We start from the raw sequence: 122502 nt of genomic DNA, 5'->3' as shown, positions 1-122502 counted from the left end.
GGGAAAAATATGAATCAAAGTAATATTAGTGTTGATGGGCTGGACGGAGCAGAGCAGTGACCGGAATAGAACGTAACAGACATAAGTTAGCGCGCGTTCGGGCGGGAAGGGGTCAAATTGACCCCTCCCCCCGAGGGTTTTCCCAGAATGGTTTCCGAACGGCGCGGCGTAACCGCGTCAAATTTTGCATAGCTGTAGATGGTTGAATAGCGGATGTTCTGGCATAAAAATTTGATGTATCTTGTAAGGTCGCTGACCTGTGGCAGGTCCAAGCCAGGCCATGGTTTCAGCGAAGGCAATTTCGAGGGAATCGTTCAATCTGATCCAACAACGGAGTGTTAGACGAAGCCTATTTCTGAAATGCTTTCCTAGGCAATCAGACCAAGGCCAAAATCAACCTGTTTTATTACTCTAAGGCTTCCAGTATGGGGTAGCTTCTGGTGCTCATTTTTAATTTGTTAATAACACGGACCGCATTATACTCCTTCCATAGGCTATTTAAAGGCCAGAATAGGTCAGTAACCAGAATGACCCAGGTCAAGATTTAATTTTTAGGAACACGCTGCCTAGCGCAAGCTTTTGTCGGTTATCCAAATGCAAAATTCTAAGCAGTCTTGTATGACTTTCGTCACCATGGTATTCAAAAGATCAAACAAGGTCACTGACCGTAGATGACCTTAGATTAGACGACCTTTTGCTTAGCACCCTTAGGAGACCAACCTAAAATTTGACCTTGTTTGAACTTATTTTACCCGAAGTTCATGACCTAGGAGCCTCAAACTTTGACCCAGTTCAGTTCACGTGCAAGTCAATAACCCCATAAGTTTGGTGTCTCTAGCTCTCTTAGTTCCTGAGATCTCAGGGGGGTCAAATTGACCCCCACCAAAGCAAAGGGTATCCACCCGGCTACCCGGGCGCGTGTTAATACTTCGACGAGGTCTGGCATACGGGTCTCCTACTCAAGTGCAAGAACTAATGCGGCTTATCAGGCACTTCCAAATTGGCTAGAATCATATCTTTCAGACTGCGAGGAGATAATCAAGGCAGGCAATAGTTTCAGCACCTCTAGGGCAAGGCATGCCAAATGACGGCCGGGGTCGATCTTGGGGCCTCTCCTCGTGCTTGTAGGCATCAGAGACCTTACCGACAAGACTGACAACGATGCACCGTTCTTTGCTGACGATACTACACTACAATGTACAGTGTAGTATCAGTACAGTGTACATAGCACACTGTACACGCCATAGCACACGCCTCCCCACAGGAGAGAATTCATGGTGTTTTTTTTTTTGAGAATTCGAGAGTTTGTACTGAGGAGCCCATTTATCAGCATACGAACCAAATAATGTCAGCGCGCGACCGGGCACGTTGCTACTGCTGTACACGCGACATCAACACGCACTTACGTGAGCCCCACAGATGGGATAAAGCGGGTGGCCGGGAGATTGGCAGGATAGTATGTCCGGTCAGGCACCATGAACGGCTGTGTCCCGTACATGGCTCTGTGCATGTAACCGCGGTACCCCACCTCCACTCTCTAGCGGATAATATTATTTAAACGGGGCAAAAATGGAACCAGATGCATTGATATTACACCCAAATTGACAGCGATCCCACGCAGGCGGAGAATTACACTGGCAAGGACCCGCTGGATAACAACCTCAGGAGCTCCCCAACCTCAGCCTTAACTAATCCACACAGACTTCATGAATTCAGCGCCCTGCCACACTCACTCTAAGCATACGCATCCGCTGGCGCCCACGTCACCCCACTCATCCTTGGCTCGCACGCGAAGGGGACCTTCCCCATCCCCTGTTTCATCTAGCACCTTGCCATAACAGGCACGTCTCGGCGAGCCTTCGTTAAGCTTAATTAAATTATTTATCACATTCCACGTATCCAATAAAGCCACCTTTAAGCCCTTTTTAAGACATCAGTTTAATTTATCAGCTGGGCACCGACGCAGCCACTCGGCCGACACCAGGTGTCCGAAGCTGTACTGCTGACTCGTTCCCTCGCCTGACCTCCAGGATGACATCTCCGTATGCGGACGAAGCCCCCCCCCCCCCGCGTCTTGTCCAGGGTGGAGCGGCCTCACTACTCCTTCGGCCATGCCCACCGCTCGCAGCTCTCCGCTGCCGCGCACGCGCGTAGGTGGCGCCTCGTCCAGTGCGGAGACGTCGCCTCCCGTGCTTCTGCGCCCTCGCCTCCCGCCTGCCAGAGTGATCTTTGCAAGGCACCGCCCCACGGCGCGTCCCTCAGAGGCCTGGAGGTAGACAGCGCGCCCTATGGGATGGTGGAGCTCCTCGGCAGACGGCGAGCGCCCGGCGTGACTCGTGCTCACGCCTTACGGTCTCCTCGGCCGGCGCGCTCTGGAGACTCGGCCTGACTGACCGGCCCGCCGACCTTGTTCCTCGTCGTCCTCCCTATGAGTGTCGATGACGGGACCTTTTTCCGTCCCGAACCCCCGGTCATCAGGAACTCATAAGGCATGGCGTACACCACGTCGGAATCAAACAGGCTGCTTCCCGTTCTCTCCCAAGGCATTTTGCACCAACTGATAAACCCAGCTACCGCCGTGCATAATCGGCCTCTCGGGCGGTGCCAACTGGTCCTGCTACGACAGATGTCTCTGCATGCCGTCACGCTGGAGGCCAGGCGAGAGACAACGAAACGAGTCGACCGTCTCTCGGTCCAAAAAAGGGCGAAACCGTGCCTCCGTGTCACGTTTCTCACAAGGAATGTAGTCGCCTGACTCCTCAATCCCGACCACAGCCGAGCATACTGCTCGGGCGCGTTCTACGCCTTTCGCCCTTTGGTTACGATCCCCTGTGTGACGTGATCTTCGTGAAAGGGCGGCATATTGCGTGCCGGACGAAGTCTGACAGTCCGGCGAAAGTTGACCCTGTCGATTCCAAGGTAATTCCTCCGCGTGACCTTTCGTTCTGTCAACCTTTGATGCCGGCTGGGTTCTCACTACGCGAGTGCCGCGACGCCGCGCGCCGTAAGGTGCGCCTCGCGGAAAATGTCAGCGTTCGCCCCTTGACATCATAAGTCCAAGCGATCGACCTGCCAGCCAAGGCCTGTGATTATCGATAAGTTCGGCTTCGCCCTGGATTCGAACGCCAGACCATCCACTTAACCGGAACGTCTCCTTATTCTGTTGCGCCGCCAACGGGCCAATGATAGCCGCACGTCTGCCACGCCGTGTACACGGTGTAAATCACACCACGGCCCCGCCCGGGCCCGCCGGCGGGACGACGGGCTGCTTGCAGGGAAGGCTACTGAGCAGGCATCGGCGACCTAGCCGACGTTCCCTTGGATTCCAGGCGGACAAAAAACTAACAAAAGCAAAACACAAAACTGAAAAACGAAAACCACAAGAACGCTGCGAAAAGAGGCGAAAGGAGGCATCGTCGCGACGTTTGGGCTCGCCTATTGCCTCGATCCACGCGCGTCGGCGGTGTCACGTGCACACGTGGCTTTCTTGGGTTCGAATCCTACGCGCTCGGCGTGTAGCGCGTGTTCCGCTCCCTCGTCCGTCCACACCGTTAAGTGCCGCCTTATTCCCGCGGGTCGCGGGTGCTCGCCCGCCCCTGAGCACCGTCGGGTGCTGCCCTCTGCCGCGATTGCCGATGTCGGCTGCTAGATGGCGTCTGCGTCTTCTTAGTGTTGCCCCGGCTGGCGCCTCGCGAGTGATCTCCCCTGGTCTCGCGGAGTCGCGGACGGTCTCTCGAGACGTGGCGGGCTCGGCGCACCGCGCCGCGACGCTTCGGCTAACGGGCCGGAGACCCCGTCCGCTTCGGAAGACTCTACGCCATACTCCCCCGCGCCGAGCCTGCGGTGTTCGTAGTGGTCCCTCCGAGACACGAGCGGCTCTTGCTAAAGGAATATGGACACCCTGTGCCGATCAGTTGTAATCAAGCTGGACCAAGCAACACTAAGGAAAATATGGCAACGGAATATACGCGCCTGTTGAAGGAATACGTGCGGCGCATGCGCTGGACGGAGCAAGACCGCACCGAATTAAACAAAGAGACGAGCAACTAAAAATACAACAAAGCTATAGAGCACCCTGAGCATGGATGCCATGCAAAATCAGCTAAAAGGTTGTTCCACATTTATATGGGGTTTTGAATTGAAATGGCCCACTTGAAGACCTTCCGGTGCTGCTCAAAATCGTGCTCTTCTTAAGGTCTGAGCCTCTCTAGTTTCTGAGCTGCACGACCGCGAAAATGGGGAAGGGTATATCGGTCAGCGTATTTAATAATCGCCTTGGTATTCACGATGTCATGATAACGTCATAGCAACCTAAGCGAAGCAACCAATAAGGAATAGGGAGAAGACGGCGTGGTCGTGAGGGTGACCATGCATGCGCACTAGACGGGGCTCCGTGAGGGCCCGGACGCCCCGGGCTATCGGAAAAATTTAAGGGACGCGAAAGGACGAAGCGTCCAGCTAGCCAGCAGCCTACCGCCATAGCCACAGGAGACCTTCAGGGACACGCCACCGCGGCCCGTACGTCGCACCTGGCCGCGACGATGGCCAGGCGAGGGCCCTGACGAGCCGCTGCGCCTGTACACGGGCACCTCCAACGGTAAAATCAAGACGGCCTCGGCGCGGGCTAACGAGCGGGCCGTTGCGCCCAAGCGCGCGTCAACAGCCCCGAGACACAGTGCCATCTTACGCCGGACGCGAGTGGTCTTTCGCCGCCTGACTAAGTCACCTCCGGCCTCGCTTCCGCGCTTAACCATCAAAACGCAGACCGTCACCTGCACTTACACAAAAAAGTCACGCACATTGACAGCACCAGTTCAGTCGTTTCAGCGTGGGTTCAGTGCCGACCCGTGCGACACTTCACACGCTCGCACGCACGCACGCATGCTCGCACGCACGCACGCACGCACGCACGCACGCACGCACGCACGCACGCACACACACACACACACACACACACACACGCGCGCGCGCGCGCACACTCCTTCCCCTTTACCCAACTACACCGGGGGGGGGGGGGGGACAGGTAGTCGTCGCCCACACGCGCCAGGATGGGGAGCGGTCAAAGAGCACGTTTGGGGCGCCAGCCTTCCAAGGCCCGGTGGGATGGGGACAACAGCCCGGGCACTCACGTCATGCGCGTTGTCGCCGGCGCTCCTTGTCCGCGGTGCCAGAGGTCGCCGCCAGGTGATGAGGGTCGGGGTCTCGGAGAGTCGATCTCGAGGCGCGACTGTTTGTGCCTGGTGCCCTCGTTAGCACTGCATGTCTTGGGGAGCCTTTTGCGCTATGCTTGATCCATTCTTGATTTGTCTTAACTGGGTCGGTCTGCCCTGGTCTCCTTGCGTGGTCCAATAGCCTTTGCCGCCACGCCCCATCCGTCCAATGTGTCGCCGGGCCGTTCTAACCTCCTTCCAGGGCACTGCACCCAGCGTGCCCCCTGAGCCAGATATCGTGCGTGGCGTCGCCGGTGACAGTGCGAGGCCCGCCCGTTCTCGCCTCGGGCGGGCCCTGGGCGTGCCCCCTCTGGCCCAGTCCTCACCTGGCGTGGAGTCTCTGATGCCAGCTGGGGCGACGACGTCGCCGGCGCGGCGAGGTTCTTGGGGCGGGGCGGCGAACATCCTCACAACATGTCAGGCAAACATCCATGTGCACATCTTGTTTCTCCGGTGGTCTGGCTTTGGCATCCATTAGCCTTGACGCGATGAACCATTCCGGAAGGTGGAGCCACCGTCGTGGCCGTCCCGGGGAAGGTGGGGGGGGGGGGGGGCGGACGTGGGTGGGGGAGGGGGACGGCGACTTACCCCACCTGGCAGGTTGACGCACGCTGTTCTCCCCGGAAAAATCTGTCATCAACTCGCGCTGTTCTGTTGATGCGGGCCGACCCACATCAATCTCTGCGCCTAATGGTTGTGTTTGGCCGGCTGGCTTGCTGTCCCACGCTCCGTCGGGAAGCCCCACCGATGCTGGACGGGCGGCGCGCGAAACGAAAAGCATGAAAATGCATGCCTACATGGCCAACGAATCCCTTCCGCCACAAGCACCTCAGCCTGACGATATCTGCTGACTTGTACTTCCATCAGCACGTTGACGACACCATCTCTGAAAGAGCCTTTTGGCTTTTCACCATCACTCTTAAGATCAGAAAAGGTATCGGGACTTCTCTGCTCACTATCATGAGTTTTGCCTGGACATGTTCTCAGCGGCATGTACACGCCGTACATTATTCTTTGTTTGACTGTTGTGACATGGCATATGATAGGCTTTGACAGCCAGCGAGCACAGAGCAGCCAGGGTAGTCACCAATGCGCTCAACAGAGCACGCACTCGCACACTGTTGAACAATTTAGAATAAAGCAATTTCAAGTCACCACAGGTGTCGATTTGTATTCTTTTGTGAGGGACCCTGCCCCCCATGCTGAGGTGCCCCCCTCCCCAATGTAGGCTTGCTCCCCCCCCCCAGTTTTGGCTGGAATACTACAAAAAACGTGGGTAAAAGATAATCATAACACAAAGACCATTTATTTTGACATTTCTACGTGGTGGCGTTTTGTATCACTCTCATACCAAAAAGTCATAGCTGTGCTAACCACAAGATAAAAATTATGACAGCTGAGCGAATAAACGATGCAGTAGACTTCATATATCTAACGCCATATGACACGCAATGGTTTTTGAGGTTAAAGTGAAAAGCTCTGAAATATGGGGATGACACAAGTCCTTCATGGCCAACCCCGTCCCCGTCCCCACAACCAGAATGCGTGCCGCCTCCCATGACCATGATAGAAGAACACCATCCGCGCCTTAAGGTGGCCTATAAAGAGGCGCCTCCACGTGCCGATCAAAGAGATGCGTGCGTCCAGTGCCTGCTCCATGGATCCAGCTCTGCGTGACTTCTGCACTGCTTAAATTACATATTTTTATAACTAATAGAAATACTAAAAATGCATCTTGCGTTTCATCAAAATAAATTGGGCTAAATCTGGTAAGAAAAAATGGTAGGGGGTAGGTTGTCGAGCCTCCGGATCGGCCTCTCCCCTCCCTCCCCCCCCCCCCCCCCAACAATTCATATCAATTGACACCCCGCAAGTCACAAAGACTATTTCTATTATTAAAGACTATTTCTACTGTTAAGGGACACATACGAACTGACCCTGTTTCATACTCTGATCCACAAGCAACATCAACTGCCCACAAACGTTGTCACACTTCTACCTGACAGACGAGCACTCACAACGGGACGTTCGTTATGCAACGCAGGGACACACACTCACATTGCCACCGCGCGGAGTTATAACATACCAGAACTCCTACGCGCCATCAACCACGACAAGATGGAACTAACGCCCGCTTGAGGTGACATCTGTCTAGTCGTTTCGTTCCTTCAAACGGGAGATGTATCGACGCTACGATGTGGCTTGCATCTTCAAAGCATCACAGCTTTGGCTTAAGGCGCGGTAACATCTTAAGAACTAGGCTGAGATTGGGGAGGTCAGACCTCAATGCTCACATGTTCAAAATTCAGAATGCAACAATACTTAGTCCCTCTCACTTGCATGGCCATCCATGTGAAGGCTCGACACACTTTGCATTGAACTGTCTTCACCATGATATGAGTGGAATTTCATTGTTGCGTAAAATAGAACGCTTCATCCCAATTTTTTGTGAGCTCAATTACAAGAGCAACTAAATACTGATCTTAGAGATAGCAGTTCGCAATTTTCCACCGGGCACCAGACAGCGACATTTCCGAAGCACGCCTTCTTGAAGCCAAACTTAACGATTCCCTCAACGATCTCCAGAGGGCGCGGTCGGCAGACGTGTGACTGAATGACGTCACCTTGCCAGCTGTCCGCCGCCGGCCGGAGACGGCTGGAGTATGGGCCGGAGCGGCGGCGGACACGTGGCCCGTCCCAGCACGGAGATCGAAAGTGTAGGCGGTGGGTCGCTGGTTCCTTGGCGGCGTTTCTGATAGAGGCGCTAAGATATGGGCGTGTCGCTTTTGTGCCAATCCACTCACCGCACCATGTACTGCTTGTGTGCGTGTGTGCGTGTCATTGGGGCCTTTACGACGCACCCAGCTGCTGAGGCTATGTGGCGTCGCCTGCCTCTCACCCTGACAGGAAGGGGGGGGGGGGGAGGGGCACGGCGGGAATCGTATTCCGTACCTTTGGTTTCCCAGACGGCGCAGTGGCGCAGTGTTCATAATCGAAAATAGACAGGAAGCGAACAAACAAACAAGGGCGTCATGTCACCTTTGGACCTTTGACCTTCCAACTCGTGAGCGGCTAGGCGGGAAGGAGATCACTCTGTGATGCCTGTGAATCGGTCATACTTGGCCATACCACGAGACACATGGCCTACCTGTTGCGTGGCAACGGGGGACCTCAATGTCCTAAATGCGGTCCATCGTTGATAGTTTGTCACATGTTTTACGCCTGTTCACTTTTCAAGGAAGGACGATTGCGTCATTTCGGGCGACAAGCGCCCTGTTCCATTTGTCGGGACATATGGGAAACGGCCCTTCATTGAAACACGCACGTCAGTTGCTTCCATTTTTAGACGGAACATTTTCAACTGTATCTTCTTGTTGATACGTAGCACAGCCTAAACGCCCATTTTGGGCGCAGTATGATGTTTGATGTCGGCGGGCTAAAAACGTCGTATCAGCACCCCTAGACTATCCACCGCGCGGCTGGTATCCGGTGATTATCCGCCGCGCGACAAGTATTCACTGATTATCCACCGCGCGGCTAGTATCAACTGATAATCCACCGCTCGGCTGTTATCCGTCGATTACCCACCACGCAGCTATTATCCCCCGATTATCCGCCGCGCGGCCAGTATCCACTGATAATCCGCCGCTCGGCTGTTCTCCGCCGACTATCCACCGCGCGGCTATCATCCGCCGATTACCCACCGTGCGGCCAGTATCCACTGATAATCCACCACTCGGCTGTTATCCGCCGATTATCCACCGATTTATTATTTATCACCGATTATCCACGCCGCTACTATCCACCGATTATCCGCCGCGCGACTGCTGCCGTCGTGTCCGGCCCGCCGTAAAATCGCCGGTCGCTGCGTATGGCGTCGCATCGACTGATATTGTTCGTGCGCATGCCTGTCAATATTGACGCTAATGTATTCCGAAAGCTCTACGCGTTACCAATGAGCCTCATATGGAGGCTACCATGTCACCGGTGTGTGCTATCAGCGTCCGTCCATAAATACGCCAGCCATTTTCTGGTCATTTGTTCAGACCTCGCTCTCCATGCTCGCTATACCTGGGTTGCGCTACGCGAAAACCACTCCTCCCACATGGCTACACTGTGTCAAGCGTAACTTCCCATAAAGGTAACGTCTGTTTGAGACATGACTGAGCGGAAGATGCGAGACGAAAGCAAACGTATGGCCTGTCATGTGAGCAAGCGGACGGCATCACGCTATGTGGTTTTAAGAGCATTGTTTTGAAAATAAACATGACTTACAACGACGTCTGAGCGTAACGCGCCACCCTCAAAACTAATTTTCTCCCTGTGAGGCCTCGGCAACGTTCACGCAAAATCCCCCTCCAGGCGGTGTGGGTGTACTTGCTCCCTGCCTTGGCGTTGTTTCCCGTCACCTTTGGAAGTCCAACGCTGTCCTGGCCAGGATGTGACGACATGCTGGCAGGGGTGGTCCCATGCGTTATGGAGTTTACCGGGAGCGGGTGCCCATGAAGAACGGGCAGCGGCCAAAAAACTTGCGCCCTTCTTCCTCACCATACCAACGGTCTGATCTGTTTCCTTAAGCATCGCCCTCATTCGCCGTTTTTCATAACGCGGAGTGATGGGGGTGATGCGACCTCCACCACATGCGTTTTGAAAGTAATGAACGTACAACTCAGCGGAAATCACCAGTAGATTAATCTCAACAAGATCTAGTGACCAGTACTAGGCTTCGTGTGGTGTTTCAGTAACTGACTCCATTATGGCAGGTCAGAGGTCGAACTTCCCAGAAATTCACGCTGAGATAAGACAGTGATAATAGCCTAACTACACTTACCAGCTCCTCACAATCCACCTGGCGAAACACGCGCCGGAACGAAACCCAGATGATAACGCGCTCAATGCCGTAACGGCGCATTTTAAGGCAATTCGCATCACTCTGGCGATGACCAAGTAATGCATGAAGAAAATAATGGCCTTCTTAGTTTTTTAATGACGTTTCTGCAGCACACTGCATTTTTAATAAGACGGACATGAAAAGTTATATTTATCCGTTCAATTACGCATTTCATCCCTCCAGTGAAGAAAGCTGATGCACAAGTTCAGTTTGATGGCTGCATGATGTCATAAGGGCTCATTTTGGTGAGTTTACGCATTTAGTGAGCTGTCAAATTTTCCGCTGAGAAGACAGAGCATTAAGAACGAGGAGCATATTAAAAAAGAGGTAAAATTATCCTTTAAAAATAGGGTACAGCGGAATATCCACATCAATTGCCCACAAACTGTCTCCGTATACGACAGTGCTGAACAGGGCCTGGGCCACTAAAGCATGCTTTCCTTTTTTAGTCTTGTAATGCGCGCAATCTCATGGCAATCGGAATATTGTGACAGAATGTGCTAAATGTGCTACAAAGAAAGAAAGACCTTTAACTTCTGGACTTCCGGCATCGTAATTTAAAAGTTATTATGCTAAGTTAACGACCCTCATTACATCAGAAAGGGCTGCTTAGACGACACTTTAGACTGTGTGTTAAATATGATAATGATTGTCAACAATAATCAAAAATGATATATTTGCTATTAAGCACTGCAATGCTCTTTAACGAGCACCCTCTTATGCATTAAAGGTCGTTAACTGATCAAAAACAATTGAATTCATAATGCTGAATATTGGGGTGTCGGGCTTAAATCCCCGTCGTGGTGATTTTTAGCGCTTGGATAGCAACGGCTGCGTTGGGGAAGGGCAATACGCTAACCCAGCGCTTGTAGGGGCGCCCGACGACTGTCAGCTACAGCTTGGTATATATTAGCTCCCGGACAGCCGAATGGCTATTGCTGCGAATGGGACGCCGTTAGTTGCCAACGGTAGCCATTGGCTGGAAAGCACTGGCTATTAATTGTCGTCAATCTTGGGGTCATTTTCCGCAGCCGTGCGGACTATCCCCTACCCCCGCAGCGAGAGCGCAGCTTTGGGCGGGAAAGCAAGCGTATTTTTGGCCTCACATCCTCATGTGACATGTTGAGGTTAATGACTTTTCCCTGAAGTTAGAGGGCAGGTGAATTTTTTTTGTTTGTCCGCCACCGTTGCTCGGGAGACTAGATCAATGCAAAGCTTGCTTAGTTATTAATTAAAATACAATGCTAATTATTAGATCTTAATCGGTGCACGTTACTGACGATTGCGTGTTTAAAAATGAATCTCTGGCAAGAGCAAAGCGAATAATGGTATAACGAATGATTTGCATTGTGTACGTGACAGGTCATTCTATTTGTCATATAGTCATTTGGCTCCTGTGCAGGAATTTATATAGCATGGATCAGGTGTTTTTTTATGGGAAACATTCGATTTGTGTGTGAAACGGTTATGATCTGAGTGTTAACACGCGCTCGGGTGTGGGTCAAATTGACCTCTCAAAGGTTTTTTCGGAATGATTTCCGAACGGCGCGGCGTAGCCGCGCCATGTTTTGCATAGCTGAAGACAATCGAATAGTAAATCGTCTGGCATCACAAATCTAGATATACCTTGTGAGGTCACTGACCTATGACAGGTCAAAGTCAGGCCATGGTTTAAGCGAAGGCAATTTCTAGGGAACCGTTCAATCTCATCCACCAACGGAGAGTTAGACGAAGTCAGGCATTTCTGAAGCACTTTCATAAGCAACACAACAATTGGACGAGCAAATTACATTGACTTAGGGTGAGGTATAAAGTTCAGACCAAGGTCAAAACCAACCGGTTTTTTCTCTAGGGGTTGCTGTAGCTGATGGTTTCTGGGGCTGATTTCGAATTTATTGATAACAGGAACCGCATTATACACATTCCATGGACTTCTTAAAGGCCAGAATAGGTCAGTGACCTAAAATGACCCAGGATAACATTTTGTTTTTGGGAGCATACTGCCTAGCGTAATCTTTCTCGCTTTTTCAAATGCAAACCTCCAAGTAGTCTTGTATGATTTTTGTCATCATTACCTACAAAAGGTCGAACAGCGTTACTGACCTTAAATGAGCTAGGGGCCCCGTCGATACCAACCTGGAATTCGACCTTGTTTGACATTATTTGACCCGAAGGTCATGATCTAGGAACTACAAGCTTTGGCCAGAGTGAGTTCACGTGCAGGTAAACAAAATCTGTGACTTTGGTGTCTTCAGCTTTCTTAGTTCCTGATATCTCAGTGGGTCAAATTGACCCACACCCGAGCGAAGGGCATCCAATCGGCCACCCGGGCGCGCGTTAACCTCCATCGGCAGTGTTAAAATTGAAAGCCGGATGAGGACCCAGTTTCACATGGGGCGAACCACTTCGAATTGCCGAGGATATGGGGTTATCGGCTCTTATCGAGCATTGAACATTAAGCAATCATTCACGTGAACATTGCATTCTTTGCGGACGATCGCCAGAACTGTTTGCTTACATAAGATAACTCAAGTAATTAAGTGCTCATGCCCACATGTTTTTTGTTCGTTTTGACTGGCTTCTTCTCAGCGGAAGACCTTCGGTACAGCGCAAGGCCTTCAACCCTGTTGGTGACCAACTGTAAGGTATACAGGTTGCCAGTTGTGACCTGTTATGAGCGCATGCGCATGGATTGGCTTGCTCTATCCGTATCATATGCATAAATGAGCATATGATACAAAATGCGTAGTTAAAATTTGGTCATGGTGTGACGCTTCGAAACGGGTTTTCCACAATGTCGACGCACGCCAGCCGGGGAGCCACTGTGTACTTTTGGGTAGCCCCCAATCTCCCCTCCTTCAGCACCGTCAAAGCTGACATCAAGCCCCTGCTATCTGGGCAACTTAGGCACAATTGAAGGCCGCGACATACGGATGATAATCTGTATAAGCCTACCACAGCAGCGTTCGAAATGACAGTGAAAGTTCGCCTGGAAAGTATTGTTGCGTGAAAGTAATCTGTTTCTCGCGTCGTGTATACAAAGCGTATAGCTGGATTTTGCGTTGTGCTGCACAGCTCGCATGCTGTCAGTGCCGAAGCTGTTCTGGCGGGACTTCTGATAAGTTAAATCATGGTGACATGGTCTTTGCCGTCACTGGAGTGAAGTTTTGGCGCAAAACATCTTAGATATTTAGATTAGATTATCTTAGACAGTTAGATCATATTATCTTAGATGTTTAGTTCAGATTATCTTAGATATTTAACTTAGATTATGTTAAATATTTAGATTGCGATTTAGATATCAGATATATAGATTACCCACTATTAGAAAAAATGCAGATGGCTGTGCCTTCGACTCGGCAGCCATTGAAAGAAAACTGAAATTGGAAGGGGGGCGATACGGTCACTTAGTGACTAGCAGGCGGGAATATCACCTTCTAAAATCGTGGGAGGCTCAGTCGAGGAGGAGGATTTAACCTATCATTAAAACCGGGTTTTTCTTCGGATTTCGGTCACTTTAATTTGCGTTCTCCATGTTAAAATTAAGAAACTACTTTTTGAAGTTAAAAGACTCAAAAATGTTTCCATGCAGAAGGATAGCTTCCCGTTTCAAAAAAATGCGAGCAGCCTTGTGAAAAAGCTTAAAATGTGGTGCAATTCACAGAAAAGCATTTCAATATATCACAGGAAAAGGTCGGTGATAACAATCCCTGTCGCTGATCGTGTCGGAAAATCACCACAGCCACGACTATGCGACGAATACACTTGTCACCGTTGGGGAAAACTTACGTTGATTTTATCAGGCCCACCCTGTTCTTTGTAAAAGCTGCATATTACAGTCAACTGTTCTTTATCCAAATCTAGGCGTTGTCATTTGAAAAACTTGTCAAATATTCAGACTAGCTTAATACATGGAATTAATATGACATAAGCGTAATGTGCCTTAAGGACACTATTTGGCGGAAAATTGATATCATACACTGTTGGTGATATTAGCTCCAATGACCTGGTGTGCCAATTATATATATATATATATATATATATATGTGTATATATATATATAAATATATATATATATATATATATATATATATATATATATGTGTATATATATATATATATATATATATAAATATATATATATATATATATATATATATGCTTTACATAGGTTTATATCCTCTCACAGACACACACACACACACACACACACACACACACACACACATATATATATATATATATATATATATATATATATATATATATATATATATATATATATGTAAATTAATGCTTCTGCTACAGGGCTAAATTCGCACTCCCATTTCGACGCGAAGCAGACCATAGCTGATAAATTCCTAACACCACTATCCAGTCCTGTTTTACTAATCACAGTGCAAAATGCGTATAAACCGTCGATTCTCGATGCTTCAGCTCTTAGCAGGCCCAGATTAATACACGATTTTACCCAGCAGCGCGTTCAGGCATGTGATACCCGCTCACAAAGCGTTTCGGCATGGCTGGCACATTCCCACCGGCAACTCAGCAAGGCCCGCGAGCTGCTAATCACCACTCAGGTTATTTGTTTCGCCGGCGCGTGAGCAGGCGCCGGCGTCCGTCACCGCCAGAACCAAGGCCGGGGTGCACTTCTCGGATTGGTGCGGGGATGTCCGGCCGAATTCCAGGACGCTGAAGCGCGGTGCGTTTCTCAGCACTTCTTACGGCATGTCTCCGTGCGCCGACCTTCGCACTCAATCTTCGCCAAAGTTCGTACCGCAAGCGCTCGCCTCGCTCTGCCTCTGGTGGAGATCGATTGAACGCTGGCGTGCACGCTCGGTCGCCGCCGAACTTCCTTCTTACAGACCAGCCTTCGCGTTGCGGTATGGCCAGTGCTTCGTGTAATCAAAATTATTGCTATCTGCAAGCTTCACACACGTTGTTTTTCTTGTCGCATTGGCGGAATAATCAAGAAACACCACCCAAGTTACCTGCGTAACTCTTACATTGCAAATTGTACGTGCTTGTGCGATTCTCACACCGCATCTCCCCGCGTGCGCGTAAAACGGGAACACAGCTATGCCGAATAAGCAGGGCCGGCCTTGGCCGACTCTGCCTTGACCCTGCTTGACCCCAGCTGATCCATCTGGCCCCGATCTGACCCCAACTGATTTTGTCTGACCCCGTCTGAACCCGCTGATACTGCCGGAGTCGTTCCCCGCCTGACTCCGTCCGGCCCTGTGATCCACCTGACCCCAATCTGACCTTGCCTGGTCCCGGACCAGCTTGGCTGCCGCGCTCACATTGGCCGGCTGCAAAAAAAGAACGGTCGAGCAAATTATGTAAACTTCGTCACAAAGCTCTACCTATTCACTGGAATTTCACAATCGGTTGGGAGCAGAGCCTGCGCGACAAACATTTCCGAACTCGGGTGAAATCCAAGAAATCCGTCCATTTCAAAGGCTCAGGACAAATGTGCAAAAGCCTGCCGTCACACGTTGGCAGTGCCCTTATCCCGGATCCCGGGTCAGATCCTTTCCCGGATCTACGTCGGGTCATCTGAACTGTGACCTCGCTCCCGGCACAACACGTCACCAGCAACCTACCGCCGGCCAGGTATCTGGAACTGGTTCACGATGTCTGGGCAGGGTCGGATCCAGGGGGTCGGGCACCGGGTCCAGACCCGAATGGTTCCCAGAGAGGCTCATAGGCTCCAAAGGAGCCCGTAGCCGGCCGAACAGACGCATTTTTCTACGCATAACGCAACACTATTGGACGTCTTTGTGCTGCCAGGCGACCAATAAGAGTTTTAAGCGAAAATGAAGGGCCCACCCGTAGACAAAACTTATTCTTCACCGATTGAGGGGGTGGCGATTGGGACGTCTTAAGACTGTTAACGCTATCCAGAATCCCTACGTTGTTTCCGGGTGCCCCATATGTATAATTGTGGGGCCAACCTGATCGTTAAGGAGCCTTCTGCGCTACCCGTGATTTCTTTGCATTCGCTCGGCGGGCCGTGCGCTGGTGCTGGGCTGTTCTTGCTAGCGTGTCGGGGCACTCTTTTCAATCAGGAGCCTTCCACGGATTCTTTCCATGCACCCGAAAAGCTCTGTACGCTGGAGTTAGGGGGCCCCATACGTTAACATGGGGCATTCTCGGTTGCTCAGGGGCCCTCCACGTTGGTCACGGTTAGCCTAACGGCCACTTACGATATGTTCAGATGTCCTACCTGAAAGCTGCTCCGTGTTGGCCAGTCGTGACATTTAAAAGCCCTGATTGGAGATGCCGAGGTTTGAACCCGGAGCCTCTCCCATGCGGAGCGAGCGCTCTACCACGGGCCATCTACATTGGTATGGGGACCTTCCCATTTTCTGTGACTTGCTGAGGGTCCTGCGCTCTTGTCTAGTGCTCACCTGCTAACATACTTTAGCTCACCCGGTCGTTTGGGACCCTCAATATTGGGTCTTGGGTACTTTCAGTTTAAATGGAAGGTCCTGTGCACTTCTCAGAGGCCCTATCTCTTAACATGTTCGACACGCTCGGTCGTTTGGGGTGCCCTGAACATTGAGTCTTGGATGCTTCCTATTTGAATGAAGGGCCCTACACCCTTGTCGGGGATCCTATTTGTTAGCATCCTTCCGCTCATTCGATGGTTTGAAGGCCCCCTACATTGTGTCGTGGGTATTTCTCATTTGAATTGAGGGCCCTTTGCTCTTATCGGGGGCCCTTATGTGTTACCCTGCTCGGGCACCCTCGGTTGTCCGAGGCGCTCCACATTGTGTCTTGGGTACTTCCTATTTGTATGGAGGGTCATTTGCACTTGTCGAGGGCCCATCTGTTCACCTCCTCGAGCAAACTGGATTGTTCTGGGGCCCTGAACATTGGGTCTTGGTATTTGAATGTAGGGCCCTACGCCTCTGTCAGGGGCCATGTGATATTCTGCACGGGCACACTTGATCTTTCGGGGGCCCTCCACGCTGGGTCCGGGGTGCTCCTTATTTGAATGGAGGGTCCTAGCCTCTTGTTGGGGTCCCTTCTGATGACCTTTTCTAGCATACTTGATCGTTTGGAGGTCATCTAAGTTGGATCTTGAGTGGTTCCTATTTGAAAGGAGGGTCCACACTTTTGGCGAGGCTTTATCTGTTAACCTCCTCGGGCACACTCGATCATTTCTGGGCTCGCATATGATGTCTTGGTTACGCCTTATTTCAATGGATAGCCCATTGTCCTTGTTGGGATCCATCTATCTAACTGCACGGGTCAATGGCGGATCCAGAGGGGGAAGGGGAGACACGGAACCGTGCTCCTCGCCTGTGCCTCGAGGGGACCCGTAGGTTTTGAAGGGAGCAATGACCAGGCGAAGGGACACAGGTTTCAAACACAACACACAAAAAACTTGGACGTCTTTGAGTCTCCAGACGACCAAGAGCGATTACAAACGAAGATGTTGCCGGTGAACAGACAAACTCATTACGCTGTCTAGGGGCATTACGCTGTTGCCGAGGCCTTATATGTCTATTTATCTGGTCAGCCCAATCGCTGAGGAGCTTTCCACGTTGCCCCCGATCTCTTTTTATTTTTATTTTTGTGGAGCCCTGCGCTGCTGTTGAAGCACTATGTGGTAACATGCTTGCGCACTCTTAATCGATCAGGGCACTGAAGCCCTCCACGTATTCTTCTCATTTGTCCGAAAGGCTCTACATGCTTCTCTTTGGGCCCCATATGCCCGGGTGCACCCAGTTATTTAGGGGTCCTTCATGTTGGTCTCGGGTTTTTTCACTTGCTCGGAGGGCCTCGTGCTGTTGCTGGGTCCAATATAGGGTAAGGCGCTGAGCTGCTCGACGCTCAGCGCCCTCTACATTGATCTAGCGCTCTTTCCCTTCGATCTCGTTTGCGGAGGACCCTTCACTCCCATCGTGGCCCCTTTCGTTGACCTCGCCGGGCACTGTTGATCGCACAGGGCATTGATTCACGCGCACGGGTCTATGGCGGGTACACGCACGATGGCCCCTTGCTCAAAGAGCGCTATGCTCTGGATGGGGTCCTATGTCAGGCTGCCGCGGCACTGGTCTTGGGTTTTTCTTGCTTGCTTTGAGAACCCCGTGCTTTTTGACGGAAGCCTCTTTGCTGACCTGCCGCGGCACCCATGATCGTTCAGGTCTTGTTCTGTTGGCCTTGGTGCCTAAGCCTTAGAGCAGCAGTCGGATAAGCGCCAGTGAAAATTTACGCGCAATTGTCGAACATAAATTGACGTGCCGCCGGTGTTGTGTGTATTATTTGGGTTTGTTATTGAACTTTTGACACCTGTTATACTTATGCATCTCATACTTATCCGTTTCATATCATATATTTTAAAGCTAGGATATATTGCACTCCTGTATAACAAACAAAGCAAAAACTCTGCGTTGGTCATCAGCATTCAGCTGACCACATCGACCAGCCGGCTAGCTCTATCTTTACATGGAAGCAAATTTCGTGCTTGATTTTGGGCCTCAAAATAACGGAAATCGCCATGATCTGGATAAATTGAATAGCCTCCATGTATGTGCACACGTAGCATGCCTAGTTTCCTACGGATGCGCACAGTAAGATGGGTTTCTACATGAAAATAGCATAATACGAATCTTAATATTTGATGCCCGGACATCAAATATTTTTTTTCTGGGGGGGGGGGGTAAACTCTATTGGGATCCACAATTTTGCGCCCCCCTCCCCCCCCCACCACCTTGACGACATCCTGAATCCGCCCCTGCTTCTGGGTCACAGCAATTCGAGGCAATAATTCCTCCCTGGAATTCTGTCTTTCGCTGTGAGTCCCTGAGCGCGCCGATTACCATGACGACCGGCTTCCCACTCGTTTCGAGGCGTAATGCGACGCTCAGGCTTGGGTCCGCATCCCTGTTCAGGCTCCCCAGTCTGTTGCAGTTCACGTGTTCCTAGACGCGGCTGGTACACCTTCCAATGTGATGAAGTTCATGCCTTTCAACCAGGGACACCGGGCCTTTTCGTCGTGTGTAATTTTGCCAAGCTACGTGGACTTTGCCAAGTTTGTATATCTGAACACGTCAGTCGCTCACATTACCGGAGTAGCGTGGCACCCTCCAGGTAGGTAAGAGAAAAGGGGACAAAGCACGTGCTGCTGCTGAAAAGGCTGGGCTCATGGAGTGGAAGTTTTTTGAGATAGTATCTTTAAGCAGCGTGATGCTAATACTTCTTTGGGGTGGAGACCAAGCCATCACAGAGACCAAGCCCAAATGAGGTGCGAGGCTGGCTTCTGGTCGCTCACCCGTCCGACTGCTTCACTAATGTCGCCGCGCAGTGAACCGATTTTGGCGAACAGCGCGTTTATTCAGGCCTCCGAGGATTTTGATAGATTGCTCTGATTAGAATGCCTCAGTCGCGTTATTTTGTAACTATTTGTCAAATTTTTCACGTGCTCGTGAGACCAGGGATCGCGTATGTTAGATCCCTGGATTAATTGATCGGTTTTTTGTCCACATTAATGGTGTCAGTGCCAATGCCACGTTAAGCTACCAGCGTTTGATGTGAGCGATAGCACCATTACGGAGCTCAAATATTTATTCCAAACGCACATTGCATTACGCACTCAAACTCGTGCTACTGTGGCTCTACCCCAACTTTACCCGATGTATCCCCTACCAAACTTACCGAGAAGCCAAGGAGCAGAGCGATGCAAAATAGAACTGAAGCTCAACCGAAAACGGAGACAAAGACGAGCGTGTCACAAAAGGAAGCCCACCAAAAAACAGACGAGCACACAATACACCAACTACGAACAATCCTATCCCCCCCCCCCCCCCGCCCCACACATACATAACGACCAACCGGAGTCAAATCGGTTAGTCACCTAAAGACTGACCCATTTACCATTTACCCCCTCCCCCCTCGCCACAACTTCGCAATGGACAAGAGATCGCCTTGAGAGAAAACTGCGCCAATGAATCAAAACAGCCCAACCACCCTTTGGGGCCAACCGCCCTTGGTCCAAAGGCATTGGTCCAAAACTGCCCAGCCACCCCCAACCGCCCTTGGTCCAAAAGCCTTGGTCCAAAACGGCCCAGCCACCCCCAACCGCCCTTGGTCCAAAAGCCTCGGTCCAAAATGGCCCAGCCACCCCCAATCGCCCTTGATCCAAAAGTCTCGGTCCAAAACGGCACAGCCACCCGTCGAACGACCAATGGGTGGCGACGCCGCCAAGACGGGCCCCCACGGCCCCGACGGGCTCACATCGGCGGCACCAACTACAGCGACCTCGTGTACCTGCACGGGGGCTGGTGTGCGCCTGACTTAGCTGCTGTACACGCGGACGCCATAGTAGACCTCAAGCTTTAGGATAGAGTCCTGCATGCCATCGAAGGCGGGCAAGCTGTCACATGCATGCCCTCGATAACGTACAGGATTAACGTCAGTTCTGCGAGCGGAAAACGCACCAAGGTCGGAGCAAGGACATTATACTCAGTACTGTAGGCGCAAACGTCGTCGATAACGTAGATCCAACGTCCCAATGTGGAAGGGTGTCGTGCGATCGAATAACACTGCCAGCATCCCGTCCTCCATTCCACATTCCTCTTTCAGGCCATCTCGTCCTCCATTCATTCCACATTCCTCTCCCTCGTCCTTCCAAGATCCTTTCCGGATATGATAACACTATTTGGGGTTCGCAACTGTTGCCGTCCAGCGAGAAATAATGATTTTACTACTGTCTTATCTGTAATTTTGGGCTTCAGTCGACGCATTATCTCGATCAAATGGGTTGTGTCTGCCAATCACCCGTTCCTGACAGGTCTCAAAATGACATGTTCAGATATTTGGCAGGCAAAGCTTCTGACAGGTGCCCTTCGTTCGAATTTAAGCGTGCATGACCCAAGACGCGGCTTACTCGAATGCTTTATTACTTAATTTTCGGTAGGGACTACAACAGTTAAGCATACTCTTCATAGCTTGTAACGACCACCTTCATTGCCTTTTGAGACATTTTCCCCTGGGGAGTCATATGCTGCAAACCACCACAAAAGCTTTGCATTTGTCGGCATAGCATACCAAGGCACATTTTGCACGGCTGTCCAAACGATGAAAGCCTTCCCTCACTTGGTGGGACGTTTTGACATCTGTCCCCGCTCTGCCTCACTGCGCTGAAAGGCAGCATTCACATCTACTTTAAGAGCACTCTCAATGCGGCATAGTGTACTTTCATAAGGTTGTTTGATGTAGTCCTTCTGGTGATGACAGTTGTTTTCGCTGAATTTAATTACCTTTTGGTGGAGTGCGTTTTTGACCTGGCGGCTTCTGAGTCTTAAGTTTTTCTATTCCCTGAGTAACAGCTGTCCTTGCTCTGCTCTTCAGACGCACAGCAACGCTTGCGGCGTTCACGACGCGACTGAAGTCAGCACCGCACTCTACGTTGGGTCATTGTATTGACCCGAGGCTGCATTTTCTGCGCAGTCTACCGCTTCATCTTTACAAGTCTGCTCGCCAACTCACTCACGCACCGCCTGCTCCCACCTGAATAAACCAGGTCAGCTTGGTCTTGGCAGGTGCCTGTCGATGCAAATCCCGGCGGACGAAGTTGCTGCCTATGCATCTGTGCCAGGCGTGCAGTCGCCCCTGTCGTGGGGCAACGTGATGGTCCGCTTTTCATACCACGCCAATACGTCGGACGGCAAGCTCCTTCCGCAGCGATCGATCACAGAGTTACGGAATGCTTGAGAAGAGGCGCGTCGCATTTGGAGAATTGCTTCCGTGTACAGTCTCCGGCAGACGTGCAAAACTACTGCCGCTGGTAATTTTAATGATTTTCACGGAATACCGCATGGATTGGATACCGCATACCGCATGGATACCGTTGAGAGCAGCACCATGCACAGCAGCATTGTAGCTTGGACGCGTGGACGACATGAGACATGCATTCTCTGGCTAGACTGAGAGGCTGCACCTGACCACATGGTCATCGTGCGTTTACCTTCCCAGTCCAGCTTGGACCGCGAACGAGTTAAGACATCGTCGTTCGTAGAGACTCAAGTGGAGAGGGCTCCATTAACAAACACATCACATCAGTGCACCGAAAGCCTATCAGAAACTAAACGCCATGTCAGTTCTGTCTCCCTCCATTAGGAAGGCCATGCGACAAGATATTTGCCTTTTGTTCGTTTCATTTGTTTTCTATGTGCAAGCCGTTGGATTATGTTGTACCTTATCACGATTGAGCACAGAAGCCTAATGTATGCGATCTTGCGCGTATGCAGTTGCTTGCTCTGTTTCCCCTAATGCCTTACATAAGTTATCTCCCGGATTCCTGTGGACATCAGTAGCTCGGCTATCTTTCCGCAGAAATCTCGGCGCAGGTTTGTTTTCTTCTCAAATGATAAGAGGACAACCGTAGGAGGGAAGCGAACTCCCTGTTACGCGGAAAAGGACTGCTAAAGAAGACCTGGAAGGGTCACCGGTTTCTACAACAGCAGAACCGTTGTCACAAGTCACAGCGCACGCACCACCGGGAGCCCCACCGCGGTCGAACTATCGATGACTAGGACGCATAGAAAAACTGCTTATACAACATTATCCGCAGTTGTGTGGAATGTAGAGCCCCGGCTCCTCTGTGGAGGAGTCCGTCGTCAGTCAGACTGCAGGGGAATATGCAAGGGACCACTCGGTGCGAAACAGACAAGCCTTGATGATAAGTTACACAACATCGGCAGGGAAACGCGCTGCAAAGCACGAAGGGCTAGGGAAGCGCCACACATGGGCTGGCTCCAAATCATGTCAGCAGTCACCTGATTGTGAAATATGAGTGACTTCTGAAACATATATCTCCTATCATGGGGTGATTTTAGCTGCTATATTATGCCTTTAGAAGAGTTACTCGCCGTGCTGGTCGGTGGTGATTGGTACCGACGTTTTATCTTGCATTGATAATATGGTGATTCGTGCTTATTTCCATCCTGATGTGATAATACGTTCATTAATTTTATCAATGTCATTTTCGTCTCTTGCTTCTCTGCGGCATTGACATCTTTGAGGCAACAGCTGAGCACACGGAGCCGCAGGAATCTTGTACTGAGATGACTCAAAATCGTCATGGGCTTCCACCTTGACTTCAGCAAAACCAGTATCTCCATTTTGTGAAAGGGCCCGTCCAGGAGGCGGTCAGTGTCTGACTGTCTGTGGGTCGACCTGAGGTCAACAGAACTAAGCGACGCCGTGGAGAACAGCCTCGAGCTGAGCAATCTTCGACAACACCTGCGGCTTCGGCTTGGTTGTCGAGCCCTCTGACCACTTCACTCACCAATCATTATCTCAGTGGCTGGCCATCATTGTCTCAGCGGCTGACAATTTGCTGTTCAGTGACCAGATGCAGTGGCTGTCTTAGGACGACAGAAGAAGCAGAGAATGCGCACAGTAGCTTGGCAGATGCTTCATAAGGCATTGATTTACCTCCTATGGCGGAATTGAGACAATGACGCACGGTCCGGTGTAGGACTGGGCGATGCGTTTTTCCACGGCTTGGCCGTTGACATGGCTATGACTACACCAGTACGGAGGGGGAGGGGGGGGGGGCATGCCAATGTTACTCATGAAGGCCTCTGCTGAAGTGGCGGGATCAGTGTCCCCGCCACAAGCTGTGTCAAACGGAGACCCTGGTCTCATGGCCATCCGTCCGCGCCGAGAACCAATGTCGCTCATTTTATGAAAACAGCTATGCAATGAGTATGAACAGTGAGCATGTTCCATAACACACATCACCTCCCTGGATGTCTCCCGTTCGAGCGACGTTTTTACACGCGACAGGTGGTGGAAGCTCTTAAAATGGCCTTTGAGTGAAGCCCTTGTTTACAAAAACGCTCACTGGATCTAGAACCGTCGCCGGAGGGCACCATCTGCTCTTAGTACAGCTGACCTGGGGCGAAACGATAAATCGTATTACTGCGATATCCAAGAAGGTGCTGCGCTCGCTGGCCGCCTCCGCCTCGCAGCCTGATGTTTTTGAAGCTGTTTGTAGCCTTCGGACGACAGGTCGTAGACTTTTCTGTCTCCTGATGATGCCTGGTAGGCCGCTGCTGTCGCACGCTTAACAGGACGCAATTAGACGGGAAAATCTGAACCTCACCTTGTTATCTTCGACTTTTGACTTCGGTGTCTTGATTTCTTGTTTAGAGTTGCTCACATCTCTTGAGAGTTTTGCGACGCTTCTGTGAGACATCGACATATTTGAAGCGACAGCTGCCGCAAAAACCGCAGGAATCCTGTTCTAAGGTGCCTCGTCATGGGCATTCCATCCATAATTGTCATGGGCTTCCACATTGACTTCAGCAAAACCAGGATCTCCATTTCGTGAGAGGGTCCATCCAGGTGGTGGGAAGTGACTCATCGCCTGTCGGTCGACCTGAGGTCAGCGAAACTGAGCGACACCGTGGAACAGCCCCGAGCCGAGCAGTCTTCGGCGACGCCTGCGGCCTCGGCTTGGTTGTCGAGCCTTCCGACCATTGTACTCACCGACCGTGGTCTCAGCGACTGACAATGTGCTGTTCATTGGTCAGTTGCCAGTAGCCGCCGACAGTTGAAGCGGACTGTCGCTGCTCATGCCAAGCATTTCTTTTGATAAATTTGATCCGAACTCTTTGAATCGATGGGTTTCCGGGATTAGCGCTCACGCTAAGCAGTGCTTGTTGTGTGAACCCTGACCCCCACCATCCGATCGCGCAATTCCAGGCAGCGGCAGAATTTAGTGGCGAAAGATTAACGTGCCGCAACGCTCGGCACGGTCCGTCCTGCCCTCTGACGTCAACTGACCTTTAGCGCGACCGCTGTCACCGGCCGCAGGCCATACCTGTCAAGTGCAAATAGCGAAAAATCAAGCCACTGCTGTCTTTCTCAAGTGCACCACTGTCTAGTGTGCTCCTGAACCAAACCGTGCACACGGTCAAGGCCGTCGGCAGGGTCGCCAGCTGCGCTGCCAGCGTCACCAGTCCGTACTGGCCCCTTGTTGCGGGATTCAGTGGCACGCTCATTGGCACCGCTCACCGCTCCGGGAGAAGCGTACGCCGCCACGACCGCGTCCGGTGGGGGTCAGGGTCTAGCTGGTCTGCTTTGCTTAGGATGTTGATTGGCCTTGGGAACAACTTCTTCCTCTCGTTAAGTAAATTGCCAAACCGTGCACAACGTAACATTTGTATGCCTGTTGTATATATATATATATATATATATATATATATATATATATATATGTTTATACCTACGGCTAAGGCTAAGGCTACCAGCATACGGCTAAGGAGCACCAGCGTAAGAAAGATGACGAGAACGGCAGACAGTATATACCCACATTATATATATATATATATATATATATATATATATATATATATATATATTGTGTGTATATACATATAGATGCAAATAGATATAGATATATACGTATATATATATATATATATATATATATACAGCAATTTTTTGCAGCGATACGTCGTTACTTAGCGACGAAACGTTAATATGATCAGGTTTCATGTAAATGCACATCACATAGCTATAACAGACACAGCGAACACAAACGACCGCACTTTACCGTGAGTGAGGCCGCCAATGTTGCGTAGCTTCGCGTCCAAGCTCGGAAGAAAGACATCTGCCGTAGAGATTCCCACTCCATGCATGCTGTAATTAGCCAGCATGCTTCGTAAAGATGTGAGCAAAGCACACCGTCTGAACGCCTGCTGTCCAGGCAGCGTCTCTGACGCACTCCAGCTCGACACGCTCCGGCATGAACAATGGCATGTCGAACGACGATGTCACGTGCGTAGCTCGGATGGACGACCTCAAAGACTTCGAGATCTGGACCTGCAACCATGGACGTGCGTAGAATTGACACGCTTGCTTCAGGTGTACCCGAAGTGGCCCGCAGATGGCAGATCAAGTAGTTGTCATCGGATCTCACGCGGTGAGCGCCGCTCGACCAGGCGACCCGGCGCACGCGCGTCGACAGGCGCGCTTCGGTGCGTGTTGCCGACGCGTGCCGCGTTTGCCACGGCTAAGGAGCGCGGGCGTAAGAAAGATGACGAGAACGGCAGACGCCCTCACGGCCAAAGAAAACAGAGCTGCGGCGGAGCATGTCCGCGCACTGACAACGTAGAGAGTCCGACACGTTGGGCTTGAGGGCGGGGGTGGGGTGTGGGGGGTGGGGAGGGGCTGCACGACCTGGTTGACCAGGCAAATGTTTTTCGCGACAGTATACCAATACCCTCATAAGCTGCTGCGTATTAACTTTGAACATACCGTACCTATCAGGCGCATTAATCAGACCCTGTTGCATACACCAGTCTTGTTTTTCATTCACCCTGTTGCATACACCAGTTTTGTTTTTCATTACGAGAGCAAAACGTCTTGGACCCGGACATGCCCATTCTTTCGTTATCGCATGCTTGTCTTTATACACAACCACCTTTTTTGTCGTTCAGCGTGACATAATCTGAGCGGATTTGAGGGACGGTTAACGGCCGACGAGTGCCGCACTGCGTGCACCACTCTGATATCTCCCGCTCCTGGCCAAAACCACGGATCTGTCTGGATGGACCCGTTTCATGGTCCCATTTTATTGCATCGGCTTCCCCAGGGAGCTGGCGCCGCCATTACTGTTTTTCGACGCAAAAATACACGAGAACAGCACGGCCCTCCGAGGCTTCAGCCCCCCCCCCCCCCCCCCCCCGCCTCCATCCGTCTCTGCTCGGTTTAGGCACAGCAGCAGTTTTTTTTACCACGATATTACTGTATGTAATCCCGGAGTTTGGTGACCAGGCAAATCGCCTTTATTTGAAATATCAGACAATACCATGAACACGAAGAACACGAAGAGCCCAAAGGTGATTCATAAGTAACAAGACTCGTAAAAAGCCGAGTGAACATGCGCGGCACGCAGGTGAAGGAACTGTTTAAGGCACCAGGGTAAACCTGGTGCCTTAGACCTGGTGAGTTGGTGCCGTAAACCTGGTGAGCTGGTTCCGTAAACCTGGTGAGCTTCTAATCAATGTTAGAAGCTCATTGGTGCGTTAGGTACTGTACCTATTAACGGTCGTGGGGTTTGTTGGTCAGTTCATAGCGCGTAGATGTACTGTCAATGGGGCTGGGACTCGCTCGTGCAAACTTACCCTCCCCCCGTCGCAAACCCTGGCTACGCCCCTGACCCTCACCCCCTCCGCCCGTGTAGCATGGATGACTGCCACTTGTGAACAGGATTATGTAAGCATGTATGTTGCAAAAAGATTATGGTCGGAAAATTTCGCTTGAATCTCGTCTACAAACTGCGCAGAGCGGCATGGATTATGCACGCATTAGTGACTGATTCGGGCTCAAAGATTTCTGCATAAAACGGACGGGAATTTTCCTTTTAAACACACGCATACTCATTTCGGCGTGCCGGCGATGTCCAGTCGCATAGAAGGAACTGAACTTGGTCGAAGGCGTGGTTTAACATTGGGTATGAGACTGGCTTTAACCAGATGGCCATGATCATAGTCATAATCGTGAAAATGATCAGAGCAGATTACCGCATCCCCCGCATTTATAGTGCTAGTCCAAGAGCAACGGTGCACTCATGTTTCCAGGACAGTTGGATCGTTTTTTGGAAAAGTAAAAAAATGTCTTTATTGTGCTGTTTCACATTCTTGCAAGGGACCACTTCACAGGATGGCATCTTGCTGCCAAAAACTACCTTTGATGTCCACTTTTGCAGCACACTCATACATCACTTCAAAATTTTCCCATCCGCGACATAATAGCACGCACTGAGGCCACACAACAATGCAAACTTAATGCCACATTGCACGACATCACGATATTCCATTTGATACATTGCATTGGTATTACACGGCCTTGACGATAATAAACAAGACCAACCACAGCATTTCTGCATGACGATTGCTTTCCGCGTGACGCAGTCGACGTCGCAATGCAACGCCGCGACGCAGGCCATTGCGACTTTGTGACGTCACCGCCTAACGTTAACTAGGCGCCAGCCCGACCAATTTCGCAAGCTGCGATGATGGCCCCTGAACCAGCCCGTTACTTCAGCACCGATTTCTCGTCAGCTAAGTAACTATTCCGCTTTGTTGCCAAGTGCCCGTTCTGGTGATGAGACTCCTGACTTCAGTCGCCTTCCCAGAAACATCGGGACTCTTTCAGCGTCATAGATGGAACAGCGCAGTGGAGCAATGGCTTCATCATTCCGCGAAAGAGTCTTCAGTAAAATGCATATACAGTAAAATCTTCAGTAAAATGCATATACAGACCAAAGGGCTCAGGGCTGGGGCATTAAGGTCATGTAAAGGTTAAGTGTTGTTTACCGACAGCCTTGCTAAGTTATCCAGTGGTGGTCGCTGTGGTTTGGGGAAATGTAAATGACTGGTAATTTGCCGCTGCTATTTACGAATCTTGGAAGACATAGCTTGTTCGGCTATGACAGCTATGACCCGATCGCTATGACAGCGACAGACAGCCTCTGGCCGACACTTTAGCTTTGTACGCGGTGGCCGTGCCGTAGAATTGCAGAGCAAAATATCGAATATAGACACCAGCTAAATAGGCCGTGCCACTGATGTGCTAAGTTTTGAGCCAACCAACTTAAAAAAACAGAACCAAAAAGCAGGGCGTGCGCGTGCGCGTGCGTGTGCGTGTGCGTGTGTGAGTGTGTGCGTGTACGTGTGCGGGTGTGTGCGTGTACATGTGCGTGTGCGTGTGCGTGTGCGTGTGCGCGTGCGTGTGTGTGTGTGTGTGTGTATGTGTGTGTGTGTGTATGTGTGTGTGTGTGTATGTGTGTGTGTGTGTGTGTGTGTGTGTGTGTGTGTGTGTGTGTGTGTGTGTGTGTGTGTGTGTGTGTGTGTGTGTGTGTGTGTGTGTGTGTGTGTGTGTGTGTGTGTGTGTGTGTGTGTGTGTGTGTGTGTGTGTGTGTGTGTGTGTGTGTGTGTGTGTGTGTGTGTGTGTGTGTGTGTGTGTGTGTGTGTGTGTGTGTGTGTGTGTGTGTGTGTGTGTGTGTGTGTGTGTGTGTGTGTGTGTGTGTGTGTGTGTGTGTGTGTGTGTGTGTGTGTGTGTGTGTGTGTGTGTGTGTGTGTGTGTGTGTGGTGTGTGTGTGTGTGTGTGTGTGTGTGTGTGTGTGTGTGTGTGTGTGTGTGTGTGTGTGTGTGTGTGTGTGTGTGTGTGTGTGTGTGTGTGTGTGATTCGGGCTTAACGCCGCACTCATCTGCTGAGGCTATATGGCATCGCCCGCCTCTCACCCCGACAGGAAGGGCGGGCAGCGTGGCAATCGAACCACCGATACGGCTGCCTCATGATCCCCAGTCTGTTTATCCAAGTGTGCGACTGCCAGGACATGGACATGGCAAATTCACACCATGAGTCGCGATTATTCTATGAAAAAGCATTACGATGGATGGGATTTGAGCCCGCGCCTCTGCATTCGGGGGCCGACTTGCTGGCGGCTGTGTCTTTCACTCTCGCAGTTGTGAATCTCAAATGAGCTCTACAAGACACGGTTTGCTGGAGAAAGTTTATTTCAGACACCGACCTGCAGGGCCCGGGCGTCGCCCAACCCAACATGACAATCCAACAGTGGCGATCCAACATGGCGGTCCCGATCCAACATGGCGTCTCCTCAGGCAGCGTGGTCGCGGTGTGTCGGCGCCGACCGAGGCAGCATCGGTCTCCCCACGACGTTGTTTCGGATCGACGTCGGTACACTGAGCGCCCTCACATTCTCCTGCGCGGCAACACTCGCCGAGACGCGACACTTGCGTCGTGACGTCACACAACACGACGCGGCCGCAGCGTGACGTCGCAGAAAGAGCGGCTCACTCGGCACACCGAAAAGCGATACAGATGCCTTTATGAATGGAGATCATTAACGTATCACTGGAAGATGGAGTGCACATCCGCAGTCGGTAACAAAGTAACGGGGAAGACACGTGGACACGGCTTGAGAACATCGGGAAAGTGGAGTGATTAGTCGCCTGGTCTCTCGAGTGTAAGACGTCGTGACGTCATCGATTGTCGAGGATACGTTTAACAACATTGGTGACCTTTATGGGTATAACACATGTGACGTATTCAAAACAAATGAATAGCAGAACTACCAGCTATCAATAAATGCGGACACCTATTCACACGATTGAAATGTACCATCAACCCTGCACGTTGAACTAGATGGAGATGTGAAAAAATGGCATTCAACGTGACATAACTGGATGGCACTTTGCGCATCACCTCGCTCATAAAGGGACCGGCAGAAATTTGCAGGCACAGAAAGGTTCATGGACGCGTACTTCATTTCCTAATCATTTTATGAACGGAATAAAAACACCCCGCGCCATGACACCTTAGCTGGGATTGAGCCTATAAAGCGTTCGGTAATTCCACATTGCTTAGAAATAGAACATAATAATAGCTGTAGTAAGAGGTTTCCAACCAGAACAAATCCCAGGCACTGGAGACCTTTCCTTTTTTCTGCTTCGGGTGGTACGTGGCTCTCATTATTCTCATGCTAAGCCCTAAATGTGCATATTTATTCCAGGGTAAATATCAAACTGTTGACAAATAAAATACGATATAAGAAACAGAAGAATATGCCAAGATTTTTCAATCATTTCGCCCATTTTGTGAGGTAAGGTGACGCGGGATTTTAAAGCGACTCTCAAAATAGTTTTTATTCAAACGGCTGAACAGGCGTACCAACTCCCCCAATTATAAACGTGTAATTTGTGTGGGCGTTCACCTCTTACACCGCGATAACCTCACAGGCTGCCGACTTAAAAACAGGTGCCTATGACAGGAACAATGATCCTTTCAAACATGGCAGCAATTTGGGATGCACCTTCAAGTGTGGTAGCACCACTGGCCGCAGTGTTACGGCGAGGGCAACCAAACGGAACAGTACAGAAGGGACAACCTTTTGTTGCTCTGGACCTGGTGGGCACAAGTAATTTTTGGATTCTTTTTTCGCCTCGTTTCGGGACAATCAAGTTAAGAAATTTTCTGGCAGGTGATATCCATTTACCTGTATAAAAGTCAAAAACATCCAATTAAGCTCTCATCCTTTTCCTCGCTCTCCTTGTTCTTGTTCCTAGCACAACCAGTTGTTTTTTTCAAAGGCCTTCTTCGCAGCGTCTTTTCGCGAGGCACGCAAGATTTTCGCTTGATGCTTTGGTTTTATGCTGAGTGTCTTGGCTTCATCCCCAATATTTTGTTTTCCCGCCGAATGCTTTGGTTTCATGCTTAACGTTTTGTTTTCGTGGCTTGTTTAATGGGCAAACCACGAAAAGAATGAGCACTGTCTTTCAAAGTGAGCTCGGTCTATGCCAGAAAAACAAAACAAGGCCTCATGTGATCACGAGTAAATGGGCAAAACCTATAAGAGGTGGTGAGAAAATCAGTGAATGCTGGCTTTGCTCCTCAACTAATCATGACGGATCTCTACAAGCCTCTGAGGTAACAAAATGCTTTGACCCTTCCGTGGAAATAATGACTGCTTCCTGCCAGTGCGCTGCACAAGATTCTGCACGTCCACGGACTACGCAAAAAGTTTGAGCTTATCGAGGGGTAATGGTTGGCATGAGCACTATTCGAGCGACTTCTTGAAATCCCTGTCGCCTTGCAAGGCGTCCGCGTTTTGCCAGATATACTGGTCGACGCTAAGGTGCACCGGGCGTGTAACTCACCATAGGCGCGCGCCTCGGCCTGCCGCCCGGTCCGACCGAAGCTGAACCACACAGCGTCAGCTGTTAACGCGATCGGCGCGCCCCAAAACCCAAATCATCATCGCTGGGTCACGCTTCAGACATTCCACTTGCGCGCAGGAAAGCAGGCAACAAACGGGAAAGGAGGTAGCAAACAATTCTCCCGTATAGCCCGGCCATGTTTAGCTTGAACGCTCCTAGAGAGGTACAGTCTCTCGCAGGATACAGTACAGTCTCTCTCGTCGAGACGTGGTAACTTCTCCCCGCGCAGCGGTAGCCTGTTATGGATATGGGAGCCCAATGATCTTCCACAGGTTCTGGTTGAGGTTCAGTCAAGACCCCACCACCGCGATGATAATTTACAGACCCAGACCAGAGACCAGACCAGACCATGGTGGTAGCCGGGGGTCTAGGCCTACAACTGTCACAATGGTCCACATAGGTAGATAATGATGTATGGGAAGTGTGGCAGTCACCACATTAACTTCCACCAAAATTAACATCATTGTAACATTTTGCAACTGTAAGAGATCCTTCGCGGTAGCTTCACCGCCCAAACCGCTCCCTGCATTTTCCGCCGGTTCCTGGGTCCAGACCACAGACTTTAATAATAGCGTGTGGGTCCACGAATGGTCACAACAGCCCGTCGGCCTAAATAAGAGACCTTGACAACGTGCGGATGCGGGTGACAAGCCTGTGAGTTTGGGAACGGTCCATGCACTGGCACAATGAACTGTCGAAGTGGTCCAAAGGCCTGCACCACGATCTTTGATGACGGTTCGCAGGTCCTCGACCACTGAACCCTGCACTGGGTTCGCAGGGCTTTGAACCTCGATGACGATTCACGGGCCCGGACCGTGATATTGGTTCGCAGGTCTGAATCAGATACGGCGAAGGTGAGCGAGAGCATCACAGAACATGTCAGGGCAGAGTCTGGACCTCAAAGGTGCTATCAGCGACCAGCGCGAAGGACACAGTCACCCGTACTTCCACCGAACAGTGAAGGACAAGAAGTGATCGTCCACAACGAATCCAACAACGCAACACGATCCTCACCCGACTCTGTGTTCCACACATGAAAAGGTGGCGCCGCTCAAACGTACAGCCGCGTGGTCGGTGCCGACGCCGCTCACTGCACGCCCGTCCCACGCAGCATCACGGCCGGGCGTCGAAGAAAGCCTCGCTGAGATTGCTAAACGAGTCAGAAGCGCAGTGAGCAAGCCCGTTGGTCTCGACCTCAGCTGTGGATTCCGCCCAGCTGCTGTGGGAGTCGGCCGACGTGTCGTCCAGTTCCTTCGCCTCCGCCGGGGCCATGGGCTCCTCCTCCCCGCTGACATTTCCGGCCTTACTCAGCTCGTCCCTCCCAACGTCGCCACCCCCGCCGTGCCCACCACGAGCCCCCTCACCGCCTCCCACCGCCGCCGCCGCCGGCGGCGGGGGCCTCAGCAGGAGGCGGACCTGCGCCGCCGGTCGGCATGGATCGGGGCTCGACTCGGGCGTGGCGTACGAGCCGCTGACGTCCGACTCGCGCCGCTGCCAGAGCACCACCGGCCGCTCCCCGGGCGCGCGCGACGAGCGGCGCGTCAGCGACGGGATGGCCAGCAGCCGGAGCGGACCGCCGGCTCCGGCGACGGCGCGCAGCTCCGGAGGCGGCTGCTGCAAGATGGGCGACGCTGCCGAGCCGATCATGGTCGAAGAGGTGCGTTCGAGCCGTGTGCGCTCAGAGGCCACGTGCGAGCGTCGTGACTGGCGACCTGGCGACGGGGCGGGGCGGAGTTCAAGCAGGGGAGTGTGGGGACGGGGGTGGAGTTAGAGCAGGGGAATGAGGGGGCGGGAGCGGAATTAAAACAGGGGGAATGGAAAGCGGCGTTAGAGGTGATGGAGTGGGGGAGTTAGAGCACGGCGAATGGCGGGGGGGAGGGGGGTGGGCGGAGTTAGAGTAGGGAGAGTGGGGGGTGGCGTTACAGATGGGGAGTGAAGAGGGTGAAGTTATAGCGGGGGAGTGGGGATGGAGAAAGAGAAAGGGGAGTGGGGGGGAGGCGGAGTTAAAGCAGGGGAGTGGGGGGGGGGGGTGAGTTAGAGCAGGGAAGTAGGGGCGGAGGTAGAGCAGGGAACGTGGGGAGGTGGAGTTAGAGCAGGGGGAGTGGGGGCGGCGCTGGCGGTGGGGGAGTGGGGTGGAGCGGGGCTAGAACAGGGGAAGGGGGGCGAGTTAGAGCAGGGAGAGTGTGGGTGCGGGGCGGCGTTAGAGGCAGGGGAATGGGTTGTGACGGAGCTAAAGCAGGGGAGGTGGGGGTGCAGTGGACTTAGAGCAGGGAAATGGGGAACAGAGTTAGAGATGGGGAGTGGGAGGGCAGAGTTAGAGCACGTAGAGCGGGACCGGAGTAAAAGTGAGTGGAGAGGAGCAGAACGAGAGGAGAGGGCAGGAGAAAAGCAAGCAGGCAGGCCATGACATGGGGAAAAGCCGACCAGATTATGGCAAGACAGCGGGGCGGGGTCCAGACCAGGCGGCATCAGGTCGATACAGCGCAACAATGCTAAGTCCATGGGACATGCCAGTCGGGCAAAGATAACGCGGAGTGGGCGGCCAGGACAGGTCAGCGAATGACCGAGAGAGGGAGAGCCAGGGCTGCCGCAGCGGAAAATCAGGGCATGACAGCTGGCATGCCGGAAATCGGCCGGCAATCAGCCAGCAATCAAGGCATGGTGGCAGTGGCTGCCGCAGCGGAGAATCAGGGCAAGAGGAAATGCGAGCGTAGCAGGGTCAGGGTGGGGACGGGCAGGGCCAGAGCACAGTCAGGAGACTCTGAGGAGCCTTCTGACAAAGTCAGGAGACTCTGAGGAGCCTTCTGACAAAGTCAGGAGACTCTGAGGAGCCCTCTGACAAAGTCAGGACACTCTGAGGAGCCTTCTGACAAAGTCAGGAGACTCTGAGGAGCCTTCTGACAAAGTCAGGAGTCTCAGACGCAGGCCAGGCAGGGGGAACATTACACCGCAGTACATGAGACCATCACATCTCAGTACATGGAACCAGCACAGCTCAGACTGCAACCATCGACGGAGGTAGAACGGCAGGTAAGACGTTGCAAATCATAACACCATATCACAGCAGATCAAAATAAAACCTCATCGCAGCCCAAAATGCAGTGCAATGGGAATAAAACGTCAGCTCCGACATACAGCAGACGAAGTCCAGACACGGGATACAGCAGACCGCGATCCAGGACCTGAACCATTCAGCAGGCCCTAGTCCTGCCTCCCTCTCACAGCCCATGGGGCCTCCCCCTCCCACAGCTTGCAGGTCCTCGCTCTCACGCACCACAGCTCATCGTTCCTCTCTCACGCAGCTCACGGCGCCTCCCTCCCACAGCTCACGGGGCCTCCTCCTCACAACTCACCGGGTCTCCTTCTTACAGCTCAAGGGTCTCCCTCTCACAGCTCACGGGCCTCCTTTTCACACCTCGCGGGGCCTTCCTCTCACACCTCACAGCTCATAAGGCCTTTCTTACACAGTCCACGGCGCCTCCCCTACCCAGCTCACGGGCCTCCTTCTCACAGCTCAAGGGGCCTCCTTCTCACAGCTTACGGGTCTCCCTCTTACAGCTCGGTGGCCTTCTTCTCACAGTTCACAACTCATGGTGGCCCCCCTCACACCGTCCACAGCGCCTCCCTCTCACAGCTCACAGCTCACTGGACCTCCCTCTCACAGCTCACAGCTCACTGGACCTCCCTCTCACAACTCACACCTCGCAGGATGGCCTCGGGATCGGCCCGCCGCAGACGCCAGCGGACGTCGGCCATATCGGAGGCCTTACCTGCGCAGCCCGGCCTCTCCGGAGCAAACGCCGCGAATATTAGCGGGCCGATAGCCACCTAGCGCGGGTTATTCGAAGCCTGTTGGCGCGCCGCGACGCCCATATGGCGATCCAGCTACGCGTGGCATGCGGCGATTCGCGGACGTGGGATTGGGTTCGCTGCGATGGGGGGACAGCGGTGGCGCTCCAGAGGAAGACGGAAAGGGACGACGCATTAACTGGTTTGGTGCGCGTGTGCGCGTTTACTGGTTTCGGTGTTTATTTGGGGATCACTAGCGGATAACAGACACTAGGCAGTGTTTGGGCTTATGTGTCATCGCCAAAACTCAATAAAATACAAGTGTGTAAGACTCTGCATGGGATGCTTCATCTACTTCTGTTCATTTTAACCACAGGAAAACGTGCAGCCTATTCGAAAAATCGTTTATTCTAAAATCGTATACACCATGCTTTTTTACTTTTAGTTGAAGATGATTATATTACATTTGGACATGATTTAGGTACTATTACGTACGTTTGGGTATCTATGGTATATTTCGAGATTATTGTATTAATTGATTACGTGATTCATGCATTGTTTTATTTGTATCAGATACATTAATATATTTCAAAATATGAATAAACACGGATGTAATGCATTTGTCGGATATAACAGAACGAAAGCTTTCCACACACTATTTGCACGCGCTGGCCTCTTACTTCGGAATCCATTAGTCATATACTGCCGCGGCTCTGTGACGAAGCACTCGAGACTCCTTTTGCTGGCACAGCAGCGGAACAGCTGGCGAAGATAGGCCCGGAACCTGGTGTATGAAATTAACGTCAGTCGGGGATCACGGGTCACGAGATCATTGGGACAAGGCGTCACCGGTCAGGGGTCACGGGTCACGCGGTCACGGATCATGGGGACATGGGATCAATGGGTGACGGGACCACGGGTCACGAAGTCACGGATCCCGGGGTCACGGGGCGAAGAGGGTCAAGGGGGTCACGGGACCAAGGGTCACAGGTCACAGGTCACGGGGTCATAGATCACGGGGCGAAGGGGTTCACGTTACCAGGGGGACCAAGGGTCACAGGTCACAGGTCACGGGGTCACGGGGTCACGGACCCCTGTCCGCCATGTCCCACCTGGCCGGCAGCCAGGGGCGCATGCCAGACATAGAGCAGCGTGGTCTCGGAAGCTGAGCCTTCCACTAATCTTCCCTGTTTCGTCAGCCGTTGCAAGGCAACGCGTAACAGCCTTCCCGGGAAAACCCTCAGCCAAAATCTACACATCGACCTCGCGTCGACCATCGTCATCGACCTTCGCCTTGGCGCAACTCTAACGCTAGTCGGAAACGTACGAGCAAAAAGAGATGACCGTTTTGCGTGAGGGTTTGATGTTTTATCAGCTGCTGACGCGTGACGAAAAGTGATTTCAAATACGCGTGTACTCTGGCGACGGCGGGTTCCCACACGCACCTTATATTTTGCGGAGGAGTAACATAATTCCCGCTATTCCTTGAAGCAGATGGCAAGCACGTTTTTAATCATGACCGTGCCATCTCTGAATCAATACGCATATGGACACAGTGAGATGTATGATACTTAACCCAGCAAGTATGTCCACATCCGCCGAGCTCAGTGACGTACAATATGTTCTTAGCCCTCAAGCCGGGGGTCTGTCGATGCTAACTGCACCGCTTTGTTTGCCGAGCGGCAAGACTGTTGAGCCATTATTGTCATTGGTGTGCAACTGCTCGCTTAGCAGTTGCTTCTGCCGAAGCGAAGATGTCAGGTCTGTCAGGATCCGCAAGGGACCCGCTAATTTAGCGCAATGCTGTTCCATAATCGGCAGGCGATCTTCTTTATACAACAAATCTCTTGGGCTTAATCGTAGCTGCCTAGATAGCATATCCCAAGTGACATAATGTTGAGCAGAAAGCTTTGGGGATCGTAAAAAGCGTGTGAACATCTCCTGCAAGTGCTAAGCCAAGCTGCTATGCACTACTAAACTACGGAGAAAATTTCCAACAGTTGGTTACCGGAAGGGAGCCTGTGCACAGACTGGAGCGTCACGTGATGGGTGTGGTCGGGTCTGGGTCGGGTCGGGTTCGGGTCGGGTCGTGGGGCCGGGTTGGGTTGAGTCGGATCGGGGGGTCGGATCGGGGATCGGTTCGGGTCGGGTCAGGTCAGGGTCAGGTCCGGGTCAGGTCCGGGTCGGGTCGGGTCGGGTCAGGTCCGGGTCAGGTCCGGGTCAGGTCGGGTCGGGTCGGGTCGTGGGGCCGGGTTGGGTCGAGTTGGATCGGGGGGTCGGATCGGGGATCGGTTCGGGTCGGGTCAGGTCCGGGTCAGGTCCGGGTCAGGTCCGGATCAGGTCGGGTCGGGTCGGGTCGTGGGGCTGGGTTGGATCGAGTCGGATCGGGGGGGTCGGATCGGGGATCGGTTCGGGTCGGGTCAGGTCCGGGTCAGGTCCGGGTCAGGTCCGGGTCAGGTCCGGGTCCGGGTCGGGTTCGGGTCGGGTCGTGGGGCCGGGTTGGGTTGAGTCGGATCGGGGTCGGATCGGGGGGTCGGATCGGGTCGGGTCAGGTCCGGGCCAGGTCCGGGTCAGGTCGGGTCGGGTCGGGTCGTGGGGCCTGGTTGGGTCAAGTCGGATCGGGGAATCGAATCGGGGGTTTGATCGGGGCGGGTCAGGTCCGAGTCAGGTCTGGGTCAGGTCCAGGTCAGGTCGGGTCAGGTCCGGGTCAGGTTGGGTCAGGTCGGGTAGCGCGGATCTAATACGGCCCTCGGTCAGTTGAAGAACCACAAGGGCAAGCTCCTGACGCGTGAGTCCACTCGATACGCCTCGTTTGCTCATTAAGGGGCTTTGTAAAAGGTCCAAAATTATATTTCACTTTTAATAGCGAACACCAGCTGGCATTATGCATACTAGCGCAGAAAGGGAGCGAGCAAGATCCACCGGTACAGACAGTTTTGACCGCGTGCGCCGGCGCCATTCGAACGTGATGCAACATATTACGGCTATCGAGGTCTACGTCACTTTAAAATGACGTTAGCGCATGTGTTGTTTATTCCGCCTCAATTCCACGGGTTACGCCGGCGCGGTTTTGCCAACCATTTCGGCTCTGCACCGCATGGGATAGGTTAGAGCTGGGTGTTATCTGGGTCTTAGTTAGATTTGTCTGTGCGCAGAATCACCGGGGGACGAACATGATGTTCAACATTCTTTTGGAAACCGTCAAGGGTATCACTTTCAAAATCGTCGGGGGGGGGGGGCTCAGCCGAAAATGTTGAGTCCAAAACCTTGTTTCTGCCCGGTTTTCGGCCACTTATATCTGCGTCCTTAGAATTAAGATAATTTTTTGTTTGAAATATTTCGTAACTTAAAAATTGTTTTGGACTGCCTATTTTAAGTTCATGTGAGCTGGCATTTTGTGAAAAACTTAGAGTGGGGTGTAATTCACCGACAAAATCTTGGTGAATCTCAGAAGCCTGATCACTGATGATTACCACGATCACTGATCGTGTTGTGTAACTACCAAAGCAACGAGCATCCGACAAATACACCTGACGCTGTTTGAGTAAACATGCGTTAACTCTTAGTTGGGCCACCCCGTACTTTTAAAAATTGCTGCATACTGAAGTCATTGTTTTGTATCCCAGTACAGGCGTTGCCATTTGAAAAAGTGACATTGCCAAACATTTCTAGATTGACTTTCATCTGAAGGGAAAATAATACTAGGTACCTAGAAAAATGAATTTGGTACAAATCGTTATGTTAAAAATAGTGATATACATATTTACCAACCACCTAGCATACCAATAATTAACGTAATTGCTCTGCATTGAGTAGGCCCAGATTTTTTCTCTTCGTTCATATGTATTGAGAGGGCTCAGAGGAGTATTCGGGGGTCTCAAGTCAGCATTGGGGGGGGGGGAGGGGGGGGAGGGGGGGACAGGGGCTCATGCCACTGGAAGTATACAAAGCGGTGCCTCAGGAAACTGTCGTGTACTCTCAGAATCTCGTCCGTGACACACATTAGGGTATCGCAGGACAATCTCACTGCAAACGGCAATTCATTCTTTCCAAAAAGGATGCATCTCGGCCATTGAGGTGTTGTCATGTACAATTAAGACCAAAATCGCTTAAAACTGGCGAAGACTACATCACATTTTCTAAAGATATAATGATATAAAATAATATAAAAAGCTCTATAGATGCTTTGCTTGAACTGATCGTTTTTATTGCATTGGCTACAGTGTCCTGTCTGGTGACAATGTTTCCACCTTGTGCGGCATGCTGCAGTGGGTTCTGCTCTGCAGGTCCATGCGTAATCCTCCTGCAGCTGTCGGCGCAGCCTCGTGCTTACATCGGAGTCGCCAACAGTAAGTGCTCTGAGGGGTGCGGGAGCGCGAAGGCGCGCAGCTTTAAGGAGAACTCGACGCCCCGATTAAGAGACTCAAGTGGTTCATGAGTGCAGGCGTCGGCTCGAGCACCTTATGGCGTAAGCAAACGAGATGCTTCAGAGCATCAGGTTTTTCCATATAACGTGCCCTCCAACAAAAAAAAGCTGGAAGAGATAGGTAGTCTGCATGCTCAACTGGTACCTTTGCACGTTATTAGCAACGGCGCCCGCATCCCCTTGCCAATCTGTCGCGGATGTCATATTTTTACTGGAATACAAGCCTTTCAATGAGGCTTTGCTGTATCCTCCTGCCACCTGGACTTCCAAATTGTAAAGATTCGTGTTTCGTTCATACAAATTCTGAACGTGTGTCAAGTGGAAGAAAGCTCATTCAAGTGGCACGACACGTATCGAATGCCGAAGCAGTCTTCATATAGCATGAATTCCAAGTGCCGTGGGAGTACTCTTATAATCAGTGTTGGTCACAGTCCCATCACAGCAGGCACACATTATTACCAGTCCCAGGAGCATCGCACTGTCCTGTCCGCAGCTTACACCAAGATGGAGAGAACGCTCCACATTTAAAGATACTGATATAAGCGTTGGATATGATGAAATAAGCCCACCTATGACTATTGCTTTACCTACTAAGTGAAAAACTACGCTAGACAGCACATCCTCTGCTTGGTAAGCATGTTCCACAATGCGTCATCGTTTGATTACGTCATCATACCTTGCGCAACATTGATTGAGAGCCAATTGATGGCCGTTATATCTGGAAATCGTGCTCAGGAACGCCAGATATGATTGACTTGACAGTGATATTCATATTGATCTTGGTCGCCACACGGCCAGTGGAATGACAACATTTGAATGACGTTGTTATGGCGTCATGGATATATGGATGACATCGAAAAAGTTTGACATTTTTACAGGCGTATAGCTCAGAAACTATAGGGGTTTAGGTCTTAAAAAGGCCAGAGCTGTAAACTGCACCCAGTGATCTTTAAGGTGACTGTTTTAATTCAAAACTCAATACAAATGTGGAACGCTCCCTTTAAGTTAACCGAAATGATAACGCTGGAAATGAGTAGTTTTCTGTCAGGAGATTGCTGGGGGTCACCGTCAAATCACTGGTGTCTGGAAATTTCTGTTTTCACTTTCGAAATACGAAATCAAGAATCATGCACCCCTGGACTATTGATATTATCTTTTTCTTTAGCGCATGCTATGGTCGCTGGTCGGAACCATGATGTTTCGACATGCGACGTCCGTGGACGTTTCTGAGTGACACGCGAAATGGGCGGCAAACGGTTGGCGCCTTTATCACAGCGCAGAATGTGGACACTATTGACGCGAGTCTTCCACACACTCATTGACCTCTCCGTGATATACAATGCCCATCTCTCAAGAACTGACCTCTTGTTCATCCAGAAGTAGATGAGAGGATTAACCATGGCGTATGACATGGCTAGCCAGTAGAACGCGAGGAACAGGTGCTGAAACACACACGCACAAGTACCGTCACGTTACATAAACCTCAGCAGCAATACATGACAGCAGCCAGCGCGCAATTCCGCACTTGAGAGAGGTGCGGCAAAGGCGACAGTGATGAAACGTGCGCTTGCAAGGACCATCATACATCTGGGCGGCCTGCAGCACACCATCTGATCGTGCCACCGCCCGGCGGCACAGCCTAACTTCCAGGCTGCGCTCGACCGGCCACCGGCCTCAGCTCTGACTCGTAATTGGCTGCCGCCCGACGGCACGTGCGTCGTCATCGATTCCTGATTGGCCGCTTCGCTTTTATGCGTGTGTGCTATGATGCGACTGTTTGTGTTTAGACTGGCATCAGTATTCTCTGTAAGCTCGCCGGCCATACAATGCCGCTGGTGACGGCGACGTCTCGTTCTAACCGCCGCACCACACAAGTTGTTCTTAAGACAAGACATTTCAAAATAATTTGAAAAGGTATTACATTATTACATGCATTGCATGTTACATGTAACACAAGATGCTACATTTAAAAAAACTTAGGCTGTGTCAAGGTGACATATTTTGTTGACAACGGTTTTCTGGAAATGTGGAAATGCGCGCTACGCTAATGCTCTAAAGTCATGCAAACTTTGTCATGTAATTTCAGACAAAATGCCTTCACGAATCACCAATTTTACAACCCAAGCCTTTAGAAAGCTTTTAAAAGTGATGCTGTGGTTTTCGACACCCTACATTCGACCCAAACTTGACTGACAACCGCCCCGCTGGCAACAAAAAACCTCAGCAGCTCACTCCGGGCCAACGAATACTGACCATGGCCCGTGACTCTACCGAGCCATGTACCGTGCCTGACGGCTCTGAGTATAAGTGGTGTCACCCCCGAACGCTTTTTACGCCGACATAAGCTACCTGCCAGGTCACACTTTCAACGGTGAAGGAGACCGATTCAGTAGCGGTAGAACTGAACTGAAGCTATTGCAGGGGCCTTTCAGCAAACAGGGAGACTCGTGGCCTCTTTGATCTCCCGATATTTGACTTCGCAGTGATTACGTTTCCAAAGGCCGGCACACCCACACCTAACAGCCCGAGGGAAGGATGATTAAGGATAAAGCAGCTAGGTCGCGTTCTGCTAGAAAACGAATGCTGCACTGAGCAAGTCTTTACTGACGTCACACCAACAACACTCAGGCCGTCTATTGTAAGGGGGAGGCAAAATGGGTACTAAAGAGGGCCAATGAGAAGCAATGTTGTATAACTGGATGCTGCAAGCGTCGGAAAAATCTTTGGCAACTTGCCAATTACCACAAGGTAGACAGAACAGTAGAAGATGTCGCCCAATTTACCTATCTTCACCTTCAATCGGCTTTGTGCCGCCTCTCCCTACTCAGTCACAAAATCAAGCTCTTAAATGCAGCCGCGAGCTCCAAAAACCACCGCAAAAACCGCCGCGTGTGCTAATAAACACATCCGGAGCTGTTGCCGGGGAATACTCGGCCGTTTCATCTACGTCACGTCAGCCCGTGAAACACCCAAGTCAAGAGCACGCCCTCTTCTGTAGCGGGCTGCGGCAAAGCTGGCGTGCCTTCTCCGTGGCAACGACCGACTCCCGTTACCAGCCCCGGAGCCGAGCGGCTGCGGACTGGAACGGGCAGCAGGGCGAAGAAATGATCCAATTCGAGCTGGATTTAGCCGCCACCGAGCCGGATATCAAAACGCACAGCCACGCTCAAGTGCGTTGGCGCCCAGCAGCAGTGGTCGAGGCCGGGCGTAATCAACTCGTAGCCTTAATATAACCGACGCTGTGCGAGACGGCACGGGCGGAATCGTCCCTTGTGCCGTTCGTCTGGGTCACGTCAGTGGGATAACTCATAAATGAAAGCTGAAATTTCCAGTCATGGCGTCAAGCACTTTTCTTAAGAATGATGAGGCAAATCCCAGTAGCTTTTGCCAATTTTAGTGTTAGCTATTGACGAAAAGGAGGAGCCGGCGAATCTAAGTCATCGGCGGTCCCCATGTCAATTCGCCTAAATTTAAATGCCAAAGCACAGTTTCCAGTCATGAAACTGGCTGACAGTTTATTCAACCCATGCATAAGATGCCTGATTTCAGGAGGGAACGTACAGAACTGAGCGAGAGCAGTGCATCTAATATTTTGGTGGGCACCAGTAGACAGTCCACTACATTCGACGTGAGTTAGAATCATGCATGTCATGATGATACCACATGATGGGGCCTTATCAGGGGGCGAGGAGACCTTTGACGTCGCAGACGTCGTAGAAACTCAAAAGCTTGCGACGTAAAAAACGGACTGCAGAACAGAACGAAAGCCGGACTGACGGTAACGAGAATTTGTAGAAGCTTCGGCTGCACTGAAATTTTTGGAATCAGCGCCAAGATCAGTGGCAGCCATAGCATTCCTGACCAATACTCGTATCGCAAATAGTCGGCGCCAGGTTTCAATGGGAGACACTACATACATAGCACACTATTTTTTATCCGCTCGTGACAGACCTTCGCCGTGAAGGTGTGGTAGCAGAGGTACGTACCTGCACGAAGTCAGCCCGCGCAAGGGAGGAGTCATGGTACACGTACACGAAATATGCTTGGTAGGGCAGCCAACACACCGCGAACGTGGTGACCACGATGATGAACATTCTCACAATCTGAAACAGGATTGTCGGCTGAGAGCGTCGGCGCAGATGCGGGAGCGTGATAGTCATCTAGCGAGCATCTTCACCGAGAGGGTCGCTGTTGAGAAAATACACGTGTTTTAGGCTCACATTGCACTGATGTCCTTGAGAATATGCCTGAGTTAGGACACAGTTTGTGTAACAAAATATTTAAACAGGCTTTTTTGAACATTGCATTTCGGCATTATTTATATCCCTTCCTCATACCTTTTCAAATATATGACAAATAGATTTAGACAGTCATAAGGAAAAACCTGAAAAAGTCGCACAGTTTAAAATATCCATCCCCTGAGGCCGCTTTAGTAACAAAGACGACCAGTTTACACTTCAGGCATACAAAGCACAATTTTACACACATATCGTACTCGCCAATTACTCTATAAGTACATATATCATGATGATGTTAGACGTGTTGATGGTACTGATGGTGATTATGATGCTTTTGTTGTTGATGTTCAGCGTTTTCGCTTTTAGCTTAAGTCAACGATATTTTGCATAGAATAAAAACCGATGGAACCATAGGCCCACCCCGCCAAACTCTGCAGCAACATTAATTCTGCATTATCAGCGAGGGTGACATTCGTGTAGCGACAATTTGACAACACTCCCCTGAAACGCACCATCCGTTTTCACATGCGCAAATAAGCAGGACATTCAGCGGCAGCTTTTCAAATGCAGACGCTGAAGCGCTTCAGCACTGCACAACTGAGGCGGACTTGGTATAAAGGGGAAATATCTTGGGTTTATTACTCAGAAGTAACAGTATTGGGACTTTCTGGCACCTGGTCTGCACGGCCATATAGCGCCCATAACGTTGGGGTTTTTCTCGGCATTATAAGTTGGCAGGGGTTTGCAGCTCTTACACCGACAATAAGTCACTTCAGTGTATGTGAGGTGGCACTGGTTGAGCGATGCTATCAACCAAACATAGGTTCAACCACAAAAATACGCCGTTTCAACCTGCGCTCATCGCCATAAGTGATCATGAAACAACACGAAATAAATGCTTCCCAAGGAGAGCTGCGAGAAAATCAGAGACCAGCTTATCATTTAGCGAATCGAAAGCACAGATCCTTCAACAGCACTCCTTCATCTCCCAATCATAAGTGGCTATTTGGAAATGGCTATGATGGAATGAAATGAATGAATGAAATGAAAAATGAATGTAATAAAAATGGCAGAAATGACAAAGTTTTGCTACTTTGATTCAGGAAAGTCGCCTTCGAGCAAATTCAAATAGTTTAGTGGACCTTCCGCGTGGAATCCCTAATTACGGAAAGTTTTACCACTAACCGGTCATGGGCTGAATACATACAGATCCATCGCATAAATATTTAAGGACTTTATTGCGAATACCATATTAAAGGTCCTGGTGGCTATCATGACCCGGGTTCACGACGGCAACCGTGTCGAAGAACCCAAAGATAGGATGGGGGGGGGGGAAAGCCGGCAGGACGGGCATCGTTCATCGAAAAAGCGTAGAAACAATTACCCTTTCTAGAAAACCAGGCATGGACGCTGGTCCATTTGCACACACCGTGCTCTCCACTCATGACTACCAGTAAACTGTCAAGTGTGTTTACGTAAGTTGTTCAGTGCATTAGCGAGGAACATCATTGACATAAACAGAAGTATTAGCCTCATGGCTCGGATAAAAGCCAGGAGAATGGAAACATAGTTGGTTGATATTTCGGCAACATGTCTTTATCGAAACGATAGCAGAAGTGCTATTGTTTCGATAAAGGCATGTTGCCGAAATATCAACCCGAATATATCTCCATTCTCCTGTTTATTTATCCGGGGAATGAGGCTAGTACTACTGTCTTATCTATGTCAAGTGTATTTCTCTGAGACTGATTTAGTACTCTCCATATGTGTGACCCTGTTCAGCAAGAGTCAGAAAAGCCGCCGGAAACTACATCGCTGCGAAGGTTGCGGACCAGGGCGAGTATTGCCAAGACCGATTGCACCACAACGTGACAACCTGGCAGGAACTGAAGTTGTCCCAACTTGATTTATTTCCTGCATACCTTTGTGTGGTGATTTTCCGTCCTTACAAAACGAAAGATAATTCTAAAAAAATTCCCCACAAGACTACTTTGAGGTACATTGGAATACAAATTTATTTTGTTTATTACCAATTACATTACATTTATTACCTTGCATTTAATTACAACTTACATTTTTATTACAAATCACATTTTTATCACAACTTACATTTTTATTACAAATTACATTTTTATTACAAATTACAATTTTTTTTTTTAAGCTGCGGTGCCTTTACCGTGAAAGTGTTCGGAGGTACAATGGACATTTGAGATTACCGCAGTCTTCAGTTAAGAAGGGTATGAAAATAGCCAATGGGATGCTTTTTTAGGGAAAAAACTGACTTTTGGACTCTCAGACCGGCTTTCAGACCTTGAATTTTTAACCAAACTATTGATAAGCTAAGTACGCACACTGAAAGATTACGTAAGCATGTGAGTAACTGATCGGGAGCAAAATCGCACTGATACGCACTTGTTTGATTATCAGCTCTTGCATACTGAAACAATCAAAACCGCCCTTGACCGCAACGGTGAACTCCCCTGCATTAGTGCAGTTGCTAGCTAACTAATTTCAGCGGACGGACCGGCGCTCTGTTCGAACTCCGTGACTGGTGTCAATGTCCTGCTAGCCGTCTGAGCGTTTGAGCAAGCTCAGTTACAGCGAAAGCGTGCCGATAATAAGGTACTTAGCCAACCAACGTGTCGTTGATCTTAATGCGGTCGACAGTTACGTCATCCCGAGCATGACCGAGCCACAGGCCGGTTTCAAAACCATTTTCATTCCATTTGAAATGTAATGAAACAATAGGTGTAAGTAACAGAGTAGCAGGTGTATGCGCATGAATGTTCAGCGCCACACGCTGTCGCGCACTCTGCTGTGCGAAGGCACCCGCTGCGGCGGTTGCATTAGCATACAGAAACAATGGCCCAAACGGGATTGGAACCCAGGCTCGTTCAGTTACTTAATTGCTTAGTTCGGAGTCCGCAGGGCAAGCTTCTTGGCGAGCACTTCCTTCGGGTTCGAGGTGCCGTGTGCGAATCCTTGCATCTATTGCTGTGTTTTTCTAAAGATAAGGCATTTTATAAACAATCTGAAAATGCAAAGCGTTGCGCGTTGAAACCGAGCACATGCACAGGTGATGCATGAGGCTGACGACGATCTTCTGGAACTGCAGAAGGCCTCTTGGCCGGTTTCCTTATGCTGATGTTGCAACGTTCTCTCCCTCACCTTCCGTTTTGATCTCACAGAAGCCAGCTGACGATCGGTCTGTATGCCGATGCTGCGGCTGCCCCAAAGCTCTCGACCTGTCAAAAAGGGATTTGTCGAGCGCGCCTGGACAGATAAAAGCATATGACGGCTGTTAGCCAGACTTTGTAGCGTGGCAACGGCACCGATAAATCGGAAAACGCACTGATTTCGGGCCATTGGAAAACTCTATGCGTATAGTTGGCACACTTTGTACACATATGTGGAGCTCCACAGCAAAGCCACCAGGGGTCAAACACCTCCAGACCTCATGTTTGTTTACAAAATGGATTACAAACCACAAGCCGGATAATTTGTGCTTTACAGTCAAAGAAAGTTCGGCCGGACGTGATGAAATGTCAGCCTATAGGTAAGTAACCAATGTATCACTTACGCACGAAAATATTTGTACTATAAACTGTAAAACATTTTTAAAAATCAAGACAAAATTGTAAAAGTTGTAAAAATTGTAAAGAGTTGTAGTATGAATTGTAAAAAAATCGCACGTTTCTGAATTTTATGAATGCATAACCCAAATATTGCATACACCATACATCAGCAGCAGTCAAGCGCTGGCGCTGAAAGTGTCACTGATGTAAAATAGGCCTATATAGACATGGCAGCTCATGCAGTAAAACGGAGGATGACTCAGCTGAATCTCAATCCGTCAGGACTCTGTGAGGTCTGTAAAAGCGTGTGTAGAATAAGGTCTGTAAAAGGGCGTGTAAAATGTGGTCTGTAAAAGCATGTGTAATTAAGGTCTGTAAGAACGTGCGTAAAATGACGTCTGTAAAGATGTGTGTCAAATATGATCTGCAACAATTTGATAAGAAGGAGTCTGTAATGGCGTGTGTAAAGTAAGGTCATGAAAAGCGATTTATATCATGCTTGATTGGTCTTGGCCCGGACATTTCATTGACGTTTTTAAGGCAAATGGAGCTGTTAAAACATTTAAAAGAAATGCCGCCACGTGAAGACATTTATGTTAGAGCTTTAAACGGTTTGCATTTGCGATCGCTCAACCATTGGTCGACATATGCTCATTCGGCTCATTCGACTCATTCGTCTCACATTGTCATCCTTCGCTTTCATGGGCCGCGTTTCTCAGCATAATCCTGCATCAGATGGTTTCCGGGGTACAGTTTTGTGGAAATAAGCACGGCGCATGCGCAATTTGCGCGCCACGCCCCACTGCAGCCGCTCGTTTCGTTCTGTTCGGCGCACTATCGCACGTGCGCCGTTTCCCGCCACGTACCTCCGCATTTTTGTGGACACCCTCGAAACACTAAGAACATTTTCGTGTCATTTTCGTTACTAGGGCCGAACTTAGCGTGACCTGTAAGCCACATCTTCTCGCTGCGAGGCCAAACCACTGGCCTACGGTAACGCACACAAAAGTCTGCTTGGCGATAATACGGAGAACTAGTGCTGCCACGCGTGCTTAGCCTGTTAGTGACGTGGTTTCAGCCTACATGTTGTCAATTTTCGCGACCCTTGGTGAGACGAATTGATGTCAAATCCCAGCGAGGTCAAATCTTAAAAATGACGTCAAATCAGCCTTGAAACCAGTGAAGCCCAACACTATGCACAAAAGTGGCTGAGATTTGTTAGTGCTGTATCAAGAAGTCATCCACAGTCAAAGCCATACCGTAGCAAACCCTGAAACATTGTCATGATATAAAACAAGCGGGAATGCTGCTGACACATATTTTGCAGTGTGTAGTGTGCCAGTTCCATCGTCCATCAAGACAGCAAACGCGAAGCTATTTCGAGTCAAGGTAACGATAGCTCGTGGAGTGAGCCCAGGTGGACTCATATTTCCCTTTTGAAGCAAATGGTAGTGTGCCTTGTGTTTCAGCTTTACTCTGCGGACCTGTAGAAATCCGCGCAGGGGCGGCAAAAACGTCTGGAAGCGAAAGCTGAACAGAGCTAGTCTGACCGCCTTTGACCTGAACCAATAAGCCGGCCACAGGAGATATTGCGAAGTTTTCTAATGCTACTGCTTGCTTTAGCAAGTCTAAGGAGGAGCTTAGATCCGCACCTCATGCCAATTAGGCGGTCCAATGTGGCGATAGATCTAGCACCGGCGAAGTTAGTGTTTTTCTAGAGGCACATTCAGCGTATCGAAAACATCAAAGCCTTAGGAAATCCCCTGGTTAATGACGTCCTAGGGGCGTCCCTTGGTCTGGCTCTACTCGCGGCCTGCTGGTGCAGACGCGCGAGCTGCCGCTGCAGGAAGGGGAGAGATTCTCCGCGCAAAAACTGCCGGGTGACTTTTTGCGCGTGCATCGAGCGGGTCTGCCAAAACTCCATATCACCGTGCTTACCGATGATGCAGTATGATACCGCCATAGCTAGCATTGGAAACACGTAGGTGGTGGTGAGAAATACCATGTTGTACCTGCAACAACAGGAAGGATATGCTCAGCAGCAGTATATAGCTATTTAGAACAGCAAACGGCAGAATCACACGCGATCACAAGCCATGCCGAACCGTCATACACAGGTTCAACACGTCATACACGGGGTCAGCACTTCATGCACAGGTTTAACACCTCGTACACAGGGTAAACACGTCATACACAGAGTAAACACGTCATACGCAGGGTCAACACGTCATACACAGAGTTAACATGTCATACGTAGGGCGAACACGTCATACACAGGGTTAACATGTCATACGTAGGGTAAACACGTCATACGCAGGGTAAACACATCATGCACAGAGTAAACATGTCATACACAGGGTTAACACTTCATACACGGGGAAAAAACGTTATACACGGGGTTAACACGTTATACACAGGCTGACGTGTTTGCTGACGCTAGCTGTTTTAAGTCTTTTCTTAGCAGCGTTGATATGCAATTAAATGATTCGTTTTATTCAAATACATAGATGTTCATCTTCAAGGCCAATGGCTAAATGCCATCAGTCTGCCTGTGCGCGCTTTGATGTGTATGTGTTTTCCCTCTGGCATTCTCAGGGTCCTGCTTTGATGTTTCTTGTTTGACGTTGGAACACCTATTTCACCGAACATCGTCTCAGCGTACAACATATCCAAGAACGCCATTTCGATTGTAACTCCAATAAATTCAGCGCACGTTATACCAAAGCACATTTTCTCGACGCACATGTCCAAGCTCACTATTTCAAGGTGAATAGTTCCCCTGTAAAGTGACTAGGCAAATAGAGTTATTTCTTTAGTAACATATTCAGAACGTTGCGTCGCATTCTTCTGGCTCATATCGTTTCTTTCATTTCGCCAGCTTTCCATTACGAGGCAATAGTTCTGCAAGGTTTTGGAATTGACACAGGCCAAATGTTAACAAGCAGATGCAAGGGAATGCGGATGACGTAATGGTAATCATTATAATGGCCACAGCTTGGGCCAAAGTATTACAGCAAAAGTGTAAAAAGTAGCACTATCTCAGCTGCTCGGAATGCTTAGTGTTGAAAAGCCGCATTGTAGAATCATAATGCTCTACAACTTGAAGGAAAAATAACAGTTCATCAGTTCACAGATTTTGGCATGGAAAAACAGAATGGTTTGCTCCAGGTACAATTCTGAACTCATTCTTTACACCAAGCCTTTAAGGGCTATCAGATTAACACGAGCCATACCTAGACCGCGAATGTGGGACTATTCATACCGCTTGCTTCCACTGAAAGGTGCTGGAAATAGTATACGTATGGGAAATGAAATAAAATGTTCGTTCGCCATCCTGCGTCAAACCATGCATTGCGTCAGATGCTGATGCATATGCGTCAGAATCGTCGACCGGCAACGGCGATTAGTGGCCAGGTGGCCGGCCGTTCTTGTCATTTCTGACTTCGTGACATTCCCTCTTTCTACTGAATGTGCTAGAATAGTCCAGCAGAAGTACTGTGTTCGATTTCATAAACTGGAAGGTCTTAGGCCTAAATGATGTTGTAAACGTGCATATTGATTTGTGTCCTGCAATCTGGTTCCCTTAATTAAAAAAACTCCGCACAGCGATGAGGCATTCGTTTCAGCGCCGATGGTACTGCCAGCTTCACTCACACGTAGTCTGTGAAGGAGATCATGGGTGGTCCATCATCCCACACGAGAACGCAGCCGTGCCTCACGTTCCCGCCGCTGTACCTGCCGGGCAAGATCGCCGCAGGTCAGGTCAGGTCATGGGTATCCAGGTTAGGACAGATCTAATACCATGTCAGGTCAGGGCAGTAAGAACAACCCCGGCACCAGGTCGGGTCAGGACTGTCAGGGTGAACCTGGCGCCGGGTCAGGGCGAGGCAGACCTGACACCGGGTCAGGTTAGATCACGATTGACGACGCTAGACAAACCAGACCTGTTACCCGTCGGGCCACGTGGTCAGGTCGCATCAGACAAGTACGGGTTAGGCTAGGTTATGATTACATGACCCGGGTCATGCCAAGGACGCTAGATCAGGTCCCCACCCAGACAGGCAAAACCGGGTCATGTAACTTATTAGGCTAAAAGGGGCCAGGCCGGGGTGGGCTGGAGTGAGATCAGAACGCGGTAAACCTAAACCAAGTCAGTTCATGATCCGCGCCAGGTTAGGTCATACCAACCTTGATCACTACAGGCTCCCATCAAGCACGATCAAATCGGAAAGATCGCCCACCGAATGGGACAGGTTAGATCACGAGTAGTCCTCGAGCAGATCAGGCCAGATCACTGCGACAGCGACAGTGATCATTCGGTACAGCGATGTCCCGATTCACAGCCGCTACCCAGCCGTCGTCAGTCTGGATTAAAAGCCACGATGGGTCCAGAGCGGCAACGACGCTACTGCCAGCCTCCACACCAATATCTGAGCTTCCACGCACGGAAGCACTTCGCACGTTCACCATTCAGCAACATGGATGTGTTATACGAATGGATCGAGACGAGGCGTTGGAAGGACGGGTGGAATATTTGTTTGAACATCGCCTTCCAGTCCTCTCGTACATACAATCACATCAGACTATAGTCAGAACAACCAGCCCATCGGTGACACATGGAGGCTGTGTTTCGCTACGGTAACGTCCTGTTACACATGCGCTGCAGTCTAGTGGCACTAAAACGCACGAACCTTTGAATCAGAGTGTAACTTCATGTGAGCCATGAGCTAGTCGGTGCTACGACCAGCCTTTACAACCTGTTAATTTGAAGCTCGAGGTACATCGCGATCTTTAAGCTTGAACATAAGGGATGCATTGCCAGCCACATGGTCTGTCGACGACTGTCGCTGTTTTGGTCATTGTTGGTCGGGGCGTATCGGTCAGAGGATCCCGTTAATCGAAAATGCGATCCCGGTGCCGAATGCCCTTGCTTTCTATTGGCCGCCGGAGAAATAGCTGAGCCAATGGGGCACCGAAGCTGTTGATAATACTCTGAACGCAAGAGTGCCCCAGCTAAAATACAGTGGTGCTGTGCCAGCTGGGATTTATGTTTTATGTGGTAAGCTAAGCATCTCAAACGGAGTGTCCCGCATGTGTATGGGTTATTGAACTGGAAAAGTTATCTTAAAGATCATTCGGTGCAGTTCACAAGCCTGCCCATCTCGAGACCCAAAACCCCCAAGCTTTTGGGCAACACACCCGCAAAGACGCGCAAACTATTCCGCGCAGACTATTTCAAGGTTTCCCAGTCATCGATGGCGCAAAAATGACGTCATTCAAATCCTGTCATTCCCCTGACGGTGCGGCGCTCAGGGTTAATAAAAATATATTTGTCGAGTCGTTAATACCTAGCGTTCATGGGCATGATTTCCAGAAATAAAGGCCACCACTTGGGTCGCATCCCATGGTGTACAAGCTGTGTGAGATTCTAGTATGAATTGCGTTTTGTGCTATATAATACAAGAAGTTATACATTTTTCCTAGTTATAACGGGAAAAAGACTTGCAACCGAGCAGCTTAAGAATAGCGCAATAACCGTGCATGTGAATGCAAGTAGCCTCCTTAAACTCACGGATAAATACGCAAAAACACCGCGAGAAAAGACGAAAACACGAGAACCTAACGATATTTGATTCACCACACATCCAGCGCTGCTGCGGGCCACGAGATATTATTGTCGGGAGAGTGTTGGAGATTGAAAATCTAAAAGTGAATGTTGTCGTACACGCGTTCCATGGTGCAATAAAACAACAACGCATTGAGCAGCCTATTTGCCTAAAAAATGGGATTTTGTTGTCTGGAACTTTTTTTCCTGCTTGGAATTACACCAATAGCTATCAGTGAGCTTACTTCATAATGTCGGATGTTTGCTTTAATATCTTCGAATGTGGGATATTCCCTTTTAAGTGTCAAAAGTTGAGGGGGGGAGGGGGGTCGAGACGGGGTCGCCTCAATAGCCAACGTCAACCACAGAGTGGTAAAATTGTACTTTTTGTCGCTGACCGAATTTTTGCAGTCAAAATTTTCGCCAGCAGCGTAGAGCGATACCAGATGACATAAAATGGTATGAAGTCCACTTCCAATAGCGTCATCAAGATTCAACCTTTTACCGAAAGCCTCTGTCATCACCACGATTTTCAATATTATGCACGCAACGAAAACGTCCAAGTATACGATGTCATTCAGCTAGTGACACGATAATTGCTGCTGCTGGGAAAACGAGCGCACCGGCCCTAGTCTATGGACTAGCCCAATCACAACACTTTTCTTCCACCATCAAGATTTTGCTTGGGCCTCAGGTTTAAACTTGATCGACGGCTGGATTTGATTCTTTGGCCGCAAAAAACCAAAGACATGCATAGCCAAGGCAGCTGAGTACCACGTGGCAGAATTTGAACCAGTGGAGTAGTAGCAGAAGTGGTAGTGGTAGTAATAGTGGTAGTAGTAGTAGTAGTAGTAGTAGTAGTAGTAGTAGTAGTAGTAGTAGTAGTAGTAGTAGTAGTAGTAGTAGTAGTAGTAGTAGTAGTAGTAGTAGTAGTAGTAGTAGTAGTAGTAGTAGTAGTAGTAGTAGTAGTAGTAGTAGTAGTAGTAGTAGTGGTAGTGGTAGTAGTAGCAATAGAGGTAGTAGTAGTAGTAGTAGTAGTAGTAATAGTAGTAGCAGTAGTAGTAGTAGTAGTAGTAGTAGTAGTAGTAGTAGTAGTAGTAGTAGTAGTAGCAGTAGTAGTAGTAGCAGTACTGGAGGATGACGTCCAATATGAGGGCGTCCTCGAGGCCTTCCCCTGATGAAAATCACGGTTGCGCTCCGAGCCCCATTTCAACCGTCATGAAACTATCTACCATACCTCGGGCAAGCTACAAGCCTGACGTATGATTTGCGTGGTGGGGTTTTTCGCAGTGCCCCAAAAAAGTAAATTGTGATGTTATTTGTTAGTAGCTTCACATCAGGCTGCTAGTTCTTCCGGAACAACATGCTCGCTCTGACAGGAGGGCGAGGGGGTCGATGCGGCACGCCCCCCCCCCTCAAGGTTTTCTGAGGATACCAGTCCAGCATATTGTGCAGTCGCGCTCAAATTTTTGGTAGCCTCTGCGGCATCCATTGCGCGTGTGTGCTTCACAACTAGTACTTATTGTGTGCAGCGATTATGCTAAGGATTTCATCAGGACAATTGTTTCAACTCAACGCTAGCAAAAGTAATAATGATATTGCATCTAGGCAAATGTCTTCCTAAGAAAGGCCAACAAATATGAATGAGCATGAACACAACAGGATGGTTCATTTCCAGAGCTTGCTTGCTGCAGTAAGAGTGTTATTATCAGCAAATGGCCAACATCGTCCTTGCCTGCAAAGCCGCAGTGACGCTTGCAAAGTCGCAGTGTATTGAAAGTCACCACCCATCCCATATCAGTCGCACTGCAACGATTAAAGCATGTTCCTGCTGCCAGATGAATCACCACATCCAGATCTTTCTCCAGTATTTCATGCCATTAGTTCAGGACACTGAGGGCCGGCTGTTAAAAGCAGCGAATCGGCTGACCGGCAGGACCATAGGAAATGCACCGATTTGTCGCCGACCTGTCACCAAGGCGAACGACCAACTAAAAATCATAGGATATTTTTGTCGCCGGGACGGGATGAAACCAAAAAAGATACCATGGTGTCGTAGGGCTCGGTGAAATTCCTTACGGAAAGGTTTGGTTGTGTTATTTGACGGAACGTGTTACCATGCAGGCACAATATCTATGTATGGAGGCCTCATGCTAGGTTTTGCAGAATGCGCCGTATCATTTATTTTATTTATCATTTATTTATCATATATTTCATCGCTTGGCGCTTCGTGGTGTGAGTTCATATAGATCATTGACGCACAAGCAGCTGCATCGATCAGATATCGTGTATTGATGTTCAGTTGGAGGAGAATCGGGGATACCCAGCGCCACCGAAAATGCGAGGTAACCACGCGCGCGCGAACCCTTGACTGTGGTGAGGAAAGCGATCACATTTCGTACCAAATTAAAAGTTTCTCTTTTATGGCAAGAGACCTAGCTACGTACCACTACCTGTACATGATAAACTTAGCTGCACACACCGAACAATGAGAAAATCTCAGAAATACTTGTTCAACCTACAGGCATGCGTCGGTATTCCGCGCCTTCGTCAAATTGGACAGCTGCGTTCGCCAAAGGCTAATACCGGTGCTGGAAGCGACACATTTGCTATGCAGATGCCGTGCAGTTTTCATCAGCCAAGCTCGTTCTAAGTCCAAACATGCGAGAATGCTTCAAGCGAGGAATGAACTGCGGTAAGCATCTGTTTACCTAGCAATTGGTCTCTTTCTATTGCCTTTGACAATGTAAATGAAAAGCCTCCACAGTGAGCATGGAATGAAATTAAACTAAACTTGCATGGTTTCAGAACAAAGGGGGTGCACTTGGGTGTGCTCTATGACGTTTATCGTCCAGACTGTAGTCGGTAAGCACAGACGAGTAGGAACGTCCTCAAACTGCCCCATGCGGGCCAAACCCGCATATGAAGTCGGTTCTTCCAGCAATTCCGGGAAAGGTGTGTGGGCATGTTCTCCCCAGCCTTCCTTCGTCCTACTTCACCCCTTGAGTGGTATAGGACAAGATGAAAGAAGGGGACCTACTATGACCTGCTATCTCGCGTCACTGGTTGATCAACACCAGACGTGAGTTTGTCTTCTCCGCTAAGTCGCGTCATTTTCATGACACCGTGCGCATTACCCTTGTTTATCTGATGGCGTTGCTGCGTCTTGTTTGGTTTGTGACCACGCGGCAAAATAGCACCGGATCGAACGGTTTACATCCAAGTGTCCAAGCATTTACATGTCGCAACGTTTAAATAATTGACGTTTTGTTGTTTCCCAGCTGCGACCAATGCGATAAAACCCTGTGCACAAGTAAGCATATAAGCTTCTGGAAAACATGGCGATGGGCCCCGGCTAGTGTTTGAAAAAGTGGAAAAGCTTTCCGTGGTTCTGATAAGGCTGGGTCGGTCAGCGGGCACGCCTTGGACCAGCACCAGCACCAGCACCAGCCACATCACCACCAGCACCAGCCACATGACCTAATGCGCTCACGTTTGTAACGTGATGTTACATGATCTGCCGAGTGTAACACGGCCACGTGCAGTCTACTGACGTGTGCGAGGAATCGGATAACGAGCACTCAACCTGCGAGAGAATCAGAAACGGAACACTCACACCAGCGAGAAAATCAGATGACAAATGCTCGCGCCTGTGAGGTGCCCTTGGGGAGCAAAGTCACGTGCGCAGGAGAATATTGCCCAATTAAGCGAGGCCACGTGTGCCAGACGGACCGGCTGCCAGCACTCACGTGTGCGAGATGACCTGCGAGTAGAGGATGCAAGGCAGAGAAAGCAGAGTGCTGCCGGTCCAGATACCGACAATGCCCACGATGGCTCCACGCTTACTGAGCCGCCGTCGCAGCGGGTGCAGGATGACCAGATACCTGCGGGGAAAACAGAGCGTGTCGGTCTGCCGCAGCACACACGCGAGCGTGCATACACCCCGAGGCGCGGGAGGACCCGAGGTACCTGGCTGCAGAGGTTATCATCCTCCGGCCGCTGACGAATGTCCCGCAGCACATACACACACACACACACGCGCGCGCGCACACACACTCACGGGCACAAAGGGATGCAGGGCGGCAGATGCACACGTGCCTCCTTCGCGTGAAAGGCGGACCCGGCCAGGCGTGGCGGCTGCCTGGCCCAACGCGCAACAGGCATACGGGACTTCAGGAGGACCAAACACGTCTGACACCGCACAAAAACATCTACACTGTTCATCGCTGCTTGCTTGGCGGAGTGCGCTGCTCACCGCTGCTTATGTGATACTGCATACAGCTCACCGCTGATTGAGTGCATCCTCACCGCTAACCCGCACTCAACAACTCCGCACCCAAGTACCCGGCCCAGCATAAAGCGTAATACATGACCCAATACACGATACACAGTATAACACACGATCCAGTACCCGTCTTAGCACCTGGCCCAATGCACGACCCAACACGACCCCAACACCCGGTCCAACACACGACCCAACAGATGTCCAACACACAACCCCATACCTGCCTCCCTCGAACGCCCCTCCCCCTCCACATACACATGCACGCCGCCCCGGGCTGAGGCCACGCCTCCACGAACAGTTGCCAGGGCTGGTCGAGACGACCCCGCGAAGTGCCCCGAGGCCGGTCAGGATTATTCGGTGCAGACGCTGGAGCAGTCAGCGAATCAATGCTCGGGGGAGCGACAAGCGCTTTCATGGCGGCTCAGAGCAAGCGGCCGCCGGTGAAGTTGGCAGGCTTCCGGCAGTCCTGCCGCCGGGGAACGTGGAGCCATGGGAAGTTCGGGGATGGGCAGGGGAAGTTCGGGGAAGCGCTGATGGGCGGCACTTTGTCGGCCCTCCTCGTGGGCCGGCGGACACAGGGGAGGATCGACAGGACGTGTCTGAGCCATGTTTGCCTGGATGTCGCACACGTGTTCCCGGGTCGAGGACTCGGGTCAAGTCGTGGCAGGTTTTATCGGGCTCGAGGTCCACTCTGGGTGCAGGCTCATCTTTGGGACTGATATGGTCTGACCTGATCTGATCTAAGCCTGATCTGAACCGGATCTGATCTGACTGACCTGAATGACCTGAAACTGATCTGATCTGACCCTGCGCGATGCTGGACGTTACTACCTGAGCCTGAGCGATCCTGAACTGAACTGATCCGCACTGATCGGAGCTGAATCTGAACTGATCTGAGCCTGTGTGACACTGAACGTTTTAAGCGATTATGCCTGATATGAGCCCCTGCTCGATCTGAACCTGTTCTGCTATAATCACTGATCGAATCTGATCTGATCCTGATCTGAATCTGATCTGAACCTGATTTGATCTGATCTTATCTAACCTGATCTTATTTAGCCCGATCTTATCTAACCTGATCACCTAAACTGCCTTATCTAGCCTGAATTGATCTAACCTGATCAGATCTGAATCTCATCTGATTAGACCTCATCTGATCTGATCTGATTTAACCTGATCTGAATCTGGTCTACCTGGCAGGCCGGCAGACACAGGCGCGGATCGACAGGGGACTGTAGGCACATGTGAGCCACGTTGACCTGGATGTCACACCGTGTCCCGGAAAAGGGCGGAATAGGGCCCCGGGCCAGGTCGCGGAAGGCTCTTGTTGGACCCGAGGCTCACTCTGGGTGCAGGCTCATCTCTGAAACTGGCCACGTCTACCAGATCAGGAAACCCTCCGTCCCGCCATCAGTCGGGGTGGGGAGGGGAGACGGGAGGGGGGGGGGGAGTGCTGCCGTCCCACCCTTACCTGGAAAGGTTAAATGATAAGGTTAACCATACCGCATCTCGAGCAAGAAAGCTGCCTGAGCACGTGCTTGCCCACTTGTTGCCTGGCTGTCATTCTCCTGGTTTTTCTCCGAGGAATAAGGCTAATACTACTATCTGCGCGCGGATAGTAGCATTAGCGCGCGGCGGGCACAATTTTTCTGTTCATTGTTCAGCCTGGTCCCGTCATTGCGGACCCCGCGCACGCCCCTGACGCCAGTGCGAAGTGCGCAGCAGCGACGTCATCGCAGCATCTGCCTGCGGGCCCGCAGCAGCTGCTGCCGGCGGTCGCCCGGCCGTATTACCGTCGCTGTCCGTGGCGATGTGTCGCGAGCGTGTTCAGCCTTCAAAGGAGCCGCGCCGACCGCCGCCCTCCCTCGGGCGCCGCCGGCAGGTCACGTGGTGAGGAAGTAGCCGGCAGGAGCGCCGGGCGGCCGAGGTCGGCTCCAACATGAGGCGGGGCAGGTGTGAAATTCCGATGAGAAGAATCCGGCGTAATGGCATGCGCTGGAATGCCCATAGAATGTCGCCGGGCGGGCTTCCTTCGCCACCGGGGTCAAAGGTCATTTTGCCTTGCAGGCTTACGAGCAAGCGTCGCATATTGGTTCTTCGGACCATGCTCATGGGTGCAATTGTGAACTTCCTTCACAAAGCCGACGACGTTACAGCAACTGAACTGCAGTTGCTTTTGCTACCCATTGATTTTGTGACCTTTTTCCCATCGCCCGTAAGGCTGCAAAGTATTCCTTGCTCAACCAGGTTTCCGATCCCCACATGCCTAGTGATACTTGGGTGTCAGCTGCGGCCCTGACCCACTGTGTCGCTCCGTCTCTGCTCCGGTTCTGCTCCCGTGCAACTCCGGCGTTACCGCAGCACTGCCCAGGTGCTGTTATGGTGCTGAAATGGCGACGGCCTGATGGCGCTGCAGTGACGGTCTGGTGCTGCTTGGTGCTGCTCCGGTGCTGTTCCGGCACTGCTCTGGTGTTGCGGTGCTGCCCCGGTGCTGCTCCAGTGTAACTCAGGCGTTCCTCTGGTGCTGTTCTGGTGCTGCTGCGGTGCTGATGTAGCCCTGCTCTGGTGCTGCTCTGGTTCTGCTCTGGTGGCAGTCCAATGCTGCTCCAGTTTTGCCCAGATGCACCCCCGGTGCTATTCTATTACTGATTATACACTATTCTGGTGCTCCTCCGGTGCTACTCCGGTGCTACTCCGGTGTTGCCCCGGGGTGCTATCCATTGCGGTTCCGATACGAACCCAGCGTCGCCTCGTTGTCGCTGGTTAAGCCCTGGTTATTGTTGGCTTAGAGCCTCATTTGCCCCGTTCCGCCGTGGAGTCGTAACATTTTGGTCTCGGAATTCTCCGGCATTACCTCCGTGCTGTCAAATAACCGCCACGCTGGACGTTCTTGACGGCTGCCAAACAACCACGCCCTTGACCTCCACAATAAACTTACCCAAAATACTGAAGCCAGACTGAGAGGTGAAATGGTACGTGCTTGTCCAGCGCTTCGTCCATGGCAACACTGCACCCGTGTCCGACAGAGATATATGGGGAGGGAATTCATCAAAAACTACCGTAGTGCATCACAATTTCCATAACACATGACATGCAGCTCTCAGCCAGCAGGACATGCTGGGATAAATTGGCTTTTAAGCTTGACTCCCGACATTTCACGACGTGGGCTCGCGCCCGTGAGCTCGGTGAGTCCACAGCTCGCTCCGGTCGGCCAGCTGGGATTAGTGCCCCTCGACCGCTTAAGGTCATCTCGCTTCCACACCGTCCGCGCCATCAGAGCTCGCGCTCCTACACCGCCGCTGGGAGCATTCCCAAATGTGACTTCATTCCGTGCCAGCCGCCAAGATGGGGTACGTGGCGAGCCAGCCAACGCGCCCCGCGGGTCATCTTTCGCCCGGGGTGGCTCGTGCTCTCACCCCGGCCGGCACATTACTGCCCGCGCCTCTGTCATTGGCACCAGAGCATGACGTATGACATCGGCATGTGCATTTTCGCACGCTGGGTAATCAGCCGGTTAGCCGAGACCGGTCAATAGGCCAGGCGGTAGACTGAACCAATGGTAGCGTCTCTCAGTCAGATGCTCATGAACATACGAACGCGCTGCACGTGACCCCCAGCAAGGGTCATGACCGTTTCCTGCCGGGGGATCTGTGAGGGCGAAAGGTCATGTCGTTTTCCCGTACGCTCAGTGCGTATTTTGACCAGGGAACTTCCTCCCAGGGAAAACCGCATGGGGCATGTCACTTCTCGTCGCCGACAGTTGGCTTGGGCGCGTAGTGTCAACCGCGTGTTTGTGAATATCAGGCAAAATTCGCACAGGGTGTCAAACCAACGCCAGGGCTATCAAATCAATGCTGGGAGTTATCATATCAATGTCGGCGGTTATCGAATCAATGCCGGGTGGACTGGCTGATCGGCGCGAGGCCTTAACCCTAAAGACAGGACATCCAGGCATTGCATCAGATCGGTGGTTCTGAAGCGATCAGATCAGATCGCTTCAGAACCACAGATCGAATGATGTATCAGATCGGTGATTCTGAAGCGACTCTGCATGATGGTGAAAAAATTGCTTTGCCTCTCGTCATTTGCAGAAGTCGGATATTTGCGTCGAATATAGCGCAGGATGACTTGCTTACATTGGCCACTTGCCAGCATTTGGAGACTCTAATTCATTATCAGATCGGGGGAGCCCATCATTCATGGGTTATTGCACCATACCATGCTGATGTTCCTTCTGTCAGGCGCACTCGCACGAGCGGATGGAAATTCTGGCCGTTTTTTAAAGGTGGCAAGCTTGGGTAAATTTTAGTGTCTTATTGAACTTTATCGGTGTTGAGCACAGCCAATGCTAGCTGTGAGTACGGTTACTTTGGCCAGATGGAAGAACTTCACTTTTTACAGTCTTAGGGTATGCTTAGCAACAGCAACAGATGAATGCCGAAAGCCTGTGTCCGAACACGACTGAGCTGGTACGAAACTCATGGCTTCACTGCTTTCAGTTAAACAAATCCTGGAAAGTAATAAGAGGAAGCCGGAACAGCAAGAAGAAAAGCCATTTAACCAAAGCGCATCCCTCCCGGTTCGCCATGACAGGTCTCACAATCCTCGCATTCTCCATCTTTGCACCAGACAGAGCACAGCGGGTCGATGCCGCGTCCAGCCGGGCTGCTGCAAGACTCCAACTAACCTCTCCAGGGCGATGGCCATCAAGGTGAGAACGCTGGCGGCCACCGTCAAGTTGGCCATGAAGTTGTTCAGCACGCAGTAACTGGCGCCGAACGGCCAGTTGGCGTTCAGCATGTACACGAAGTTGAAGGAGCAGTTGAGGCAGGACATCAAAAGGTTGGCGACGCTCAAGTTCACCAGGAAGTAGTTCGCCACAGTCCGCATCTGGCGATGTGCTGAAACAGCGGCAGAACAAATTGCTTCACGCCTAGTCCAGTTCTGTTTGGTTCGGTTCGGTTTGGTTTAGTTCGGTTTGATTTAGCGCGATTTGGTTCAGCTCGGTTTGTTTCAGTTTCATTTGATTCAGTTCGGTTTGGTTCAGTTTGGTTTGGTTCACCTCGGTGTGGTTCAGCTCGGTTTTGTTCAGCTCGATTTGGTTCAGCTTAGGTCAGTTCATGCAATTACATTCGGTTTGGTTCCGTCCAGATCAGTTGATGCAATTACAATCAATTCCACACCTGAGTGCCAGCGAGAAGATGATTATGATTATGATGGCCAATGCCGACAGACAATGAGCATATTTACACACAGATGAATTGCATTTCTCAATCCGGGTAGGGTCTGTGATGCTCATCTGGATTGAGCAATCAATTCAGGGGTTTTGGATTTCTCCGTGCTGTTTCAGGTGATGACTCAAATTTTCATCTGGATTGACTATACTCTATAGTATACGGCCATCCTCAATAAGCAGTACCACGTGTGCCATCACACATCATGGGGCACCATCCGCTGCCATCGGGTACTATGGCGATAACTAGTGCCACCTCCGATGTTGGGAAACCCTGGGCCAAGTGCCAAACGAATTGAAAGGAACATGCAGCCTCCTTGGAGCTGAAATGCAACGAGCTGGTGGCATACCTCTGACATGGCGTCGATCTCACGGCAGCGACCGGTGGCTTTTTACAAAGACATTTTTTGTTGTGAATAGCGGCTGTTTTCAAGGCTTTTTTCATGGCCGCCACTCAGGGATCGTCTGATCCGCCTCCTCATAGCAATTTCCACCAGAGGGCTTGATGAAAAACCCCACCTACCTCCAACAAGTTCTAGCGGCAGGAAGTGGTGCAAAGTACAAAGCTATACTTCTATTTCCTATTTCCTACCTATTTCTATCTATCTTCTTCTGTTTCCTACCTATTTTGGTGAGGGGCTGACCTTAGTGGTGCGAAGTACAAACCTGCATGTATTTCTTGGTAGAAGCAGATTTCACTTTTGCCGGCCTTAGCACAAATAAGCTTCGTTTTTGGCTAAGGCTTAGAAGACATAAGCCTAGAATTAGGCTAAGATGGTGCAACATTCAATTTTCAAACGGACACAAACGGAGGACCATCAAATTCATTCACTGACCAAAAGACAGATCAAAATTACATCTGGTATTTATTCTTCATGTGTTAGAGTCATTTCAGCTACTCAAGGGAATGACGGCGAGAAAAAACCTGGTGGGACAGGAATGGACCACTCCAAGGAGAGACGAAGTTTCAGCTGCGCAAAGCAGCAAAGACCAGGCGAAACATCGCATCCAGTTTTCCAAGTCAGTCATCTGGAATAGTTTGGAACAGTGCCGGAGAATTCCCGCATGATTGCTGCACAGTTGCTTCGAGAGAGATATTTGAGCGCGAAGTCCTGCCGAGGCCATGCGATTTGACATTTAGCTCAACTCGTGTTCCGTTCAGCAAAGGTCAGGCGAACGGTTATTGGACAAGGATTGATGGTTTGCTCCCCGGCAGTGGCAGCAGGATAGGCGCTTTACCTAACATGAGCTAGCCCATGAGCCATCCTGCCAGGTGTTCAGATGACGCACTTATGCCCACATGTTCGCCGCACGGGCCTTCATGGCTTGTCATGTGGGCTAGATTTCTCGTGAAGGGAGCATACTGATCGCTCAGCTTGTTAAATGCCACAACTCTTTTAAATGCCAGGATTTCGATAAATAACAGAATGCCAGTAAATGCCAAAACACCGACAAATGCCAGAATGCTCGTAAAAGGCACTCGTCTGGCATATCAAATGCCAGAATATTCGTAGTACAGGAAAAAGTGTATAAGTCCTGTATCGTAACTACCACAAACTTATCAGTTTTACCTTTTTAACACTTCACGAGCGTAGTTTTACGGAAAGATTGAAACGGAGCACCAGCACCACAGAGAAAAAGCTAAGTGATGCATAATTATTCCATCTTTGTAATGAGAAATTCGAATAACTGTTCGGACTATGGCCCTCGGTGTGACAGCTGAGAAAAGCGCGAACACAGCCGAGTGATAATGTCCTGAAGACGGCATGTTCACAAAGGCGATCACACTTTATGTAAGGGGTCTACGTGCACGATATCCACGTTTCTGAGCTCGTTGGAGTCTCATTCACACGCATTGGAACCAACCCTAGCCGCGGCACAACTTCGTTTTCTGACAAATGAACCCGAATCCAGCTCGAACGTCCTCCGCTTTCATCCATTCGTGACCGGTGATCCTCGATCACGGGCCTTGCCACCGGAGATGGGACTGCAGAGGACCAGCAGGCTTCGCTGACCAGCCACCATCTTGATCACGGAGTTCGGCCTCAGCGGCTTCAGCGGCTTCAGCAGCACATCAGTCGGAGGTGGCTACCCGCCCATGCCAGGTGCAGTCGACTATCTGTCCACACCAGGTGAAGTTCCCCAGGCAGAGGTGGCCAACTGTCCACAACAGGCGTAGGAGTTTGTCCACCCGTCCACTGTCCACCCGTCCACACCAAACAGAGGTAGCTACCTGTCCATACCAGGTGGAAGAGGCCACCTGTTCCACCAGGTGGAGGTGGCCCCCTGCAATGCGAAATTCGAAGCTGGCTGATACCCCAACGCTCAGCGGGAGAGCATGCCAATAAGAGGTCAATCGATGGTGGGTGGCCCAGCCAGTTTGCAATAAGCAAGGGCAGACGCGACAAGTTTTGTGGCATGCGTGCTGAATGCTTGCTCTCGCTATTCTCGGCTTTTCGAGTGGCGCGCCACATTATGGCTGTTGCGGATGTCGGGCGTATATTGCATACTGATATGACCCGTAAAACATTTTGGAAACGCACTAATTAACTGTTCCAAGAACAAGAAATCTGCTACATGTTCTCCACGCTTGGATGGAGAACTGTGATGAAAACAGGAGTTTCCCTTACTTTGATGCCTGGAATTCTTTGACGATGTTCGGGACACGACGAAGCGGGGCTATTTGGGTTACACTTTTGAAAGAGTAAGATCCCAGTTTGCCACCAGGGAGGGGAATACCCCTGGCCTCCACTGATCACGAACTGGGGTTATTTGGATCGTACCGTTGAAAGAGTAGGGTCGCAGTTGCACGGGGGGTGTGAGGAACACCCATGGCCTCCTCTGATCACGCTCCTCAGTTGGACGTATTCTCCCCGATTTTCATGTTTTGTCTGCTTCTCAAAGGACCGCAAAATAACATGGCGACATTTACGTCTCATCCTGTTTCGCGTACCCGCAGTTCATTCCAAGCGAATGAGATAACATCTGTTTAGAGCTAAAATTACATGAGGTACGACTCGCGAAGAAGATAACCAAATTGAAATCACGAACCTCGACGTTGCGGTCGGAACACGAAATTAGACAAAGAAGCCGTAAGTCCAAATGCTCATTTAATTTCGTCATGCGCACAGCTCGGCTTGCAGAAGCCGTGGCGATATCGGGCGGTGCCGGAACCGAGCTGCCAGGTATGCAAATGCCCTGCGTCACTCTGACAGCCGGATGCGAGCATTGCTAAGGCGCTGACCTCCTCTTGACGCGCTCACACAGGGCGGCACGATCGCAGCACAGCGACCGGATCGCCGGTCGGCCGATCGCAAAGCGCGCGGGGTAAAGGTCGTCACGGGCCCTGAAAGTGGTAACGTCATCCCAATGCTCCACACAGCCACGCTTCAGCCCCAGTGACCATTGATTACACGGTGATTGGGTCACCTTTGTAGACGTAGGCCTAGATGGCCGTTCCGAGAGTTTCGAGAGCTAGATTTCTGTGCTCGTGTGTCGGAAGCAATCGCGGTGTTCAAGTGGTCTCAGTCCAGTATCTCCACAACCGGTGAGGGATGGTGCCAACACTATGCGCACGCCCCCGAGCCAAGTCTGGCTACCAACTGAACCACCTGTTGAACTCAGTGGATGTGCCAGGCAGCGCCCCAACCCCCCTCAAGGCTGAGAGAAAGCGCAGGACATGAAGGGAGTCAATGTACCTTCCGGTTTTGGGTGTAAAATGTCGGAAACCCTTTTAGAGATAGGAATCAGCGGAGTCGTATGCTTTTACCAAGCCTGATGTGTGTTTTTAGTTTCTACCACAAGAGTGTATGACCGTTGGCGAAGTTCAACGGCTTTGTGGCAGACGAACAACGCGGTACATGGTCGGAAATGTTAACATGCAAGGATGACGTTTTCTTGACGACCTTGTGCCCACCGAGCGTGGCAAGGCTGTTTCTGGCTGGTTTAAAGTTCGAGGAGTGGCGGCTGAATAGTATTAGACAGCAAAATGGGTTTCCTTCTATCGACATTTTTGATGGATACTTGATCAGGACGATCAGGACTTGCTAAGCGCAGACAACGAAGCGGTCATCAATTGTTCAAGTGGTCGTGGTCATCTTGGCATCCTGTGCCGGCGCCATGGTTATCCGTCGGCATGGGATACCAAGGAACCGTGCGGCAGGCGTGATGAGAGGTCGTAGGCGAATATTTCAAAGACAATAGGGCACAACAAAGATCCCTGAGTGACACCGTGAAGAAACAGAAGCTGAGAACCACTCTGGCGCTAAGTTAAGAGCCTCCTGACACTGTCCATCGAGGTAACTCCGGATGGGTGGCGGACCGCCGCCATGCCGCCGGAGCCCCGTTCCAAAGGCGCCGTGGTCGACGCCGTCAAACGCATTATCGATGTCGATGCAGGTGACAACAGCGACACGCTCCGTATTGACGCGACGCGTCAGCGCTCGATGGACTGAAACGGGGCCTAGTTTACTCGCATATTTTAGAGGGCAAGCAACAGGGATGCGTTAGATTACTAGCAGTGTCACGAGATCCCGGCTTCTCAGCCTGAAGAACCAAAGCCACCTTTCAAGAGCAGGGGGAACAGGAGACCATTGAGGCGTTTGCTCATTTGCGGGGCTAAGCAAACGAGCTCCTATGACAGCGAAGCATTGTGTCAGTGCGTTCGGTGGTAAGCCATCAAGCCCAACGACTTTTGAAGAGGATAGATCACTCATTGCCTTTAAAAACTTGGACGAAGCCGCCAGACGCCACGTAAAGCTGGGTTTTGACGTGCGACGGTAGCCCCTCCCCCGAAGGGGGGCCTACCGGTGCTGCCCACCGCATGTTCTGCAATAAAATTTGCATCCGATCATGTTTTCTTGGTCGAGGAGATAGGTCTGAAAGTGCAGTTCTACCCTTGGCCATGTCACAAAAAGACCAGGAGCAGAAGTGTCAGTTGTAAATAAAAGACAGCCGGCGCACAGTGCTATGCTAGAGGACCCGGCCTGTTAAGCGGTTAAGACACCCTGTGCCTAATACAAGCCATGGAAACTATTTAGATACTTTGAAAAAACATAGCTGCACAAAAGCCTGACATAGCGTATTGACAATTAGTGCAGCATGTAAAAAGATCCTTACGTCCTACGACCACTCTTTCTTCAGCAAACGACTAAATCACTGAATAGACCGATTGCCTATCAACAATAGCATAGCAACAGCCTACATATTTCTTCTTAGCTCGCTGTTTGTCAACTTGGTGATCTTCTAACACCCACCTGTTGCCCTACCGCATGGCGCCAATGCATACTTTGCTCTCGTCCATCACTACGGATTTTTCGTAGCCGTTCGCCAATGCTGATGATCTGCGCTCAACATTTGCGTCCAATTTTGCGCCCGAGAATCCGCGCCGTTGGAGAGCGCCGCCGGTGCGGGGTGTTGAGCCGCCCGTGCCCGGCACCTGCGCGCGCTAATTAGACGAGCCGAGATGAGGATCGTTAAGGCGAGGGGAGAGCGCCAGCTGGTGCTTACCCCAGCACTTCCGGGACGGCGGCGAGATGGCCACCAGGGATTGCCCAACAAACCGTCGGGGGTTTTGCCCCGGGGTGCGTGGGGTGGGGAGGGGAGGGGACGGTGCGTCCAGCCCACTTGAGGCTTCGGATTGATTGTAGCGATACCCATGTGCTGTGCATATGTCCCATACCTATGTGCTATGCATAGCTATGTCCCATGTGCTGGCAGTCGAACCGGCGAACTCACTCAGATTCTCGCCCGAGCTGCAGGGCTAGCCCACGTTACTCTACAACGGTGCTGAAAAAACTGAAAGCTCCCGTCACAAACAAGATAAACATATTTTGCCAAAACGGGACACACTTGACCGAGCTGTTGAAGAACAGCAGAGACCGTCTTGGACTGTCCAGTGTCTCGTGGGGTGCACAGCATGGTGAAGGGCCGGCCGAGGAGATTTCATTCGCTTTGGCCGTTAGTTGCCCTTGGACATTTTGGTGAGATAATTATCTGGGCCTTCTCAGCTCGTGGGGAGGCATATTGACTGACCGCCGTGAGAAAGGGAGGACAGGAGGTTCAGGAGGGTTGGGGGGAGTGGGGTGAGAGGAGCGAAGTGTTGTGGATGTGCCGTGACCACGATTCATAACCAAATGTGCCTGTAAAAGTACGATGTCCGCACTAGGTCGTGTGGATTATGCACCGAAGTAAAAGGTGTAAAATCCGAAATCACACGTACCTGGATATTGTGACACCAAAGTGTTGTCGGGTCATGCCAAATTGATGTTCACGATACCAAAACAAGTAAAAATTACAAGAAGAAATCACAAAAAACGAGAATGTTGAAACATGCCAGTTATTTAGATGCCTCCTATGCCCGTGTGCACGAAGCTGAACTGTGCAATAAACTGGAAAAGACAAAAGTGCTGGTTTTGCCAAATTGATGTTGACGATATCAAACCAGATGTCAGCGCTTTGAAAAGCGCTTTTCTGATGAAATGAAAAGAGCCGGGAGAGAATGGGAGGGGACGATCCGCCTCCTAACTCGTAAGAAATGAGCACGAAAAGCTGTCAGACGAAACCTCTGAAAACAGAGTACCACCGACAGCTACCTACTACGAGCAGTGCCTTAAACATCGTCAGTGTCTACCACCAACAGTGTCTTGTCTACAGCTACCACCACAGTGTCTACAGCGTCAACAGCGCCAACAGCTACTATCAACAGTGTCCGGCGAACCGCTGGATTGATAATTTCCAGGTATGCATTATCTTATCACTCTTATGATTTTATTTATTACATTACGTGTTTCCAGTTGATCATTATCTGGTTAGACTTCTTATATCTTAATTGCACTTTCTTTTGATCATAGCAATGCATCGCCGATGGCCCCGATTTCATGATTACTTTGCCGGTTCCTCCGAACCCATAGGCTTTACCTGCGGGGTACACTCGATTATCTGAAAACTGAGCTGCCATCATTTACGGAACCATTCAGGGCCTACAACATGTGACTAGAGCACATACGACGTATGAACTGACGTGATGACGTACAGCGATCAAAATCAACGCTAATGCAATACGATATAGAAACATTCTTACCTCACCAAAATGTCCTGCCTCGACTCGCATTGTAGGGCGGATTATTTTTCCAAATAATCGGTCGGAAATGACTCTAAGATTTCCGTTCCGAGGACAAATACGTGGATAAAGGGGGGCTCTGCGATTAACGTGCCGACGATGTCTCCGGAGTAGGCTACGTGAGAACGTCTTGTAGGTTACCACAACGATGACGACTCCCGAGCTGCCTCATCAAGGACTACTCTCATGCAACTTCAAAGACGTCGCTTCCAAAGATTGCTCACCAATAACAACTTCTAACAGACATGCCAGGGACGCCTTTCGCAATAATGAACTGAGCAAAATCCTACCTCACGGCACGTCTCTGGATTCAACTCACCGAGGATGATCCAGCAGACGATGATGTTGCCGCCGATAGCCACCAGCAGCATCAGAACGAAAGCCGTCATCCACACTGCCCACGGCAGCCAAGCCATCTCAAAAGGCCTCATATCACCGCCGCACGCCACGTCACCGTCCATGACGTCAGCGTCGTCTGCCGTGACGTCAGAGCAGTTGGTGACGTTCCCACAGCAGCCGGCTGCCGCCATCTTGGTTTGAGGATTTTTGATGGCGAGCGGAAGCCGCGCGAGGAATGTTGACGTAGGCGACGCTCGCCAAGCCAGGCGCGTGGAAGCTGCCCTGAAGCTCTAGGACGAGAGACTGCAAGTCCTGGTGGCTGTAGCTCCTGGTGGCTGTAGCTCCTGGTGGCTGATCGTGGCTGAGATTGTGCGTCCCGCCGCGGGTCGAAAGGTGCGAGGAGGCGTCGCGGCAGACTGAGCCTGGGAACGAGTGGGCAGCGGAGTCATCAGCGGATGAACTTGACGTTGTAGCGGAAAGAACGTCATGCTTAACGTTATGTTATGGTGACAGTGAGCGGTGTGACTACGTTTCCTGTCAGCAGGTCCGTAGCGGCAGTACTGATGCTACCCAAAGCTTCTGCAGTAGTCAGCCGTCAATGCTCACTTCAGCATTTGCCGTTTTTGACGCGCTGCAAAAGCCGAAGGATGAGTGCAACAATTGCAGGTGCTTAAGGTGTCGTTCTGTTTCGGATATCTGTACACACAAAAAACTGATACAGATATCGCGTGGTGCTGCAAGAAACAACATGTCTCGACAGTTTTTATTTCTCAGCTGTCCTTCGATGGCCAGGAGCATGCATGTCTGCTAGGCCAGATAATAGAATGGTGGGGATGATTTTCGCATAGTTTTGGCTTGGACGGGAGTCCTAGAGTAGGTGCGCTGTATCACTAAGGCGGCGAATCACCCAAAGAGCAACCTTGAAGCACAGTGTGCCGAAACCTGTCAGGCATTAATGACAATTTTGGCATCCTTTGTTTCTTTGTTTGCATCAGGTAATGACACTGCTGTGTGATGCACTGCCCGGACGATTATCGTAGGAGTGTAGACCCACCACTCGGCACCTACTCCCCGAAAGAGAGAAAGCAAGTGAATTCATCCGCACCAACAGACGAGACGAACACCATCACCCGATGTGTGTCTGTCAATGCGTTGGGCCGCACTTCCGCCCCACTTATGCACACCCACACATACATACGGTCGCGCATGCGCACATGACGTGAACCGCTCCGTGATCCCGGCGGTTTTCGACGCGATAAGTCGTGCTTCAGTGCGCGACCAAGCCTAGCGGAAGGCGGTTGTACCTGGGCACGGGGAAGGGAGTTATGCTGTGTAGCGGCTCAGCCATCTAAACGCTTCCCTCGCACCTTCGTGTGTGACCTTGGGACGAGCAGATCTTCATTCTGGAATGGGTGGCGGTCTCTGGTTTAAGAAAGCACCTAGAACTCACTGGCCAGCGTTTCCGGCTCACCGGAGCGCAGCGTCTTGCGGAGAAGCGTCAACGCGTGGAATTCGGCCAGACCTTTCGCAGAGAGCCAGCCGGGATTACACCTCTACACCAGAATCAACGTTATTTCGTGAGGAGACGTAACCTGTATCGTTGTGGGACGCAAAGAGGGCAGTTTAGTCGCACTTCAACTCTATACAAACAGCTAATAACCTCTACAGCGTACGCACGAGGTGGAAGGAACCCCGCGTCGCTCGCTTTGACGCCTGAGGCGTATTAGACCTTGTAAAGGCTTCCACGGCCAAGTGGTAGCTGGCCGTTGACGCATGTTCTTTAGCTGAGCCGCGTACCCCGCTGGGGAAATTGATGGGGCTGCGCCGGAATAAGCAGCGGCGGCGGCGCCAGTTCTGTCTCCATTTGGCGCGCTCGTCTGGAGGTGAGCGACCACTCAGAGCGGCGGTACCAGGCCATTAGCGGGGCCTCTGTCGGAAGGCACCTAGATTCCTACGAGCGGGATTGCGTCGGTGGGGTCGATGCATTCCACAAGGTGCCTCGATGTGCTGACGAGTCGAGCTTTTTCGAGCCGAGATTCGACATTTGATTCTATTCGAGATTCGAGCACCAAGATTCGTATCGAGGTCACGGGTCGGAGGGCTGGCTGACCAGATGTTGGCTTTTTAGTTTGCTTCTAAGTTGGGTGATGGGTGGAGTGATAAGTTGGTTCGTTCGTTGATTAATTGTTTGACCATTTATTTTCTTGGTTGGTTTGTCGGTTGGTTGGTTAGTCGGCTGGTTGTTCGGCCGTTAGGTTGACTGAATGGTTGGCTGGTTGATTGAATGGTTGGTTGGTTGGTTATTGACTGGCTGGTTGGTTACGTAGGTGAATGGTTGGTTGGTTGGTTGGGTGGTTAGTTGCTGTTTGCTTGGTTTAGTTGCAGATACCAATAACTCCTGCTTGCAAGGATTATCAGTTAATTCTCAGACCATTATCGTCAACTGGATTACAATGTAGACCTCAATTCAGGAAGAATGATTGCAATCCTCAATGCAAGTTTTGCACAGTTTTGCAATGGTAACAAATCATGGTTAAAAGCAAACGTTGTTACAACTTAAATGCCCTCACTATAGATGATTATGGTTTGGACGAACGTAACCCAACTGATGGCTGGTGTCTACCCTTTTTTGTCACCCCAGGATAGCGTCTCGAAAATGTGCCTCTATGAGAACAATCTCCCAGCTTCTGAAACTTCCGTCGTTATCTTCTGGGATGGCGCTCTGATTACTTCAAATGGACTTTGAACATTGACCTCTCATTGACCTTGAGCTTGAACTTGACCTTGACCTTTATATTTATTTTGCGCATTGACCTTTCAGAGGCGAAGCACCGTCAGCTTGTTGTGTGATTTCGACCATGAGCGTTCATTGGACACCAGAACTGGGGATAACCACTGAAGGCGCTGGAAGATATCCCCTGTAACGATGCGCCCTAGTAGCACTGGCCAGCTGCCCGGTATCCAATGAGCGTCTCAGTGGGCCAGAGAACGAGGTCACATGACACGATGCTGATGTCGATAACGACGGGATGAGCCTTATCAAAGATATTGGGTTCTGCGGACAAGTACACTGATGGCCTCGTGCCGATGAGAACAACCGGGCAAAGCTGAATAACACTATACGTATAGATACACAAAGAGTGTGCATTTCTAAGGGTAGAGTAGAATCGGGCGTGGACGGTAAAATTTAGGATTACTTCAGTGTACTAAGCAAGCATATTTCCATTAAAACTGTTTATGACGTCACGTACAATCCTCACAAAATGAGCGCAATCCGAGCTCTGCAATTGTGACATTTCATTTTCACTTAACCAGGCTGGTTGTTTAGTGCTGCACATCGAAGCAAACCCATTCTTCGTCTAGCACCACAGACACGGTCCGCCGCCAAGAGCCGACCAAAAGGCTCTGCGCTCTCCCCGCCCCTCACGACTCCCTCGACCCGGGCCCGCCTTCTTAATGGTGATCCACTTCACTTGGAATTCGGCCGAAGAATTGTGCAAGATCGGCGAGATGGCATCTCACTCCCAGTGCCGAGCCAACCAAGTCTGTGGTCAGCAAGAGCAAACAATGCGAAGGCGGCAGAGCCACCTCGTGTGTTAGATGCGACCTCAGCCTTTCGACCTTGCGACCCCAGCCACAAAAAGTTAACAAGTTCCAGGACCGCGACCAGGGCGGACAAACGAGCCTCAGCGAGACAGACGCGGGGCTCAATGCCTACGGACAGAGCGCACGATCTCGCGTGCTCCACCGCTGGCCCGCGGCCCGACGGGTCAGCGTGCTGGGCTCCGGACGAGCGACCAGCTCCACCCAGCGCCGCGACCAGCGCGCTGCCCGCTCTCGCCACCCGCGGCGGGCGGCGGCCGGAGAACGTCGGCCCGGTCCGACGCACCGGAATTGGTCGCTAGAGCAGGGAGAGATCACTGGTGCAGAGAGAGGTCACGGACGCCGGGAGAGGTCACTGGCGCAGGGGGAGGTCACGGACGCCGGAAGAGATCACTGGCGCAGGGAGAGGTCACGGACGTCGAGAGAGGTCACCAGTGCAGGGAGAGGTCATTGACACGGAGAGAGGTCACTGGCGCAGGGAAAGGTCACGGACGCCGGGAGAGGTCACTAGAGCAGAGAGAGGTCACTGGCGCAGGGAAAGGTCACTGGCGCAGGGAAAGGTCACTGACGCGGAGAGAGGTCACTGGCGCAGGGAGAGGACACTGACGCGGAGAGAGGTCACTGACGCGGGGAGAGGTCACTGACGCGGAGAGAGGTCACTGACACAGGGAGAGGTCACTGGCGCAGGGAGAGGTCGCGGACGCCGGGAGAGGTCACTGGCGTAGGGAGAGGTCACTGGCGTAGGGAGAGGTCGCTGACGCGGAGAGAGATCACTGGTGCAGGGAGAGGTCATTGACGCGGAGAGAGGTGACTGGCGCAGGGATAGGTCACTGACGCGGAGAGAGGTCACTGACGCAGGGAGAGGTCGCCGGCGAAGGGAGAGGTCACGGACGCCGGGAGATGTCACGGACGCCGGGAGAGGTCACGGACGCCAGGAGAGGTCACGGACGCCGGGAGAGGTCACTGGTGCAGGGAGAGGTCGCTGTCGCGGAGAGAGGTCACTGGCACAGGGAGAGGTCACGGACGCCGGGAGAGGTCACTGGCGCAGGGAGAGGTCGCTGACGCGGAGAGAGGTCACGGACGCCGGGAGAGGTCACTGGCGCAGGGAGAGGTCACTGACGCGGAGAGAGGTCACGGACGCCGGGAGAGGTCACTGGCGCAGGGAGAGGTCACTGACGCGGAGAGAGGTCACGGATGCCGGGAGAGGTCACTGGCGCAGGGAGAGGTCACTGACGCGGAGAGAGGTCACTGGCGCAGGGAGAGGCCATTGGCGCAGGTGGCACACCTCAGGCACCGGAACAGCTCAACGATGACCAGGCGGGCTGCGATGACGCAGAGGTCATGTCGCTCTCGCAATGAACATGTCGGAGAGAAATCGAATTTGCTGCGGGGGCATGTCGGTCGAAAGTAAGGTAATACGTGGCATGTTAAACAAAGTACCGACAAGATGGCCGAAAATGAGGCACTGGCAGCCCGGCAAATAATGTACTGTGTTGGAAATTGATGTTATATTTGAGGATGGCTGACACCATTTAATGGCGGTTAGTCTAAGCAATGGTAATGGAAACCATTCAATAAAAAATGAAAGCAGCCAATGACAGCTGGAACCATTCGATGACGATCAAAACTATTCGATAACAATTAAAACCATTCAATACCAATTAAAGCAAATTCATTGCCCAATGAAATGATTTAATTGCAACTGAAACCATAGGGTAATAATGCAGGCCAGGTAAGTGCCATTGAAATAAGCCAATAACAATCCATGTGACGGTTTTAAGACTGCTCATGATGGCTCTTTTTTCCCAGGGGGAAAACGGAAACAATTCCTGTAAGAGTATGACCAGCCCCGAAAAGTTCGTTATTGCGCTCCAAAATTTCAAGCCTAAAGACGACAAATATTGAGTCTCAGTATTTTGCAAGAGGTACAGCTCCATTGGTTCCTGTACCCGCCTTTCCCAACAGGGAAAAGTGATAGCAATGCTGTGGATGGAAACCAAGTAATTAATTATAAAGTAACCAATAAATTACATTTGAGATGCGGACAAGAGCAAACAACGGGACGGACGGTTGAGCTGGGGGCGGGGGAGGGGGCTTCAGCAGTGAAGCGATACACTTTGTGAGTTCAAGGGCGGGATCTCCAATCCTTTGTGCTACATTGCCCGTGAACTTTTGCCTCAGGCATTGAACACCTCAAGTGGGAGTCGCTTCAAGGAACTGTTTCACTTTTTATGGTGTTTTGAACTGGGGTGGCCATTGCAAAGATAATTCCCTGCAGTGCACGTCTAGGCCCCTTCAAGACTTCGAATCATCTGGTTTCTTAGATAAGCGCACGCAAAATTGTGCAGACTGTTTCGCGCAGACTACTTGAAAACCAGTCAGGCCCCATAGAAGTCATCCCATCATTCTAGTCATTTCGAGATGTATGACGGCATAGAAATGTCACATGAATTCTGCCTCCCTAATAGCCGTATTGTCTCCAAGGTCAAGAAAATTACAACCATTGATGTCTTCGTGTCTGGGGTACGTCAGAACGAATCATCGCATCAACAAACAACAGCTGGTTTACTACGAGCTTTACGCGTCAAATGCATGCTTCGAATATGAACCGTGTCTGTGATACATAATACAGGCATTCGGGCAGATGTATTCGTTGTAACGGAAATGAGGTTGGGAAAATACATAGGAACACTACGAGACGGTCAAAACACGCGCACATAGCGATAGCCAGCTTAGTTCACATTCATGAATCAACAATCCACCTGCCGGCGGTTTGAAGTACTACAAGGGAGTGAGCTCGTCCGCTACAGTGGCAATTTTGACACGGACAGTCTGGCAGCGAGTACGACATTATAAAAAGGTTCGATGACGTGATCAGGCGACGGCGTATTGAAGAGCACGTGTATCAAGTACTTACATTTTTATCTAAAGCAGTCTTTTGCACTTAAAAGAATATCAATAGTTAGAAGTGAGCTTTTCCACCATACCTGATGTCTGCCCCAATGTGTTCAAATCTGGAGCATTCCCCTGAGCCCTAATGACGCTAAAACTAAATCACGCCTTCCAGTAGTGATATAGGACGACGGAATGTATTGCATATATTGCATATATAATTGTATATATTGTATAAATAATATACAATATAGGACGACGGAACGGCTCGAACCTCGTGGCATGAGCGAATGGTGGCCAAGAGAATGGGCGCACTGGTTTGCGGTGATGAAGCCGTAGGAAAGATATCAATCCCCTCCTGAACACAACCGCTCGGCTAGACCGACGCCCAGCGTCCTGCACCGAACCGTGCCCCCACGTTTACCAATCAGAGTCCAGCTAGTGGCCTGCTGTCTCAACTGTGTCACGATCCTGGAATGTCACTGGTTCTCTGGCACTGTCCACTTACAATTAAAAACTCCGTAACGCCAGTGGTGGTTTCACGCTCCCTGACCGACACCATCAGCATGCTCCTATTCGACCCGAAGAAGAAGAACCATCATAAACGGGGTCCTCGGACAGGCGTACCCCATCCAGACAATCATCAACACATAAGCTAGCTAGCAGCTCCAAGGAACGTAGCATCGATGCACGCCGGCCGCCGGAATTCCAGCTCTCCCGCGTCTTGCGTTGCTCTTGTATCTGCAAGGCGCGCCGGCCCCAATAAAGCGCTGGTCGAAGTGAGTTCGCCATACTTGCCAGGGCGAGCACGCTGAATCGAGAGCTGAAGCTCCTCAGGCCGCCGCAGCACTTGCAGCCAGCTCCATTATTATGTCTACGGATTCAATTTGCCGTGCAGGGAGCTGACTGTCAGGAGCAATCAAAACAAGACGCTCGGATCAACGGCTTGCAGAGAAGCGGATGCGGTGCTTTTTCCAGGCTAAAGACTTTTGAAGGACGTGATGTTTGGGCTACGATCGCAGTGAGACGAACATGTCCGGGGAAATCCATATGCCATTTGTTTAGGGCGCGTAAGTCTATCTGTCTGTCTGTCCCGTTTTGCGTAACGCCGCCCACGGGCCGCACGGCACGTCGATGGATGGCAAAATTTGGAGACGACGCGCGGGCGCACAAGGTGATTTTCCACGGGTAGTTTGCAATCGCAAATTCTGAAAAATAGAAACTTTCCTTGTTTCCACGGTTTTCCAGCGTGAGTCCCTAAGGTCCAGGGTTCGGGCGTGGCACGTGGCGGAAGCGCCGTTCTTGCCCCAGCGGTTTTGCACGGGCGGCCCGAGCAAGTGGCCGACGACAAAGCCGACGAGCGGCCGTTCGAAACTGTGGCCATCTCTCGACAACCAGGGGTCGGAGCGACAAACACTTGACACGCACAGGTATATAATGGAACTGGACATCGCCTGGTGCCAGATATGTGGTCGAACATGTCATAAGTCCCGTGCTTGGAATGAATTTGGCCAGTTTTTACGGTTTTCACGTTTTATGCTGGATCTCGGTGACGGTTGTGCCGATATTCTTTGAGCAAGCCGGGAATGTGGGCATTTTGAAAAACGACGCCGAATACAACATACTGTCGTCGAACTGTACCCAAAGTCGTGACTTACTTAACCTTACCACATGCATCGATTCATTGCCGGTATTTACCACCCATTTATTTGTCATTATGTACATTGTTCTTCCAGTACATCAACTTTACCTAGACGGTCGCAGCTTCATATTTTCGCGTCGCCAAAATACCGCCGGTTGATCGCCCCGTTGCCGGCGGCCAGTATTTCGCAGCTTCATATTTTCGCGTCGCCAAATTACCGCCGGTTGATCGCCCCGTTGCCGGCGGCCAGGATTTTAAGTAAAAACGACGAAACATAAATAAAACAGAAGTATTAGCCGTATTCCTCGGAAAAAATCAGTAGTTATGCAATTAATCAGCGATTGATGCAAATGCAAAAATGCTTGTCTTATCTATGGGAAAAATGTTCCTCGCTAATGCACTAAACAACTTACGGAAAACGACGAAACGCTCACGCGCCGTATGTTGCCGGCGTCCGGTGGCTGTCGCTCGTTCATTCATCCGCGGCGGAGAGAAAGGCGCAAAAGAACATTGCGACGATTAAATACATTATCCAAGCCCCTTGCTTGTGTATCACATATAATATCACAGAAACCACACGCACCATGTGAAGAATAATTTGCAACGGGCGCGATAGGAGGACCCATAAAACGCAGCGGGTGCTCAGCGGAGCCTACTGCCAATGCAAAAGAGTACTCCCGTTGGCTTCGCGGGGTGTGTTTCTGCATCACGTAAGAGTCTGGCAACATAAAAACATTGCAGCAGCATTGCCAAGTGACAGCGGCCAAATTATGCACATCTGGCATTTGCAGCTGTGGGAAGTGCAGTTTGCTTGAACTTTTGAAATACATAACAATGCTTCGACCGCAGTGGAAATCTGAGGAGCAGGGTTGGACATCCTGGTAGTCATCACATGACGCCCGGCTTCCCTCAGGCATCTCAGCTGCCAGGGCTCGGGTCGGCCAGGGAATCCCGTGAAATGTGCTGAAAGTGCACCAAATAATGCAAACACAAACCATCCATTGACTCTGCGTCGCTTGGTGAAGCAAACTCGCAAGCACGTGTGCCTGTCAATTTCCGAGACTGGACGGTCTCAAAAGAAGTCACGGGAAATTTATTTTTTATTATTTTCCGTTAGTGTGATAAAATTGGCAATATCTCAATATATAACAAGAAAAGGGCGGTGATAACCGAGGATACATTAAGTGACAACCTACAGTTCTGGTATATATAGGACTAGTTTCCGTCCTGCTCACACACACACACACACACACACACACACACACACACACACACACACACACACACACACACACACACACACATATATATATATATATATATATATATATATATATATATATATATATATATATATATTTATATTTCATGTATGCCTAAAATATTATTATATATATATATATATATATATATATATATATATATATATTTCATGCATGCCTAAAACAATATTGGAGAAATCAAGAGCTTTGTCGTGCCTGTTCCCCAATGGCGACTTTCAAGATTTTATCGCCCCAGTCATTTTGAGAAATCGACACCCATGCTGATGCCTTTGGAAGAGAATTGATGTTTTCAGCGCGGGACGTATTGATCAAGTGTCAAGTGTGACACTTCCTGGCATAAGACACGCTTCGTGCCTGAATGGCCTTCGCGTTTTTTAATACTGCGAACCGATCAGCTCGCCCAATCGGTTCTCAGTTCGCAATAGTCACACACCCAGTCGCAGTGCGTGACTACCAACGAGACCGGACCATCTCAGGTCCCTCAATGGTCGGTGGGAATTTCTGACCGTGAACTGAAGTCTGCTGGACACCTGGGCGGCCCTGCCCGCTATATAAAAAGACCCCCGTCCCGATCCCGTGCCCCGCTCTCGTTATCCCGTTCCCGTTTTCCTGTCCCGGTTTTCCTGTTCCCGTTTTCCCGTTTACGTTGTCCCGTCCCAGTTGCCTCGTTCTGTGAGAGGCCACAACCCTGTCCTTAACAGGACGAGTGTGGGAGCACTCGGCCATGATCTAAGGGCGATAATGTCATAATGATGTCATGTCATGTCATGTCATGACCGAATCATGACCAAGTAGTCCTCTGGTCCCTGGCGATAGTCTGTGGGAACGCCATCTGAAAGGGGACGATGGAAGCTCGTCAAAAGCAGGGTGAGATTTCGTTTGTACTTCTCTGATTTCTATTATTCAGATTTGCTGATCGCGTTGAGCGCGGGACATTCATCGCCTACAAATCCACCGAAATCAGTCAGATTTCGGGCAGTTTGCATTGGTGTACTGCATAATTTAGCTGTTAATATCACTTATACGACGAGCGACTTACTACGATTCGGTGAGCGCAGCAAGTTTGTAACTTGTTTATGGCTTTTATCAGCCCTCTGCAGCGAATTGCACAATACAAGTCGCGACATCTTTACTCCAGTTCAGGCCATGCAATAAACCTTCCATTTCATCCCGCCAAGGGACGATGTCAAGATATAATTTACCGCGTTGGCCCTCCCCTCCAAGTTAAAAGGCGGACGATGCGGTGTAGGCTGAATGCGTTGTAAAGCCCCAACGCCACCGAATTTGGGACCGCATGTCGATATATATATATATATATATATATATATATATATATATATATATATATATATATATATATATATACGCGGCCGCAAAACGTCGCGTGCCGAGGTATAACACCTCATGTTTGTTCGACAAACTCTACGGACTTCATGAATCCTACTGGTTTCTAGGTCCATACAATCGTCATTTATTTTCACTACACTTTCAGTGTAGCTTAGAGATTGCATCCGCCGGGAAGAAAACTAACAAAGCAACATACGTATCTGCCGAAATATCACTCATAGAGGTCGTCCATGGGAACGCGTTCGACATCTTTGCATCAGCACTAGTTTGTGCCCTGTTCACACAGGAACACTATTCACGACATGCATTTACCAGTAACAGCAATGCCAGAAGAGCAATACCGATAAAAACGGAACCGACATCATTAACACGCAATTTGATCGCAATATTTTAAGGTTCGATTCTAAAGCATTGCTCCTTGGTCGCTGGCTCCAGAAAAGGCAAATCAAAATGCCACCATTTTGCGGGAGGAACGTCACAAACTCAAATTCAAAAAGGTGAGATCTTGTGCTAAACAAGATGCTGTATTTGGGTGACGCCGAACCGACTACAGCAGTCAAAAACGTTTCGACTTTCTCAAGCATCTGACGATAGGCATTGAGGTGCTTAGGGTGTAACTCATTCTAATTATGACAGCGCGGCCTCAAGCCGGGCATGCTTTCAAGTTGAGTGTCTCCTGCGGTCCGCAGGTCATATCAGGTCAGGTCTTCCTAGGTCAGTCACGCTTTTGAGGTTAATGGCTTTGTAACAACACCGACCGTACTTCCGAGCGGTTGTGGGTGACTCGTAACACAAGTGCCTGAAACATGTACTTTGATATTTTCGAGGTACTTGTGGAAAGCGTTTGATCGACAACATTTTTCAGCGTTTAAAAATAATGAATATTAAACATCGTCAACTCGATTGAAAGAGGAAACCAACACCTGAAAGGGGCAAAAAGATGAAGGACTGCGAAACCCGTCCGGGTCTCCACAGCCCCAGTCCACAACGGCACAATAACAACAACGCTTCACAGAGGAGGAAAAGGCAGTGTAATGACGTCAGTAATTGTCGATGCAAGCGACTGCTCACACACAATGAGCGCAAGGTGGTCACCATCCGACGATTATTATTATCATCATCACCATCATCACTGGCGGTCTGGGTGTCCTTATATTCTTTCATCCGACATCTATATAAGCCTGTGCGTTGGACTCATGCAGCCAGAGAAGGTTAAGCCATCGCACTAACCGCATGATAAAGCCGAGGGCGTCGTCTAGAGGTCACTGAGTGAAATCATCAAAAGGCCAACTCATAGCGACGTAAGTCCGGTAAGTAGGCAGAATCGCCTCTTTTGAAGTGCTGTCTCACGTATCAAACGTTAGAGTACGAGAGGTATTGGTTCAGCGAATCAGGGCACCGCAGTCTATTTCATGAGCACCGAAGGTGTAAGTTTTCGCGAGAATTTCGTCACAGGCACGTCCGACGCACACCATTTCACTTCACTCGTTTGGACGCCTGAAATTGCCAAACCAGGCCGAGAGCATAAACAGGCCGGTTGTCAAGCAATGCGCTCGTACCAACATGATGGCATGTGTCCAATCCGACGTTTTCACTGCGCTCCCCAAAAATTGAAAAAAAAACACGCCGTCGAAGGTTAAACATAATGAAAGCAGATAATGACAAATGTGGTTTACATTGTCGTAAACAGCACATTCATCACTTCTGTTTTGTGGTGGTTATGATTCTACATCTTCAAAATATCGTATTGCGAAGTTGTTCATCTTTGACGTTCTTTTTAAGCTGTCTAGAACCGTTCCGCGGCCCAAGCGTTGTCAGGTACTTAGCAAAAAAGCGAATCATTACACCGCTTTGTCACGTGCGCTACGAAGAGGTCCAAAACAGTCGAATAAAGGAATTTCTGTCAGCTGAGTCCATTACTGGCGCACTACTCGCTCTGATCTTGGCGTCCTGAGTTCATCTCGCTTAGATCTTAGCGTTCATCGGATAACATCAGCCAGCCTCATCTCATCCAATCTGATAACATCAGCCAGCCTCATCTCATCCCATCGGATAACATCAGCCAGCCTCATCTCATCCCATCGGATAACATCAGCCAGCCTCATCTCATCCCATCGGATAACATCAGCCAGCCTCATCTCATCCCATCGGATAACATCAGCCAGCCTCATCTCATCCCATCGGATAACATCAGCCAGCCTCATCTCATCCCACGGGCTTTTGAATGCGCGGATGGGACAGGCAACAACGCCATCTGCAAATGTGCACACGGCCGTTACATGTAATGAATGCTCTTGTCATGAATTCCGAAAGACGACCAGCCTCATTCGCTTAGGATTGCTATCACGTACCTGCTAATGAAGGCTTAGCACCGAGACCGCATTACTACTGTCATATATGAACGTCCATAGCTGCGCTGCCGTAGCGCAGGCGGCCAGCACTGTCTCGCAGGCTCGAGGAAAACCCGTGGGCCGCTTTGGAGAAGGGTCAATGCCAATGCAGCAAGCCGTGTTTAGCGAGTAGAGCTTGATACTTGACTTAGGCGCTGGATCAGTGCAGCAGTGTTCATGTGGCAAATTTCTTTAACGCAATGTGGGTGTGTTGTGGGCGTTTCCTAGGAGGTGCCCAGTGAAGGAACTGAAAAAGGTTGGACGTTTTACTTTTTATAACACAAATTCGACAGGGATAAATGTTCGCAGTAGCAAAAGTAGAGTCAGAAAAGGCGAATGGCTAAATCTCCGAAGGGAGTAAATGTAACCAGGTATCTGTTGGATGAGAAGAAAGTCGCATGACAAAAAGTCGGAATGAATAAAATTCGATAATAATTAAAAGCCCGAGCGATAAAACCTGAGGGGGAACGATTTGGACAGGCAAGAACAAAAAGGCGATAGGGATCGAAATAAAAATGGAAAAAGACAAACTATTAAAAGTCAGAAAGGACAGGAGCCTGCAGGGAGAAAGTGAAAATGAGAACAAATCAAAAACAAAGTCAAGAGTAATCTGCGTATGTGTGAACCTTGCTGTAAACACGATATGAATTTGCAGTTAAGACCACACTACATTACAAATAATATGGTCCGAAACGTTATTTCCTACTCAACATATGATACGCCCATCTAATATAAAAATACAAGCGCACAATTTTATCAGATGGTATTGGCAACCCCCAACAGATGATCAACGAAGTGGCCGCACGTGCTCTGAGTAAAAGCATTCCACGCTAACCACTGTGATGGCTTTGCTAGCCCACAGGTTCTCTTTATCCCGTGGCTATTATTACTGCAGCTCTTCACCGTATTTTCCATTTGCACCAAAGTCCACTGCCCATGTTCCTATCAGATCGAGTCGCCATCATTGAAGCGGCCGATGTCCGTCATCGCCACCACTCATCGCCATCGCCATCGCCATCGCCATCGCCATCGCCATCGCCATCAGCGCGCTCGGGGCGGAACAATGGCGCTGTTTTACGAGAGAAGCGGCCCAACCGTACCCACTGTCCGTACAACCCACCGCTGAGATCGTGCAAAGTACCGAATCGAGTTTGTCGCCTGTCCGGCCGCGGACGATAGAGCTGTCCTACGAAAGGAACGGCCCAGCCATACGGCCACCTCGATCCCGCTGTCCGTAGAAACCTCTGTTGAGATCGTGCAAGGCTCGGAACCAAGCTCGTCGCCGGTCCGGCCGCGCCGCCTCGATGCTCCGCCGCCGCCTCCGCCGCCACTCTGGCTCACCTTCCGATCCGGCTCGCGCTGCCGCCCGCCGCCGCTGGGGCCGCCGCACGGTCTGGCTGGTCGCGTCGTGTCGCTGACGACGGCCAGCACTCCCCGGCCGTGCGCCGACGAGGGGGGGGGGGGGGCACCTGTGGCCGGCGACCGTGCCCACGCGGAGGAGAGTGCGGCGTGATGGAGTGGCGGCCCCGCGGCAGCCGGGCGGCGCTGGGCGCGATGCTCGCGGGCCAGCGTCGTGAGCAGAAACACTATAATGCGAGATAGTAAATAGTTCTCCCTCAGGCTGTTTTACATCAAGTGACCCAGGGATTGTCTTCATTAAAACGAGAGTAAATGATTTTGTTTCGATGAATATGTGTGAAGTAGGTCTTAACAAGCCCTTTTTTTGACAACTTAAATTCCCGGCAAAGAAATATGTGAGCAAACAGCAGGTCTATATAGGGCAATTTCAGCTGCGCACTGGATCAAGACATAGCTGGTTTGCAACGGAAGAAAAAATACAACATACATGCCAATATTTCGAGATCATTATGCAAATCACGACATTACAGATGTTTGCAGGTTGTGCAATCCAGAGAAGTGTGAATAATGATGATCAGTAATGTACTGCTCTGAACAGACCCGAGATGCCATTCTTGAACAGCCACTCCCTCGACTCAGTTTCCGAATGTGATAATGAACCTGGATACATGACTGATCAAATGCTATGCTTTCCGGGCTTTTCCATGTGCTATTCCGAGAAGGAGCATGCAGTTTATCAACCTTTCTCATGGAAAGAGCTACATGTCTTTTTCTTTAAATCAACCGGAAAACCCCAAACATGACGTCTTAACGTTACAGGTTCCAGGTTCAAGTATGACTTTAAGACGTCACAAAAGACTGATAATTTCCTAATCTCAGTACGGTTAAGTCTGCTCGACCAAGTAAGAGGACCAGGACATTGAAAGTGTAACGAGTGTCTGCTATTGCGACATGTGTCTGTCTGCCATGTGTGTCAGGTGTCATGTCATGACATGTGCCATGTCTGCCATGTCATGACATGTAGGGGCCCTCAGGCTGGCCAGGGGATGCATTTTGAAGGCCTGCTCTGGCTTGGTTTATACCGACGACTTCCTCAAGGGCTAAGCAATTTGATTGGAATGGGGTCCATGAAAAGTGTCTGTCTCTTCTACGGCACACCTTTGATGTTGGTAAGAGGACTGGAATTGTTTTCCAACACTTTCCAAACGGAAAGCTAGAGGGCTTCATTTAAGGAAGCAGGAAGTGTCGACAAATAGTGAAAAAGTAATCAAATAGTCAGTAGTTAAAAAGGAAGAAGGAATAGAAAAATGTGAAGTTCTCACGTCGATGGCCAGCGCACCGCACCAGCTGTTTCCGTGAAACACCAGGCTGCACCTAGTGGCGACACCCATACATCGCTGCCCAGTGTCACGCTCGCTTGCTCCGCCTGCTTCACGGTGTGGGTGCGCGGGCCCGGCAGAGTGTCTAGTGTTCACCGTAGGGCAACCCCGGCACAGCGTACCAGGAAGGGAAATATATGCTCACTGCGCAAGCGTATTATGTCCATTGCCTCGTTCAAACAACATTTGACTTTAACAGGTAACTCGTCAGTTCTAAACACAAACACCCGCCTTAGAACTTGCCTTAACCAATGAGCCAATATCAGACTCACATTTTACACAAGCTGAATTTCACTGTGCAGACATTTAGAAACACATGAGCGAATTTTCCTCTCCGTAAAGGTCGCAGAATACTGCCCTCATTGGCCGTCGCCCAGAAGCCACCCCAGATGCCACGGTGTGTGATACCCCGAATAGCCCAGCTCCATGGCTTACATCAGACAACGCTGGAATGAAACGATCTTTTCATTGCGCATGCGCACCACGTAGCTGTAGCATCTGGGACATCTGATTCGAAGTTTCCGTAACGCTCCCGCGGCCGGCCTCGGCTTCCCGTCCGACAGCCAGCCCCGCCATCTTGCGACAAGTTTCCGAATCAGCTGGTCATTGGCGCCGTGTGCGGCCGAGGCCCGTGCCATACAGGAGGAACGCAACCGTCTTCCATTCCTATCGCCCGCACCATGTCAACCGCGGAGAACTACGCGAGCGCCGCACTGCGGCGGGTGAAAATGTTTAAACAAGCAACACGCAATACAAAAATAATCAAATATCGCCAAAGGAACACAAGCAGCTTGGTGGTCTGCTAGAAGACCCAAACATGATCGGAAACCATGAGATGATGGTGTAATCATTCGGTCTATGGATAATCGGTATGAATGGAGAGAAGAGTCACTGAGACGTTCATTTCCCTTCGAAGAACTTCGAATTTGCACTGAAACAGTAAAGCCAGCAGAGACGGGAAGCGAACGCGAGAGAGAGAGAGAGAGAGAGAGAGAGAGAGAGAGAGAGAGAGAGAGAGAGAGAGAGAGAGAGAGAGAGAGAGAGAGAGAGAGAGAGAGAGAGAGAGAGAGAGAGAGAGAGAGAGAGAGAGAGAGAGAGAGAGAGAGAGAGAGAGAGAGAGAGAGAGAGAGAGAGAGAGAGAGAGAGAGAGAGAGAGAGAGAGAGAGAGAGAGAGAAAGAGAGAGAGAGAGACCTGATGTCTATCTGATTGGAACGTCCAAAATGCGACCAGTTACGTACGATACTTATATGAGTTTTCAGCATTTCTATCACTCCCAGCGAACGCGGGCAGACCCCAGAACGGGCTGCGAAGTCAACTCCCTGTCCCATGAGATGATGATCATAAGATATCCCATGAGACTCCATGGCTTCCACGATTTGATTTAGAAACTTTGTCGCAAACGACCCCGAACGAGATCCCTCCACAGATCTTACCGATGGTCCTTCCAGGAGCTTGGATCATTTCCACTAAGTTGTGCAGGGATCTTTGAAACCAGCAATTGTTTGTTTTCTAAAACCACGGGATTAGGATCTTTTGGGAGTCTCGACTACTCATCTAGCATAAAACCCACACACCCTGAAACCACGCTACCGTCTCTTTCACCCCGTTCAATTTAAAATTGTCACCTGGTATCCGACGTTTTGCTAGAGTGCCACCTGCGCACCTGAGAATGCCTCCGCAGCATTCGCACACGAGCTCGCACGTGGCCGAGTGCCAATCACACGTGATCAACCACGCTCTCCTCCAGAAAATGAAACGCTACTGGAGTTTAAAATATGTATATTATTCATCAATTCTTGCCACAAAGTAAGCGGAGCCTGCACGGGGGAGCAGAGGGGGTGGGGAGGGAGGAGGCAGGTGGGGGAGGTGGGGAGGGGGGGGGGGGGGCAACTAGAGCGCGCCGCAGCAGAGCAAGCGACCTACGTCTTCACCTACTGCAGGGTCGTCTCCAAGTGTCCGAGCAGCGATCTCCCGCCCGCGTCTCGCGCACGACAGCACACCGGGAGCCGTCGGGACAGCACAGCCCCGCCGTCCGCGAGGGGGCCTGCGGCGCGCGCAGCCTCCGGAGCTGCCGGCAGGCGCCCAGCCGCGCGCGAACACACGCAAACACATCCGACCACAAGTCCGTCGCCGGCCGGCGGCCGACGCCGCCCAGTGACGTCACTGGGACACGGCGGTGACGTCAGCGGTTTCGCAGCGCCGTCAGCGGGACGGACGCGACTGCGGGCGGCGACCTGGGGTGGCGCGCTGACGCGTCAGGTACCTCCGTCCGCAGGCAGCACTGCAAGGCAACAGGCACTGATGAGAGGACGACGGCGCGGTTTCAATCGGGGCCGGTGAGCGGTGCACTGTGTGCTGTGGTGGTCGGTCTTGCCGGATCCGCTCGACCGCAAGTTAATCCATTGGCGCGGGGCTTGTAACGCCATACAGGCTTTGTAGACCGTGAAACGAATATTCGCTGCAAAGCAAAAATAGGCTGCCAGCTGTGTTTCAAGCAGTGGAACGTCGCACAGACGAGACTGGGACACTCGACCCAGATCTCTTCCGCTCCCGACATATCCGTCATAGGCCACATGCACATCTGCAAGCATAACTGGACATTGCAAACTCGAGGCGACAGAGAATGAGGCAACGGAGCACTGATAATGGCCGCGTGGGACCTTGTCAACGTGAAATAACACAACACCGCCCTTGTGGGGCCTACAGGAGGTGACACACCACTGACAATGATCATGTGGGACCTACACGAGGTGACACACTACTGAAACTGACATGCGGACCTGCATGAGGTGACACACTTCTGATACTGATCATGTGGGACCTACACGAGGTGACACACTACTGAAACTGACATGCGGACCTGCATGAGGTGACACACTTCTGATACTGAGCATGTGGGACCTACACGAGGTGACACTACTGAAACTGACCATGTGGAACTACATGAGGTGACACCTTTTGACGCTGATCATGTGGGACCTCATGAGGTGATACACTACCGACACTGACCATGTGGACCTACGCGAGGTGACACACTGCTGACACTGACCGCGTGGAACCCGCACGAGGTGACACACTGCTGACACTGACCATACGGGAGCTTCACGAGGCGATCTGTTCGGCGGGGGCCGTCTCTTGCTGGGGCCGCATCACGTCCGGAAGCTCAGGCGGCGTCGAGTAGGGCACTACCTCGGGGGCCTCAAACTCGCCTGCGACGTGGGACACAGCGGAGCTTCAGTGCCACTCAAACTCGCCAGCAGCGTCGTGCACGGCGACCGCACGGCGCCAGCCGAAGCGGTCTCGAATGACGGACACAGTCCTGTCTCGAACTCATCCTTGACGTCCGACCAGTGCCGCCGAGCCAACAAGAGCGACGTCCAACGAGGTCACACTCAGAGTTACACCCAAGCTCGTGAGGTCACACTCAGGAGTTACATCGTAAGTCATGAGGTGACGCCCAGGAGAGTTACAACGAGGCTCGTGAGGTCGCAACCCAGGGGTTACAACGAAGCTCCCGAGATCACACTCAGGGGTTACAACGGCGCTCGGAAGATCACACTCAGGGGTTATACCGGAGCTCGCGAGGTCACACTCAGAAGAGCTGCACCCAAGTTCGTGAGGTCACACTCACGATAGTTACACCGCTGCCCCCGAAGTCGCCCTCAGGGGGTAACACAGGCCGACACGCTGCACCATTTGCGCACGAGCCGAGCCGACGACGTCCCACAAGGAGAAGCCGCGGCACAACTCGGGGCACCGCGACTGACATTCACCGAAATTAGACACGACACCGACGCTCGGCACAGTTGGGACCGCTGGGACCCGGGGCCGGACGGGGTCACGCGTCGAAGCCCGGCACGACTGGGATCGCTGGGACCCGGGGCTGCACGGGGTCGCGTGGAGCCGACCTCAGCCGTCAGAGGAGGGCCGCAGCTGCGCACATCACAGGCGGATGGTGCGGCGCGTGGCAAAATCAGACACTGACACCGAGCCTGAAGCTTGCGTCTGAAGACGACGAAGCGAGCATGTGCAGACGACCCTGCTGACCGCAGAGCCGGCGTAAGACGCACAAGAACTAAAGACAATAGGCGGACTAAGACCTTATTTGACCTTATAAGACCTAACTAAGACCTTATAATTTGCAGGCGAGGCTGCAGCTTGAGGCCAACCCGGAACGGCACGGCACACTTACCATCCTCTTGCCGGAAGCAAAGGACCAGTGTGGCCGGCTTGTGCGCCTGCGCCGTCGATGACGTCAGGCCGCAGTCCTGCGCGGCGGAGGCGGCGTGTCATTGGCCGGCAGGATAAGAGTGACGCCATCGACATGGCAAACCACACAACGGACTGCATGGGTGGCATGACACTACAGTGACGTTACAAACACAGGAACGCCATTGGACGACACAGGAAGCGAGGCAGTTTTCTCACGCGCGCGTTACGTAAAAGTCCTGGGAAAACAACTCACATCTGGAAAATTTTACCCATGACCCGCGGTTGAGTCGGCGTCATGCGTCATGGAGCAGCTTCGAACGATAATATCCTCAATCATGCGGCGGATCAGGAGTGAGAACTGGGGCAAGTTCCCAGCAAGCGGATGAAACAGCCGTCAATATGCCACGCCCCCACCGGGCGATCGCCGCCCGCGAGCACTTCAGACGTCCAAAGAGTTTCCAGTACAGCCCGCCAACGCCACGCGAACGGACGCGGACCTGATGACCTGGCGCGGCACTAGGGGCCGGAGCCAAGCCTCGTCTTCCGCTGCGAGAGGACTGGGCATGGCGGAAGGGGGGGGGGGGGGCAAAGTGCAGCAGAACCGGGAGGGAGGCCCCCATAGGTCTGGCTGTCCCCCAGCAATCAGTGTTGGCTTTGGCCCGCCACCGGCGCGCGGCCAGAAAAGACCACGCCCGGCCCACCAAGGGGGCCCATGGCACGTGCCGACCCGCCTCGAGGGAACATGTGTCTCAACGTCGGCTTCCTTCATGCCGTCACGGATGCCCCCCCCCCCTCACCACCACCACCCAACCACCCACCCACCACCCCACCCGACGATGGCGACGCAGCTGGCTCAGCGAACAGGGCTGGACTGGAGCACACACGCGAAGCGCGTGCGTCGAGCAGGAAAGACCCAAGAGGGGGGACGGGGGACGGGGAGGCTTTCATGGAGCGCTACAGAGCCCCCCCCCCCCCCGCGACAAGAAGGGCGCGGCGAGACTTTGACCGGGCCAGAATACCTGAAGCGTCTTAGTGTCCTCCATCTCGGTCTCGTCCTTGAGCAGCTTCTGGTTCTCGGGCGCCACCTTCAGGATGCCCTCCAGGATTCGCTTCAGCTCCGCCACGGACGTGTTCTCCTTGGCGTCGGTGAAGATGGTGGTCTTCTGGCGCCGGATCATCATGTAAATGTCCATGGCTGGGCTGTTGCGGATAGGGTGCGCGGAGTCAGGCAGGGTCGTGTCATGTCATGTCACTGGGGGTTAACGACGCACTCAGCTGCTGAGGCTATATGGCGTCGCCTGCCTCTCACTCTGGCAGGAGGGGCGGGCACCGCGGGGAATCGAACCCGGTACCTCTGGTTTCCCAGACATGCAATGGCTATCGCAGACGCGTTAATCACTACATTACCGGCACCCCAGGTAGGGTCGTGCTTGATAGCTTCTTTCACGTGGTCAACTGGATTACAAAAGTAGCAAGATACGAGAAGGATCAAAAGTGCCAAAATACAAGAAAAACCTCTACCAGTAACCTGGCGGGTTGTCGGTGATGGTTTCGACGCCAATTTTTCGGACAATATTTGAACTCAATGGCGTGTAGAATGGACGCAAATGCAAATGACTAAAAGCACATACGGATTGCGGTTCTGATGGTGGTAAATTAATCATCCCACTGTGCTGCTGTTTGCAACTGGTGTCCGCATTCGGACGAGTTTCTAATCTCAGTTTGAGTGGGAATAACGCTGGGAATTGAATTCATGACTGACAGAAGAACAAGAGCCTGCGGTCTCATAATGCATTATAGATGACGCACTAGCTGGGGCGCCCAGCGAAGTCCAGATAATGAATTCATTCATGCTAAAGCGGTGCGACCTGCAGTGTTCCATCTGACTCCATATTGCAAATAATCGGACTCCCGCTGTAGGCATTCGTCTTTGTCCTTGCATTTACCGTTGGACATGTTCCAATGACAGCGCCAGCTGATCTGGGTGCGACGCATTTAAGCATGAAATTCGCCGACTACGACCTCTAAACAATGCCACAGTTCCAGCTTTCAACTTCACAGAAGCAAAGGGCAGCGAGTACAATACAAACCGCAGAAGTCACACATCAGTTCAGATCGCTCGGTAGCCGTCAATGCCGCAGAGCAACTCACAACGTCCCACTGCGTCGTTGCTTGCACACGTGACTGGACCAGTGGGCGCCCTGCATGACACATGCCCCAGGTGCTACCCCCCCCCCCCCCCCCCCTCCACTGCAGTCTGCTATCCGGCTTGAGCTCTCACCAGCGAACACCCGGGTGTAGGGAAGTCACGCGCGACGCAAATGCTAGCAAGTGGAAGCTGGCGCCTGGAAATGACTTCCAGCAATGCTATCAACAATTTGTGTTTGTTGTGTTAAAACATGTATGAGTTCTGATGCAAAAATCACCCTTACAGGAGATTCTGATTAAATAGTGTTATCAAACACACATTGATACAGCTTTCCAGACAATTCAATGTTTAAAGGTGTTACTTATGACCATGGGTGACAATGCTTGCTAGAAAATGTTATGTATGTCAATGCATATGATGTACATGTATATGTAATACATCTGTATGTTATGCATGTCAATACCTGCTCGCCAAGATCACTAATACAGCGCCTCTTGGCATATTGAATACTTTCTCATACAAGCTTGCTCCCAAACGACAGGAAATGAAGCTGTTTTACTCACTATGGAAGGCATATTTACACATATTATGATAGCATATTAAATGAAAAATAAGGAAGGACAACTGTGCATAATGAGACTTCCTAGAGAAACCAAGACCAGATGCTGTTTTGCATCCAAAAGTGAAGCATCATTTTCGACCTAACACCACACTGAAGCATAAAATGGCACACAATTGTGTTGCTTGCCTGACATCAAAAGCAAATTGACATGTGACATGGCATGACAAATGAAACTGAAAGCCATTCATCATAAAACAATGCATTGTTAGCAGGAATGGGACACCAGGAAATTGCATGATTCACCAGCCAATAATACTGAAATATCAGCCAATTAGCCTAAAATGCAATGACCTAATGGACATCTAATCAAAGTGTGTGGAAGCTTACCTTTGCATAGCATGAACACAGCAAATGTCAAACTGCACAGACTCCCTACAATGTCAATGACAGATTAAGCAGTCCCATTTCTTAGGCTGGCAAAAGGTTAAATCTCACCATCATTTCAACTCAAGTCAGGGTACTAATAGTGTAATAGTTAACCTGCACAGGTACAAGGTTTGACTACCAACAGTACCCACACTCCCTGCCAGGGTAAGAGGCAAGCAATGCCATGTAGCCTCAGCAACTGAGTTTGTTGTAAATCCCCAATAGCACAGGCACTCAACTTACATCAATCAAAATTGCACTACATCACATGCATAAAGGCATTAATACCAGTATAAATTCCACTGACTGCATCATCCTTGGACACTTGATTTGTATCAGCAATGGGTTATCAGTAATTAGTAATCTTGACCTCACTTGGCATGGTTGCATCTTAATGATCAGCATGCTGTTCACAAAAGGGATGTCTCAAATTTATTTTGGAGGTAAGGTGGCGCAGTCCTACTCTGGATGACCAATGTTGGTGTTAATGTTGGAAAGTGGTACTCCTGCATATATAGTATATTGTTATATGGCTTCATAATTGCAATTTATGGGAAACCAAACATTGCCCACCAACATCAGATCAAAATGTGGTTTCTGTTTGCAGCCAACAGTAACCTGTATTGGGAGCCAAACATCCATTGTAGCCAGCTAACCCTAAAACCCCAATAATCATCATCAGCAACCTATATTTTGACAATCTTGGGATGTTATACGAAACACCAACTGACAGCAAGCAGCAAAACACCAATATACATCAGCACCCATAGCCAACAGGGAAAAACCTGCATCTTGAAAGTCATACCCTTCAGAAATGCAAATGTCATATTTTGTTCCAACTGAAACTTACTTTTCTGATGCTGTAAAATTTGGTGTGCACTTGTTAGCCTTCAAAACCAGATGCTATGACATCACCACCAGTCTCCTCAAACACCAATCTCTGTTGCTAGGGGTGCACATCAAGGATATCACTCAAAGGTTGCATGATACATCTTTAGACAAATCTTGTAACTTTTCTGAAGACATGGTATAACTGCACATTGTGAGCCTGTACAAGCTGTTCCCAACACTGCAACTACACCTTTTATTTCAAGCTTGTTCACAGGAATTACTAAGGATATATCAGCTCTTTATAATTGCCTTACTGCAGTCAGACTTTTCAGAACCATAGTGACTACACATCACCTCTTTTTTGCATCAAAGATTTCATGAACAACTCAGGTGAGGTGGGAAGTGTGAGGATGGTCAGAAGATATGATTTCACATATTTTTTGTTGAAAGAGTAAAAACAGGGAAAATAAGCCAAATCATGAACTTGGCATCTGCCATTCTGGCATAACACCTCATATCTTTTGCCTATTGGTTGCAGAAGTATTACACAAAATGCAGAATCAAATGCGAGTGAAGCAGTCACCATAGCAAAATATAACTATTGTGCATACATGAAAACAGAGATGTAAATTTAATACAAAGAAGAAACACTATGGGACAAAATGAGCTTAACATACAGGAGATACTTATGGCATAAGAAAATGAGGTTAGTATACAACAAAGTGAAATGCATTACATTAGATTACCAGTATTCACTGCATTTCAACCTAATTAAGATGAAAGGCATGCAGTAAGCTACAAGACAACAGACCATAGAAGCCTGTAGTCACACACATAGGGTGCCTAACGCAATTACTGGTCCGCAGGGCAACGCCAAGCATGCAAGAACGCTGAAAGCGCCATAATGACTAGTCATGTTTTTGTGACTGGAGCTGAAATACACTTCCCGCACAAATCGTTACAAATAAACTTACGTTTATTCTAAGTAAACTAAACGAGAATAATTCCCTGAGAAACAACAGTATTAAGTTCCTTTTCTCAGCCGCCCGTCCACCAATCAACCACCAACTTCGAACAACTCATGCCAGTGATGACAATCAAGACGCACGAGTGGATGCAAGGAATGTTGTAAACGAGGCTGAAACAAGAACACCTGCTGAGGTACCACGATAGTGACGTCAATGCGACACTAAAAGTCCAAAACGTTAAAAGCGTCCGTAAAATAGTTTTTGGCCGTCGTGTCTGGTTTTCCTTCAGCTTTTAGGGCAGACCTGTAATATTTTAGAAAAGACAACGAAGCGAACTGTCCCATGTCCAGTCTACAAAAAATACATTCACTGCGTCGGACGCCCGCAAGGCATCGGTGCACTGAGGAGGAACTAAACGGCCAACCAAATGTTTTGAAATGAAGGCGCATGAAAAACCTGGCGCATTGTGATCCATCGACCCGCTTTCAAAATTCTCATCAGCCTATATCCATGCCGTATTTTGACATCTACACTGTGGCTTTAACTTGCATGACTTTGTGGCTGCAAACCGTGAGGCAGAATCCTGTAATTATAGAATATTAGTGACTACTGGCATTCAAGGCCCAGTATAAAAAAGCAATGCGAGCCAGTAACCACACCAATGGCCCGCAAAAAAAAAACAGAAGGAGTTAGATCAAGGTGTGGCTTTTCAAAGGAAACAGTGGGAGCCGGGATCCAGGGGTTTGTTTTGTCGAAAGAACCAGAGAGAACCAAAATCTAGAATCTTGGTTTGCCGAAACATGCAGCAAAAACCAGGATCCATGGTTTTGTTTTGTTTTGTCGAAAGAACCTCTAGGAACCAGGATCCAGTGTCCGTTTTGTCGAAAGAACAAATTAGAACCAAGATCCGGGATCTTGGTTTGTCGAAATGTTCAGCAGAAACCAGGATTCCTGGTTTTATTTTATCAGAAGAACTAGTGGGAGTCAGGATTCAGGGTTCGTTTTGCCAAAGGAGCTGGTTGGAACCAAGAATTAAAGCTGAGAACTAGGCACATTTCTACCCTGAGATCCACGTCATCTTTTGCTGTTGCTAATATCTCTACCTGCAGAGTGCAGAATGACCTCAGTAGCCGACGCGCTCCATAATGATAAGAGTTCCAATCATTTTGATAATAATGATATTTATTATATATATAATCATAATCATAATTATAATAATCTCTACAGTAATACGATTTCTAGCCAGCATAATATTTATGTTTCCAGCTTGTTGTTTTTTGCACCGCTCTCCATTACCGCGTATCAGGCTAACATGTACTGACCTGGTAGTGCGTACGCTCTCCGTAAACGCGCGCCTCAAAGGTCTTCTTTAACCGGTCAAGAACGCTACGTTTCGTGTTGCCGCCATACAATGATCCTAAAACCCCAGGCGCAGGTTGCAGGAGATTAACCACGTTTTTGGCGATATTTTCCCTCCAGCCGACTGACACGTGATTGTTTCGCCTGCCTACGACTTCATCAGAAGCCGGATGTATCGTGTTAAACAAGGATGCACTCCTTAGTTTATGTGTGTGTACCATGTGTGTGTACCATGTGTGTACGCCCCTGCTTTTCAAAGTTGAGAACCTGTTGCATTAGGGCCGGGGCCCACTCGGTGTTCAGGGACTAGGATCTCACGGAAAATACGGAATATTTTAGCATGATTACTTTCCCACGACTGGGGACCAGAGAATGCACCCGCCGTCCTTCGTATTTGTGGTATAAGGTCTGTCTCTTTAGTGGTCATGGTTTTGTGTGCCGAATTATAATGCGGGATCATGGTGTCTATCTGTTTTTAGTACAGTGTGGTGGTATACATGTGTTTGTGTCACTTAAAAGGCATCGAAGAATTAACCGACAAGTTTTGTGTGCTCCGGAGTGAAAAAACTTTGACGTGGTGTTGCGAGAATATTGATTTTCACCAAGAAAACTGACCATAAGCACAGTTTCGAAACGTTGTTTTTTCTTCAATTTAACCATTCTTGGCTTGATGACGTAATTTAGCAAGTATCTCTTCGCATCCTGAGTTATTGTGTTTATTATTGTGTTGATTTTAATTATTGTGTTAAGCAATTATTTTTACGAACTCCCAACCCATTATGCCAAAGCATCACGAGTGCGACCTGCGTGTCTAGGAAACCGGAGGTGTGTGAGTCGATTGCTGGCAATGCCCGCCCTTCCTGCCAAAATGAGGGGCAGGTGGTGCTACACAGCCACAGCAGCTGCATACACCGTTAGCTCCGATGACACACACACACACGTTCCGGTGTGTTAAAAGTCTGTTAGTGTAAGCCTTTGAACTCCAAACATGTAGTGCCTTAAAGTCTAAACTGCGCATCCCTCCCCACCCAGGAGAAAGGAAGTCACTCCTATTGTACGTCTACAATAACAGCTGCCTATTCGCAAACTCGGCCACAAAAAAAACGATGAAAAAATAACATGACGCCACGCTGCCAAATGAACTTTAGATAAGAAAACTTGAGAAGGAAACCTACCTCAAGGCACTGCATGAAGGAGAACTGGTCCTCTCCTCGCATTTCTTCGGTGCCCAAACTCCCAACCAGAATTTTATACTGTTTATATTGGATGAAAATCAGTTACACCAGTCTTCAGGAAGCTGTTTAAAACATTTGTTATGGGGAAAATAAGCTGAAATTAGAGGTGTGGTCTTGCAGCGGCTGGAAACTGATACAGCTCAGCAATTTTACTTTCACCTTATTGACTGAAGTAAAACCAAACTTAAAGTACTGATATTGAGCTTCTGGGTACGAATCTCGGAAAGCGGTTTTCGCAGCGTGATCCAGACACTACCGATCTTTTACATTTTATTTTTACCTTGCAGATGGCAAACTGCCGTTAGAATGTGATTCGGCACGATAGAAATTACGCAGTTTAGGTTGCTGGCTTGGCCCCAACTCAAATGTAGGGCGCACTGATCTGTCTCCATGGATGACACTTTTCGAATTGTGATGTTTATGTTATGCATTGTCCTAAACAGTCAGGAATCCTTCTCCCCCCCCCCAAAAAAAAGCACATCAAACTGAAATCAATGTACGCGTGTTAACGCCGGTCAGCACGGCGGTCTTCTGCGGACTAGATCCCTGACTGCGGGGGAGGCGGGGGGGGGAGGGGGGGGGGGGGCAGGATGGCCGCGAGCTGTCATCTTAAAAACAACTGAGTCTCTAATGACGGTGGATGTATCCGATATCCGGTGTCCGATATCGACTCAGGTCAGTCTGCCACAGAAACACTAAGACGGCGACTGGGACGCTTCCGCCAGCCCTCCCTTCCCCGGCCATACGAGAGGTATCGGAAGAGGGGGAGGGGGGGGGGGGGTATTGGCGCCAAGTCGCCGCCGCCGGCCCCTCCCCGGAGGATAATTACAGGGAGCGGCAACCGCCCCTGGTGGCCGGCACGGGCGTCCCGGCTGGGACGGTGTCGCCCCCGCTACACCCGACGCCGCCAGGGGTGCTTCAGCCACTAACCAGTGTATGCGTGTGGGGAGGCAAGAATCGTTTTTGATATCTTCTGCTAGCTGTAAAGCGTCATAGGCGTAGTCAGCATCACATAAATACGACGCGCGTGCACTGCTGCTTTATAGGACTCCGACCATTCGCAACAGGCACCATCTGCGGACTAATGCTCCGTTTTCCTCGACTGCAGCGGTAATCCCGCCTGTGCGGCGATCTTGGCTCGCCCCTGTTCGCCGCTATCTCCGGCATCACCCGACAGCGTGGGTGGCGCCGGACGGGCGCCTCTGAGGCGGCAGGACTCCCCGGATGGAGGGAGACACGAGGCGTCAGGGCGTCGTGGGAAGCAGTGGGACGGCGCTGTGCAGCATTACCCTCAGCGTGTTTTAAATGTTTAGTTGCTTGAATTCCTTACTCAAGTGACACCACATTGTTGCCGTTGCTAGCGGGGCTTTTTCAATTTGTCGTGCATGAATCACACTGCTTTGGCATCACCTTCCCGCTGTTGCTACCGGACTTTAAATATATTTGTCCGGCCGATCCCCTACTTGCAGGAGGCTAGCATCAGAGCCCCGCTCACAGAAGCTTCCGCGAAGTTGCCGGGGAAGCTTTGCTTCCAGAAACGTAGCCTTTTGCAGTGCACTTAGCAAGTCTTTTAGTGTCGGGACAAACCCCGCCGCTTGAGTGGTCCGCAGCGGGCGAGCGCGGCACTGGGTTGGGTGTGCTTGTCCAGACGGTTGCTAATCCACTGTTGGTGATACACCCCTGGCCCATTTTGCCGTCATTTGCTCATGCACATCGTATCTTAGTGGTCATCCGGGATATCGGCTATCCGACATTTCCATTTTGGTGTGAAAAAGCGTGATAACATGAGCACGTCAAGTGTAGCCGGCAGGCACACATCACAGAAAAGAGATTTTACACTTACACTTTGCATGAACAACATTTTTGCGTCACGTTTAGTTACATGTTAGTTTTCAGGGGATCCCCAAATGTGTCTCACCATTTGGCAGAAGTGAAGTTGAGGCTGCTGCTGTTATAGTCCATGCGATTACCACTGTTTGCACTATTGCGTTTTAAGCAGGCGGTGGTGATAATCATTCAATATGGGCTAGATTCTTTACCCAGACTTCTCCAACATAATTATCCATAGGTGGTAGCCGGGCCTACTTCGACCGCTACAAGACGTACAGTTATTAGAGGCAGATTTCAACGGTTTGCGCACTACTGTCGTGTTCATTTCTTTGCGCATTCTAGACAATCTAAAGCGAGCGTTCCACGTTTGAATACGGTTTTGAGCTGAATCCTTGAAGATCATTCGGTGCAGTTTATCACCCCACCCTTCCCAATACCTAAAATCCTAAGTTTCTTAGCTACATGCCTGCAAAAATGTGCAGACTATTTCGTTCAGAATATCTCAAGATTATCCAGGCATCTGTGATGATGATGTGAGAATGTATCACCGAATCATAGCGTAGCAAATTATCTCACACTTCAGGCGAACACTTCCGTGTTCGAAGGCGACAGCGCACGGACAGCCGGCGTGTGTGTGTGTGTGTGTGTGTGTGTGTGTGTGTGTGTGTGTGTGTGTGTGTGTGTGTGTGTGTGTGTGTGTGTGTGTGTGTGTGTGTGTGTGTGTGTGTGTGTGTGTGTGTGTGTGTGTGTGTGTGTGTGTGTGTGTGTGTGTGTGTGTGTGTGTGTGTGTGGTGTGTGTGTGTGTGTGTGTGTGTGTGTGTGTGTGTGTGTGTGTGTGTGTGGTGTGTGTGTGTGGTGTGTGGTGTGTGTGTGTGTGTGTGTGTGTGTGTGTGTGTGTGTGTGTGTGTGTGTGTGTGTGTGTGTGTGTGTGTGTGTGTGTGGTGTGTGTGTGTGTGTGTGTGTGTGTGTGTGTGTGTGTGTGTGTGTGTGTGTGTGTGTGTGTGTGTGTGTGTGTGTGTGTGTGTGTGTGTGTGTGTGTGTGTGTGTGTGTGTGTGTGTGTGTGTGTGTGTGTGTGTGTGTGTGTGGTGTGTGTGTGTGTGGTGTGTGTGTGTGTGTGTGTGTGTGTTGTGTGTGTGTGTGTGTGTGTGTGTGTGTGTGTGTGTGTGTGTGTGTGGTGTGTGTGTGTGTGTGTTGTGTGTGTGTGTGTGTGTGTGTGTGTGTGTGTGTGTGTGTGTGTGTGTGTGTGTGTGTGTGTGTGTGTGTGTGTGTGTGTGTGTGTGTGGTGTGTGTGTGTGTGTGTGTGTGTGTGTGGTGTGTGTGTGTGTGTGTGTGGTGTGTGTGTGTGTGTGTGTGTGTGTGTGTGTGGTGTGTGTGTGTGTGTGTGTGTGTGTGTGTGTGTGTGTGTGTGTGTGTGTGTGTGGTGTGTGTGTGTGTGTGTGTGTTGTGTGTGTGTGTGTGTGTGTGTGTGTGTGTGTGTGTGTGTGTGTGTGTGTGTGTGTGTGTGTGTGTGTGTGTTGTGTGTGTGTGTGTGTGTGTGTGTGTGTGTGTGTGTGTGTGTGTGTGTGTGTGTGTGTGTGTGTGTGTGTGTGTGTGTGTGTGTGTGTGTGTGTGTGTGTGTGTGTGTGTGTGTGTGTGTGGTGTGTGTGTGTGTGTGTGTGTGTGTGTGTGTGTGTGTGTGTGTGTGTGTGTGTGTGTGTGTGTGTGTGGTGTGTGTGTGTGTGTGTGTGTGTGTGTGTGTGTGTGTGTGGTGTGTGTGTGTGTGTGTGTGTGTGTGTGTGTGTGGTGTGTGTGTGTGTGTGTGTGTGTGTGTGTGTGTGTGTGTGTGTGTGTGTGTGTGTGGTGTGTGTGTGTGTGTGTGTGTGTGTGTGTGTGTGTGTGTGTGTGTGTGTGTGGGCGCGGGGGGTGGGAGGGTGCTAAGCCGGCACGGCTTGGTTGTCCAACGAGCAGATTAGCGCAGCCTGGTTGCGGTCGGGTTTCGCGTCGTACAATAATGTGTGAGGGGGTGCAGTCATTTTCGTCTCTTTTTGGAAAAAACCCACCCGTTGAGTTAGTGGGTGAAACCGGTGAGGAGTTGCAAGATTTCATGAGAATATGTCCAGGTCACGAACTGTCAACCTTGTGTTGTCAATTTCCGCCCAATTCTTGGCACAGGAACCGTACTCATAGGTCGTTTCACCCGGCACTCGCGATTTACACTGTAAAGCCGGTTCAAGGTGCTCTTTTCACCTACTATACCAATAACTACTATGTTGGATTACAGACATGCAATGCAAAATTAAACCACACGTGGTGATAGGCGCTCCGATTGAAGACAATCACTTCCCCCATTCACGGTCCACGACTATATCTCAAAATCGGCACGAACGAAAAGTGAGCAATTCGCATGCAACAGGTTTCTTGGTCCGTGAGAGAACCTGTTGTCCGTGTCCACTTGGTCCGTGTCCACTTGTAAGAGAACTTGTCAAAAAAGGCAAATCAAATGAGCAAGCCAACTGGCGCATAGGCGTGGGTTTATGCCTGGTAAGGCCGGGGGAGGGGGAGAGGCATCAGGCGTCATGTTCCTCCGGGCCTCTATGAGGAAAGGCATGCAACCCGTAAAATCCGCCAAAAGAGCACCAAGAAGTAAAATATGTCATTGATTCTCCGACGTCTGTTAATGCATGACGATGAATGTTCTAAGATCCCTCCCTTTCTAGCACGGCTTACATCTTCTGACCGCATTAGCGATTACCGTTTTGATCACAAGGATTCGCAAACCCCACTGGCTACCCTCTGGAGGACTTCATGACTTGGGCAAACCTCCCAACTCCCCGCGCTGCCTGCCCTTCCTGCCAGGGCGAGAGACAAGCACCGCCATATAACTTCAGCAACTGAATGCGTCGTTAAGTCGTTACGACAACGAGTTGCGTAAGCCCAAGGGCACTGGGCACCCATAGATAATGGAACACGGGTTGGGCAGAATACAGATTTTGGGGCAGGCACGGCACGGGTAACATGTTAACGCAGTGTTGGGTCGCAGCCAATGGGGCTTAACGACGCGCTCAGCGGCTGGAGCTATATGACGTCACCTGCCTCTCACCCTGGCAGGTAGGCTGAGCACCGCGGGGAATCTTATCCTTATCTCCGGTTCTCCAGACCTGCAAACTCGCCGCTGCGCTGTTCGTGACGGGCAGTGTCGGTTAGACACTTTAAGAGATATATCGCAACGGTTCTGCTTGGGCAGCTTTTGGTCTTCTTTGCTCTAGTTTTGCAGTCTTAGGTAAGTCGTCTTTTATTTACACTGCCTTTGTAATTATGAACACAAGATTAAGTCTAAGCGTTCTTCAAAGTCTCCAATCCAAACCTGAAGTGTTTGGGAATGCAAACGGGTCGGTAACGGGCGGTAACGTGAGCGGCTGATCAGAAATGGGTAGTGTGGTGTGCACGGGCACAACTCACATGCAGCGGCTGGATTGGGTAAATTATGCATTGCCCGTGAAGGTCATCGTCTCCTGTTCCTCAAAAACTGCGAGTAAAACCCGACGGAAGTCTGAGCTTGAATTGCAATTCACGCGCGCTGGCGCATGCGCATTCGAATCATCTCTTTTATATTTCAGTGTCGCGAGTGGAATGGAATAGCCCTGTTCATTTAACATTTTAAATGATACTTTGCGATCCACTCTAACTGCGCTGGGCTCACTTAGCGCATGTCTCCCCTCTTGCGGAGGTAATGCGATCCCTCGACGCGTCTTGCCGGATATTTTTGAGACTTGGTGGCGTGGCGAGCTACCTGATCATGTCAGTGCGGCTGAAGAAGGGGTCGGAGGGCTATCATTATCGTGGAAGACGTCCACAGTCAGAATGGTTAAATTAAACGTTGCTGACATACTGCTGGACCGCAAATCTACAACTGAACGACTATGTAGCTGGCTGTGTATCTGATGTTTTTTCGCGCAATAATACCGGCTAAGATGGAAGGAGTGTCGCACCTTGGGGCGTATTTTTAAAAGAAAATTAGGTAGGGAAACCTCAAAATTTGCGCGTCTTATAATGGCACTGGGAAGTGCCACTACAACACCGTTGAGATATCATAAGAATATCATTTTGGATTAGTTTTGCGTCCAGATTACGCTGTTAAAGGTAGTGTTCCACATTTATATGGGGGGGGGGGGGGAGGTTGAACTGAAACAAAGTCACCTTGGCATTTATGACGACATAACAAGGTCATTCAAACCCTCCCCATTCCATAAGCCAAGCGGCGATCAAGGCCAAGACAAATGTAGTTGTCGAGGCGCTCGTATCTGGCGTTCGTGAGCGCGATTTCCAGGTATAACCGTCGTTAATTGGTTCTCAATCAGCGTTATGCAAGGTGTGATGACGTTAGCAAGCCATCACACATTGAGGAGCATATCTATTTAACAGAGAATCATGCTGTCTAGAGCAGTCTTTTCCACTTAAAAAGTATACTACAAGCTATGAGTGAGCTTGTTCCATCACATCTACTGATTACGTCAATATATTTAAACGTGAAACATTGCCTTTAACGTTTTGTTACAGCACTAAGCCTCTTCCCTGCAGTCGCGACTGCCGTTGTCGTGACAACCAACGTGTGCACCTCTGCTGGTTCAAGTAGAATGACGTTTAGGATTGTTCCAACGGACAAGGGTCTGCTACCGAGAAGTGTATTACTCAAAGTTGGAACCCGTGTGTCACATATGTTATGCTGTGCACCCATCCTCAAGGCCAAAGTGTGCCTCAAAAAGAGCCGCTCTGGAGAGCGCCGTAGAGAAGAAATAAAAGCCATAGCATAACGCCTCGTTGAATTTGCGGCACAATAGCTCCATGTTTGCGTGGCTTTTTGTGTAAATAGCGTATTTCAAGATTCCGTCGCATTTATCACATACACATTGTAACACATCAGTGATGCAAACACTACAGAACGCACACGCTTGAAAAGTAAAACAACTTACATGTATTAAGCTTATAGTGGTGAGCAGGAAGTCAGTGACATCTCTCCGCTGGATAGGCTACTACTTCAAATTGAAATCATGCGCTATTCAGAAGGATTTCGAGAAAACTGGCGTTTGTAATCAAATTGCCCATGTCCGATGCAGCGTTCAGTGAAAAATACAAAAAATGGTGGATGCTCCCTTCAAAGTGCTTTGAAAGTTACAAGGATTAAAACTTCTAGTGTTCAACCGTCTCCACCTACTGGGCATTATACGCCAATGACGTTATCGTGAATCAACCAAATACTACGCATATTTTATTCATACACACACTATTCACATTTCGCTCCGCCTTTTCAGAGGCATTTCAGCAGGCTTCAGCGCAACCTCCTATAACCCGAAAGGAAACATTCTTCACTATCGGTGCGGGTTTCGAGGGGGTGGGATGGGAGGGGGGGTCTATCAGTCACGTCGCATATTCCGGGATGGACGGCACAGCTTCATCCGCCATGCTAACTTGTTTTAGACAACCTTTCTGTAAACGTCTTAGGCCTGGTGTCGGGCGAATTCTATTTTGTCCAGTACACAAAGCCGAAAATCCTATGTTACTGCACATTTCTATCATGAAGACCAATAATACTAGAAAACATAACAATATTTCCATCATGACGACCATCAATACAGGGAAACATAATAACCTTTCAAAACCAGGATTTGTGTTACATTGTGTGGTAACTTGCCACGTTCAAATGGCATTGCCGTCAAATATGCTGGCATGACTCGACGTGCGACGGAGTTGTGTCCAGAAGCATCGCATGACGCTTATCAGGGGCGGAGCTCCGCCTTGGTATCCTCGGTACGCTCATAATGAGGCTAGCCCGACGTATTGCCCGCACTCAAAGGGAGTATTCCACATTTGTGTGAAGTGTTGAACTGGAATAGCCATCTTGAGCACCATTCGGTGCAGCTTAGAGCCCTGCCCTTTTTAATATCTGAGTCCATCTAGTTTCTAAGCTACAGTTCCGCAAAGATGCGCAGACTTTTTCGTGCCGACTGTTTTAAGATCACCCATGCATCCATGACGTCATAATTATGCTATTCAAATCCTACCATTCCACTTGTCATGCAGAGCCGAAGGCCATAAAAAAACATGTGTCAAGTCGTTCACATCTGGCGTTGGTGAGCACGATTTTCAGATATAACGGCCGTTAATTGACTCTCTCTCTCAATCAATGCTGTGCATGGTTAGAAAACGCAACCCAACAATGACGTATTGAGAAACATATTTACTGCAGAGAGATATTATGTTGTTTAGAGCAGCCTTTTCCGATCAAAAGTATTTCAATAACTATAAGTGCTCTTATCTCATAATATCGGATGATTGCTCCAGTATCTTTAAATATGGAACAATTCCATGTAAGGGGAGTGTTCCACATTTGTGTGGAGTTTTGAACTGGACAAGCCATCTTGAAGATTATTCTGTACAGTTCATAGCCCCGGCTGCAAAGGTTTGGTAGCCCTGTACAGCTCAAAATCTTCCAGTTTTTGAGCAACACGTGCGTCGAGATGCGCAGACCATTTCGTGTAAACTGTTCCAAGGTCACCCAGGCATCCATGAAGCCATGATATCGTCATTAAGACTCTGTTATTCCGTCGCCATGCGGCGTTCAAGGTAAAAATATTATTTTCGATTCGTTCATATTTGACTGTCGTGAGCATGTTTTCCATATACAGCGGCCATCAGTTGGCTGCCAATCAATGTTGCGGAACTGGTGCAAGTTTTCAACGCGAAATGCGTTTTGTGCAGTATAAACCAAGGAGTTGTACATTCTTGCTAGTTGTTACGAAATTAATATGTGTAATCCAATAACTTAAGAAAAACGATGTAACCGAATATGTGAATATGAGTAAGCACCTTAAACTCACGGATAAATATGCAAGAAAACCACGAAAAGGGTCAAAATACGAGCATCTATCGATACTTGGTTTAGCACACATTTAGCACCGGTGTGAGAAGCCTCTCGGGAGACTGAAGGACTACAAGTGAGTTTTTCCTACAAGCGTTCCATAACACAATCCAACGATCTGATATTTAGGGGTATTTTTGCTAAATAGAGAAATTTTGTTGTCTAGAACAACATTTTATATTAAAAGATCTCTACAGTTTCGAGTGAGCTTATTTCATCAAACCTGATCCTTTCCTCAAAATCTTTATGTGTGGAACAGTCCCTTTATTTAAGATAAAGCTTTGTTCAGTTTCATGATTCTTGTGAAATTCCTAAGAATCGGTTGCACTAATCAGAACATGTTTTATCTTTCAAAACTAAAATAAAAAAACAAACTTGTTTTGTTTCAGTAAAATAAGAACATGCAGCTTGGTCCAAGAGTGAACCAGGTGGATCTCATGATGATAACTCGAATTTGAAATTGTGAGCCAGTTGATAGCTGCGCATAAGTGGCCACAGTTAATGCGTAAAATATCCCGAGCCAAGGCTTCATCATCCAGCGCTGGCAAAAACCGCTTAGCTCATCTAGCGGCGGTACCGGCTAGCTCAGCTTGTTCACAGTGCCGCTAGAGGCGCTGTCGTCACGAGCCGCCTGCCCGGCAGGAGGTCGTGTGTTTTCGGCGGCGCGCCGCGTCAGTCGACTGGCAGTCGACAGCGGGGCCGCGGGCGGCGGAGAACGCGAGTGCGGAGTCGGGGGAGTGCGCGGAGCGCGATGTGGTAACCGCCTGCGCGTGGAAGAGACATCATGCGGCTGACGTTGGCCGCGATCTTGCTATGCCTTGTGGCGGAGCGGCAGACGCTGCACAAGGCGGCGCCGGCCAAATTTACGATGGAGGAGCTCCTGGAGATGACGGTCCCGCGCCGCATCTCGCAGAACATCGATGCCGACCCCTGCAAAGGAAGTAAGTGCGCTGGGAGGGTGGCAGGGGGCGGGGAGGGGGGGGGGGGGCGGTGTGATGCCCGCCGCCCGCGCTGCGAGCGGGCAGGATGCGTGGGCTACATGACGCCCCGACCCAGCACCGTGCGTGTTGTAGTACACCGCCGGATGGGTTGGCTGGGGGCTTCCGATTCTGTGGATACGGACCGACCCCCAATCTGATTCAGCCCAGAGGTTTCCAGATGAGCTTATGCGCCTTATGAGGTCCGAAAGGTCAAGTACGCGCTGCAAACTTCGCTGGCACGGGAGCAGGGAAATGCCCAGGCCCCGGCTCGACGCATGACGACCACCCCTCCCAAGTGGCCCGATCCGAAAGAGGCCGTGCCTGTTTGCTGAGGCAAAGTGCGCCGCTGCTGCCCGCGATGTAAACAAGCAGGACAACACCGACCCCGCCTGTGCCGTCGCTACGCCGCTGTGGCTGGAGGATGTTGGGAAAGTGTCCGTCAACAATATACCGGAATGAGTAGTATCTTTCAACGACAAGGTGATTAAGTTGCGCATGCGTCAATGAGCGACGATGTGGCCGCGGCCCCAGCTGCCATACCGTATGTCGCGCGCCCGCGTGATGTTACGCAGGGGCAATTGATACCGGAGGTTCTCTCAACCTGGGGAGGATGGCGGGAGAGGGGGGGGGGGGGGGGCGAGGGCGGCGAGAACCATTTGCAATGATTTATTACCAGTCGATGCCCATGGCGTCAATATGTGAATCATTCAGAACATTAGAGTGGATCAGCCCCTAGCTGCTGGACCCGCCTCCGCCACCGCCCCTCCCCCTGTTCCTGTGTACCTCTTGAGGAGTGACATTTTCTGCATGTGCCGGGATGAGCTGCAGTGCGTATGCGAAATATTAGCTTCTCCCACCCTACTGCCAGCCTGATGATTTTCATCTAAATCAAGTCAAGAAGAAGAGCCTACTTGTGGGGATGCGTTTGACTAACGACCAGAGAGCTTCGTCAAGCTCGTCAACCGTTTTTTCGTAACTAACCCCTTTTACCAAATACTGTGACTCCCTTTTGTGAATTATCTTCCCTGACTTCCGTGCTCCACACGGAAAGTACAGCTAGCCCGGGAGACCCTGCGTCTTAAAGCAAAACGGTCGTCCCCAGACCATGGTGGTCTTCAGGCTATAGATGACCTTCTTCAAACTTCATAAACATTCCCGTTATATCACGCAGACACTTCCCACGCATGAGGAAGTGTTTCATCAGGCACGAGGCCAAACTCACGGACGTTTTATTCATGAATGATTGAGGAGTGCAATATGAAGGGCAAATCAAAAGGTGCAAACCTGAATGCAAAACTGCGTGGCTTTACATTTTCATGTCATGAAACTTAGCCTATTTTGAATGAACAGCGATGTTTCGGGTTAGGTGGTGTTCTCAGGTCATGCGTCGAGCCTCTGAAAAAAATTGAGGGTTTGCCTCAAAACCTTGATGTCATAGTCATTTGGACTGTGGCCTCTTCAAAGAAACGACCTTATAGATATTTTGCAACAACTTCCTTCACGAGTGCAACGACCCGAAGAATGATTCCAGCATTAGATCGCCAGTAAATCGCCATATCGTTACTAGATCGCGAGATCGTCACTAGATCGTTATGCTAACACGGCGCGACACTTTCCGCTTAACATCGTGAGCGCGACGCTATCTGTTGTGGACAAACACCGTGCAGGGCTCCGTGACCAAAAGCGAGACGCCTCTGACACCGTCGTTAGTGTGTGGCGTCCGGCCTGGCTTCCCCTGGGTACAAACGTGTTGCGCAAATCAACACCAACGGCCAATCCGTACGTCATCGGCGGAGACGAAACGTCAGAGGATCCGGCGTGAACGATCAGACCTGCCTGGTAAACACTGTAAACATGGTAAACACATCTGCCTGGTAAGCTGTTGCCTCTTGTAAGTGTTTTGGTGCCGGTAGGTGTGTCCTGACACCAGACAGGCGTGTCCCGACACCGGTGTCGTGTCCTGACACCAGGTAGACGTGTCTTGACACCGGGTATGGTAGATTGGTGCCTTGCCGACTGCGGGACACGCTGTGCTCCTCCTCTGTGCCGGTCCAAGTACCGCTCCAGTGCCAACGGTGCGCATGAGGTACCGGCGCCACTGCCTGTAACCGCAGAACCGAAGCACCGCGCATCCTCTCCTGGGCTAAAGACGTGTCACCAAGGTGCACCACAAAGGGGCGAGCCCTGGTCCCCGGGCCGTAACCCGGAAGCAAGACCGGCCAGTCCACGGCTGAGACAATACTCAGCGCCGTGGCTCGTTTGACAACATGCTCTTCCGCGTGATAAGTGGCCTGGCCTGTGGGACACGAGGACGTGCCGCCTGGTCTGAGTCCGTCATTCGTCACCGAGGACGGAGCATTCATCTCGGCGGACGGCTCAGCTATTCGCCTGCTCTTCGTCTTCCCCGCCGTGGTGCCGCACCCGGGTTCATCCGTCTTCGTCGCAACCCGTTCCGAGTCGTTCTCCTCGGTACGCTCCTGCTATGTTCTCTTCTCGCTACCCGCCCATTCACCTGTCCTTCTCTAGATACTCTCCCGTCTCATTTTCATCTCCTCGCTATTCCTCCTGACACGCCATCCCACCCTGGTATCCTCTCGTATTGTCTGCCTTGGAATCCTCCTGGTCCCTTTTCTTAGTTATCTTCTCCCTTATCTCTGGCATCTCCCCCCTCCCCCCACGCCATCACGATGCTGTGACTCTCCTGTACCACTGCGGCCACATACAGGCCATAGGCGACGATCGAGAAGCGCATGGCAACAGCACACATGACGTCACCAGAACGGCCAGCCAATTAAAACGGGCCTTTTCGGCGTTCTTCCGCGGCTGACCGTTTTTGTTAGAGGTGCTGCTGGGGCGAGCGGCTGGCCCCGATGGTCGACACTCAATCACAGCCGTGCCGCCGCTGATGGACCCATCCGGAGCAGGGGGGGGGGGGGGGGGGGCGGCGGAGATGCGAGGGGCTCGTGCTTGGATCTGTAGTCGCCGCTGTGCTGTGGAGGTTTGTTTTAATTTCGGTGATGGCTCGCAAGACACGCGCGGTCGGGTGGTAGGGCGTGCAGTTTTGTGCGTTCCTTGATCCTTGGGCTGGTTTATGAAGTTAAGTTTATGTTTATAAGGGTGGTTTAAAGCGCACGCGTTTTCTCGTGCACCACTTGCGCAATGCCGATAGTTTCGCAATAAAACTGGTCCGAAACCAACCTCGAGGAATCAAGCAATGCACCATTCGAGGCACGTGCCTTTCATAGGAACAGCCCGCTAAACAAACCCTTTTCCCATTCATTTTCCCCAGATACCAATTCGGTCGAGACCACTCCAGCCCGCGCTGGGGCTGACCCGGCGCTCCGCTCGAGCTGACCTGTGACCCCGCGGGCGGCTTTGAACCCGCCGGCGGAGTCCAGCGTCCCGTTCTAGCCGCGCCAGACCGGCCTGTCCGCCACGCGTGTTCTGTCCAGTCTCCGGCATGTAAACACCATTGTCGAGCGCCGCCGGGGGGCCGACCAAGCCCGGGTCTGAACTATGGTCCACTTTGGTGGGTGTTATGGACGTTCTAATGACGGGCAAGCCCTCCGCTCTGCGGTGTTGTAGCCGACATTCCACAACCATATGCCTCACGCGCATTCCTATCTGGATACCGAAAATCGTGAGAACGTTGAGTGGAAAATATGCGATGGCTTTGGTCAAGACCGTTAAGGGCCTTGGTCGGGAGAAATAACGTAAGGCTGGTCACAGCGAACAGCATAAAAACCCTGCGGTGACTTTGGTGATTTTGGGCATCGTTGAAACCTCACCGCCAGCTAAATCGTAAGTAATTCGCTCATACTCGCTCATCCAGATTGTAGGAAAGCCCTCTGGGTGTAAGGAATGACTCCAGGTATACGTACCGTGACCATAAAACGCCATTCACTGGTCTGCGTTGAGCAGGATGCAGAACGCAGATGCAGATGCAGATGCAGGTGATAAGATCGATATCATCAGTCGTCAGTTCCCTTCCATTTGCGGGAGGAGCGTTAAAATTCCAAGGGGTGATGCACTGACTGTTCAGTGTTCACACGTCATGTGTCCAAACCATGTACTGTGATAGTCGACAGCCAACCTTGTACTACCACGTGACGGGTTTCCTCTCTCCATGCCGGTCTTTTCTTTTTTTGCGTTCTAAAAGTGGTTCAGGGTCGAAAACTCGTCCTTTCCGACTTCATCACCTTCTACACGTTTCAGCAGAAGGCTTAACAAAAGCGCCGCACGGTTGAAACCTCCTTCAGCATAACCTAGGTTGCCATTTCATCGACAAGTTCTTCTCGAACCTTGTGATTAAACCAGTTGCCTGAAACTAGGCATTTATTATTTAAGTCGCTCGAAACGTCAAAGAAAACACCTCTAACGCCAAGTTCGTTCGAGTTTGCGGCGCCTAGCGAGTTTCCCAGAGCGGGTGACAACTTTGCCATAGACGCAGCCTCGAACTTCTGAAGCGTCGGTCGTAGCCGACCTGTAGGCGCAAGTTACCCCGGGCCCGGCAAGCGCGGATGACCTAGACTGACCTGGACCGACCTGCAGGCTTGCAAGCCTGCAGACCTCCAGGCCTCCAGACCGGCACGACTGCAGACAGCCCGTGACAGACCACGTTGAGACCCATGACAGACCAGGTCGAGGTCCGTGACAGGCCAGGTCGAGACCCATGACAGACCGGGTCGAGGCCCGTGACAGACCGGGTCGAGGCCCGTGACAGACCGGGTGGAGGCCCGTGACAGACCGGGTGGAGGCCCGTGACAGACCGGGTGGAGGCCCGTGACAGACCGGGTGGAGGCCCGTGACAGACCAGGTCGAGGTCCGTGACAGACCAGGTCGAGGTCCGTGACAGGCCAGGTCGAGACCCATGACAGACCGGGTGGAGGCCCGTGACAGACCGGGTGGAGGCCCGTGACAGACCAGGTCGAGACCCGTGACGGACCAGGTCGAGACCCATGACAGACCGGGTCGAGGCCCGTGACAGACCGGGTTGAGACGAGAGCGGTATACACCACGCTCATGGCACTGGGCTTGTAAACGGCTCAGGCGCCGCCATGGCTACATAGTGTGTGTGCGCTGGTGGATTCGCTCCCGGGTTTGGCTTAATCACTGAGGTCACTGAAGATGGCGCGCCTTGGTTGACAGCTGTGGATTAATCTCAGCGCTCGAAGGTCACTGGAGATCATTGAGATAATGATCATTGCTGACATCATGAACGATGACATCACTGGGAGAGAAAGTCGCCATCAGTGACAAGAATGAAACGGTGTTCACTGTGGATGAACATCCTCAGGCGTGGTTCGGAATGCGCTCGGTGGGAGGGGTCATCAGCGGCTTATTTAAGTACATTTTCCATCCGCGACACGGAGAGTTGCATGCTTATTAAAATACGCCGGCACTCACAACCACGTGCCGGCGACACATGGCTGCCACACGCTATCTCGATGGATGGGAGATGCACATACTTGCTGATACAGATACATATACCGAGACAGATACTGATACTTGCCTTGGACCTTCAAACTGAAGACCTGCTTGTACGTGCTGGTACGTGGGGGCTGTTCCCCCAATTTTAAGAAAATGAAAATTTCCGCTGCATGCTAGTTTATATAATCTTATTGAAATTTTCCTGTTCAAAACGCTGTTGTTAGTTATGTCCAGCTGCCATCCAGATTCCACTTTGACCCTCCAATTGGATCGAGTCGGACCGGCCGCATCATGGCGCCAAATGACGACTGCAGCCGATGCACCTGAAAGACTCAATAAACAACAATGAGACGCGACATAGCTGACACACCCCCCCCCCTCTCCGCACCCTGCTCCCCCGCCCCCCCCCCCTTCCGGCGGCGGGTAGCGCCGACCGGCAGGGTCCATGCAGCACCCCGTTTAACGGCTCCGAGACGAACCTGGCCCGGATGTCGAATTGCCGTCCCCTGGCGCAGAACTTCTCCAGGCGTTTTAAGATGTGAAGATTTCACGCGGCGGACTTCTACGAAAACAACCATGGGCTAGCGACATTGATGGTGCCGTGGAATGCATAAGTTTACGGCTTGATGCGCAGTGCAAAACTGTAGCGCCAGGTTTGTGCCTCTACTTCAATTGGACTTGAGCGCGGCCAGCCACCTGTTAAGTCACCACAGTGCGCTAACCTCCACGGCGGTAACTTAATCCAGCTGTAAGTGTGACGGAAACTGATGGGCAGATACGCCGCCGGTATCGTATCATTCATCGGAACCTTATGTGGCAAGCGCCAAGCCCAAACGCCGCCACCATAAAAACCGCGGCAAAAACGGCTGTCAGGAATGCGTCAGAAGTGGAGGCGTCATCCCTCCTGCGGCGGCGCCGGCGGGCGGCAGCTGTCGCGGCGGGCGCGGCGTCTCGAGCAGGCGCCGATCGCCGTGCGGGCCTCCGCGGCCCGGCTGGTGCTCGTGGCGGGGTGTGCCGTAGCCGGGAGGCAGCACGCCCAGCCCATGACGGCGAGGTCGCGAGTTCGAGGCCGACCGCCGGCAGTGGTTTTCGGCCTCCGCGCCGATGTCGGCGCGATAGTACGCGAATTGCGACCCTAACGACTGTGGCAGCGGTGCGTTGTGCACGGGTGGGGGATCCCTTCGTGTCGACCCGATCGCCGAGCCGACCAGTAGTGACCAGTGACGTCAGACAGGTGCGACCAACCTGGGCTTGCTGTTCAGCTTTTGCACTCTACGCTTTCAAAGCTGATATTTATGTTATGTTTCAACTCCGGGAGGCGGTTAGATCTGGCACATTGATTCGACCTGCCCTGAAATTACGTGAGCTGCAAGCGACTCGGAAGTTCATTCACGTGGTTCGACTTTTGAGACGTTGTGCGAAATGTGATACACTGGGATTCTGAACTTGGAGATCAGAACTGGCGCTTTGAGTCGCCATCGACGGAGAACCTTTTTCCATATGCAAGCTCGCTTCAATAGTTGCTGCCCGGGTCCGCGTTTTGCGTGGCTGCTTCGCTCACACGCGCGATAAAAGTCGTCGGAGTTGACAAGAGTTGCGAGCTATTGAAGTTGTGAGATTCGCGACTTGGCAAAAGCTCGTCTGAGATCTGGTCACAAACAATAGAAGACCCCCGTGGCCTGCGATTGCCGTGTGTTCTGCCCATAGAACACGATGACTGCCGTGTGTTCTGCTTGTGGAGCACAATGACTGTCGTGTGCTCTGCTTGTGGAGCACGATGACTGCGGTGTGTTCTGCCCTAGGAGTACGATGACCCCTCCCCGTGCGCAGTCTGAACCTGACACAAACCTACTGCGCGGGTTTGGAATAAGGGGTTTCTGAATGCGTAATGAAGGCTGAGCTGAATAATTTGACCATTATACATGGAACGTTCACGGAATTCCACCGGAGAACGTCTGGTAATCGACATGGACCAGTTTTGTGGCCAGCGAGGCGCTGTCTGCTGAGTCTTACCCTGGAGTTCATCCACATCATCCTCTCCACTGAGCCCATTCCTCTGCCGGATAGTCCACTGTCGTCGGGTCCACACTCAGATGGTCCTCCGCTCCTAATTAGTCCGCTTTTAATCACCGTTGGGCCTTTTTTAGTCCCTTTTTTGGCCACCTTTTGTTTTAAAGAATGTACCACGTGCGCATTGACCAGTTCCATTGGGCCCATCCTGAGTAAAAGCGCTCTGACTTTCCCTCATTTGCATAGCTTCCCATCTAGTGCACTGGCAGTGCGTCCTGGTGTTTACTAGAGCGCGCTCGTGTGACAGATGGGAGGATTGTACCCACCGCAGTGCCGTTTTTCAGGTAATACGCCAAGGCCGTGTCATAGGCTTTCCATATGCTGTCTTCTTTTGCAAACGGCTCGCTTTTTTCCTGCACCGTTTCTGCGGACTTTGTCGCTGGCACAAGCCCTATGGTATGCCAATGAAGCATCGTGATGCAACATCATGGGTATGCTATAAGCATGACCTTGCGGCACCTTACACTGAACCAAACGGGCAAAGTGTCAATTTCCGTTTTCTGTATATGAAAATGTTCAAGTCCCATTTTCTTAGGACTTGCTGTTTTTCGCTCTCTCCCGGGAAAATAGACCCGTAATTTTTGGAGGATACAAGGTGCTATGCCGTTTAAGCCAGCTTCTATTCCTGTCTCTGTGTCCTTCTCCCTTTCGATTGAGAACGCTCCTCAGGCTCTAAGTGAGCCGCGCGTTAAGTGGTCTTCCGAATGCTGTTTGACCGATGAGGAACGAGCTACCACCGTTTCCGTGTGGTAGCAACGACAAAAACGCCCTCTTCAATCTGATGTGGCAATGTACTTTGATTGGACGCGTAGTTCATACATTTGCGCCTAAAATAACCGGCGTCCACCACCCTAAACGCTAACAGATTTCATTGATAAGGACGAGACGGCCTGTGCCCGGCCCCGTTATCCGCAGCCATCCCCGGACGACGACGCTAGATCACGTCACGCTCACCGGCTTCAGAAGCGGCCGTCGGCCAAAGCCGAAGTCTGCGCGCCGGCCGTGCTAAACACCCCAGGCCGGGGGAAGGGGGGGGGGGGGAGCACCGGACGTCCTCAAATGGAACTAATCGGTCCGGCGGTGTACCGTATCCTGATAGGGTGGCGGCGCTCTGAACTCGACCCGGCTGTTCCTCGGCTGGCGTCGTGTTCGGGATTGCTGACTGAACGCTCGCGCAGGGGAATGCGTGATCAACGCGAGCGCTGTGCAAACGTGTGAGTGCACACGGCTTCTGCTACACGTTTACACGTGTGCACGTGCTTCGACGGGTGTAGTACGTCGCGTTGTGTGGCTGGCTGACACGTGTTCGCATTCTGGTTGCTGACAGTTACACCGGTTTGTGCAGACGTGTGGGGTAAAGTGAGGCAAACGGACGTCTCTCTCTGGATGAAAGCCCGCAGCAGGTGTTTGGTATGGACCGAGGTTTTCCGTGTGACACTGTAACCGACGCAGGAGCCTGAAGGCTCAGCGGAATCCGTTTTCCATCGCGCACGCCTCCTGGAATTAACGGGACATAGTCTGATTGAGATTCAGATTCAGATTGTATTTCACCCCAAATCCGGACCTTATGAATTTTCGTCGCTGTGCGTCGTAATAAAGTCATGCGACAGGCCAGATACCCGTCCACAACGTCGTTGCCGTGTGTAAGCCAGCGGACGTCGCACCGTGATCGAAATATGACTTAGCATGCTTAGAAACATTTTATATCGAGAACTTGCGCGACTTCAGTGCTGAGTGTGACCGCAGATTCTGCATACGTGTCTAGTGAATCGAAGTGTATGCGTGATCAAGCTGGGGGATGCGGCAGGGATGCACAACCAAACTTGTTCTCTCAGAGAAGCAGCTAGTTATGGTGCGCCCCTCGCTGCCTAGCATCACGCCAAAAGTGACAAGCTGGCAAGGGTGCAACGAAACAGTGAAGCGTGTAATAACCTCTATCAGCTGGGGAAGTCCTGATACGGTGGCTGTGGACCAAAGGCCAAAGGTCAGGTCATCAGCCGACCTCAAGGTCAAAGATGGGATAGCAACAAATACCATTGCTTGCGCTAGCATTGACGCACGTTATCAAAACTTATAGCGCGTTTGTCAGCGCTGCCAATGACATAGCCGCCGCTCCTCTGAGAGTAACGAAGCGAATCAAACCCGGACCTCCAGATCTAGAGCCCAGGCTGCTGGGCTCTAGATCTTGCCTGAGCTATCTTTGTCTTCCCACTGGCTGCAGCGGAGAAGTGGACTCTAGTACCATGCTGATCGTCGCAACACTACGAAAGTGAAGCGCGCGGCGTCGGCGGAAAGCTGCCGACCGGCTTCCGTTCAGTGCCGCGTTTCTCGGCGGCAGAGTCGGGTCTTTCCCACTCGACGGAGCCGCAAAAACGGGCAGAACGGTCTGCGGTTTGATTGGCTTTCGGAGATTCGCCGCCCAATCGGGCTGCTTTTTGGAAAGAATCGTCCAGCCGCCGACAGTCGCGGCCCGCGACGTAGTCGCAGGTGCAGGGATGAAGGCCGTGCTGGCTGGCTCCCAGCGTCACGTGATCACCTGCCAATACCGGTGGACTGTCGGACCAGCCATCTCGGATCACCAGCTGGCCAACTCACATCACCAGCGGACAAACTCCTGGTGCCAGCTTAGTATTGCCAACTCACATTACCAGCTGCCCGGCTGACCTTGCCAACTTACCGGCTGACATTACCAGCTGACGGGCTGGCACTGTCAGCTGCCCGGCTGGCATCACCAGCTGACGGGCCGACATCACCAGCTGACAGGCTGACGTTGTCAGTCGCCCGGCTGACATCACCAGCTGACGGGCTGACATCACCAGCTGACGGGCTGACATTACCAGATGACGGGCTGACATTACCAGCTGACGGGCTGACATTACCATCTGCCCAGCGATTCGGTCACAGTCAAGCGCTCGGAAAAGTGATCACAGATGGCATATTTTTGTTGTTTGCTTCGGCGATTTTTGTCCATTGGCAATGAAACGAGTAAGATCCAAACGTAATGTCGTGTGATCGAACAAGCAGTTTTGTGTTCATCAGGGCCATTCGGTGGCGCTTCCAACCGGCAACGTGAACGTAAAGCTCTGGTGGTTTTTGAACTTCACGCGGCACAAGTATTGACTTCGAACTTTTCGTGAAGCGCTGTGATTCCGGATTATTACCACCGTGCCATAACATGACTCCAGTTACCAAGTGAATGGGCTTAGGATACTTGGCACAGGTGTCCCCTTACCCGTAGACAACTAGGCTTTCCCACAAGCTCTGCACGATTTTTGGCTGCTCCGAGAATTAATGACAAACGTCATACCCTTGTAAGTCCTTCACCGCGTGTGTGTAATGGCCCCGCGGTCTTAGAACAGAGCCGATGACATAACAGATAGGGATGTGCATGGTACTTTACAATGGAACGTGTTGGTCAGCATGACACAATACGCTATGAACGGACGTTTTGCTTTGTGGCATTGTGCAACTGGTGAGGTAAGTGTTGTTACTCATCCGCTTCCAAGCAGTGGTCTGTTTCAAGAAGTGCGGTCTGGCAGCTGGTATCACTTTTAACATCTCGACAACAATAAGGCGCTGAAAACGCTGAACAAGTGTATGGGTCATGCCTCAAATGCAGTCAACGTAGCATGGTAAATGTCTTTTTAACTCCTTCTCTTTCTCTACACAGTAAGTCGTTTACACGGTTTCTTGAAACGTTCAGTCATGCGAGTTTTGGCTGCGAGAATCGCTGTGTTGGTCGGCTGTTTGGTCAGCAGCGTATACCGTGTGGAAATAAAAACATGCCCTGACTTTCTGCGTGTAAAACGGAGCCGAACAACATGCAGTCACGTGTTTTTTTTTCTCGTTTCGTTCGAAAGTACGTGTGCTTTGGGGGTTTTAGCTGACTTGCCCAAATTCAGTTGCCACCATGGTGCATGTTGCTGCAGAGCACCGAACAGAGGACTAGAATTGGGAATGGAATAGAGGGAATGGAGGACTAGAATAGAATATGACAGAGGACTAGAACCCTTTTGCCCCTTTTGTCCTGGCTAACGAGATCCTTCGCCACAGCGCAAAGGTAACTAAAAGTTTATTTTAAAATCCGGCACGCCCCTTGCGCCCACGCATTTTGCATCTGCATATGCAAGAGACAGCTCTGTGCCGAACTTATGTTAAGGATAGAACGGAAGGGTAACGTAAAAACAAGCATTGGCGATCTTCGGAAAAGTCCAGTGTGTCGTTACTAAGGCGCCTTCAAAATCCATCCCCAAGATAGGCCAGAGAGTTGGCACCAGTCGCGTAACCGTGATGTGTGTGTGTGTGTGGTGTGTGTGTGTGTGTGTGTGTGTGTGTGTTGTGTGTGTGTGTGTGTGTGTGTGTGTGTGTGTGTGTGTGTGTGTGTGTGTGTGTGTGTGTGTGTGTGTGGTGTGTGTGTGTGGTGTGTGTGTGTGTGTGTGTGTGTGTGTGTGTGTGTGTGTGTGTGTGTGTGTGTGTGTGTGTGTGTGTGCGTGCGTGCGTGCGTGCGTGCGTGCGTGCGTGCGTGCGTGCGTGCGTGCGTGCGTGCGTGGGGGGCAATAACGAGCTGGAGCAAACCCAAATTGTCATATAGTGGCACTGGAGGTGCCAAACACCGTTTGGGAGGGGCCCACTGCGCAGTCCAAAGGTGACGGCGTGGCGCGCCGTGAGTTCCAGCACTCCCGCCGGGGGTTCCTTCCACCGTGCAGACGGCTCCACGGACACGTAAACAAAGAGCGGTGCGTCGGCATGCTGAAGTGCTTCTGGAGGAAGCGGTAGCAAGACCCTGATGGCTAAAGGGAGAACGTTTGGTCGCAGCGTATGACAATATTCTTCAGACGTACGTGGTGGTCCTGACCCGACTGTGGGCCATTTCACAGCATGCACCGTCAGTCAGAGGCCGGACAACTGGCGATCGTCTCATATCCCGGATTTGAACCCAATATATTTTTATCTATTATTGGTGTTCCTGAAATCAAGTATACAGGGAGAGATAACAGGGCCTCGGTTACCTGAGGATACCAGAGCCTCGGTTACCTGAACAGTGTTATGGGTCTGGTGGCGTTAAAAAAACAACAAACAAACAGCACCCCACGCAAAGGCTGCCGGTGAAATGACAAACGGCACAGACTGGCTCCCACGAAAAGGGGGCCACCCGGGGCACGTGCTTTGAAGAGTTCCCTGAGTGATAACAAGTTATGCTCGATGCACGACACTTATGTCGATGGTTCGATGAATCTTTTAGAAGAATATGTTTGTTAATTTGACTTGTAATTTGTATGTTATGGGCAAGTGAAATCAGAACATATTTCCCGTCCGCCCTGCACACAGAAATGCGTGTTGAGAAAGATTCATCATAGCGGAGGTCATTCAAAGAGATGAGCTCAGTGGACGATTTACGGAGAGAATGGTGTGAGGGAGGGGGGGGGGGGGGTAACTGGTGACGTCAGCTGATTGTGGCTTACTGACCCCCATGACAACACAGCGGGCTTGTAGGACATGAGAGCAGCCGGCTTGTTTACGCTGCAGCGGAAACAAAAACGCTGGCCATCCCACGTTGTTGTTCTCTAGAAGAGCGATGAGACATCACTGTCGTGTGGGTCCCGAAGGACTATGCACCAGCTGACAGCCGTGATTATTTTACTCGGCCTTGCACCCATGGATATTCGGGTCGTGCTACATGGTAGACACTCGCAAAAACAAACCAAGCTGATGTACAGTGCTGAGGTCCACGGAAGTACTCCATTGAAACGCTTGTTTTCTTTGCCGGCGATAGTCTGCCGTCGGGCAGAACATATTCCTAACACCAGTCTTTTTTGTGTGTGTGCTGCGTATGACCGTTAAGTATGCTATGTAGCGAACGCCCGCCAGCAGGTCCGAGCAGCCAGCCCCCCCCCCCCCCCCCAGTTTATTCCAAGCTGTAGCGTGTAATCGCATGCTCGGACAAAGTTCCTGCAATGAACGACTTGGAATGCAGTCATAATGCCTCCATTGTGGGGTCAAAGGCCTCGAACTGCAAACACGCCGTGTTTGGCCAGCGACCGGGCTTGTTTTAAAGTACGCCCTGGGAAGTGGTCGACGCCTTATCGTACGAGTGTTCTGTCGGTTTGTTTATCACTTGTGTATCACACTTGTGGTGTTGGGTGGCCTGGGTATCACTGCATTGCTGCATAGCTGGCGATGGGCTTGGTGTTTTTTCAGTCTTGCCTTCAGGTGTTTTTAATTTCCATAATGCGTAATATTCAACTCCTTTATACCCTCAACGGTGGGGGCAAATAACTGTCCTCCCGGCAATGTTAAGGTATCCTCCCAGCCGTTTAGGTATCCTCACAGAGTTTCAGAGGTCGAATTAATTGGGTTTCTCTCCTCGATCATACTGCGGTGTCTTACGGTGCTGTACACCGGCGATTCCCTCCGTTTTTGTATTTGCCATGCACGTATCTGCACCTATTACCGTTTTCTACTGTGCTTGTGTTTCATGCGTGTAGCTGCATCTGTTACCATTTCTCATCGTATTTGGAGCTTGGAGAGAAAATCCGTAAGTCTCAATCACACCTCTGTATTATTATCACACCTCCATTATCACACACAGTATGATTATCCCACTATTATCAAATATATTATCACACACAGGTATTATTATCATACCTCAATATTCGTAAATCTCAATCACATCTCAATCTCAATAACAGTCAATCTCAATCACACACCCACCTCTGCGTACGCTCCACCCGTTTCCTTCAGTCCCCCCTGACATGCAGCCCCATTCCGCCGGTTCCTTCACCCCCCCTTCACGCAGGCCCACCCCGCCATTCTCTTCACTCCCCCTCACATACAGACCATCCCGTCGTTCCTTTCACTCCCCCTCACACGGTGCCATCCCGCCGTTCTCTTCATTCCCCCTCACATGTATTCCCATCCTGCCGTTTCCGTCGCAGTTTCCCGACGGCGGGACCTATATCCGAGTATTTTCACGGCACATGCGACCCGACCGTGGCCATGGGAGCCATATCAGTGCGTTGTCGAAGCTTGTCAGGGCAATCGGCCACTAATTTGCTGACCCTCATCCATAATGCATCGCCGGACGCCGATCAAAGATGGCCGACTGCCGGGAAATACCGCGCTGCTGTGGCGGTGGGCTTTCGCGCCGCCGCTGTATATTAGTGTACGTTCTCACTGG

General features: G+C 50.8%; 2 protein-coding genes across 4 annotated transcripts; both read right to left on the bottom strand.

Annotated features, from left to right (window-relative positions):
• Positions 1–32984: 32984 nt before the first annotated feature.
• On the bottom strand, positions 32985–70558 carry LOC119104790 (tachykinin-like peptides receptor 86C). Its single transcript, XM_037228512.1, has 11 exons — positions 70462–70558; positions 62477–62690; positions 57254–57388; positions 51554–51634; positions 49838–49911; positions 47493–47569; positions 44073–44189; positions 41449–41528; positions 36341–36444; positions 33453–33583; positions 32985–33362 (listed from the first exon to the last, which is right to left on the bottom strand). The coding sequence occupies exons 1-11, from the start codon at positions 70556–70558 to the stop codon at positions 32985–32987; spliced, it is 1488 nt and encodes a 495-aa protein (XP_037084407.1).
• Positions 70559–88513: 17955 nt separating this feature from the next.
• LOC119104882 (elongin-B) lies at positions 88514–95653 on the bottom strand. Of its 3 annotated transcripts, none has more exons than XM_037228617.1 (5): positions 95532–95653; positions 91609–91789; positions 90570–90645; positions 89468–89586; positions 88514–88658 (listed from the first exon to the last, which is right to left on the bottom strand). In XM_037228617.1, the coding sequence occupies exons 2-4, from the start codon at positions 91780–91782 to the stop codon at positions 89480–89482; spliced, it is 357 nt and encodes a 118-aa protein (XP_037084512.1). In that variant the 5' UTR covers positions 91783–91789; positions 95532–95653; the 3' UTR covers positions 88514–88658; positions 89468–89479. The 3 variants fall into 3 exon arrangements, with proteins under 3 accessions (XP_037084512.1, XP_037084511.1, XP_037084513.1); XM_037228616.1 differs by lacking the exon at positions 95532–95653 and adding an exon at positions 95401–95458; XM_037228618.1 differs by lacking the exon at positions 95532–95653 and adding an exon at positions 94577–94739.
• Between the last annotated feature and the right edge of the window lie 26849 nt (positions 95654–122502).

This window comes from Pollicipes pollicipes, unplaced genomic scaffold, assembly GCF_011947565.3.
Source record: "Pollicipes pollicipes isolate AB1234 unplaced genomic scaffold, Ppol_2.1 Scaffold_6052;HRSCAF=7182_pilon_pilon_pilon, whole genome shotgun sequence".
Classification (NCBI taxonomy): Eukaryota; Metazoa; Arthropoda; class Thecostraca; order Pollicipedomorpha; family Pollicipedidae; genus Pollicipes; species Pollicipes pollicipes.
This window is presented reverse-complemented; position numbering and strand designations above follow the sequence as displayed.

Coding starts and splice junctions, on each gene's coding strand:
- LOC119104882 (XM_037228616.1), bottom strand. CDS start 95,438: ATGCTTGGCGTTGCCCTGCGGACCAGTAATTGCGTTAG. Junction 91,790..95,400: donor CGGACCAGTAATTGCGTTAG/GCACCCTATGTG, acceptor TATCCGCAACAG/CCCAGCCATGGACATTTACA. Junction 90,646..91,608: donor AGGACACTAAGACGCTTCAG/GTATTCTGGCCC, acceptor TCCGCCGCGCAG/GACTGCGGCCTGACGTCATC.
- LOC119104790 (XM_037228512.1), bottom strand. CDS start 70,558: ATGGCTTGGCTGCCGTGGGCAGTGTGGATGACGGCTTTCGTTCTGATG. Junction 62,691..70,461: donor CGTCTGCTGGATCATCCTCG/GTGAGTTGAATC, acceptor CCGCTGTTTCAG/CACATCGCCAGATGCGGACT. Junction 57,389..62,476: donor ATGGCCATCGCCCTGGAGAG/GTTAGTTGGAGT, acceptor TTTTCCCCGCAG/GTATCTGGTCATCCTGCACC.